The sequence below is a fragment of the Rhinatrema bivittatum genome, chromosome 8, assembly GCF_901001135.1.
Source record: "Rhinatrema bivittatum chromosome 8, aRhiBiv1.1, whole genome shotgun sequence".
Taxonomy (NCBI): Eukaryota; Metazoa; Chordata; class Amphibia; order Gymnophiona; family Rhinatrematidae; genus Rhinatrema; species Rhinatrema bivittatum.
Window position 1 is genome coordinate 230,088,152 of NC_042622.1, and position 144,179 is coordinate 230,232,330.

A 144,179-nucleotide genomic window follows, 5' to 3' on the forward strand; every position below is an offset into this window, starting at 1 on the left:
CTGTCATCGGGGAGCGCACCGGAGCCATCGGAGACCCGGGAATCACCGGTGGAAGGGCGGTCATGAGCACCTCCATCCGGGATAGCAGCGGTGCCAGCGCTGCTGGAATCGGGTCGGTGACTGGTTCCACTCTCGGTGCCGGTGTCGGTGCTGGAGGAACCTGGAGTCGGTGCATCGCCTTGTCGATGGCCTCCTGGACCAGCCGGACCAGTTCTTCCCGGAGACCTGGGGCAATCAGCTCTGGCTCCGTGACGGAAGAGGGAGGCTGAGGCACAGTCGGAGGGACCACCTTTACAGGCGGAATCGCAACTCCCAAACCCCGATCGGGTGTCTTCGATGTCCCGGTCGCAGGAATGTCGCAGGGTGTCTTCGATGTCCCGGTCGCAGGAATGGTCTGTGCCGTTCCTGGACGGGGCTTCTTCGATGGTGGCTCGGATGGTGGCTCGGTCGATGGTTTCGCTCCCTCGACGGTCCGAGACTTACGATGCTGATGCCGATGTTTCTCCCTACGATCCCCTCGATCTTGAGGGGGAGAAACGGGAGTCGATGGCCGTGAAGACATAGATGGCGGGCGGTCACCGGACGGTTGTCGATGCTGGTGCGACTTTGACAGTGCCGGTTCCGATGATGTCGATGCGATGGACGGCGTCGGGGTGTGAGCACAGAAAAGGAGTCCCATCTTCTCCATTCTGGCTTTGCGACCTTTTGGTGTCATGAGGGCACATTTGGTGTAAGTCAGGACATCATGCTCATGGCCTAAACACATTACACAGACTCCATGAGGGTCTGTGATAGACATAGTGCGAGTACAGTCCGGGCATCGACGAAACCCCGACGCCATGGCCATAGAAAAATCGAGCCGCGGTACGGTCGACGGCCAGTAGACCGCGAGGGCCAAACTTGTCGGTAATCGACGAAAAATGGTGAAAAAAACTTACCGGAGTACCGCGGCCTGAGAAAAGTTAGAGGAGGGACCCCTGTGGGGCAATTTAATTTTAATTAACTCCGTGAGGAAAATTCCTGTCAGGAATCTTTTCAGAGCTCCTAAATCGCGAGGTTACTGCTGCGCGGAAAAAAGAAAACTGAAGGGGGACCCCTGCTGGCTGCAGGGTTAGTGCCATGCTGGGCATGCCCAGTAGGGGCCAGTCAAAGTTCTGGAAACTTTGACAGAAGTTTTCCGTGATTGGGCTCCATCCTGATGATGTCACCCATATGTGAGGACACTAATCCTGCTTGTCCTGTGAGAAATATAATACAAACAGAGACTTTGAAAGGCTATTATACTGGGGCCTAAATAGGACACAGAACAAGGCAGGGTACAAGACCATGGCAACCACAACGAGGAGAAGATGGACTCCAAATTAAAGTAGGATGCTGAGATCAAGGCAGGCTTAACTGGGTATAGCAGTACGCTAGCAGGTCCTCCAAGCCATAGCTCAATGAGGGTCCCTGCTAGCAGGAGGGTAGCACTGTAGCCAGTACCCTCACACGCACCCAACACCACACCCTCCCAACAGACATCACACATACCCACTTCACCATAACACTAGCCTCCACACTCCTTCCACAGTCACACCTTCACACACATCCTCACTTCAGCCACACACATCCCATCTCACCACACCAGTAACCACCCCATACCTATCCCCACTGCATTCCATGCATTTTTACCCAACCCCCACAACACACACACACACTGTATTTTCCCCATAGGATTCTGCATTTAAGCAGTCAAAATTTACTTGAAATTCAATCCCCACAGTTAGCTCCACCAGAGAATGAGCTTTCTCAAAAGCTGGCTCCAGACTTTGCAATTCATTACCTATTTAACTAGGCAATATTAGTGATCCAAAAATATTCCAAAGAACCTTTAAAATACATTTATTTAATATCACTTACAGTGAATTAATATTATCCAGCCCAATCACATCACCTCCTCATCACCCAACCTCCATCACCTCCTTATTGAAGAAGATGAATTGATCCAGTATAGACGATTATAGTAATTTAACTGTATATACTGTATTTTGTGTTTATTTTGTTTTGTATGTTTTATCAATGTTATGAATGTTTTTATGTTACCCGCCCTGAACTTTGGAGGGTGTGGGATATAAGTAATTTCAAATAAATACATACATACATACATACACTGCACCTTTGTTCTGTAAGAAGGGGGTTTACCATTTCATTCATAGGACCAGTGGTTGAATCTTTCTATCCAGTCGATCTGGCACAATAAGGGGCAAGTCCATGCTAGTTTTTAGCCTGTTCTGTAGGAGCTGCAGTTAGATGGTGATTTAGGTAAGATACAGGCAGCCTGCTTAGGTGTGCATGAAGGTGGAGAAGCCTCAGGCTGTTTGGTAAGTAGCAAACTTTAAATAAAAAATGATAAATAGATGGACGATGTATTTCAGGTTGCTGTTGCTCTTCAACGTATTTATACAAGAAAGGCTTTTCTGTTTTATTGCAGCAGTTTTTATAGGATGGCTGGTAAAACAGGGAGACTTGCCTGAGCTAGCAAATATCACACGCCTCCCAGTCATAGTGTAGTGAAGTCGCATCTTGTGAGAAGACAACAGGAAGCTTCAATTTCCCACATTCATGGAAGGTCCTAGACCATTTTATTACTAGACTATTTTATGGATAATAGAGACTGTGAGGGATATGTCATTCTCATGTCACCCTATGCTGAATGGACATAACATACGGATATTGTGTAATTCTCTCATGTAATTCTGTGTTCTATGGACATGATACAACCTCTCAAATCATACTCCGTGCAAGGGCAACATCCTCATAGGAAAACACTTATTGTTGCGTCCGTCGGTCTTCGACAGCTTCGCCCCACTTGTTGCACCCCTATCTCGGTTCCTCCCGCTTACCTGAGCAAGATGGCTACCGCAGTGTCGTCAAGCCGACTTCTCTGGCGTCCCCGGAATGGCTATGGTGCAGCCGTACGCCATTGCTCCTCCCAGGTACCTGCTAGGGTGCACGCGCAACCCACGTCTAAGTACGCCCAGTGGCGCGAACCTCGAGGGCGTTCCCTCATCTGATGTCATGCCAATCCGGGTATATCTACTTCTTAAGATTGCTAGCTCATTGAGTTGGCAAAGGCTCGAATAGAGTTGAACTGTTCCTGTCTGCGCTACTCTGCCGCTTTCCTCCTGCCCTTCGGGATTTGCTTCTAACTTGGGTACCCGCTCCTCAGGGGCCCTCTGTTCTATTTTCAGGTGCCATTCAGGGAACAGGTACTCGCTCCTCGAGGGCCTGCTCTCCCTGCCTCAGTGCCTGTACCTACCATAACTATCTGGTGGAATCGCATCCATAACAGCTAACACCGAGTGAGTACTCTAATATCTCATCTGTCTCATCCACAGTAACTCCTTGCTGCGGGACCTCCTGACGTCACTTAGAAGAGAAGGGCTCACTCTGTCGAGGTCCTTGAGACTACAACTCACCACTGCCATCTGGTGGCTAACTTCAAGCTGTATAACAAAAGAGTTCAATTCCGGTGTTTTGTGTATAGAGTCTAGCCCTGTGCTGTGGCTCCTCACGGGGCTCCTCCTCGTGGGCATGGCCATCTCCACAGCACCCAAGGATCCACTAAAACACACGTAATAACAACACTTATCAGCATCTCCATAGACTCCAGTGACATCCCCCTCTTAAATATTCCTTCCCCATGTCATTCACTGGCATAGACTTCAATGGCTTCAGCCTCATACTCCTCAGTAGGCTGAGGTTTGTGAGCAAGTCTTTCTAAGCAGATGCTGTATCTGAAATTCTACAGAGCAACTTATTTTTGCTTTAACTCATTGCTCTCATAAACCAATTACCAACACAGACCTACGATTTGTTCTCCATCCCAAGGCAAAAAAAAAGAGGCGGGGGTATTCTCCTAGCAGTCAGAAAGTCACTGAGATTCGCACAATATCCAATCAACTCATCTACCAAACTAGAAACAGGCCTGTTCAAATCAGAACATCTTCAAATTCTTCTGGTCTATGCCCCCCCCCCCCAGGCCTGCTAGATTCTGATGCCTCTCCCATTCTCGAAATAATAGCATCACACCTAAATCTGGACTCCCCAGCCATAATCTTGGGAGATTTTAACTTACATGTAGACAAATCCCCTCACTCAACTAACTGCGAAGCTTTCCTCACTGCCATGTCAGCCATGGGATTTAAGCAGCTAATCAAGAAACCTACCCACAAAGCGGGTCATACGCTGGATCTCATCTTTACAAACTCAGGCATTTCACGCACTGAGCAACCAGTGAGCAAACAAGTCCCTTGGTCAGACCACACCTTAATCTCCACCACCTTCTCACTGTCACAATCGGGCTACAATCACTGCTCCCTACCATCATTTCTCTACAGGAAAACTTGCTTCTCGGAGCACCTCACCAAACCCCTAGCCCCAGATCTCTCTCTCATTGACGTCTCCACACCTAACACGGCCCTCCAATCCTGGTCCAAAATAACTGAATCAGTAGCAAATATACTCTGTCCCCTGACAACAAAAAAACTCTAAAACAATGCGACAAAAAGACAACCTTGGTTCAACGATGAACTTCAAAAACTCAAACATCGCCTACATCAGAAAGAAAGAAAATGACGTAAAGCCCCTTCACCGACCTCCCTATCTGAATACAAATGCTCCCTCCACTTATACAAGAGCATCACTTTAAAAACAAAAAGGGACTTTTATGCCCACACGATCCACAATCTCATCTTCGACTCCAAAGCTCTGTTCACCTACGTTTCCAATCTTACAAAAACCAACACTCCAGACATTCCATTCGACCTAGCCCAGACAAAAGCAGATGAGTTGGCTCTCTACTGCAGCAAAAAAATCACCAACCTTCTTAATCAACTGACACCAAATACATATTCACCTTTTAGTACATATCTCCACCCAAACAAAGACATCTCTTTCAATTACTTTGAACCCATCACTATTTCAGAAATACAATCTGTTCTGAAGAAAATGAAACTGTCCTCACACCCTTTTGATCAAATCCCATCCAAACTGCTTCTACTAACCCCGGATACAATCTCTAAAGCACTGGCCGACATTATAAATTGTTCCTTATCCCAGGGTGTCTACCCAGACGACTTAAAACGGCCTCAATCAAACCTCTCCTAAAAAAAATGAACCTAAATACCAGTGATCCCAACAATTTCCATCCCATCTCCAACCTCCCGTTCATAGCTAAAGTTATGGAAAAATTAGTAAACTCACAATTATCGAATTACATTGAGGATCACCAAATTTTGTTTCCTAATCAATATGGATTTCGCAAAGCATTAAGCACCGAAACACTACTCCTTTCTCTTACAGACTTCCTCCTCACCGGCATTGATAAAGGTCACGCTTACTTATTAATCCTTCTGTACCTTTCGGCTGCATTCGATACAGTCAACCACTACATCCTTCTAAATCAGCTGACAAACATCGGCGTTACAGGCACAGCACTGGCCTGGTTTAAAACCTTCCTGGAGAACAGAGGATTCAAGGTCAAAATTCATAATAAAGAATCTCACTACTATCCATCCTCTCTTGGGGTTCCATCCTCTCTTGGGGTTCTGCAGGGCTCCTCCCTCTCACCCATGCTCTTTAATGTTTACCTTCTCCCACTCTGCCAACTGCTAACTAAACTGAACCTGAAACATTTCCTATTCACAGATGATGTACAGATCGTGATCCCTGTAAAAGAATCCATTAATAAAACATTAGAATTCTGGGAAAGCTGCCTACTAGAGATCAAACACCTCCTCACCAGTCTAAACTTAATTCTCAATGCTTCAAAAACTGAATTCCTGCTTATATCCCCGGAAAACAACAACATCACTTCAAACCCAGCAGCCAACCTTCAAACTTCTCACGTAAGAGACCTAGGAGCTATCATTGACAACCGTCTTAACCTAAAATCATTCATCAACCAAACTAACAAAGATTGCTTTCACAAATTACATGTCCTTAAAAGAATCAAGCCACTCTTCCACTCTCAGGACTTCAGAACAATTTTACAAGCAATAATCTTTAGAGATGTGAATCGTGTCCTCGATCGTCTTAACGATCGATTTCAGCTGGGAGGGGGAGGGAATCGTATCGTTGCCGTTTGGGTGTTTAGAATATCGTGAAAATCGTTAAAATCGTGAACCGGCACACTAAAACCCCCTAAAACCCACCCCCGACCCTTTAAATTAAATCCCCCACCCCCAAATGCCTTAAATTACCCTGGGATCCAGCGGCGGTCCATAGCTAAATCGGGGGAAGGGGGAGGGCAGGAAAACCGGCACACTAAATCCCCCTAAAACCCACCCCCGACCCTTTAAATTAAATCCCCCCCTCCCGAACCCCCCCCCAAATGCCTTAAAGTACCCTGGGGTCCAGCGGCGGTCCGAAACGGGCTCCTGCTGTTGAAGCGTGTTGTCTTCAGCCGGCGCCATTTTGCAAAATGGCCGCCGCAAAATGGCGGCGGCCATAGACCAACACGATTTGACCGCAGGAGGTCGCTTCCGGACCCCCGCTGGACTTTTGGCAAGTCTTGTGGGGGTCAGGAGGCCCCCCCAAGCTGGCCAAAAGTCTCTGGGGGTCCAGCAGGCGTCCGGGAGCGATCTCCTGCCGCGAATCATTTTCCGTACGGATAATGGCGCCGGCAGGAGATCGACTGCAGGAGGTCGTTCAGCGAGGGTTCCGGACCTCCGCTGAACGACCTCCTGCAGTCGATCTCCTGCCGGCGCCATTTTCCGTACGGAAAACGACTCGCGGCAGGAGATCGCTCCCGGACGCCCACTGGACCCCCAGAGACTTTTGGCCAGCTTGGGGGGGCCTCCTGACCCCCTGAAGACTTGCCAAAAGTCCAGCGGGGGTCCGGAAGCGACCTCCTGCGGTCGAATCGTGTTGGTCTATGGCCGCCGCCATTTTGCGGTGGCCATTTTGCAAAATGGCGCCGGCTGAAGACAACACGCTTCAACAGCAGGAGCCCGTTTCGGACCGCCGCTGGACCCCAGGGTACTTTAAGGCATTTGGGGGGATTTAATTTAAAGGGTCGGGGGTGGGTTTTAGGGGGATTTAGTATGCCGGTTTTCCTGCCCTCCCCCTTCCCCCGATTTAATTTAAAGGGTCGGGGGTGGGTTTTAGGGGGATTTAGTGTGCTGGTTTTCCTGCCCTCCCCCTTCCCCTGATTTAGCTATGGACCGCCGCTGGACCCCAGGGTAATTTAAGGCATTTGGGGGGGGGTTCGGGAGGGTGGGGGATTTAATTTAAAGGGTCGGGGTGGGTTTTAGGGGGTTTTAGTGTGCCGGTTTTCCTGCCCTCCCCCTTCCCCCGATTTACGATTTTTTGACGATAAATCGGGGGAATTGGTATTGTATCGTGGCCCTAACGATTTTTGACGATTTAAAATATATCGGACGATATTTTAAATCGTCAAAAAACGATTCACATCCCTAATAATCTTCTCTAAGATAGATTATTGTAACTCTATTTTATTAGGTCTCCCTGCATCTCATACCAAACCTCTACAGATGGTTCAGAATACAGCAGCCAGAATTCTGACTAACTCTAGGAGAACTGACCACATCTCCCCAATTCTCAAAGACCTACATTGGTTGCCAATTCACTACAGAATCATGTACAAGTCCATCACCACCATTTACAAAGTCATCCATCACCATGCTCCGCTCAACTTACAAATTCCTTTCAAAATACATACCTCCTCCAGACCCATTAGAGAGTCTTATAAAGAATCACTTCATGTTCCACACGCCAAAACCTTTCAACACAAATTCCTCAAAGACAGAGCTTTCTCAACAGCAGGACCACCATTATGGAACTCCATCCCATCTGACCTGCGACAGGAACCGTGCCTACCAACGTTCAGGAAAAGGCTGAAAACATGGCTTTTTAAAAAAGCTTATCCAGACCTCAACTGATCCTTACCTACCAGCCATTTACTAGGGATGTGAATCGTTTTTGAACGATTAAAATTATCGTCAGATAATTTTAAAATTGTCCTAAATCATTAGAGTGCACGATACAATACAAATGCCTCCGATTTATCGTCAGGGGCATTTGTATTGTATCGTTAAATAGGGCACGGGAATTATTTGGGGGAGGGCGGGAAAACCGGCACACCAAAACAACCCCTAAACCCACCCCGACCCTTTAAAACCAATTCCTTACCCTCCCCCACCCTCTCGAACCCCCCCAAAATGTTAAATTACCTGGTGGTCCAGTGGGGGGGGGGGGGGGTTCCCGGCGTGATCTCCCGCTCTCAGGCCATCGGCGCCATTTTGGCTGCCACTAATTAAAATGGCGCCGATGGCCCGATAAAAGAAAAAAACCCACCGGACCCTTTAAATCGACTCCCCCACCTGCCCGACCCTTTTTTTTTAGGGAGGCCTGCGCCGCTAAAAAAAACAAACCACCCGACCCTTTAAATCGACCCCCCTTAGCCTCCCCCACCCTCCCGACCCTTTTTTTTTAGGGAGGCCCGCGCCGCCACATGGTAGGAGCACTGGATGGCCGGTGCCATCTTTAAAGATGGCGCCAGCCATCTTTACTCATCAGCCCCTATTATAGAGTATATTATAGAGCAGAGCTTTCCAAACTTTTCATGTTGGTGACACACTTTTTAGACAAACATAATTTCGGGACACAGTAATTCAGTCTACTAGCAAACCAGAGGTTAAAGGTTAAACGAACAAAATGTATTTCAACAATTTATGTATGTTTCCTTAAATATATACATAATGAAATGTTTCACGACAACCTATCTTGTGAAAATCTTTCATTTATATTAAAAATATATAATATTCCAAGATTAATGTTATTGTTATAATTTATGAGTAACAATAATAAAACAAAGTTATTGTGTTATTCAATTTACCTCTTTAATGAGATATATGAGCTTGATGGGATGAACACAGATTTGAATATTTGGTGTTAATAAGAAAGTCCAAAGGGTCTTCTGCGTAATTTTAAAAAGCTGGCCAGTTTCACACTATAAAATTATTTGATAGCCTCATTCAACTAATTCTATATGGCTATGAGAGTGAAGACTGGAATTTATAGGAAGGGACAGAATGTCAATATAAATCCTGCACCTCCAGTTCTGTAACTCTGTGCATCCACTGAAATTCCCCCAAACAATGGAGCTTGAATGTTTCCCTTACAGCTCATCATACTAAAAGATGTTTTCAAATTCTGGTGTCACCTCCCAGTAACAGCAGCACAAACACCTTCCACTGCCAGGCACATTGTGAACGAAAATAAAACCTCGCAAAAAAAAAAGACACTCAAAATCTATACTGCAATCCCATCATAACATAACAGTAATAACACCAAGGACTCTAACAACAATAACCCTACCTGTGAAAAAGCAAGGGTAAATATTATACTGGGTCCTAGAATACCAATACACCACCTACTGAGGAAACAAAACAAACCCGATTGCTATAGATCCCTATGCTAGCGAATTTCTCATCATGGTCACACACACAGAGCAGAGACAGACCCTCACCAAATACAGAATACAAAATAAAGGAGCACAAATTAGACAAAAACTGAAATGGAAACCCCAAGAAGCCAGACTCTGTGTATTAATAATGGAAAAACAGAACCATCATTCCTCATAAAACAAATAAAATCAAGAAACATAAAGCATCAGTTATAATAGTAAAACCATACTAATAAAAGAATATTTTAAAACTACTGATAAATAGAATTTCTATTCATTAAAATCATATACATTTTTTACAATTTCCTAAACACCAATAAAATATTTCAAAACAGCACATATATCAAATAACACCCAATAATTAAAACTAATAAGGATTTTAAAAAGCCCCTGCTGTCCATACGTGGGAGCTCTTGATTTCCAGTCACCCTGATATTGTCAAGGATTAGGAGGTTATCCTCTCTCTCTCACACATACTCACATTTCCATTCTCTCTCACGCATATACTGTCACATACATACACATTCATGCTCTTATACCCACCATAACCTCTCGCTCTCACAGACACAGACACACTCTCAAGCTCTAAGACACTCTCTCTCCCTCCACACACACACCCCCACACAAACTCTTAGTCCCCTGGATTTTCTCATACATACTCTGTCTGGCTCCCTCACATACACACAAACACACACACCCAGGCAAGCTCCCAGTCATTCTCACACACTGAAACTGACCCCCAGGCAGGCTTCCATTCAATTTCACACCACTACCTCAGGCATGCACACATTCATTCTCACACACACAGACCCCCAGGCAGGCACCAATTCATTCTCACACACACATACACCACACACAGGCCGGCACCTATTCTCACACATACAAACCCCAGGAAGACACCCATACATTCTCATACACAGACACACCCTCAGGCAGGCACACACTAAAGGCAAACCCCCTCTCTTTCTTTTGCCAGCAACCTCGGAGCCTCTCTCATTCCTCTGCTGCCACTGTCACTGCTGCCGCATGGCTATTGGGGAGGCGCTGATCGCTGCTATTGGCACTGAAGCCCATTCTGCTGCCTCCTCTGTGCAGGACCCGTGGGTTTCCACTTCCTCCATGTTGATCTCGTACATTGTGAAATCAGCATAGAGAAAGTGCTACTCTTGCACATTACCAAAGATTACATGTGCCAATCAGTAAAAAGTAATTTATTTCTTTTTTTTTACCTTTGCTGTCTGATCTTAGTTTTCTAATCGGTTGGTCACAGGCTTTTTTGTTCCACCTCCCCTTTCTTATTTTTTTGCCAGTTCCTTTCATATTGTCTTTTTTTCTATTTCTTTTCTCTCCATCTATCTTCTTCCCTCAAACATTCAGTCAGGTTCTCATTCTCACATGCTTTCTCTCTCTCACACACTCACAGGCTCTCTCTCATACAATCATTCATACAGTCTCTCTCTTGCACATGCTGTCTGACTCTCACACACCCAGGCTCTCTCTCACACCCACATGTTGTCTTGCTCAAGCACAGGCTCTCACTGTCACATTCTCTCTCTCATACAATCATTCATACACAGTCTCTCTCTTGCACATGCTGTCTGACTCTCACACACCCAGGCTCTCTCTCACTCCCACATGCTGTCTTGCTCAAGCACAGACTCTCACTGTCACATGCTCTCTCTCATACAATCATTCATACACACAGGCTCTCACTGTCACATGCTGTCTCTCTCACACACACACACACAGGCTCTCTCACATGCTGTCTCTGCAAACATTCAGGTCCTCACTCCCACACACAATCTCTCAACTCACCTCATACACACACACAATCTCTCAACTCAGCTCACAGACGCACACAATCGCTCAACTCGGCTTACAGACGCACACAATCGCTCAACTCACCTCACACACGCACTCTACGGGTCCTCAGCCGCTCTCTTACCTCTGGGCCTCCTCTTCACGGGTCGCTGCAGGATGGGCTCTGCAGCGGCCCTGATCTTCTCGGGCCGATTGCGGCAGCGACCCTGCTACTGGGCCTCCTCCTCCTCTTCTCTCCCCGCTGCCACAACGCTGCTGCTCCTCTTCTGGACGCGGCTGACGCTCCTCCCCCTTTCTGCCCGTGCGGCTCCGGCAACATTTTTCTTCCGGGGCCGCATGGGCAGGAAGGAGGAGGAGCACCTGCACGTCTCGACGTGACCTTTTTCTTCTTCGGGCCGTGGTGAGGTGAGCTCTACCACGGCCTTGCTGATCAGCGATATTTTACTGCTCAGCCGCCAGTGGGATGAGCTCCACCGGCGGCTGCATTGGCTCCCACTTGCCGGTGTGTCACGTGCACCGGGCTTGCGCAACACACCGGCACACCTCAGGCGACACACCAAAGTGTCGCGACACACACTTTGGAAAGCTCTGTTATAGAGTATAATAGGGGCTGATGAGTAAAGATGGCCGGCGCCATCTTTAAAGATGGCGCCGGCCATCCAGTGCTCCTACCATGTGACAGGGGCCGGCCAATGGCACGGATACCCTGTCAAATGGTAAGGGCAAAGGGGCATCGGCGCCATTTTTTTTTTAGAACAGCTGATGCCTGGGAACAGGAAATCTCTCCCAGAGGCCCCCCTGGATCTCTCCTCTCCCCGAGGCCCCCCGAGACCACCAGGTAATTTTAAAAGGTTTTGGGGGGGTCAGGAGGGTGGGGTCGATTTAAAGGGTCGGGTGGTTGTTTTTTTTTTGCGGTGCGGGCCTCCCTAAAAAAAAAATTAGCGATGTGAATTGGAATCGGAAACTATTCCAATTCACATATCTTAACGATCAGATTTTTCTCCCCCCTCCCAGCCGAATCTGATCGTTAAGACGATCTGGCACACGATTCACATCTCTACCATTTACTATCAGACATTACAAACACTTAACAATCTCCTTCACTACATCAATTCTACTACACTGTAAATAATTTTGCAACATTGTAAATAATTTGCTCTCATTTAATCTCCTTCTTCTTCTCTCTCTTCTGCTCCCAGTTATGCACTTCCCTGTTTTATTGTAACTGCAATTTTCTAACCATGCACTTGTTATAGTTTGTTAGTTCTCTGTATATATCACACCCTGTTAAATGTAAATCGGCATGATGTGATACCTGTCATGAATGCCGGTATAATAAAAACACTAAATAAAATAAATAAACTCATGTTTTGGCTGGTTTGTGACATCCCGCTCCTACCCATAATTCAACCTTCCCCCCATTTTGTTCCTTGGGAAAATGTGTTTTCATAGCAAATAAGGCTAGGGTTAATTAGTGGAGCATGACCAAGAATGCAGAGAGGACCCTGTGAAAGTGGTGATTAATTCAGGGACTGATATCCATCCTATGAACTATGTAATTGTTTCTCTAAGCAGGAAAGCACACTACTTCCACAGGCCTATTCCACTCCCACTACTATTTCCTATTTACTTGTGGTAACTAATTTCAGAGGCAGGCACAAGTCCAGAAGAAGTTACCCTCTCCTTTGAAGAATAAGGATCTCCAAAGCTCATACCTTGAAGTTTAGTTTTTTGCTTGTCCTTAAAATGTCTTGTAACCTGCAAAGATTTCCATTTTCTACAGCAGTGGTTCTCAACCCAGTCCTCAGGGCACACCTAACCAGTCAGGTTTTCAGGATATCCACATTTGCATGCAAATACATCTCATGCATATTCATTGTGGATATCCTGAAAACCCGACTGGTTAGGTGTGCCCTGAGGACTGGGTTGAGAAACTCCGTTCTACAGGACCAATACAAGCACTGGAAGTCTGCTTCTGCTTTAAGGGGCAAACTTGATCTTATTAAGGCCAAAGGCCCACCAAGCTCAACACACACAGAATTCAAGTCCTTTTCACTTTTTTCCTCCAATAGCTCAATTACGCTAATGCAGTCCAATAGAAGGCTTATAAGCCATCTCCCAGCTCCGAACCCTCTTCCCTACTCTCACCTCCAAGATCTTAGAGATGTTTGCATAGACAATGTAAACATCACTGCAGTGTGTTCCTGGCTGCCTCACCACCACCACCCAGTTGGTGATGGCAATCCATGGCCTGTAGCCTACACAGAGTGGGTCATGTGACAAGGTCTATTAATCCACTTAGGAACAGCTTGGAAGGGCAGAAGCAGATCCCATGCTTGGCCTGTTGGATGTGCTTTTTCCTGCTGTCTTGTACTCTTCTCCCTCCATCTCTTTTTCTGGCTATCTATTCCCTTTCTCATTTTTCTTGTGCTCATCTTTCCTGCTTCCTCTTGTCCACTCTCTATCTTGATGCCTTCACTCACTCCTTCCACCACTCTTTTCTTTCTTTGTTCTAATTGCTCTCTCTGTGTTTCTTATTCCTTTCTCTCTACCTTACTGGTATTTCCTCTGTCCCTTCCTCTCGCCCATCTCTTTCCCACTGTTGCCCTGTTGTCTCTCTTACAATGTTTTTCTCTTTTATGCTTCATCCCTTCCTGTATCTCTAAATCTACTTCATCCCACTTTCTCCAAACAACTTTTCCTATCTTGAGGATTCAGAAACAGTCAATGCTGGGCCCCGACTTTTATGGCCCGGAGTACCGATAGACAGACATTAGGGAAAAAGCACAGGTCTGCTTCTATGGTCAAGTCCAAAAGCAAAGCACATTCAAGCAGCATTTTCTGAATTATCAAGAAGGCTGCTCACCCTGTAAAAATGTTGTTAGCAATAACTTTTATTATGGGTTTGATAGTTGCTGGATTTTGATTGTAAATATCACTACCCTTAGTGTAAGGCTTGGGGATGACCTGCATGGAGCAGCAGTTACTACCATAAACCCATATCACAACTACAGAATTTTCTAGCTTCTAATACCCAAGATATCGTAACTGAGGTTGTTGAGGCAGTGGAAAAGTAACAGCTGTATTTCTCTTGAATTCAATTATTTCCAGAGGGATTATGTTTTCTTTTTCTCTCTGTTTTCCTCTTATATCGCTCAATGTAAGTTAATCTTTTCCTGGACATTACATGCAACTAATACATAGATGGATAGATTTAGTAAATATGTTGTATTAGTAATATCGTAATTTATGTTACAATCCATCTGATAATAATTAAGAATGTTGAATAATTGAAATGGCATAAATAAAAAATTAAAAACTTGCTGAGCAGCCCGAATGGACCATTTGATCTTTTTCGGCTGTCATTACTGTCTTACTATGTCCTAGCTCTTTGCCCCACCCACACTCTCCTCCGGCTATTGTGCTCCAGTATGCCTGAGTGCCGTGCTGCCCCTTTCTCCCCTCGCCCCCCTAGGCTGTGGATGTTGCCTAGCTGACAGCTTCTGTCTCTGAAGATGAGTCTCCCCAAGTAACAAGGACCTGTTCTACGCCTCTTCATGAATAAAGCAACATAGCGGTTGTTTATGGATTGCTATTCATGCTGAACAATGGCAGAAGGCTGGAAGCTTTTGAGTCAGGAAATATAAGTGCAAGCCTAGGCACTTCCTTGACGTCACTGCACTGAAGGACTGAAGGATAATTCTCCAGATTCACTGTATCCCCACCCCAGAGTTTTTAATCCACCTTTGTGTCCTGATGACACTGCTAGCAACGTAACCACTAGATAACACAAACCCAATTGCCTGTGAAGCTGGGAATCTTAAAGTAGTATACTCAAAATGTCAACTTGCAGATTCCACCTCATTTTTGGTCGTATTCCTAGGTTCCTTTCTTTTTGTCTTAACATTTTATTTATTGTATTTTTACCTTTTATTTGCATTTACCGTTTAGTATGCTTTGTTACCCCTCTAAGCAGGGAGCTGTCATTTTGTCACAAATGCCATCATACATTAAATGTACTGATCAGAATGCATTTGTATGATATCACGAGTTAAAAGAAGTATGTGCAGTGGGAACAAGCCCAGCTGGCCCTCTAATGGGATCCATGGCTTCAGTCCTGGACCTGGATCAACATTCGTAGCAAGATTAGTTTGATGGCACCTGAGAGGTGGATTTCCAATAGATCTGTCCAGCCATTTGTCCAACTCCAAACTCATCTCAGCAGCGTGGGGCTACAGTCGGCCTCCATTCCAAGAGGGTGGGGTGCATTCTGGAAGACAATCACACATTTTGGTCACTGTGTCTTTGCAAAATAATTCATCCAGTCCAGAGCAGTGAGGTGGGGCCTAATGAACTACCAGTCATTCGCACTACACATGTACACCAAAATGTCCATCAACACATCAATGGGAAGCTGATCACCCTAGAAGAGGTGAGGAATAGATCCCATGTCTACATGCGAATCTTTTCGGATGTCTTCCTATTGGAAGTCTGGGTATTTTTGTTCATAATTCTCAGAGCTCCTGCTGATTCTGTTCTATAAAGCCTGTTTACCTTTTCTGGCTAGGGTCTATACAAATTGCAGGAGCTGGTGCCCAGGCCAGCAAGCTAATCCCAACACAGAAGAAAAAGCGTATTCAGAACAGATTGTATTTGTGCTTTTATATCCTCTTACTGCACTGCTTCCTGTTTATGACAACTTAAGAGCACGTAAATCGCTTGGGGAGGCTTTGTTAATCCAAAGTCTTCTTTTTTGCTTTTATGTATTAAATTAAATGCAGGTATTTACAGTACTTTCGGTGCAGAGCAAGGAAGATGACTCTGCAGTTCTGCTGGACAGAGAAAGAGTGTTTTTTTTTAGTTTAGATATTCTGTCAAGTTCTAGACTGATAGAATTAGACACTTCCCTCACACACTCTGTTTCACCACCAAACAGGTACAGCACAGACAGCAACAGCAATGCAAGCTTCACATATACACACACGCTGCCCCACCACAGAACAGGTACAGCACAGCAATGCAAGTTTCACACATACACACACGCTGCCTCACGACAGAACAGGTACAGCACAGCAATGCAAGTTTCACACATACACACACGCTGCCTCACGACAGAACAGGTACAGCACAGCAATGCAAGTTTCACACATACACACACGCTGCCTCACGACAGAACAGGTACAGCACAGCAATGCAAGTTTCACACATACACACATGCTGCCTTACCACAGAACAGGTACAGCACAGCAATGCAAGTTTCACACATACACACACGCTGCCTCACCACAGAACAGGTACAGCACAGACAGCAACAGCAATGCAAGCTTCACACATTCACACACGCTGCCCCACCACAGAACAGGTACAGCATAGACAGCAACGGCAATGCAAGCTTCACACATTCACACACGCTGCCCCACCACAGAACAGGTACAGCACAGACAGCAACGGCAAAGCAAGTTTCACACATACACACCCGCTGCCTCACCACAGAACAGGTACAGCACAGACAGCAACGGCAATGCAAGCTTCACACATTCACACACGCTGCCCCACCACAGAACAGGTACAGCAGAGACAGCAACAGCAAAGCAAGTTTCACACATACACACACGCTGCCCCACCACAGAACAGGAACAGCACAGACAGCAACAGCAAAGCAAGTTTCACACATACACACACGCTGCCCCACCACAGAACAGGTACAGCACAGACAGCAACAACAATGCACGTTTCACACATACACACATGCTGCCCCACCACAGAACAGGTACAGCACAGACAGCAACAACAATGCAAGCTTCACACATACACACACGCTGCCCCACCACAGAACAGGTACAGCACAGACAGCAACAACAATGCAAGTTTCACACATACACACACGCTGCCCCACCGCAGAACAGGTACAGCACAGACAGCAACAGCAATGCAAGCTTCACACATACACACACGCTGCCCCACCGCAGAACAGGTACAGCACAGACAGCAACAACAATGCAAGCTTCACACATACACACACGCTGCCCCACCGCAGAACAGGTACAGCACAGACAGCAACAACAATGCAAGCTTCACACATACACACACGCTGCCCCACCACAGAACAGGTACAGCACAGACAGCAACAACAATGCAAGCTTCACTCATACACACGCTGCCCCACCACAGAACAGGTACGCACAGCAATGCAAGTTTCACACATACACACACGCTGCCCCACCACAGAACAGGTACAGCACAGCAATGCACACTTCACACATGCACACACGCTGCCCCACCGCAGAACAGGTACAGCACAGACAGCAACAACAATGCAAGTTTCACACATACACACACGCTGCCCCACCACAGAACAGGTACAGCACAGACAGCAACAACAATGCAAGCTTCACACATACACACACGCTGCCCCACCACAGAACACGTACAGCACAGACAGCAACAACAATGCAAGCTTCACTCATACACACGCTGCCCCACCACAGAACAGGTACAGCACAGCAATGCAAGTTTCACACATACACACACGCTGCCCACCACAGAACAGGTACAGCACAGCAATGCAAGCGTCACACATACACACACGCTGCCCCACCGCAGAACAGGTACAGCACAGTCAGCAACAACAATGCAAGTTTCACACATACACACACGCTGCCCCACCACAGAACAGGTACAGCACGGCAATGCAAGTTTCACACATACACACACGCTGCCCCACCACAGAACAGGTACAGCACAGCAATGCAAGCTTCACACATACACACACGCTGCCTCACCGCAGAACAGGTACAGCACAAACAGTATCAGCAATGCAAGTTTCACACATATACACATGCTGCCCCACCACAGAACAGGTACAACACAGACAGCAACAGCAAAGCAAGTTTCACACACACACACACGCTGCCTCACCACAGAACAGGTTCAGCACATACAACAACAGCAATGCAAGTTTCACACATACACACACGCTGCCCCACCACAGAACAGGTACAGCACAGACAGCAACAGCAATGCAAGTTTCACACATACACACACGCTGCCCCACCACAGAACAGATAAGCACAGGCAGCAGCAGTACAAGCTTCCTGCACACACACATAGCCCCACTTTAGAGCACCCCAGGAAGAAACCCAGGAAATTTTGAGAGATGTCAATTGAAGGTATGCAGTGACACCTCTCTATGCCCCCACAATGCTTCTGAGTGCCCAGAAAACCCTACCTTCCCATCCAAAAGTGGATGAGAGATGGATGGTCCTGGTAAAACTCATTAGTCAATGCTATGCAGCACATTAGCATGAAGCAGAGCTGGTATTTTCTAATTCCCTGAAGGTTAGCAGAGGGCATGAATGGGTCCTTTGAGGGATTTGAGCCTGTCTCTTGCTGTCATGAGACTGCACGTCTCAGACTGAGTCTCATCATGGGACCCAGGCACCAAACCAAATTAGGGGCTGAAGAAGGGGCTTTTTTCCTTTCACATGCTTCTCATGTGAATAGAGAGGGTATAAAAGTGCAGAGCAAGGAATATGCTTTCAGTTAGCCCAGCTCCTCAAGCCAAGGAAGGGAGAGAGGAGAAAGGAAAAGAGAATGAAGAAGAGAGATGAAAAACAAGGACAGAATAAGATGGAGATATGGAGATTAGTTGACTAAGGAGAAAGGAGGGCTAAGAGGAAATAGAGAAAGAAGCAGAAGCCAAAAAGAAAAATAAAATCTGAAAGATCCAGCCTGATGGCTCAGTGGCAGTGCTGCTGTGCACTACCCCATGCAGTCTGAATTCTGGGTCAGGTCTTCCTCTGCCCACATCAGCTGGGGCTAAGGATGCTGCAAAGAGAGTCGTGATCATCCTGCAATGGCAACATCTAGTGGCCAGGTTTAGAGCCCACTATTGTAGGGTTCTAGGAGCACTAGTCTAAGGTACTGCAGTGAGGGGACTGAAGAAAGATGAGAGGGGATATAAAAGAGAGAGAGAAAAAAATCCCTGGATAATTCGGAATGAAGGCTCATAGTGCCAGAGCTAAGTTCTGGTTTTGCCTAAGCTGGAAGCCCAAAGGAGCAGGAAAAAAGTAAGTAAAAAAAATAAAAAAGACAGGGAGAAAAAGAGAAGAAAATGAGATTGATGTTGAGGTGGGGAAGAAAGGGAAAGAAGAAACGAGAGAAAGATGGAGAAAGTGATTAATCAGAAAATAAAAAATGAAGTGAGGGAACTCCCTGAAGCAGGACCTGAGATGAGAGATGCAATCAAGAGCACCACAAGCTGTCCCCGGGTCCTGGCAGTGCTGAGCTGAGCAATCCAGCCCGCAGCCGGTAAGTGGGGCATGGTATAGATTAACAAAGGGTCTTCAGGGCTCTTCGCAGGAATGTTGTACTTTGGAGAAAATGGCGACTGCTGCTGTGGGTTAATGAGTAACCACCCTCTTTCCAGAAGGGTGGGAGACAGCAGCAAAAATTAATCAGGAGGCAACTATCAAGCCTTAACTAAGAAAACCGAACACTGCTCTCCCTAGCCAGGAATAGAGAAGATCCCAGGCCCCTGCTGTCCCTTGCTTGACTGGTGGCAACATCCTATACCCAGGCAAAGATCAGTAAACTTTTTATTTTCTTTAACAGGGCTTCTCCCTTTTTCTTCATCTTCCATCAGCCTGGGATGTCCTTTCTTTTCCCCTCTCCTCTCCCTCCTCCATTCCCCTTTCAGGCTTCCTCTTTCTTCTCCCCCCCCCCCCCCCTTTCCTCATCTCTTCCTAACTTCGCTTCTCTCTCTCTCTCTCTCTCCCTCTCCTCATGTCTTGCCACTCCGCTCCCCTTTGTGAGAAAGGAGGGGGGCAGAAGAATAGGGGGACGACGCCCCCAGGATATTCTCCCCGCTCCCACCTCCCTGAGCTGGAAGCACGGCTCCCTCCCACTGTGTGTGTCTTATGAGCTTCCCTTTGTCATCCTATGCCTGAGCCATAAAAGGAGGCTGGGACGGTAAGGGGAGGCCCACATGACTCCCAAATGCGACCCAAGCTTCTGCTGAATCTGGGAAGGTCCTGAGAGAAGGCGTGAAAGAGGCAAGATCTTCTGGGGCTTGTTTTGTCACTCACTTTACAGCTTCTGTAATTCCAGGGATCAGGTTAGTGGCCCAATTAAGCCACTGTGCATGGCAATAAAAACAGCAGGATGAGGATAGCACTTGAACACTGTTTTGACGACAGGACACTTACATTAGAAACTAACCCTGGCTATAGGCATGGTGGGAATTTGTTTGAAGAGGAGGTTAAGGACAGATCATTGCATTTTTTTTTTTTTTTTGGAAGGACAGAGCCTGCTTCTCAAACTGCCTGGAGGGAGGTGCTGAAAAGGTCAGATTCCTCTGGGAAAAGCAGGAAGGCTTGACTAATGCCCTTGGAGACACTTCAGCCAGTTTGAATTTGGTGCTGGCAGCCAGTGGCTTCCTAGCCTTAATTTGCAGAAAATGCCATGACTTCAACATGGGCACAGAAAAAAAAAAAAAAAAGACATAACACTGCTACTGGTGTTTAAAAAAAAAAGATCCACTGAAAAGATTAAAAAAAACCTAAATGTGTGCTGTACCCCAAACCTGTAGGAAAGAACTAGTCCTCATAAGTAAGTAGGTGAAACCCATCTCCTGCTGCTCTGTTCAGGCCCTCTTTTAGAACTGAATTTTATAAATAAAAATTGACTTATGAAGAAGGGATCTATATGGGCTCAATAGCTTAAACACTACAACATCTTTTTTTATACAAAGAAGATGAAAATTATGATACTCAGCCAAAAAATAATACCAATATTAGGGAAATATCTGCTTATAGAATGAAACTGGAACACAGAAGATGGAAAATGTTTACCAGAATTAAATAACAACAATTTAGGAATGCAGAAAATGATTTGGGGATTTTAAGGATTTCTTAGGAGGAATTTAGACTGGAAGCTTAAGGACATCTGAGCACTAGGCCAACGAAGTGAAATATGGACTCATAATAAAGGTTCAGAAAGAAAATCCAGGCATTTGATATGTGGAGATCCATATTCAGAAGCATTTAGCTGGATAACTCACCAGTTATCCAGCTAAATAAATATTTGGGCACTTATCTGGTTAAATTTTAGCCAGATAACTTATTATTCGATTAAAATTTAGTTGGATAACTTAGGGGCATTCTGGGAAAGAGTTACGTTAGTTACAAGTTATCCAGCTGACTACACCTGAGAGAGAGAGAGAGAGAGGGTTTGGGGGGTAGTTTTACATGCACAGTCAAAGATACACAAAGATGAGATTTGTACAATGTACGAGCACATTGTACAAATCTCATCTTCGTGTACCTTTCCTCATTCCAAATCACATCAAATCTTCAAGGATGTGTACTGTGTTGTCCGTACGTCTGACTGTGCATGAGTTAAAGCTATTCTAATGAAAACTGAAAACTTGGATGATGTATGCAATTTTTAACTAAAATATCTGGATAACAACTTACCCTATATTGTGATTTGTGCATAAGGAGACCTGGTCGGATGTTATCTATTAATGGCGTAGTTGGGTTGGATGTGGAGGATCTGGTCGAAATACGAACCAGTATAATTTTGTTTTATTATGTTTTATATTTTATGTATTATTTTACTTTGTTGTACATCGCTTTGGGCGTTTTAACAAGGCGACAAATAAATATATGTAAATAGATAAATAAATGTTATTTTAACAAACTGAATTATGTGAAAAAAAAAACCCCCACTAACTTTTTTAGTGTTCCTGATTAAAATGTAATTTTTGTTTGGAAGTCTAAAAATAAAATAACCTGTTGTTCCCTCCATTAGTGGTGGTCACACTTTTTTGGGATGTGTATAATCTTCAGAGGTAAGGCCTGCAATTCAAAGTGTTCTCATTACTGGGATAGCCATGTATCTGTGCTCTTCAGTCCAGAAGTACTGAGAGATGGAGGGAGGTAGGAAGAGTGTTGTGTATTGAGGGGGGAGGGGGAACGGAAGAATGCGCATGTGTCAGAGAGAGAGACACATGCACACACACACACAGCGCATCTATATGTTCTCTGGGGCAGTTTTTCAAACTTTATAAGGCAGGGCTTCCCAAATTATGGGACAGGACCCCAAATGGGGGTCACAAACCCTTCAGCTGAGGTAACAAGTGCTTCAAATGGCTGCACTCTTCAGTTACCAACAGCAGCAGCATCTGTAGTGAAAGTCAATGTGGGGGCTGTGAATCAGCATGCACTCACAGCCCTACTGTAGCACTGCTCTTGCCTGAGTTTCTGTGGTAACAGGAAGCCATGCACGAGGAGGGATCAAGGCCACAGCAGGGTCCATGGACTTGCACTAGCCCACTGGCCTTGTACTGTCGTTCATTAGTAATGCTGCTGCTACTTGCAGATCTTCATCAGGCTAGGGACCAGCCATGAAGGGGGGGCGGAAGGCTGAGTAAGGATGGGTCGGTAGAGATTGCCACTGTGCCTCTCTCCTCACCCACCACTAAACCTGCCCAAGAAAATGTTTCCCCTGTCATCAGCCTGACCTCTCTTCCATCCAGTTGTCATCCACACTTGGCCAAGGCTAAAAGGAAAATATTGTCACTGACCTGGCTAGGGGGATGTTTGAAGAAGGGTCTATTTGAAAGGAGGGATGATGTACAGGAGAGATTTGAGGGTTGGATAAGGAAGAGCAGGATTGGCTGTGGAGGGTGAGAGAGGGGTAATGAGAGATCAACTAGGATGTAAGAGGAGGTGGGAGTGAGAGGGGATCCTCAGGGTGGAATGTGAAAGAAGGTTTGGAGGGGAGCCTAGAAGGTGGAGAGTGGGGATAGAATGAAAGTGAGAAGGGAATGGGGGACAGGGTGACAGTGAAGGGATGATAGAGGATCAGCTGGAGGGTATAAGAAGGGCTTAGGCTGAGGCCGGATCAGCTGGTGGGATACCATAAGGGCTGGAGGGAATAGGGAGAAGGGATAGGTTGGAGACCTGAGAGGAACAGAGGGTGAGAGGATAGGTCCCCTGGAGGGAAGGTGGTTAAGAGAGGAGGCCCTCTGGAATGCAGAGAAGGTGAGGATTGCGAGTTGGAGGGGGACCTCACCCCTGCTAATTTGTTTTGGTCATCCTTTGGGGGTCATGTGAATTTTCAAGTGTTAAAATGGGGGTCACATTGGCTCAAAATTTGGGAAGCCCTGGAGTAAGGTATGCTCCCTTTTACTTCCCTGTCTTCCCTCACAAAAACGTACAATTTAAAAACTGCAGAATTGCACTGCATTTAAACTCACATCAAACCAAACACCCTAGTGTGAGATGCACTGCCCTAGGGCACCAGACAGTTGTATTGGGGTGTGATCTGCTCATATGAAACATGTATGTCAAACCACAGAAGATATGAAGAGTGTACGTGTGCAGAGAAATGTTCAATGGGATATTACCTGACACTCCCCTCCACCAGGCACCTAGGAGCTCTCTGGAACAGAATAACCAGTCCCTGTTGCACAGGTTATTGGTGCATTGTACAATATCAGACACAAGCTCCTAAGCTCTTAAAAATAAAATCACTTCCCCATTCTTATTCCTGCACAGTGTACGGGGAAAGCCCTGCTGCATTTCACAGCAGACAAGGCAGCTTCCTCACTGTTTCCTCCCATAACACCACTCACACACACACACTCACGCGTGCCAGTGTTGCCAGGTATTTATGGAAGAACACGTGCGCTTTGCTGAAAAAACAAGCCCAAAACAAATTCCTTATTAATCTGTATTAATGTATTTTATATTTATTACAGTTTATAAATGCACAAGTATATCATGTAAAAAGCAAAGAAAACAAACATCCAATCATGTAATAAAACAAAAATAAATGTATTCTTTCATGAATCTTTTATGCAGAAAGCCAGAAATCTTCATAATTATAATAAAATAGCATTATTCATCAGAACAGGTGCAGAGCAGAGCTAGGACAATTCACATTACAACCAACATGAAAGAAAAAAAAAATTCACTCTGGTGTCACTTCAGCAAAAAATATCCCTCCACTGAACATTTTGCAAAGTAACACAAACTCCTACAAAAAAAAGAGACATCGAGAACCTTGCAATACCATACATGTTACGATCCTGCCCGCAAGGAGCGCGGGCAGGCCCTCACCTTCACGCGGCTAGTCGAGCCGCCGACGCTGCTGCCACTGCCGCGGTCTCTCCGCAGTGTCCAGGCTCCTCCCCGGCTGCCTTCTCCTCCTTGCAGCGGGGCCGACCCACCGCGAGCTCTCCCTCACGGCCGGGAACCCCGCTGTCTTTCCGGGCTCTCCCCGACGTGCCTCTGCCTTCCCGGGGTCCTCAGCCGGCAGGGAGGGCGTCCCTGCCGGTGCCTGCAGCCTACACAGCCCCTGCAGCCAGCCTTACCTTCTCTCCTGCTTCTGACTTCGCGGCTGGAGGCCGCTCCAGCAGCCTGCCACTTCTCCAGCTTCAGGGCAGGGCTGCCCCCATGCTTGCCTGGCTTCCATGGCTCCTCCACGTGGCTGAGGATGCCACCAGCTTCCAGCACCAGCTCTCCAGTCTCCTAGGGCGCGAGCGTGCGCCTCTCTGCTCCTCTTCAAGGGTCAGCCAGGTGTGGCCCCCTGCTGACCCCTCCCTGGGCATTGTCCACTTCAGCGCTACTAAAGGGCTCAGCGTTCAGTCTGTCTTGGCCTTCGCAAGGAGTTGGTCACTCCTGAGATCCTCGTTCCAGGAGCTGCCTTGAGTTCCAGCCTTCTGCAAGGTCCAGTGTTCCATGTTTCCTGTCGGAGCTTCTTGTCCAGTTGTTCCAGTCCTGATGTCTCCAGTTGTTCCAGTCCTGATGTTCGCTTGTTCCTGTTCCTGCCTTGAGGTCTGATTCCTAATCCGGTATCCATGGTCCAGCCCAGATATTACAAGCCTTGCACCTTGATCCTGAAACTCGCCTGAAAGCTAAGTACCTTGTTCTTGAATCTCGTGAAAGCTAGCACCTTGATCCTGTGTCCTCCAATGTCCTGGTACCTCGCGGCAAGCCACGCCGTGGTCCGTGACCAGCCCTCGGGGTGGGCTGATTAGGGCCATCTGTGATGCAAGCCATGTACCTCGTTTCTAACTCTCTGAGAAGTCCTTGTTCCTGACCCTGTTACCTGCCTTGGCTGCCGGTGTGCAGCAATCCTACCTTGGCTGCCGGTGTGCAGCAATCCTACTTTGGCTGCCGGTGTGCAGCAACTTGCTTCTTCCCTGTTGCCTTGATGTCGATGCCTGATCCAGTTCCTAATCCAGTCCCAGATGTTCTGCTCTTTGTCTTCGTCTGGCTCCTGAGCCTTCTGGCCTGTTGGGCCCTGGAGTGGCCAACAGGTGGGATTCGTCCCTGTGTTTTGGAGCTTCCCTTCCTGCCAGCCGACGGGGCTTCGGATGTCAGTATCCCAGCATCGGAGTTTGCTTCGCCTGGATCTCTCCTGCATTCTCCCGTTCCCAGCGTGGCCCGTGACCTACCCTCCAAGGCAGTGTTGGGGACGCGTGGGACAGGGTGGCCCTTGACTCAGTCCCAGGAGTGGTCTGAGCGGGGTGCCCTGAGGGACAGTGCCCATGTCTTCCTTCAGTCCTTGTTCCTGAGTCTACATCTGCACCTTCAGTACCTCGTTTCTGAACCTACCTCTGCATCTTCAGTACCTCGCCTCTGAATCTACCTCTGTACCTTCAGTACCTCGCTTCTGAGTTTACCTCTGCACTCCCAGTACCTTGCTTCTGAGTCTTCGTCTGCACTTCCAGTACCTTGCTTCTGACTCTACGGCAGCACGTCCAGTATCTTGTCTCTGAGTCTTCGTCTGCACTTCCAGTACCTTGCTTCTGAGTCTTCGTCTGCACGTCCAGTACCTTGCTTCTGAGTCTACGTCTGCACTTCCAGTACCCTGCTTCTGAGTCTCGTCTGAATCTATGTTCCAGTCTTCGCTGTCCTGGCCTCCATCCGGCCTGCCGCTTCGTGCCGTACCCTGCGGCAGGTCCGAAAGGGCTGGGAACGGTCGGAGGACTGTTCACAAGACCAACATTGCGTTGTTGGGTCTTCCGAAGCGTGCAGGTCCGAAGGAGGGCCTGTCGCCTGGTCATCACTCCAGTCTTGCTTCCGTCCAACCCATGCTCGGGCATGCCACGCCTCCCGCGGCCCTCTTCGGAATCCTCTGGGGTCGAGCCGCGGCCCAAGGACACACCTCTCTCAGGAAGTGGGATCGCTCTCCGAGCGCTCCACAACAATACAGTCACAGCACTGACTCTCAGGACTCATATAACAGCAATCTTATGAAAAAACAGCAATGCAAATACTACACCAGGCCCTAGGACACTAATACAACACCTACTAGGGTAACAGAAGAAGCCGGACTGCTACAGAGAAACTACACACTAGCAGAAATACTGCACTTCAGTCACACACACACACACAGGCAAAACAAAGACCAACCCTTACCTAATACAGAAATAAGAGACTACAAATTAACATGCAGATAAAACCAAAATAGAAAGCCTGAGAAACCACTCAGTGGAATACTGAAGAAATAGCAAAACTAAAAAGTATAAGAAATGCACATTCCCAAAGATGGCATATTCCAATTGCTAAAATCACAAAATATTTATTTTTTCACCTTTGTTGTCTGATCTTTTTATTTTTCTAATCAGTTGGTCCGGGTCTCTTTTTGATACTTTCCCTTTGTCAGACTTTTCCTAATTCTTTTTTCAGGGTCACTCTTTTCTTTCCATTTCTTCTCTCTCCTATCTTCTTCCCGTCCTCTCTTTTCACACACACACAAAGGCTCATGCTTTCTCTCACAGACTCCCTTACACACACAAGCTCTCACTCGCACGTTCTACCACACACACACACACAGTGTCTCACTCTCACTCCCAGGCTCCCATTCTTTCACACACAAACACCCACACTCAGGCTCCCATTCTCACATATAAACACCCAGGTTCCCATTCTCATATGCACACACCAGGCCTCACCGCCAAACCTCTTCTACTGCCACCATAGGGATGGGCTCCTGCTGTGGCTTTACTCCGGTGGGCCTTCATCTTCGCCACCACGGGGATGAGCTCCTGTGGCATCCTTGCTTCGGCGGAGCCGGACTTCCTCTTCGCTGCCACAGGGATGACCTCCCGTGGTAGCCTTGCTCCAGAAGGGTCGGGCTTCTTCTTTGCTGCCACGGGGATGAGCTCCTGTGGCATCCTTGCTTTGGCGGGGCCGGACTTCCTCTTCGCTGCCACAGGGATGACCTCCCGTGGTAGCCTTGCTCCAGAAGGGTCGGGCTTCTTCTTTGCTGCCACGGGGTTGAGCTCCTATGGCAACCTTGCTTCGGTGGGGCTGGACTTCTTTGCCGCCATGGGGATGAGCTCCCGTGGCGGCTTTGCTTCGGTGGGGATCAGACTTCTTCGCCGTTACGGGGATGGGATCCCACGACTGCATTATTCCGTCAGCCCTGGTTGGGTGGGCCATAGTCCACCAAGGCCATGCCACTGGCATGTCAGCCAGAGGTGACAGGAACAGCAGGGCACGAATCCCACCTAAATAAACGCAAGCTGGAACAAAAATAGCTCAATAATAAGCCACCTATTAGTTTAAAAAAAAAAAGTGAATCACTAATAAAAGAAGCCCAAACTCAGGGTAAATAAGTGAGTTTGGGCTTATTTGGACACATGCTGTCATCTCCGAGTGCTTCCTGTAATGGAGGTCGAGGCTGAGTGTAGTGTTCAGCCTGCCTAATCCTTCCCATTCAGAATATCACAGGAGACAGGCGCCGTGATGAGCAAAGAGGCCAAGTTTTCAAAGGGGGAATCTTCTTTTGAAGAGGATTTTTTTTTTTTCTAAATCAGACTTCCTGCCCTAAGATCTCTGCTGTGCAGTTCATGAGGATTTTGATAGAGTATAACATGCAGGACTGTGTGGGTGGATGGGGGTGGGGGGTGCCGGGAAACACGGTATGTTTATTGAGGGAGGAGACAGAGCGTGTGTGGGGGGGAGGGAGGGCAGCAGCAAGTGTGTGTGTGTGTGTGTGTGTGTGCGTGTGTGTGTGCGTGTACATAAAGTGTTGGGGACGAGGCAGAAGTGTGTATGCAAGTGTGGAGGGATCAGGTAGGATAAGGCATCTGAATCTGCTGAGCCTGGTTAAAATGCTGGTCATTCATGTGTATATATTTTATAATTCTCCCTGTCTAGTTGTAGAGACTAATTTCAGGGATTCTTACCAGAAAAACAACTCCCTTGGCCCTCCATCTATACATAAGGGTCCTAACCCAGCCCTATTATGTGGTCATATGTGTGAAAGTCTGCAGCAGGGATGAGAGTTTGGAAAAGAGGTCTGGACTTTTCATGACTACTCGTGGAAGCTGTGCAAGTCTCAGGTAACTTTGGAACTGCTCCTTTTCTGAAGCAGCTGGATAATATACTCCTCCCTAGGTGGGAAGGAACTAGAAACCAGCTCCACCCTGTCCCCTGGTCCAGGTAGGATACTCCACCAGCCCAGAAGCTTGTGTCCAACTGTGGCTTCTTCACTGCACAGCTCAGCTTACTGTTCTCAGTTACACCTTACAAAGGGGAGACGGAGGTTGCCCAGGATACAGCGGGTATGCAGCCATGCTAAGGGAGTCCACAGATAAGAAAGAATACCAAAAAATGGTGTGGGATGAGGGATGGGCTAAATCAGAGGTATAAGCAGAAGGGCTTTTAGAGTCTTTAATGCTCCTCTCAAAAAAACAAAATCAGTGCGGATTTAGGCATAAGCTACGTAAGCTAGTTTAGGGCCTGAGATTATGAGAGGCCTCTAAATACATAAAGAATTCCTAAATTTCAAGATAATGCTTTAGAGATGGTATTTGACGCCGCCATGAATACATGCTATGTAGTACCCTTCCTGTGCGGATACTTGCTGGGCGGGGTGTGGATAGAGGGGCTCCTTTTTTCATATCTGGTGGTCAGGTGAGACACGTGATGGATTGGGTTATCCTCTGTTTTGGGAACGGGCATCCCACTTAATGCTGGGGCGGACTTTCTCAATATACCAACCGCGGGGGTAGACAAGCACCAGCAGCGATTTTGTCAGCAGGTATATATATGTTTATAGCAGCTCGCTGTTAGGTAGCCCTAGGCTGAAAACAGGTGTTAGTTCCAACTTTACAGGCCGTGCTCTCTAGACTGCACTTTTGTTATCGTATGGCGTACATAACCGCCTCACTGTCCCAGCAGATAACCTCTTTCCAGAAGGTGTGGTGTCCTTAAGCTGAAAAGTATCACCTTTCATATTTTAAATGTGGGAGATCCAGTCATTACTCTCCCCCGACTATTATTACCCCTCCCCCTCCTCTCTTCTTGTTCATGGCTAATAATCCATAAGGCACAGCCTGTAAAGATTTCCTGGAGTGCCCCTTATCACCAGCTTATCTATAGAGAAGGCTAAAGGGATAATCATCGAATAAAATACGTTGAGAGCTATCCTTGGTTATGCCTCTTATGCTTCTGTATGAGATTTCGCCTGAAAACTTTCCATAACATGTATTCTAGACTTTCTCCTTTGTCTTTATATTTCCACATGCATCTGCTGTAATGGGGTGGGTGGGAGATCTTTGGATGTTGGGGGATACCTGACTGTTTCACTTATGCTTTCTTGTAATGCTTTGATGTTGTGCATCAGTTAATAAAAATTGTCAATAAATAAAAAACAGAAACACCAAGAAGCCAGACAAAACTGGAGAGCTAGAAAAGCATTTTTTCATGTAGTGCGCAAAATACAAAGATAGAAGGATGCACGTTTCCCCCTATTGACCAAGAAAAGGAATAGCCTAGTGGTTAGAGCACTGGACTATGGACCAGGAAACCAAGGTTCAAGTCCTGCTATCGCTCCTTGTGACCTTGGGCAAGTCACTTTACCCTACATTACCTCAGGTACAAAAACTTAGATTGTAAGTCCTCTGGGGATAGAGAAATACCTACAGTACCTGAATGTAAACTGGTGTGATATCTCAATTGAGATGAATGTCGGTATATATTTATTTATTTATTTGAAAACTTTTATATACCGGTATTAGTATGCAAACATCATACCGGTTCACATTGTAACTAAAGGCAGAAATTACAATCAACAGGGAGGGGAAAACAAGGAGGATTATACATAGAGCAGGGGGCATAGAAAGTTAAAGCATTAAAACTGTAACGAGCTATTTAGAGGAATATATACAAGTTTAGGCAGATTATTTACAAGAGTTGAGGCTGTAACGTGCTATTTACAGGAAAGAATACAAATTTAAGTGGGTTACTTATAGGAAAGTATAGGAGAGGGATCAGGAGGGCGGGGGTTGGTAGGGTAGGGGGAGGAGCAATAAGTTAGGGTCAAGGGGGGGGGAGGGGGAGGTTAGTCAGGGTAGGCTTGTCGGAAGAGCCATGTTTTGAGTTTTTTTCTGAACTTGGAGTAACATGGCTCCTGCCTGAGTGTGGTGGGGAGGGCGTTCCATTGCTTGGGGCCTGCAATGGAAAGGGCGCGATCCCTGGTGGAAGTAAGGTGGGCTTTTTTTAAGGGGGGAATGGAGAGGGTGCCTTTATTGACAGTACGGGTGGGTCGTACGGTGCATATGTGACAAAAGGGTTCATCTAGCCAGTTAGAGTTGTATGTGTGGATGGATTTGTGAACTATGGTTAAGGTTTTAAAGAGAATTTGGGATGCGATGGGGAGCCAGTGGAGTTCTTTGAGTATAGGAGTGATGTGATCGGCTTTCCGTGAGTTGGTAATGACCCTGGCGATGGCATTTTGGAACATTTGTAAGGGTTTGGTGGTGGAGGAGGGTAGACCAAGGAAGAGGGCGTTACAGTAGTCGAGCTTTGATGAGAGGGTAGCTTGGATGACGGTACGGAAGCCATGATGGTGGAGGAGGGGTCTGAGTTTCTTCAGGATATTGAGCTTAAAGAAACCTTCTTTGAGGGTGGTGTTGATCTGTTTTTTTAGATTGAGTTGTTGATCTAGGATTACTCCAAGGTCTCTTACGGTGGTGTGGGGCATTATGGTGTTGAAAGCTGGGTCATTGGAGATCAGGGGTTTAGGAGGGAGGTGAGGAGAGATGAGGAGCAGCTCCATTCTAGAGGAGTTTAGTGCAAGGTGGATGTTGGAGAGGAAGTCATTTATGTTAGCAAGACATGTGTTCCAGAAGGCAAGGGCATCTGAGAGGGAGTTGTGAATGGGAATGATGATTTGCACGTCATCTGCATAGAGGTAGAATTTGAGGCCAAGGTCAGTGAGGAGGTGACATAGAGGAGTGAGATAGATATTGAAAAGGGTAGAGGAGAGAGAGGAGCCTTGGGAGACGCCTTGGGACAAGGGGTAGAGCGTGGAGTTGGCGTTTCCTATCTTGACGGAGAACTTTCTGTTAGAAAGGTAGGATTTGAACCATAGCAGGGCTAGGCCGGAGATACCTATTTCGGTTAAGCGGTTGATAGATAGATAGATAGATAGATAGATAGATAGATAGATAGATAGATAGATAGATAAATAGATAAATAAATAAATAAATAAATAAATAAAATAAAATAAAATAAAATAAAATAAAATAAAATAAAAATAAGAGACTTTCCACACACAAAAAAGAAGAGCAGGAAAACTCTGGGGGAAACAGGAGAGACCGTAGCAAAATATGTTTTGTCCTGCCACCACTCAAGCAACATAATCTGACCAGCAGCCAAGGTCTGTCTTCATAATTGCCAGGTCTGTGGGTGCTTGAGCACCCCTAATATTCAGCAAACTGTGTCTAAGGAGGGGTAATTTGTACAGTCCTAGGAGTTGGCTTCTAGGACTGTGTTTGGTATTTCTCTTCTGTGCTTTGTAGTTCTTTCCTCGTCTCATGTAGGGCCGGATTCACTAAGCTGTTTTCCCATAGACATCAGGCCCAACGCATGAACAAATTGTCATGCCAAGAAAATTTCTTGAATCTGAGAGGAGACTGGGAATGGAGAGAGAAAAAGATAGCTGATGGGGAGGGAGGGAGAGGAACTGAGAGGGAATATTTACCTGGGGTGCCAAGAAGAAAGAATTTTTAGAACCTTTCCATGGGGGGGAGGAAGGACAGAAAGATTGAGAGAGAGTTAGAGACAGGGCTATCTGGTCTGCCATACAGAACAGGGCATGGATGATCCTGTGGGTGGGGGGAACTATTAGCAGTGCGGGGCAGACAAGAAGAGAGGTAAGACAATATGATGAGAACAGAGATCTGTCTGTGTCTATATCTTATTGTCCCTCACTACAGTTGCTATGATATTGGGTTGCTATATTCTCTCTCCCTTTCCTGTCTCTCCCTTCCTTCCTCTCTCCTCTCTTCTCATCTGTCTGTCTCTCATTACCCCATCCCTGTTGACTCTCAGACACCCATATTTAGAGGCTCATATCTGATGGAATACAGAAACTGTGGCTTAACACCTGCCAAGAAAAGTGATTCTTTCTATTATCAAACAGTGCTGTTTTGGTGATATCCTGGGAATCCAGTGTGTGTGTGTCTGAGAATCAGGACAATGTAAAACAGAAGGAAGAAGAATCCGTCACTATGGAATCCATATGAAATGCTGCATCTGTGAAGATGAGTTTAGGTAGGACCAAGATCTTGTTTTAAGTTAAGAATTAGACAATCCACTGGCCTAGTAGTTAGGCAGCCTGAGACCTTGATTTCCAGATAAAGAGCAGCTTGGGAAGTAACGCCCAAGTGATCCTTGGCCTTTATATAGGAAAGGAGGTGAGAAGAGAGATTATCCAAGGCAGCAGAAAATAATAGTGTTCAGCAGGGCACATCTTCACGCTCTCTCTCTTTGAATCCACCACCTGCCATGCACTACTTGCAGCCCAAGTAGAGCAGGTCAGAGCTCCCTGTGTCCTCTGCCCACCCGCACAGGTTGGACATCTCCCAGCAGGGCAGGTCTGAGCATTCTCTCTGGATCCAGCCCTCCACCCCAGGCAACCCAAGCAGGCAGATCTGTGCTCCTTTTCCCCTTCCCACTGGATGGGAACCTCTCGGTTCTCTCTCTCTCTCCCTGGATTATGTCCCTTCCCATCCTAGGCATTCCATGCACCCCAAACAGGGCAGGTCAGAGCTCCCTGCAGGCTGGGCATCTCCCAGCAGAGCAAGTCTGAGCTCTTTCTCTCTCTCTGGATCTCCCACCCCCTGCATGCCAGTCACCCCAAGCAGAGCAGGTCACTCTGCTCCTTCTACAAATCCTCCCCCCTACAAGAATGCTGTACATCTCCCACCATGGCAGATCTCTCTCTTTTGCTGTATCCCCCATGTATTCCATGAAGGGCAGATCTAAGTTCGTTCTGCCACCTCCACCTCCTGTAGGCTGAGCTTCTCCCAGAAGGCCATGTCTGAGCTTCCTCTGCCCCTCCCCCTGGCAGGCTGAGTATCTTCCAGCACTACAGCTCTCTCTCTCTGGAAACCCCCCCCCCCCCCCCCCTCCATCTACCATAAGTAGAGTAGGTCTCCAATCCTTCTGCACCTTCCCCACTCTCTGCATTCCTTGCAGAGGCTAGACATCTTCCAACAGAGCAGGTCTCTCTCTGGTTCTGCTTCCCTCTCCACGGAAGCAGGGCAATCTGATTCCACACCCTTTTTGGATCCCCCCCCCGCTGAGAACCTCCCAGCAGAGAGCTCTACTCCCTCTGCACCTTCCCCCAACCCCAAAGTAGGGTAGGCTGATCTTGCTCTCTCTCTGGATTGCAGGCCCCCCTCCATGCCAAGACAGGTCTAAGATCCCTCTGCCCTGCCCCTCCCCCTTCCTCCACAGGCTATGCATCTCCCAGCAAAGCAAGCCTCTTTCTTTAGCTTGTCCCCTGCACCTCAGGGCAGAGCAGGTCTGAGCTCTCTCTAGATCCCTTTCCTCCTCTTCTTGCACTGCAAGCAAAGAAGGTCTAAACTCCCAATTCCTCTTCCAACAGAAGGGGAATCAGGTCTGAGCCTCCTGCTTCTCCGCACCCAAGTCTAGGTATCTCCCAGCTGGGTAGATTTCTCTCTCTCTGAACTCAGAATACCTTCTCTCCCCCCCATTCACCCCAAACAGGGCAGGTCTGAGCTCCTTCTGTCACCCCCCACCCCCCCAGCAAGTTGGGCGTCTCCCAGCAAGCAGGTCTTATACCCATTACTGCTTCCCCTCCCCAAGGCTGAGGATTTCTCAGCAAGTCATATCTGAGAGCTCTCTCTCTCTCTCTCTGGATCCTCTCCTCCACCTCCCACTCCATGTGCACCCCCCCCCCCCCCCCCCCCCCCAAGCAAGCAACTCTGAACTCTTGACTGGCATCTCCCAGCAGGGCAGCTTTGCGCTCCCTCTGCCCCACCCTCGGCAGGCTGGGCATCTCCCAGCAGGGCAGGGCTCTCCCCCGGTGCCAGGGCTGGTGCGTCACTGCGCTGGGGAGGCGGTGGGAGTGGGGAAGTGGGGGCGGAGGCGGTGCGCATGAACCGGCTTTTTTAGACACAAAGAGGCTGCAGCGCGTCCCAGCGAGGAAGGCGAGGTCTGACCCCGGCTCAGCCCGCGAATCGGCGCCTCCAGGACACAGCAGCAGCAGCAGCAGCATGTCTGCCTTCGCCTGCCTGGATTACTTCGCCGCCGAGTGCTTGGTGTCCATCTCCAGCGGCGCGGTGGTGCACAGCCGGGCGCCGGAGCCCGAGGGCAGCGAGGACCGCGAGGTGCGGGACACGCTCACCGGCGGCGGCACCAACCTGCTGGCCGTGGCCAACATCCTGACCGACCTGGGCAAGTTCCGCCCCATGTCCGCCCACTCGGAGAGCAGCAACTCTTCCTCGGCCGGGGACCTGGAGAGCGGCTACACCACGCTGTCCGACGGCACGGCCAGCACCCCGGGCCAGACCCCGGCCACCACCCCGACGCCCGGCCACGCCGCGCTGCTCCGCCCGCAGCCCTCGCCGGGCAAGCGCCACCCCTGCCACTTCCAGGGCTGCGACAAAGTGTACGGCAAGTCGTCCCATCTGAAGGCGCACATGCGGACCCACACAGGTACTGCCGCCGCCGCTGCCGCCCTCCGGGCACTTTCACTCTGCTCACGCCACTCCCCTCCATCTCTTCCCCCCTCGCCTACTCTGCGCTGCCCTTCGTTTCTCCGCTGCCTCTCCCTTTCCAGCCACCCTGCCCACTTTGTCTCCCCCATTTCTTCTCCTCCTCCTCCTCTATGCCCCTTCCATCCTGCCCAGTCCGCTCCCCCATCTCTCTATTGCCTCTTCCACCCCTCCATGCGCCTCCACCCTGCCATCCCGCTTCCCCTCCATCTGCCTGCCGCCCATCCCACTCCGCCGCCCTGCCCACTCCATTCCTCCTCCTCCCCCTCTCGCCCCATTCCGCTAATCCTCCATCACTCTACCCGCGCGTCCCGCTTCGCGCTGCCCTCCATGCTTTCTACCGTCTCGCTCAGTGTCCCCCCCTCCCATGCACCTACCGCCCTGCCTAGCCCCTCCCTTTACCTAACGCTCTACTCCGATCAGAGTCCCTCCCTCCATCTACCGCCTTAGCCATTCTCTTCTCCACCCACCTGCCTACCGCTTCGCTCAGTGTCCCCCCCCCCTCTCCCTCTCCCTCCCTCCTATGCAGCTACCACGCTCCCGAGCTCACATCTCCCTCTCGGTCCCCTCAGCTCCCCTCTCTGTCCTTCCAGCCCACGACTCCTTCAGAGTCTCCATTTCTCGTGAACCCCGCCGCACGCAGCCCGTCCTGGCACGGGCTGCGTGCGGCCCCACCCCCTTCTCCCTGCTGTCGGCCGAGCCCCCACTTCAGCTTTCCTTTGGACTTTCGCGATCGATTATCCTGCCCCCTTTTAATTTTTTTTTTTTTTTGGAAACTCGCACAGGGCCACCCCATGACTGGCACTGCTCGCGTCCCATCCCCTTTTCGTCCACGCTTTAGTGAGTCAGTTTACTCTCCAGTTCAAGCCTGCCCACTCTGCCTCCTCCCTCCCCTTCCCCGCCACTTCCCTTTCTAGACGTGCTGCAGTTTTCTTTCTATTACGTGACGGTTTTAATTTTTTTTCTCTTTTGTACTGGAGCTACATGTAGTCACCCCAGGCATTGATCAGTGCTTTCCCTCCCCATCCTCGTGCTCAGAGGACCCAGCCTTGCTTTTCCCTCCTCATCCTCTAACCTGCAGTTCACCCTCCTTTCCAGATTTGCTTTTTAGCTTTTTGCATCTACAGCAACTTGTGGTTTACAACCATTTTTGCAACATGTTCCCCCCTTCCACTCAAACCAGTCGCCAAAGGAAACGTATTGCAACTCTGTATTTTGTTATTAGCTGCCAGGTTTTCTTTTTATTGCTCTAGGATATTCATATAAACTGCAGTGGAGGGGGGTGGAGTTGCTGGGTTTTTTTTTTTTTTTGGGTCTCCCTAAAACAGAGGGGCACCGGTTAGCGTGCGTGTGAAAATAACCGTGAACAAAGAGTTTGGTTTTTAAAGTTCAGAGGGCGATGACGTGAAATCTTGCATTTATTAATAACAAAAATATGAATAACATGCTGGAATCCCAGAAAACAAAATTGGACTCCTTTTTCTTTGCTAAGACGGTTGTATCACCTTAAGAATATTATGAAAGGGCAGGTTCCGTCCCCTCTCTTCGCTTGCTCTGTTGGCAAGGGGTTCATGGGGATAAGGTGGGGTGACCGTGCCACGAAGGGGGTAGGCGTGGCAAGAGCGTGCAAGAGAAGAGAACTCGTGGCACATTATGAAACTGAGCCCATCATACGAAAAACCCTCTTGATGTGAGCATTTGAACTGAACAAAAAAAAAAAAAAAAGCCAGGCTGAAGACAGATGCCTTTATGCTTGGTTGATCAAATGCTCCTGGATTAAATGTTAAAAAAAAAATAAAATCAGAAAGCTCTTTAATTTGAGGGGGTGGGCGTTTGAAAGCGCTGCTGAGAGGCGGAGATCAGACTGCAGAGAGCGCTTTGCTTACCCGGGAGCTGAATTCTGTGAAATCCAAGGGGTTTCTTTTTTCCTGGAAAACAGAAATGACTCGGTGCTGCAGGAGGGGGTGGGGTTGGAGTGTTACAAAGGGAAAAAAAAAAAAAAAAAGCGTGTGTTTGGGGAGGTGAGGTCAGAGTCTTGGAGAAAGAGCCTGTGTCTGAAAGCTTCTCTGCTGTTCTGATCTGGCACGGAGAAGGGGGCAGAGCGCCCCTCCTCGCTGGGGGGGGGGGATGTGTGCACTCATTTCCCGGGAGTTCTTTCCAAGAAACAGTGAATGGGCGTGGGGGAGGGGCTGTGCGTGTGTGTCTTAGTGTTTAAAATAACTTTTATATAGTCAGCACCAGGAGGACAGGCTTAAGAATCCATTTGCCTTTTGAGAGAGAAAGCCAGAGCTGGGGATCGGCTACTGGTTTTTCCTTTAACCCACCATCAGAGCGTCCCAACCAAAATAAAGAAGGCCGCTGCCAGGTTCTGATAACAGGCTACTGGTTTGTGGCGAGAGGTGGATACTATCCTTGGGTTAACAGTTTAATTTTTTTTTTTTTATAGGAGTAGGCCACTGGTTCTTTTCTCTGCAACTTGGTATAATCGGCCCATAAAGATATTTTCTCAGCCTCATGCATGCACCCAGCTTAGCTGCTGACATTTTTGTTAGTGTGCTGCTCTGCTCCCACACACTGGCTCTCCTCCCTCCCCCCCCCCACCTCCGGGCCCTAGCCATGGGTGACCACAAAGCTCTGTGTCACAAGGGGCTGGGATTTTTTGTTTTGTTTTTAAACGGAGCACCATCTGGGGATTTTGCAGTCCTGCTTCTCCCAAAGGGACCACCAAACACAGGCTATTGTAGAGTGTGGTTTATAAGCAACGCGGCTATCTGTTCTTTGCGCCACTAGGACAAGAGGGATTTTTTAATATATTTTTTTGTTTAATTTTAAGATACTGAAGAGTCATCTTTAAGGTCCATGTAGTATTTAAAAACGTCAGCTCTTTGACAATCGGTTTATTTGACCTTTGTTTTCATTGCAGTATGTTGTTTGTATGACTGTGAGGCAAGCAATGCAGAGAGCGAAATAAAAGCATTTTTAAAATAATTGTTTATAAATGGCAACATTACCCATAAGCAGAGTGGTCATAAATTAATACAGATAAAAAAAAAATTGGAAATAAGTCATTATACACCCCAACAATATATATGTATATATTATTTTCTCTATAAAGCTTAAATCTGAATTTTTAATACAAAATATATAAAGGCCTGATCACTATAGTCTCTAGTAAACGTTTTAACTAAAATATAAATAATTTGAATCCTTGAGCCTCTAGAAATGACTGTGTGAAAGGCCATTTTTAGCCAACTTGTGTGTCCCATCCCTAATATCCTTTTTCTTTGGTGTCCTATCTACACCATATTTTCAGGACATGTCAGAGGGGACATGAAGATTCTGATGGGTTTCTTTTTAGAAACCATACATAACATGTCCCAAAAAGGAGGCACCATTAATTCTGAGTGGAATCGCTTTGTTTCTGTATACAGATGTGCTTTATCTGATTCAATTTTTCTAGGTCAGGTTTTATAAATGTATCAAGATCCATTAGGGGAGGGGGGGGGGGGGGGTGAAGGGACTGTGCTGTTTTCTGCAGGAGGCTAATATAGGTCATGGTTTGAAGGACAGCTCTTATTAACTTACATTACAGGCTTCATTCAACAAGGTCTTTAAATACAGAATAGCAGCAAAGCCTTGAGCAAATCAGGCCCCCACAAGTCAATTTCAAGAAACAAGCAGAGAGCAGGAGAGTAAACTGCAGCCGCTCTCACTGGGGCATGTCTGAAAAATGTCCTAGATTGGCTGGGGTTGACCTGCTTCATTTACTGACTGCAGGTAGTTCCTGTGTTTTTTTTTTTTTTTTATTAAAGCACTTATTTGTAAAAATGAAATATGTTTTGAAAAGAGACAAGCAAGCGTCCAAAACATTTTAAGCTTGTTTTGTTTCAAAATATAAAATACTTGCCAAATTAAATTGTACTTACCATCAGCAGCAGTGTGACACATTTATTATGAGTGAAAAGTCACTTCTGTAATGTAAAAAAAGTTAGTCACTATTTCTAAAATACTGAAACTACACAATTAAGAATTTGTAAATATTAAATTATACAACTGTTTAAATGTATACAGTTCTCATGTATGCTTTTTGGTAGCCAAAATATGTACCAAATTCAATATAAAGGCTTTATCGAGTTGTTAAATTAACACATTTTAATAATTACATTAAGCAATGAAAATGCGCTTTTTCTGTGTATAATAAAAGGTATATTTTAAAAGCCTGGCATGTGCCAAAATCGGGAGATGCAAGTGCATGTAAGGCTTACACGTGCCCACCATATTTTAAAAGCCACCTAATGCAAGTATACCTCCTGCTGTGCATACATCTCGCTCAAAATCAAAAAGGGGCATGGTGTGGCAGGGCTAAGAGATATGCACGCAAGTATTCGCCCAGGTCTGGTGCCGCGTAACTTTACCTCTGCTTTGGAGAAGGTGTAAGTTTAAAAAAACAGCAACAACAAAAAGCCATTCCTGAGGGGTTTAAAGTGCTTGGGATAACTGGGGGGAGTGTAGGCTATTAAACCAGGGCTTTAGAGGACCTAGCTGGTGGATGAACTGGTGAACCTGGTCTTGATATCGACACGCGCCGGTTATAAAATTCCCTGACTTATACAGCCAAAACCCGATTTGCATGGTTGGGCACACCTGCTCGCAAAATTAGGCACACACATGCGTGAACCAAGGCTGTTTTATAATGTACGCATGTTAAAAAAAAAAAAAAAAATCACCGCGTCCCTGAACGCTCACCAACGCATATGCGTCAATGTGTGCCCACATGCCCCTTTGAAAGGTATCATCTAATTGTATTGAATATGGAAACATTGCTTTAAATTAATGAACCAAATTAAGACTTTCAACTTCCCAATTTAAATTGCTGGCGAAATTGCTTTAAAACACCCTGGGGTAGATTTTAAGAGAAGCGCTCGTGGAGTACATTTGTGCGCGCTACCCGGCGCGTACAAATGTACACCCAATTTTATAACATGCTCGCGCCCTAGGGGAGGCCCAATGGCTTTCATCTGAGCGGCCTCAGGGGGAACTTTTTTTCCGCTCCCCTCTACCTTGTTTAACCTTTTACGCCTGCCGGCGCACCAACCCCCAGCACAGCCACTGTGCTGGAGGCCTCTGTCCTGCCCCCTGACCGCCCCCGGATCAGTGCCACGCCCACGACCCCTCCCCCTTCCCCTTCCCTTCCCTTTTGCAAAGCCCTGGGACATACACGCTTCCCGGGGCTTGCGCGCCGCTTAACCTATGTAACATAGGCTCGGCGCGCGCAGGGGCAGGCGTTCGCGCGTAACCCTTTGAAAATCTACCCCCCTGTTTGTAGGGTCTAAGCATATGCTCAGTGCTGCCATTTGTGTGGTCTTAACCAGGGGCGGATTGGCCCATCGGGGGATCATGCATCCCCCGATGGGCTGGTCACGCTAGTCACGTGGTCTGGCCTGGGCGGTGAATCCCCGGGCCAGTCTTCATCGGGAATCCGCCGTTGGTCTTAACTGAAGACAGAAAGAGAAAAGCCCATGCATGTGTGGAAGGTGATTCAGCCCTGTAGAATCCTGTGGATGAAAGTCCAAATTATTTATGCAAATCACACATGTAGTCCATTTTCCCCCCCCCCTGTGGAACACTTTGGCATCAGAATTATCTTAAAAATGGGCTTGGCAAACTCTGGTCCTCACAGGCTGCAAATGCGCTCTGGTGTTGAGCACTCTACCATGAATAATTCTGAGATTTGCATGATTTACTGAAAACCAGTTGTATTCAGAGCTCTCAAGGACTGAAATTTGGCACTCTCCCTCAGAGAGCTCATAGTTGTAATATCAAAACTATGCTCAGTGGAGTGAAATTTCAAAGCAGTTAATGTGTATAAAAGTAACATTGTAGCAATTTTCAAAAGGCCATTTACGTGCATAAAATCTTTTGAAAATTCTCTCTTATATGCATTATTTACATCGCCTCAAAAATCCATGCTGGTGTTCTAGCTCCTTCATAAATAAGAATCCTTGCTCCTAAAATCTGTCACAGAGAACGATTGACTTGGGTGCCTGAGAGATGCAAATATATCTGGTCTAAAAGCTATTCATGATAAATATCACAGTGCTTTTTTTTTTTCCTAGAAAGAAAGATGCTGGTACTCAGATGCAGGGCCATCCTTGGGTGGGGAGGAGAACAAGAAAGTAGGGGATACAAGTGCAATCATCCAGTGCCCCCCCCCCCCCCCCCCCCCAAATAGCCTAGCTCCCTTCAGCCAGCAACAGGATTCAGTCACAGTATGATCCTCCCTCCTGTAGGGAGCAGGCATAAGAGAGCAGTACTTTAACCTGCTGTATCTGCTCTGCCACTATCATACGGGCCGATACAGTAAAAATCACGGGAGAGCGGGCAAGCACCCGCTCTCCCGGCGCGCGCACAGGACACTCTCCTGTGTGCGCGATACAGTAAGCTAATTTATTTAAATTAAGCCCGGCGGTAAAAAGAGGCGTTAGGGACACTAGTGCGTCCCTAGTGCCTCTTTTTGGACAGGAGCGGCGGCTGTCAGCGGATTTGACAGCCGACGCTCAATTTTGCCGGCGTCTGTTCTCGAGCCCACTGACAGCCATGGGCTCGGAAACCGGACGCCGGCAAAATTGAGCATCCGGTTTTCAGCCCGACAGCCGCGGGCCGAATTCAAATTTTTTTTTTTTTTTACTTTTTTTACTCTTTGGGACCTCCGACTTAATATCGCTATGATATTAAGTCGGAGGGTGCACAGAAAAGTAGTTTTTACTGCTTTTCTGTGCACTTTCCCGGTGCCAGAAGAAATTAGAATGTGCGGCTTGGCTGCACATTTTTCTTTCTGAATTGCGCGTGCATACCTAATAGGGCCATCAACATGCATTTGCATGTTGAGGGCGCTATTAGGTGCCGCGGGTTGGACGCACGTTTTCCTCCCCTTACTGTATAAGGGGTAAGGGAAAACGCGCGTCCAAGAGCAGGCTAACTGTTTCGGTCTGATAGCATGGGAAAAGCACCAGTGGGGGAAGGAGGTTGAAAGACAGAGAGGCATTACTAGTGCTTTTCTCAGATTTAGAGACAGGAAAACATGTAATGACACATTTGTACATATGTTGCCAAAGTAATACATAAATAAAGTGATTAAAAAGGGGTAAAAAGAAGAAAAAGTATATAATGTTAATAACAGTAATTCAAATTACAGGGTACAAAATAGTTAATATTGTCCCCAGGCATAGCAAAGAGGGCTGGTGCCCCAACTCTATTGGCCCACGACCTGCAAAGAACAGACTGGAGCAGAGTGGAACTATTGGCTTCATAATTCCTTCTGTCATTTCCCAGGGGGCTGATACAGGGGGGGGGAAAGGTGTTGGTGTCAAGTACCAACAGAAAAAATGCCCTGAATACCCACCCAAAAAATGCTTACCCACTAAATAAATAAGGGGAAATTGTGACTTCCAAGGATGGAAGTTTGTCACCTGGAAAGGATTTTTGCCTCTTTATGGAAAGGTCAGTACCCAAGCATCAAAGCAGGTGGAAGCGAAGATCAGAGCTTGTGTTTCTTAATGCTTTATGCGGCAGCATGGCCCAACACTACAGACACACAGGTAATGTAGGGTTTCCCAAACCTGACCCATGATCCAATCGGGTTTTCAAGATATCTACACTGAGTATGTTATGTTATACTTTGCCTTCCTTGAAACAAATTCAGCCCAAGGCGGATTACATCAAGTAACTACATCAAATAAATAATACAGCAATAATAATATAATACAATATATAATACAGCATAAAATTACGGCGCTATCAAAGGGGGTGACCACTCGCCTCCCTCTCCCCTCAACCCCTACCTCTGCAGCAAGGGAAAAGTCACAGGACACCAAAACCTTAGCAAAACTGCTATATGTAACCTTTCACTAGAAATCCTCCCACATATTATCCCACAAAGATAAACTTACATATACCACACTTCCAATGTATGCACATTTATCTCATGCATACTTACTACGGATGTCCTAAAAAAAAAAAAACCCCACCTGGAAGCACAGGTTTGGGATTAATGCAAAAGCTAGAATATAACCAGAGTAAACTATTCTGTTGTCTTTTGATCCCTTGGAAAAGAAGCTGGCTGCCAGCTTTACCCCCTTTCAGCACATTTGTTTTGTAGCTGCCACACAATCTGATTTTGTTTTTCTTAAGAAGGTTTCTTCGCAATGGGTTATGGGAGGAGGAGGAGGAACAGGTGTGAAAGAAAAAGACCAGACCATGTTTACTCTGTAATGGAGGCACCAGCGCGTAATGAGAATGGAGCGTATCCCAGCATGTCCTGACATGTTAACTATACATTCATCCATGAATTGTAAAGTAGTGTCAGATTTGTTTTCTCTTTTATCCGTTCAAAGGACTACAACTCCCAGCAGTCTGTATAGTGGGCCCCAGTGTTTCATCTCTTCATCACACCCTGGAGTCCTACAAAGTTGTAGAGGGTTTTTAAAGCAGTTGTCATGTGTCTTATGAAATATCATAATGAAAGGAGTTTAGTGACGTTTTTGGTCATGAATGTGTCAGTATTAGCACCTGAAGTTGCATTTGACAGAGTTGATTTAAGAATATGTGGTTTGAAACTTTTGTAGCGAGGATGTAGGTAAATAATTGTGTTCACCTTTTGGAGGGTAATATAAAAATAAAAAAGAAGAAGAACATGCACAAAATTATCCTGGATTTTAAATCTTCTTTTTTTTTTTTTTAAACTCTTGGCTGCTTACCAGCCTTTCTTGGCTGAAACAAAGAGCAGCTCTGATGCAATACTTTACCTGAAAGGCGTGTACAGCCAAAAAAATGTAATTTTGTTTTTAAAATTTTCTCACTTAATTTTTTTTTATTTTGTTTTTTTTCAATGTGCAGTAAATTGGGAATTAGTGTGCACTCTTTGATTTAGTGCTCACTATTTGAAACAAAATGAAAAAATGTTGCACAACCTTAGCGATTCGTATGGCTTCCTACCACTTCACAATTGTAACAGAGTAGTGTCACAGAGCCAGCATCTCTTGGCTGTTAGGTTTCTGCAGTGTATGTGCCAGTAAGAAATGAGTACGGTTCTGATAAGATCATGCCAAAATGCATCACTTCAACAGACTTGGGCCCCCTGGTGCTCTGTAAGCAATGATTTTGGTGCCTGCAGGACATTTAATTAAGGTGTCAGTCCACAATCTCAGGGCTGAAGCTTTGTATTGTTGAGTTGGCTCAGGGTGTGCATTTTCTACTTAGGAGTCTCTGTGTGTACATAATGCAGGTTACTGGTCTATTTTTGTATTTAATTTATTTATAATTCCGCTTTTCAGGCACTGTATGGTCAAGTGCTCAGGGCAGCAGTGTCAGTGTACTTTGATAATCTCATCTACTGTCTAAAATCATTGTAAAAAAGATAAATGCAACAACAGTGCACTTAATTTTTATTTTGCATTTGGTTTCTGAGACAGATTAAGAGTACATTTTTAGGAAAATTCTTTAGTGCCTTACTGTGGGGTGTGTAGGTCAGAGTCTGAGTGAAAGTGGTCTGAAAGAGGTTGCCATTGAATTTAAGCAAAGATGTCCTAAAAAGATTCAAGCAAAAGGCCAACTCATTCCTTGCTGCCAAGAATACTAATGGGTACAGGAATGCGTAACCAGCAAAGTATATAATAAGAGACTGAATATAATGGACAAATGACCTTAGCCAGCCTAAAGCTAATTTTACGTGAATTCAGTGTTGGGGCTTTCCTCATGAAAAAACTGTATGAGTACAGTACCCTAACACATGGAATGAATACAGCACAAAGCAGCAGTGGCAGGTAGGCCAAAAATTAGATGGTTTGACAAGCTCCAGTCCCCCTCCTAATCACCACCAAATACTTCTCTCCACCCTTCCTTCTCCACCCACCACCTCCCTTCCCTTCACTCTTTCAGTTCTTCCTTCTCTATTTCCTTTTTGCATCTCTGTTTCTTGAATTTTTTTTTTCTGGTGGTGCAGTCGCACCATTATGGTTACACATTAGCCACCACTGAAGCATAACTTGAAGCGAAGAGATTGGCACATCTTTTGTTCCCGTTATAAAGAGTGACTTAAGGAAGAATTAAAAAGGGAAAAAAAGTCAGATAAAGAAATATTTTGAGGAATATGAATAGCAGAGTGCTGTTTTATGGACAAACACAGCACTGGAAATAATTTAAGTTCATGTTTCAGATACCCACATAAACACAGCCAGTGATTAACCTGTGAGCTGAGGCCCTTGCTGTAATTGCCTGGCCTCTGCCCTCTGGCACTGTCTTAGTCTGTGCCAATGACAGCAGATGTTTCGGGTGAGAAAGGTAAGACTGCCTGCTGCTCTTGGAGTCCTATCCCCTGCTTCTGCAGGGGCAGGGCCAGTCCAAAGGTATTAGGTGCCCTAGCTCTCTCCACACACATAGCTATGCATTTATATTAAGATTTACATGAAAAATGAAATTCAGAATATTTTCTTATCAGGTAACAACATCACTTTCAACACATATTTACAAGTGCTGTAGTGCCAACCAGAAAACCCTGCAAAAAAAGCAAAAAAAACCAACTTGGAACCCATGTGTATTAGGTCTATTGTAACACATGTTGGGTATGGGCTTGGTCCTCAGAAAGCCATGAGTAAACTGAATTACAATTACAATATAGTAAATCTCCCATACTAAAACAGCACTAACTGCCAGCCCTCAGACAATAAGAACTCTACCTATAAAAAAGCAACACTGCAAATATTATATCAGACGCTAAGGAAAAATTGGTTCTTACCTGCTGAGGGGAGAGGGCTGAAAGTCCCCAGAGGTTGGAGGGATTTGGGCTGCATTTCACCACAAAGCTGCAGGGAAAATGGCCGCTCCTGCTGAGCGCAAGAAGCAGTGCTTGGCCTGAGAAGACCTCTGGTCTAGGTTGGTATTCCATCTATGTGGGTAGTGTGGAGGGCTGCTCAGGTGCCCCTACTACCAATACAGAAAAAGTTGGCAAGCAGGAAGTAGCAGCCCTGGAGTTCTGAGGTTGTCTGTAGTGGGGATCATGGCTGCACAGGATCTGTGGCCATTTTGTCATAAGAACATGCCGCACTGGGTCAGACCAAGGGTCCATCAAGCCCAGCATCCTGTTTCCAACAGTGGCCAATCTAGGCCATAAGAACCTGGCAAGTACCCAAAAACTAAGTCTATCCCATGTTACCGTTGCTAGTAATAGCAGTGGCTATTTTCTAAGTCAACTTAATTAATAGCAGGTAATGGACTTCTCCTCCAAGAACTTATCCAATCCTTTTTTAAACACAGCTATACTAACTGCACGAATCACATCCTCTGGCAACAAGTTCCAGAGTTTAATTGTGCGTTGAGTAAAAAAGAACTTTCTCCGATTAGTTTTAAATGTGCCACGTGCTAACTTCATGGAGTGCCCCCAAGTCTTTCTATTATCTGAAAGAGTAAATAACCGATTCACATCTACCCGTTCTAGACCTCTCATGATTTTAAACACTTCTATCATATCCCCCCTCAGCCGTCTCTTCTCTAAGCTGAAAAGTCCTAACCTCTTTAGTCTTTCCTCATAGGGGAGCTGTTCCATTCCCCTTATCATTTTGGTAGCCCTTCTCTGTACCTTCTCCATCGCAATTATATCTTTTTTGAGATGCGGCGACCAGAATTGTACACAGCATTCAAGGTGCGGTCTCACCATGGAGCGATACAGAGGCATTATGACATTTTCCGTTTTATTCACCATTCCCTTTCTAATAATTCCCAACATTCTGTTTGCTTTTTTGACTGCTGCAGCACACTGAACCGATGATTTCAATGTGTTATCCACTATGATGCCTAGATCTCTTTCTTGGGTTGTAGCACCTAATATGGAACCTAACATTGTGTAACTATAGCATGGGTTATTTTTCCCTATATGTACCACCTTGCACTTATCCACATTAAATTTCATCTGCCATTTCGATGCCCAATTTTCCAGTCTCACAAGGTCTTCCTGCAATTTATCACAATCTGCTTGCGATTTAATTACTCTGAACAATTTTGTATCATCTACAAATTTGATTATCTAATTCGTCGTATTTCTTTCCAGATCATTTATAAATATATTGAAAAATAAGGGTCCCAATACAGATCCCTGAGGCACTCCACTGCCCACTCCCTTCCACTGAGAAAATTGTCCATTTAATCCTATTCTCTGTTTCCTGTCTTTTAGCCAGTTTGCAATCCACGAAAGGACATCACTACCTATCCCATGACTTTTACTTTTCCTAGAAGCCTCTCATGAGGAACTTTGTTAAACGCCTTCTGAAAATCCAAGTATACTACATCTACCGGTTCACCTTTATCCACATGTTTATTAACTCCTTCAAAAAAGTGAAGCAGATTTGTGAGGCAAGATTTGCCTTGGGTAAAGCCATGCTGACTTTGTTTCATTAAACCATGTCTTTCTATATATTTTGTGATTTTGATGTTTAGAACACTTTCCACTATTTTTCCTGGCACTGAAGTCAGGCTAACCGGTCTGTAGTTTCCCGGATCACCCCTGGAGCCCTTTTTAAATATTGGGGTTACATTAGCTATCCTCCAGTCTTCAGGTACAATGGATGATTTTAATGATAGGATACAAATTTTTACTAATAGGTCTGAAATTTCATTTTTTAGTTCTTTCAGAACTCTGGGGTGCATACCATCCGGTCCAGGAGATTTACTACTCTTCAGTTTGTCAATCAGGGCTACCACATCTTCTAGGTTCACCGTGATTTGATTCAGTCCATCTGAATCATTACCCATGAAAACCTTCTCCATTATGGGTACCTCCCCAACATCCTCTTCAGTAAACACCGAAGCAAAGAAATCATTTAATCTTTCCGCGATGGCCTTATCTTCTCTAAGTGCCCCTTTAACCCCTCGATCATCTAATGGTCCAACTGACTCCCTCACAGGCTTTCTGCTTCGGATATATTTTAAAAAGTTTTTACTGTGAGTTTTTGCCTCTACGGCCAACTTCTTTTCAAATTCTCTCTTAGCCTGTCTTATCAATGTCTTACATTTAACTTGCCAATGTTTATGTATTATCCTATTTTCTTCTGTTGGATCCTTCTTCCAATTTTTGAATGAAGATCTTTTGGCTAAAATAGCTTCTTTCACCTCCCCTTCCTCTGCCGAGGTGCAGGGAATCACGGGTGAGAGGGCCTATGGCGAAAGCTAGTCAAGGCAATTCTTGGGCGCCTCTGGAGGTTCAGTTTGTGGACTCAGATTTGGATACATTTTTTTTCTCCACAGTTTGTGTTACATAAGCTTTCTTAGCAAGGAAAGGGTCTAGAGCCAAGGGGGCCATTCTTCGAGAAGGATCCCTCAGGAGGAATATGTGCCTCTGACCCAGGCTCAGAAGAGGAAATGAGAGCCCAAATTGGGTCTGGACTTCGATTCGGCTGCAGAGGAGTCCTTTAGAGGGTCTCCCTGGAGACAAAGATGGGGCCAAGGATTCTTTGGAAAAAGGAGAAATCCGCAGTGGCAGAAGGGGATGAGCCATCTCTTTAGAAGAGAGAAGTTGCACAGTATGACTTCCCAAGTCCTAGCAGAGTTTGGGATAAAGGAGGCTGTGGCAGAAGTGGACTATGAGGGGGAGGGGACATCCCATTGTGGAGGGGCTATAGGGTCCCACTAAGGCTTTTCTCTTCCATTGGACAGTTAAGGCCCTGGTGTTTAAGGAATAGGATTCTCCAGAAGCTAGTTTGACGGTGGGCAGGGCCAAAGCTAAGCTATATCCACTGCTGGAGAATGGTTTTAAAGCTATCCAAGGTGGACATTTTTAGTTTCAGATGTTACTAACCCAGTAGAGGTTGTTCTGCCCTGACAGATTCTCAGGACCAGAAGATGGAACTTCACCTCACAAAAATGTTTGAAGTTTCAGCATTGGCAATCCAGGCAGAGGTTTGTAGTTGTTTCATGTCTCATGCCTGCTTCTGTTGGGTTCAACAGATTCTGGTGGGGAATCTGAAGAGACCTTATAGGAAAAAGAGACTAAGCACCTGGAATCTGGGTTGGCCTTTATAACAGACACCTTGTATGATTTGTTTTGCACATCAGCTCAGAATATAGTGTCGGCGATGTCAGCTAGGAGGCTTCTCTGGCTCCACAACTGGGCAGCTGATGTCTACTTCAAATTGAAACTGGATAGTTTTCCCTTTTCAAGGGAAGCTGTTGTTTGGAGACAATTTGGAGCAGTTGGTTAAACATTTTGGAGACTCAAAGTTTCATAAGTTGCCAGAGGACAAGCCCAAAGTGGGACGTAACATTTTTCTGAGCAGACAGAAGTTCAGGGAGGCTAGATGCTATCATCTGGGGAAAGGTTCCTCTTTACAGAAAGACCCAGTCCTTTCGGGGGGGGACAAGACCTTTCATGAAAGTTCAGGTCCTAGTTTGGGAGGACTTAAGGGAACGTAATGAGAACCAATTGGTCCACTCTCTGTGAATATGCATAGGAGGGCACTTGACCTGCCTTTATGAGTAGTGGCCCATGGTAACAGATCAGTGGGTTCTGTCTGTCATAAGAGAGGCTACGCCTTAGAATGTGCTTGTCTGGTGGTTGAGATCTTTATGATCTCTCCTTGTGCTTCAGAGATGAAAAGGACCACAAGTCTATCCACACTGGAATGATTTCTTCAGGTGGGGGGCAGTGATTCTGGTCTTGGAGGCAGAAAGAGATCTGGCAGATATTCCATTTACTTTGTGCCAAAAAAGGAAGGCACGTATTGGTCCATCTTGAATCTCAAAAAGGTGAACACATCCTTAAAAGTGCCTCTCTATTGGATGGAAACCTTGTACTTGGCAATCGCTGCGGTCAATAAAGGAGAATTTTTGGCATTCTTCTAACAGAAGCTTATCTTCACATCCCCATTTGGAGAGATCATCAGAAGTTCCTCAGGTTTTAGTGCTCAGGGGACATTTCCAGTTTCAGGAGTTTCCATGTGATGGTGGTAGTGGCTGCAGCTTTGCAGAAGGGCATTTTGGTACACCACTGTTTGGATAACTGGTTTATCTGAGCGAAGTCAAAGGACAGTTGCCAATAGTCCATTCAAAGGGTGGTCCAGATATTGTAGACATTAATTTGGGGCATAAATTTGGCAAAGAGCAAACTAGTTCTCTCACAAGAGTTTGGAGTACTTGGGAATGCAGTTCAAGATAAGCGTGAGTAAGGCATTCCTTACACTGGAGAAGATATTGAAGCTTCAGGGTCAAAGCTGTCAAGTGTTGCCAACTGAGGAAGCCCAGGGCCTGAGATCTATGCTAGACCACATGAGGCCATTACAGAGAGCCTTCTTGGCACGATGGAATCCTTAGTTGGAAGATTTTGTGATCAGGTTGCCCCTGAATGAATCTTTCATCACAGGTCAATTTGTCCAAAGGAGAGGAGTTGGAAATTCTGGATTGGGTCATATTGACAATCGATGCCAAGCTGAAAGGCTGGGGAGTCATTTGTCAAGGCCAGACAGTACAGGGCTTGAGGTTGGTGTTGGAAGCCTCATGGTTCAGCAGTTATCTGGAAACAAGAGCAATCAGGAAAGCCTTAGTGTTCTTTCTTCCAATGGTCTGGCACAGGGCAGTGAAAGTCTTGTCAGGCAATGCAATGGTGGTAGCATTTATCAACAGACAGGGAGGCACCAAGAACCCGGCTGTTTCCTTGGAGATCAGGATGTTCCATTGGGAAGAGCGGTATCTGGTGGTCTTGTTGGCAACTCATGTGACCGGGGTTGAGAATGTGCAAGCAGATTTTCTGAGCAGGCACGTTCTGGACCCAGGAGAGTGGGAGTTGGTGCAAGAAGCATTGTCACTCATAAAGGCTGCGTGAGGGACTCCCCAGTTGGATTTGATAACAACGTCTAAATGCCAAGGATCCCATTTCTTCAGTCAAAAATGGGAGACAGAATCAGAGGGCCTAGATGTACTCTCCCAGTTATGGCCTTAAGACATTCTGCTTTATGCTTTCCCTTCTTGGCCTCTGGTAGACAAGATCGTCAGGTGCATAGAAAAACATCAGGGCAGGATGATCCTGGTGGCTCCAGAATGATCCTGGTGACCGTGGTTTATGGATTTGGTGAATCACGTTAGAGGGTCCTTTAAAAAAAACTTGGTCATATTCCCTGTCCGCTGCATCAGGGACCGAGTGTCCTGGAACAGGTGGATCGCTTTTGTTTTGCGGCCTGGCATTTGAGAGGAGAAAGTTGCAAGTTAAGGGTTAGTCAGAGGAGAACATCACAACCTTGCTTCAAGTTAGGAAGCCCTTGACTTTTCTGGCATATGTGCGGGTTTGGCATTTGAGTCCTGGTGTTAGGAGATGGGGATTGCTCCGCTTCAGGCCTCAGTTCGGCAGATCCTTTCCTTTCTACAGAGAGGTTTATAGAAAGGTCTAGCCCTGAGCTCTCTTAAGGTACAAGGTATATGTCTTTGGCTTGTTACAGACAGAAAACACACAAGGCTTTGCTGGCCTTGCACCTGCATTTAGTGAGATTTCTCAAGGGAGTAAAGCATTTCTGTCCTCCAGTTTGGCAGGCTGTAACACTGTAGAATCTTAATTTGGTTCTGTCAATGTTTGGTAAGCTCCCTTTTGAACTATTGAGAAAGGGTATCTTTGAAGGACCTTACCCTGAATATGATCTTTTTGGTAGCTATTTGCTCAGCGAGTCTTTTTGGGGCTACATGCTCTGTCATACAAGGATCCTTCCCCTTCAGTTTGCAGAGGATGGAGTTACCATTAGGATGGTATCTTTTTTTACCGAAGGTGGTTTCTTCATTCCATTTAAGTCAATCTATGGAACTGTCGGCTTTTAGGAAGTTGAACTGTTCTTCCCATTCCAGAGAGATTCATGTTTTGCATGTGCTCAGGGCTTTCTTGACATATTTAAAATTCACAGATGGCTTTCGCAAGTTGAATCATCTCTTATTTAGTGGTCACAACAAGGGGGAGAAGGCATCAAAGGCATCTGTTGCCAGATGGATTAAGGAGACGATAGCCTCTGCTTACATTTGCAAGGGGCTACAGGCACCAGTAGGTCTTTGGGCTCATTTCACTAAGGTGCAAGCTGTGTCTTGAGCTAAATGTTAGTTGGTGTTGCTGCAGGAGACCTGCAATGTGGGACTTGGTCTTCTTTGCACACCTTTGCCAAGCATTATAGGCTGGATGTTTGGGCTACGAGTGGGTCTTTCAGGGTTCTACTCAGTTTAGAGAAGCTTTCATACATCCTGTCATGATCGGTGAGCCCTTGGGCTGTGACATGGTTGACAGCCTAGTAAGTGAACTTACAAGGCCCACGCTGACAGCTGGCAGACACATCCTTTCTGGGACTGAGCCAGAACTTCGTCTGTACCAGCCCCGTTTCCTGTAGGTAGTATAGCTAGTAAGGTATTTGATATAGCTAGTATAAGGAATTACACCCCATTTTCGGTTTTTGTGTATATTGCATTAAAGGGGTGTTTATGACAAAAGGCAACTTGTGTGCATAGCATATATGGCTTCACATCTTTATCATCTACTGGAGAAAGAGAATACTGAGTGACTGCAAGTGGCACACTGTCTTATGCACCATCAGTACAGTAAAGCTTTTCTTCTGTCTCCATCTGCTACGGTAGTAGGGGAAAAAAAAACAATTGTCCAGACTGATCTGGGGGACGATAAGGAAAACGTCAATACAGCTCCTATTTGGTAAACAGAACAAGCTAGAATGCTATAGATACCTACACGGAAACTGATCACTCACCTCTGTTACATATGCAGAATTCAGGTACTCGCCAAATTCAGAATAAAGAAACCAAAAAGTATAAATAGAAACATGCAGATAAAAACCGAACTGAAAACCACAAGCTAGACTGTGTATGCAGTGCAACAATGGAAAACAGAACATCACCATTCCTAATAAATTATCAAACAATAAAATTAAGAAATATAAAACACATTTAATTTATTTTAAATTACTTATATTCCGTGCCCACCAGGGTACGAAGCGGGTTACATAAAAACATACATAAGCAGTAGTCAGATTCAAGAAAAGGACAAAACATATAGAATTAAGATAGAAACTAAAATTGCTTAAAATCCACTGAAGGTAACACTAATCCACTAACTCAAAGAATAAATATTTCAAAACAGCAGATAAATAGAATAACATCCAATTATTAAAAACTTACATAAAAATGTTAAATTTTCCAAACACCAATAAAATATTTCAAAACAGCAAACACATCGAATAATACCCAACAATGCAAACAAATGAGGATACAAAAAAAATCCCCTGCTCTCCATACCTGGGAACTTTTTGTGGATTAGTGGAGAAGAAAGGGGTGCCCACAACCTCTCTGTCTGTCTGTCTCTCTCTCTCTCTCTGATATACTGTAAACACACACACGCACAAACACTTATCACATACACACATGCACTCTCCCTCTCATGCACCAACACACACACATGCTTACTGTTCTTCCCCTCCTGAATGCACAAAACTGCAGCCTGCTCCTTCAGCCTGCACTGCTAATTAGATTTCTTTCTTTCCCATGCTGCTCCTATTCCTCTCTCCTGGGAGGGGAGAAGAGGGAAGGATAGGTGCTGCTGCTTTCTTCTGGCCTCCATGGGCCCACCGATCCTGCTTCGGCTTGTTCTGGCCTGCCCACGGGGCCACCGATGCTGCTGTTCCTTTGGGCCGGCTGTAGTGATGACATCTTCATCCAGCCTGCACAGGCCCATGGCCGCATGGGTGGGCAAAACAAGAGGTAGAATCACTGTGGACATGCTGCTGTGTCCCGCCCCCAGCCTCTGGTGCTCTGGGAAGTCACCTCGCCTAGTGTTTCCATCCACCCTGGGCAACGGGCTGCCCAACCATTCCCACCTTGCTCCAGCCACCTTGGAGCTGAGTCTAGTCAAACCAAAGATATACAGTGGAGGAAGAAATTGGGTGTTCGGATTTCCAGTCTTCATTTAGAAACCATTTTTATACTTGTATATTAAAAAAAAAAAAAAAAAAAAAATTGGAAATCAGTGTGGTAATTATACCTTACAGCTAGAAAGGGCATACGGCATGCTGCTGCTGCTACTCTTTGGGGATCTGTCCTTACTGGTAAACACCAGTTTTAATTGTTTTTGACCTAGTTTTAAACAATGGCAAGATCAAAATATGTGGTGCTACATAGCAACATCTGTACAACTAACAGAACTACTTAGCTGGAACGAATTCTAGACACAGTGGAAAAGCTGCTTGATTTTATTTTTCAATAGTAGTGTAAATGATGGCTAGCATGGTACACAAGGATGCCTGCAGGTGACTGCAAGGCTTGGCAAATGGCTATTGTGTGCCCTACAGCTTATAGGAAAGGTGGGCGACTATGGGGCCAACTCCGAGATGACAAAATGGATGTGCAGAGCTACCCCCCTGACCCTAGAGAGAGACTTTTTAATATTCTTGGGATCTGAACTTGCATCTCACTGCACCATGGGATTGGCAGTCCGGTTTATTCGGCACTGCAAGTACCAAATTGCATCTTGGAAAGGGGAGAGCAAGTGTCAGTCAGGCCTGACCTAAAATCTCTCCCTGGAAACTGGGTTGTTCAGCAGCTCGATGAGATGATTATGGATTGTATAGGCAGCACAGCAAGGCTGGTGGGAGGGGAGATAAGTCCCTGGTACTCCATGTGTTAATGGAAAGAAAATAACTGAGGTCAGGGAGCAACAATGCTGTGTCAGAAGAAGGGAGGTCGTTCTCCTAAAATGCCTCTGTGAAGAGATGGGCTATAAAAGATGGGATAGGTGGGGAGGGGAGAAACATGAAATGTTAACAGCAAAAACAAAAAAACCCCCAAAACAAATTGTGCTAGTTGTCCAAGTAAAGAGATTGTAGAACAATGAATGTCACCAGTTGCACAGTCACGACTTGTATACAGTAGTTGTTTGCAGACACATAGGGGGTCATTTTCAAAAGGATTTACATGTGTAAATGAAACTACTATTGTAGCAATTTTCAAAAGCCCACTTTAATGGGTAAATTGCATTTATACATGTAAAACCCATTTTTAAGTGTGTAAATGCTTTTGAAAATCAGGCTTTGAGTTTAATTCGAAGTAAGTTTCCATGCCACTACCTGGTGTGATACCATCTAGAGCAGCTTTTCTTCCCAGTGGCAGGATTTCTGCTTCCACCTTACAGGAACCAGGAGTAATGGATATTGCTTCTCAAGTGTGTGCATGTGTACTGTGTTGCTTTTTTAAGGTTAAGTGTTGGGGCAGGAGTGGGTGACCAGGAAAGTAAAAGGGTAGTGGGGAGATAAGTGGTGGAAAGCACACAATATACTTTTTTTTTTTTTTTGGTTCAAAACAAATTACTGACACTTGTTGCTGTGTGCTAGTAAACCCATTGGACTGAGAGTTCCGTAAATGAAGGAAGCCTGTTTCCAGTGATGGCCAATCTTCCATTAAACTTTAACCCATTGCAAGTTAGATGAAGGCGCTGTGCGGGTTAATGGCTTCTAGCAAGAATCCGATTCAGTTTGCACTTTCTTGAAGGGGAAGTGCAGATAATTGCTCATGGCTTAGGAAGGGAGAATGGGGTGGCATGGGGAGGAGAGTTAGTGGGTTTTAATATGCAGTGTGCTGTAGGGATGTGCTTTTTCGTTACATTCAATTTTGTTTGTATTAGCAGGCACAATTTCAAGAGCGTGCATATTAAAATTCCAAAATGGCACGTGCTAAAGATTTTTGCCCTGCACACACTTCTAATGTTTTCTCTAAGGCTGCTTGGCCTATCTCATAACCAGTAATGTGGGTGAATCGTGGGAGGGCTCAGCTTTTGAAAAAAAAAAAGGTGGTGGTGGTGGTGGTGGTAATGATGGTTTGGAGAATGCAGTTGATCAAAATGAAGCATATAGTAGTTTCAGAACAGGAAAATGTGGAAATGCCTCAGTCTGTCTTTTTTTTTTCCCCCCCTCTAACTTAGAATTTCATAACTTCACCACAACCGCAAGCAGTAAATGTCACCACAATGCAAAGGAAAAAGACTGGTTGATGCAAAGACTGCAGGAGAGAACTGCAGTGAGGGAAGGGGAGTACCAGGACTTCAGAAGGGAATTGATCCTGCCTAGTTTCAGGACCAGCATTAGACACACCGGGGCCTAGAGCAGAAACTAAAGAATGACCCTAGCCAGTGCCAGGGGCCTTGAGGATCTGCCTCAGTGACAGTTTTGCCAAGAAGGCCCCTGTCGTGGTGCTGGGAGCCCAGGACAATTGCCTCACTTGTTGCTCCTAAAATTGTCCCTGCCTGAAGTGGGAGTACCAGGACTGCAGGGGAGGAGAACTGATTCAGCCTGGTCTGGGGATGAAGAGTAAAAAAGAAAAGCAAAAAAAAAAAAAAAGTTGGCCCAGTTGCGCTTAGCTCTGGTCCTGGGGGTCAACAAACAAATCTAGTCTTCAGGATTTCCAAAATATGTAAATGGAGCATAAACCACCCAACCTCCTCTTTTTCTCCCCTAATCCTCTCTCCACTCATGAAACTTCATTGTGTGTATCTTGAAAACTAGATCTGTTTGCAGCTACTAAGACCTACGGTTTGACACGCCTTCAGTAAGCTCCAAAGCAGCAGAGCCAAAAATGCAATGTAGCTGCATTGAAGAGTGGATAGTTCAGTTATAGCTTTCCAATAAATTATCTCTTAACTAGCAGCGGTTAGCCTTAAGCCTGGATTCTGCTCCACCAAGCTGCAATGGAAAGGCCAAACGTTTGGTTAATGTTTTGTGCTAGGCTAGGGATTTACTGTAATAATCAGGACTGGCCTTAGCCCTGATGGCACTCTATTCAATGGGGGATAAAGCATTTCTAAATCCAGTTCTGATGATAACCTAGGTCACATGTTGGAGTTCACTTTTTCACCCTGCACTAGTTATCTAATGGGCAGACATTTCCGTAAGCAGAAAGCTGAGCCCTTGACCCCAGCTTGGAAGGCCCGGAGCAATAAAAAGCTTTCTAAGGAATCACCTGCAGGTCATGACCCCAGAGTTATCACTCTCAGAGGTTTGCTTCTCTGAGCCCTGCCTCAGGCTCCAGTCAAGAGTTCCTGCACTACTCTCGATTTTCCCGCAAGTGCAAAGCAGCATTCAGCTGCCACGTGTTTCTGATCAAAGTTGGATTCAGGTACAGTAAGTAGGCCCCACTCCAAAGAAGGTTTTACAATCTATCTGGGAGATGCATCAAGCTGCGATAGAGTGCTAACATGCATTAAACAGCGTACGTTGCGCGATAAAGCCAAGTTGAAAAAAATAGAAGAGTTGCTCGTGTGATGACAGCCCCCCCCACCCCAACCCTGTCAATAGCAATATGTTCTGGCAGGTCCCCCCACCTTCTGCCCTCCCCTTTACCCCTCATGATTAAAAAAAAAACCCCTTGTTGAGGTATAGGGTCCCTCTAAAACTTCACCCACCCACCCGAACTCCCCTCCTGCACCCTCTACACTGGAGCCTATTTGCAATTTTGAGGTTAGGGGGTGTGGGGGAGGGGTTCAGGAAGGAGTTTCATCGTCTAATAACAGATTGGCACCCAGTTTTGTTGGGGTGGCCCAGTCATGTTGTTCTGGCTGAAGTGGGTTTCCTGACAGCCTGGCTGGGATCTAAGCATTCTGCTGCTGACAGGTCACAAGATTGTTTGGGACTACTTTTTCTGTCCCCTTCTACTTGCCTATAAAATTATCAATTCTAAAGCTCCGTGTTGACTCTGATTCCACATTTCTTGCTTGCCTTCCCTCCCTCTCATTATGGGGCCGATGTAATGAAACCTGCATAAAAACCAGAGTCAAATTTTAGTGTTGATTTTTCTTACTGCATGTGCAGTAAACTAATGGTATGCAAACCAAACTATCGTTAAAAATCCATGGTAAGTCCAAAAAGTGTGCCAAAACTGGAGTTAAAACTGAAATGCAGAAAAATGCGGTAAAAGTGGACCCTCTTGGACCCTTCCCCTTTATGGGAAATAAAAGGCAGCTTCTTCCAGGGCCATTTTGTTAATGCTGGGTGGTGTTAAGCGCATTAAGAAGTAAGTATTGGAGGGTCTCTAGGTATAGGAGTTTGGTGGTGGTTTTTCCATTGCGATTGCTAATTGGTGTCTTTTGTGTTGCTTGTTTTTGCCTTGCCGTTTCCCATCCTTTTGTCTTTTGTTTGTGTTCTTGAGGGAATCTTTAGAGTGCATTAGATTGTTGATCTGCGATTGTTTGTCTTTGGTATTGTCCACTTTTGTGTTTAGGTTCCTGAAAGAGCAGAGTGGGCTTTCGTAGAAAGGTGCATGACACAGGGAGTGAGAGTGAGGGAGCAGATGAGCATGCCAGGTGGGTGAGTGATGACAGAGAGGACAGGAGGAGTATGGTGCATTGGGTCAGTGGAGGGGAGGTGGGGCGGGAGGAAGTTGCCATGATTGAAGGGGAGCAGACAGGAAGCAAGGGCTGGGTGGGCGAGTAGGAGCTGGTGGGTGGGCAGAAAGAGAGTGCAGTTAGGAGAAAGAAAGAAGGTGGGTGGAGGTGCTAGAGAGGGAAGGAAGCAGGAGTTGGAGTAGTAAGGGAGGTAGGGACCCATATCAGTCATCTGGGAGTGACAAGCAGGCGAGAACCAGTAGCTAATAGCTGGAGAAGTGGCATCAGTGTGATGTGCACTTCACCGTTGAAGAGAATGACCTTGTGCAGCGGGTCTGTGAGAAGCACAGTGTACTGCTCAGTCAGAAGACATCCTCAAAGAGGAAGATCTGGAAGGGTATTGCCAAGGATGTCAGCAGCTTGTCTATGACAACCAGAACAGTGGATCAGCTGAAGCATTGCTGGTGGGACACCAGAACAGCTATCAAGACAAACCTGGTACTGATAGCGAGGTCCAAGCACTGGATGGGCAGAGGACCATCATGGGATGTACAGCTGATGCCAGTGGAGGAGCTGATCCAGGGGACTATTCAGCTGGATTTTGTCGTTGGGGTCCATACTGGCACTGATACGGATGATACGTCTTCTGTGGCAGAAGCAGGTGAGTATGGCAAAGAATGTATCTCTGCTGGGAAGAGAGCAGAGGGGGTCAGTAGGGTGTAATAGTTTTTCGATACTTGGCACTGATAAGTTTTTTAAAAAATTTTCCAGGTGCTCATCAGCTGACAGAGACAGAAGGGACTGCCACAGCGAGTGCGGCAGAAGAGAACCAACCAGCATTAGAAAGAATACAGCCTCAGGATCCACCTCCCAAGGGAATAGCAGTACATCCAACTGACAGCAGCTGGCAAGCGAGGTGCTAGCATCCGAAACACAGGATGACAGATGATCAAGCGCTTCCCATGACCAAACACATCCATGACATATATCCAGAACTGTGGGCAGCAGTTCTCCATGCGCCATTGGGCAGTGGGAATCCAGATCATGGCACTGTCCTCCCAATAGAGCACAGTCACCACCATAGGCATAATGATAGACTAGTGTGCAACAGAACTGGTTGTGAGGTAGAAACTTGTCAAGGCCAGTGTGACGGTGGGATGGACGGCTATGCGCCAGTAGATGGAACGCATGAGGAAAGAAGTGTACCGGCTTTGTAGGAAGTCCAGACAGTCTGTGAGGGAGTGCACCGCTTCAGTCAATATGTTGTCAGATCAGGTTAGAGCTTCATTTGATGACATTGTCGGTATTCTACGAGGCCTTGACTTGTCTATATGGGATATGAACAGGTCACTTAACTATGCGATTGGGCTCATATTCCCCCAGGAGGCAAACTCATCCTCTAACTCTGAATGTAGCATCCCCTCATGCAGAGGTAGAGGTGGAAGCCATGAACAGAGGCCGTATCCATCATGCTGAACTATCAAATAATTCTCCTGTTCCTGACTTTCTCTGGAACTGACCCCAAGCTAGACCACCGATGACTCTCTGTGGACCCGTCCCGAACCCATGGATTATCAATGACTTGGTTCCCAGCTGGTTGTGAAATGAGACCAAAGGTGACCTCTTCTGTGCCCATCAGGTTTCCTGGACACCTCCTCTCCCCTCACTATGTACATCTGACACCAGTGTTGTAGCTGGACCCCATCCAGACTGTGATTATCTTTGTTTGGTATTATTTATTTTATTTGTTTATTTAAACATTTTTTATATACCGTTGATTAGACAAAGTCCATCTCTACGGTTCACAATTTCTACATTACAATAACATAGAGAGAAAGGAAAAATTACAATTTCTCATAAATATAAAATTCACTAAAAGACAGTAAATTAATTAAAACTTCTAAAATGCCATCTAAATATAAATTATAAAACCTAGGAGTATAAAATTATAACTTACAAATATGGTTAAGATAATTAAAAGAAAAATTAAAAGTGGAATAAAATAAAATAAAGGTGCTGCCCTTCAAGAGATTCTACTTGCTTTGGTGGGAACCCTGCCAGTTATTCCGCATCAAATGCTTGCTGGAATAACCATGATTTCAGATCTTTCCTAAATTTCTTCTTGTCTTGCTGTAGTCTCAGATTAGTGGGCATTTCATTCCAGTATTTGGGGCCCGCGATTGATAGCGCTCGCTCCCTGACTTCGCATAAGTGGGCAGATTTAATATTCGGAATCACGAGAAGACCTTTGTTTGATGATCTCAAATTACGTTGAGGTATGTGTAATCTTATTGCTGCATTCAGCCAGTCTGTCCCTTCTCCATACAGAATCTTGTGGATAATACATAAAGCTTTAAAGATTATCCTCTGTTCAATCAGGAGCCAATGTAATTCTTTCAAAACTGGAGTGATATGATCCCTCTTTCTTGTATTCGTTAATATACGTGCGGCGGTATTTTGTAAAATCTGCAAAGGTCGTAAGGTACTTTTTGGCAAGCCCAGTAACATTGGTATTATCGACTTTTGTGTTTAGGTCCATATCGGTACACCAATGACATTTTCTGGACCACCAATGACTATCCCAGACCAACAGCTTATGCCACAAATCCAGGCTGGAAGTGCACAGCTCTGTGCTCAACCACTGATGACTCATCCAGAATACCTTGTGGCACCCGATCTTAGCTGTTAGGATCACCAATGTGCAAACAACCACCTGAACCACCAATGTTTTCTGGCAATGGCAACTGGAGTCCTAAGTGTCTGGTTACAACTGAATGTCAACCATGGTGTTGTCTGCCCAATTGCCATTAAGGGGTTCCTCACTGCATGGTCTTCTTAGGACTGATCGGCAGAAGAAGCTCTATTTTCCAATGGTGTGGTTCCATGTAATCCCAACAGTTACTTGTTGGGACTCTGCACTTCTTGGCTGTGATTGCATGCTTAGTAAGTATCTACAAGGATTTTTTTCTCTATATACATGTGTAATATCTTACTGGTCATTGTGGTGCTGCAGGTAAATGCTTCTACTTCTAACTTATTTTTCTGCTTTTCACCTTTCTCTTCAGTTTCCTTGTGCCTGCTACTGGGAATGGTGCTTCCACTCCTGTGCTTACTGAAGCTGAACTTCATAAGTAATACTTGCACATGTCTTGCTGGTCTGTCTGTGCTCGACCAGGGCATGCTGTGAATGGTATCAACTCTACTTTTTATTTGCAAGTTCCAGGTGTGCTGGAAGATGCCAGTACTCAAACTTTTTCATCTCTCACGTTTTTTTTCACATTTTGGAAGGTCATTACCTTGTGGCTGGAAAGGGAGAGGAGAAGATGGTTCTACTCTTGCTCTTCCTTATGATGTTTCTCCTGCTCGGATGCTTCATTTCTGCCATCAATCACTACTCGGATGCCTCGGTTTTGCCATCATCCACCCTGCCATTACTGCTAGTTTTTTTTCTCCTCCTGTGAGTATTTACACACGAACATTTCTGTGAACTATTCTTGCTGGTTCCACGATGGGTGCTGGATGGGCAGTGTCTCTACTCCTAATTTGCATTTCCCACTTATTTTTCTTTCTGGTTTTTTTTACTAGGTGAGTGTATCGCTTGTTACTGCTGGTTGCAGACATAGTGGTTCTGCTCCTATTCTTCCTTCTGGCTGATGCTAGTGCTTCTCCCGCTCAGACACCTCGTTTCTACTTTTTGCTCGTCCCACGACCAATGCTAGTCTTCTTTCCTCTCCTCCTGTCACCGGGCATGCCATGGCAGATGCATTGTTGGCGCTCATCGCTGCTGTTTTGTTGAAACAGTAGATCATTTTCAACTCTTCCTTCAGATGGGGTTGCTTCATCTGCTTTGCCAGGCTGTCGGCATGCGTCCTGAAATGTTTCTCAAGTATATGGACTTATTAATGAATTCATGGATTTTTCATATCTAACTGTTTATGCAATCTTGCACGTTATGCAATAACTTTGAAGTTTAGTAAACAAGCTTACAATTTTACTTGTGTTATGGATTTTTTCTGACTTGAAAGGGATCACGGGCCTGTCATCTTGTGGCTTGAAATTTACAGGTCATCCTGAAAACCTCAGACCTGAAGATGACAGGCTTGTGATAAAAGGGAATCATGGGCCAGCATCCTCAGGCCAGAGGTTTCCAAGCGAGGCCTGGAATCCTCAGACACGAAGATAAGAGGCCTGTGATAAAAGTGCAGCACTGTCAAAGAACAAGAACAGTTTGTCATACAAATATTACTTTAATAACATTTTAACAAAACAGCTACGTGGGCGAGGTGTGTATTTCTTCTGATACTGACATTCATCTTCCTGGCGGTGCGCAGTGATCTGAAAACAGACAAAATGTTGGAGTTATAACACAATCTCTTCCACACAACCCACCCTTCCCCTATCAACTCTGGACCACTCCCCCCATGGGTAACAACGTACCTCCAAAATAGTCTTCTACGATCTTGTGACGGAACTCATTCCCCCTTGCCATACTATCTCCCTTTGTGGCTGGTGCAGACATATTCAGGCCAGGTCCGGATCCACATCATGATGAATGCTATGCCATAGGGCAAAATTGTGGAGCATACAACATACCACGCTAATATCAGCAACTTTCTCCAGTGAATACCGGAGAGCATTTGAAACGTTTTTTCAAAACATCAAATGTATGTTCTATGACCACCTGGTGCTCATATGCACCTGGTTATAGTGGATTTCGTGCTCCCATATGTGGAGCAGACAGAGGTGTGAGCAGCCATGCTTTTCAGCCATAACCAGCATCTTCTGCAAAAAACTGGAAATACAACAATCCATTAACTTGCTGTGTGCTATGCCATGCCAAGCTAACCATTGACAAAAAAGTAGCTGAGGTAAAAAGGGATGTGAGGCATCAAAATAATGCATGTTATCAATATGTTGACACTCGCACAAGAGAGCTTATATGTTTAGCGGGATAGTATGCAGTTTTGGCACCATGCACCAGAAAGTGAATACTATTCTGCTTTTGTTATCCACCCCAGAGAGCTTACATTTTAACTTTTTAGGTTACGCTTTCGGCACATACCCCAAACAGCTAGGGAGGTCCATATTCAGAGGCATTTAGCCATATAACTCACTAGTTATCTTGTTAAACTAATATTTGGGCTCTTACCCAGCTAAATTTTAGTCGGATAAAGTTATTCAGCTAACTTCAAGGTAGCTGGCACTATTGGATATACCTGGAAGATGTAGTAGGCCAGATTGACAAAATGAAAAGTAGTAAATTGCCTGTACCGGATGGAATTCACCCCAGGGATCTGAAAGAACTCAAAAATGAAATTGCAGATCTATTAGTAAAAATTTGTAACCTATCATTAAAATCGTCCATTGGCCACCCTCTAGTCTTCAACGTGATCCCAAATTTTAAAAAGGGCTCAGGGGAGATCCAGGAAATTATAGACCAGTGAGCTTGACTTCAGTGCTGGAAAAAATCGTGGAAACTGTTTATAAAGAATAAAATCACAGAATGTTGGGTTTGAGGCATAGTGTGGACTCTTAGTCGCTGTGGAGATGACTCCTCCCATGGGGAGGGGCCCCATGGGGAACCACATTGATAGGCTAGACTCAGAGAGCAGACACTGGAGATGGAAAGCTTTATTGTACTGCTGTAGATAGATGGTAGGGGGGGGATAAAAAAACAGAGAAACCGAAGTCCTCAAAAGCATTTATTAGAAAACCAATATTCCAGTAGGTGCCCTAAATACTTTTGAGGACTTCGGTTTCTCTGTTTTTTATCCCTCACGGCTTTGCTAGACAGACTTCCTTCTTGTAGATAGATGGTAGTAATGCCGGAAGAGATGGCACTGAAGTCCAGCAAGGTGCCAATATGTTCAGACAGCCTCAGATGGATAGGTCTCATTCAGATGTACAAGATTGGTAGTGTTCTGCAGAGCGGGATAACCTGAACCTGGTGGGTGGAAATGGAGCGCTGGATCATAGAGGTACTCACTGAAGAGTAGTGCAGGAATCCTCCTGGTAATTGGTGAAGATGGGACCAGCGGTCTGTGAAGCAGGATACCTCTGAGCTGAATAGGCCCTCGAGGAGCAAGTACCCGGAAACACAGATGATCCTGTAAGAGAAGAAAGACCCCTGAGGAGCGGTTCTCTTAAATTAGTAGTAGAAGGCCCCGAAGGGTAGTGGAAGCGAGAGGCCCCTGAGGAGCGGGTGCCCAGAGCTGCTTCAGGAGCAAAAACCCCGGAGGGTAGCGAGGAGTCTAAGCGTGCAGCTTAGAAGCGATCAGAGTAGCTAAACCGAAGTCATTGCTAACTCGTTTGTACTGAGTAGAGCGGAGGCTTAAATACCCAGAGGTATTGACGTCATGCGGTGGGGACGCCCCCGAGGTTCCCGCCATGACGTGTAGATAAGCGTAGGCAGCGTGCGCGCGCCCTAGGAGGCCATGGGAAGGAGCATGGCGGATGGGGATGCCCATGCTGAGTTGGAGACGCCGAGGGTTTCGACATTCGGCACTGGAGGCAGCCATCTTGCCCATAGAGGTGGAGAAAGGCAAAAAAGAAGTGAGGCAGAGGGTTGCAGCCGTCTGCAACCAACAGACGCAACACAGAAAATTTAGATAGTCATGGGGGCAGATTTTAAAAGGTACGTGTGCGCATGTTATAAAATCAGGGGTTGGCACGCGCAAGGGGGTGCACACTAGTGCACCTTGTGCGGGCCAAGCCCTCGGGGAGACCAGCTGGCTTTCCCCATTCCCTCACTCCACCTTCCCCTACCTGTCCCGCCCCCAGCCCGGGAAAAAAAAAACCCCGTACCTTTATTTCACAAGTTACGCCTGTCTACTTGCGCACGCCGGCCGAGTGGACGTGGAGAGGCCTCTGGCCATGCCCCCGCCTCGGATCGCCCATTTTTTTTCAAGCCCCGGGACTTACACGATTCCCAGGGCTTTATGCGTGCCGCCGGGCCTTTTGAAAATAGGCCCGGCATGCATAACCCTCCTACATGCGTAAATCCTTTGAAAATCTGCCCCCATGGTTTAATGGGACACAGCATGGATTTACCCAAGGGAAGTCTTGTCTCACAAGTCTCCTACATTTTTATGAGGGGGGGTGAATAAACATGTGGACAAATGTAAACCTGTAGATGTGGTGTATTTGAATTTTCAGAAGGCATTCGACAAAGTCCCTCATGAGAGGCTTCTAAGAAAACTAAAAAGTTATGGAATGGGAGGCAATGTCCTTTTGTGGATTGCAAATTGGTTAAAAGACAAGAAACAGAGAGAAGGATTAAATAGTCTGTTTTCACAGTGGGAAAAAAGGTAAACAGTGGAGTGCCTCGGGGTTCTGTACTAGGACTGGTGCCTTTTAGTATATTTATAAATGATCTGGAAAGGGGCACGATGAGTGAGATATTTAAATTTGCAGATGATACAAAATTTTGCAGAGTAGTTAAATCTCAAGCGGATTGTGATAAATTGCAAGAGGATTTTGTGAGACTGGAAGATTGGGATCCAAATGGCAGATGAAATTTAATGTGGACAAGTGCAAGGTGATGCATATAGGGAAAAATAACTCTTGCTGTAGTTATACAATGTTTGGTACCTCCTAAGATAGAACCTCCCAGAAAAGAGATCTAGGCATCATAGTGGATAATACATTGAAATTGTCAGCTGAGTATGCTGTGGTGTTCAAAAAAGCAAACAGAATGTTAGGAATTATTAGGAAGGGAATGGCGAATAAAATGATGGATGTCATAATGCCTCTGTATCGCTCCATGGTGAGACCACACCTTGAATACTGTATATGTGTGGAGTGAATGTTTTTTTGAGTGAGTGTTTGGTTGTTTACATTTGGGTTTTTATGGGGTGAGGAAATATTTCCAGGAATGTCAATTTTTTGAATGCTGTATTCAGACTGTATGTAGATGATATCTTATTTAAAACTTATTTAAAAATACTCTTTTGTAATTTGTATCCATATATATTGTTTTTGAATTACAATTTTGTTAATTATTTATAATCACACTAGCCGTTAAGCCCGTAACAACGAGCTACATTAAAAAAAAATTTTCGGTCCATTTCCTTCCACCTCCCCCTCCCTCCCTCCTCATTCTCTCTTCCACCTCTCCCTTCCACTTCTCCCTCCCACCTCTATTCTCCCTCCCACTCCTTCTCACCTCACTCTTTCCTCCCCCCCCCCTCCCCTCAGTCACTCCCCTCCTCTCCCAGCTCATTCACAACCCCTTCGGATGGCGCGCGCCGCCGCTACGGGTCCTCGCCGCCGCTACGGGTCCTCCCAGCGCCATTTTTGTCAACAGGCAAACTCTGGCCAATGTGCTCGCCCGTACATGTGCGGTAGAGCTGCTCTCTACTGCGCATTTGCGGGCCGTCGGTCAGAGCCTATTTATAAGGTAGATTTGTTCTCTCTATTTGCACTCTCTGTATATTTGTAAGAGAAGGTAATTATTTTCCTTAATTGTTTGTTTGCCTTGTGGACAGGCTGGTCCAAGGCTGGGACTAGGAGCAAACACAGGAAAGAGACAGGACGCAACAACACCAGGTTAGGACTGAGACAGGACAGGACTGGAACAAGACACAGGAGACTGAAGGCAGCTAGGCAGATAGCCTGTAGGCCACTGGGCAATAGAACAAGGCCAGATAGACCACAAGACAGTCAAGGCAAGGGCCAGAAGGCCTGAAGGCCGCAGGGCAAGGCCAGGAACGAGAAGGCCAGATGGCCACAAAGCAAGGCAGGGCTAGGAGCAGAAGGCTGGATGACCACAAGGCAAGGCTAGAGTAAAAGTAGAGAGAAAGACCAAGGCCGGGACAAGGAGCCAAAGGTAACTCCATGAACTAAGGTGGCTAGGCAAGGCTGGATTACTTAGGCAGAGACCAGGGCATGGCGAGAACAAAGAGGAGATGCTTGGCCAGCCTGGAGAGTTTGCTTGTTAAGGATCCCTTATGGGGGGGGACGGGACGGGGAGGGGGACAGTTCTGAGTGGGGCTCACTAGAGGCCTCTGTTGGTAGGGAAGTGTCATAGTTAGGGTACAGTGAGGCTGCATAGCAGCTGAAATCATCAAAAGCCCCAGGGATCGGTTTTGGGTACATTTCTGTTCAATATATTTGTAAGTGACATTGCAGAAGGGATAGAAGGTAAAGTTTGTCTATTTGCAGATGTTACTAAGATCTGCAACAGAGTGAAAACACTGAAGGAGTAGAGAGAATTAAGTGATTAAAGAAAGCTTGAAGAGTAGTTGAAGATTTTGTAGCTGGGATTCAATGTCAAGAATTGCAAAGTAATGCTTCTGGGGTGTGGTAATCCAAAAGAGCTGTATGTGATGGGGGTGAAAGTCTATTGTGCATGGAGTGGGAGTGGGCTCTTGGGGTGATGGTGTCTGGCGATCTGATGGCAGTGAAGTAATTTGACAAGATGATAGTGAAAGCCAGAAGAATGTCAAGAAAACGGATGTGATAATACCTTTGTCAGGGGTTGGTGAAGCCTCTGGAGCCTGCATCTCAAAGGATAGAGACAGGATGGAGGTGGTCCAGAGAAGGGCGGCCAAAATGTATCAGAAGACTTATGAGGAAAGGCTGAAAGATCTGAATATGTATACCCTAGAGGTGAGGAGGTGCAGGGAGATATGATATAGACCTTCAGATACCTGAACAGTTTTAATGATGCACAAACTTGGAACCTTTTCCATTGGAAAGGAAACAATAGAACTAGGGGTCACAAAATGAAATTCAGAACCAATGTCAGGAAATACTTCTTCACAGAGAGGGGGGTGGATGCCTGGAATGCCTTCTAAAGGAGATGGTCAGGATGAAAAAAGTAAAGAAATTCAAGAGGGCATGGGATAAATACTGTGGATCCCAGAAAGTTAGAGGTTGGAAATGGGTGCATGGGGGTAACCTGCATGGAGTGGCAACTACTGCCCTTAATTAGAAGACTGCTTAGTCTTGTTGCTTTTGATGCAACTGCTTCACCAGTTTGGGGGGGGGGGGGGGGGGGCAGGAGAGGAATTGGATTCAGACGACAGCCAATGCTGGGCCTCGATTTTTATGGTCCAGGATTCTGGTAGTAATATGCAGACATCAGGGGAAAAAGCACAGGACTGCTTCTATAGCCAAAACCTAAATCAAAGCATGTTCAAGCAGCATGACTGATTGTAAATATTACTACCCATAACATAAGGCTTGGGGATAACCAGCATGGAGTGGCAGTTACTACCCTAAACAGAAACAAAGGGATGACCTACATGGAACGGCAGTTACTACCCTATGAAACTTGCTGGGCAGACTGGATGGACCATTTGGTCTTGTTCTGCCATCGTTACTATGTATTTTTTCTTTGTTTTTTGGCATTTGCTGCTTTAATTCTTCAGCTTACCCTTAAAATGTACCAAACCATCAAAAAACCCTGCACGTAATCCATATTTGCCACAAAGAAGCATCTATACACAGCATCACGGGGGCACACAATAGACTAAAATGGCCACTAGAAATGTGACTTAACTTTTACTCCTTCCCTGATCCTGGAGTTAAATTTCCCACATTAGAAAACACACACTAAAATGTCTCCCACTGTATTGGCCCTCTGCATTGTCCTGTAATAGCTGAAGCCTTTCTTTATACGAGATTTGCATGCACCCACGCTAATCATACCACGAGATTTTTAGGTACTAAAACCCATATTTCATACATGCCTGAATAAAGTTAACCTGAAAAACCCATACTAAAACCTGAGTAAAAACCTGTGTTAGTTTCAGAGTGGCTTATCACATCAGCCCCTTTGAGATAAATGTAATTTCTCAAGGTATTCTGGGTCTTGGCTGGGATTATGGAGTGAAAGTGTTAGAAGAACAGAGAGGTGTGGCGGGCATGCTTAGCAAACAAGCTAGGAAGAGAGGGCTGTGCAGAATGGAAGGGGAGATGTAAAAACCCCAAAGCCTGTATCTTTATAAAATATATTCCAAATGTCTTTCTCCCATACTCTTTTGGGTGTAGAGTTCTAGTTCTAGAGAAAGCTGGGCACTTTGCCAGCTTTGACATGTTTTATTGAACAAACATAAAGAACTTTCCAGAGATCAGCGGTGGAGCAATGATAGTTTGGGCACTGGTGCAGCTCTTCTACCTGGGAATGCCTTTGGTCAGTCCTTGTAAACTTGTGTCCAAACATGACATACATATGAAAGTTCACCTGCATATTGGATGGGCACTTTTGTAAAGGTCATTTCTGTGTGTAAAAAAAACAGTTTTACTCACAGAAGTCCCTTAGAGAATTACCCTCTAAATGGGGAATTTTAAAACACTTTTACATGCAGAAATGGGATTTTATAAAATTGCTTGCCTGGTGTTTGCATTATCATATGTGTGCACGCGAGTTTGCTTAAGAGTGTGCGGAGGTTTTCTACGGGGTGGTGTTGAGTTTTCATTTACATGCATGCATTTTAAAAAGTATGTTTACATGGGAGATTCACTTATGCAGGTACGTTTGGTGGGATAATTTTTCAAAGTGAACATATATATGTACCTTCTCTATGAAAACTGGCATAACTTATGTGCATATTTGTTGCATAAGTTGCCAGCAATGTTACAAAATTAGCCTTCCTATGTATAAAAGTAACTGCTATACATGCATTTTGTTTATTTCAAAGATTTATATGCTGCCAAAACCACAGCTTTAGGCAGCTAACAAATTAAAACATTCATAATCAATACAACAAAATGAACAACAATATCCGTAGATAAAATCATTGTAAGGTACAGTCAACAACCCTCAGTAATGGAGAAAGCTCTCACACTGTAAAACTGGGTACAAGAAGGCCATGAAATGGCAGCCTGGGAGGGTTATTTTAATTCAACTAACAGAAGCCATGTTTGAATGCAATGCACCTCTACTAGGAGAAGCAAATAGCCCTGCTGCCATCCCCCTTACGCTTTAGAAGGCAAAGGTCCATGACCCACAAAAGTGACTGTTTGTCCTCAGTGTCTCTCTGCTGACTAGACTGTAAGCTTTATTGAGCAGGAACTAATTTTTCTGAGTCTGTACAGCACTGCATGCACTTTGTAGTACTATTTAAATATCTAGTAGAAACAGTAGTAGCTCAGCTCCTTCTCCATCACAACAAAAAAAAAAAAAATGAATGTGCTCTGAAAAGAGGAAAAACCCTCCCTACTTTACCTCAGTGAACTGATAGGTAAAAATGATTAAATAACTGGTTTGGTGAACAGTAATTACAATGTATTAGGGCTTCAGCTTCTCTCACCCTCTACTCTAGAGCCCTTGGCCGATGCAATAACGTGCACTCGGCCTAGCCACGGGTCCTCCATGTGGTCGGGTGCGCGTTTTGGACGTGCTAGACCAGCACCCGCTGCAATGAGGAGATTAGTGTGTCCAAAACCTGCGCCCAAACAAATGTGTAGCCAATAGCGCCCGTTGCATGTAAATTCCATGTGGATGAGGCTATTAGCTATTTTCTCTAATGCAGGAAATCACTGGGTGCTCAATGCACACTTTTTAGTACTGCAAATTTAACTCCAGCCCGGAGGTGGTGTGAAATCAATTCATGAATCATGGGCTCATGAAAAAAAAAACAAAAAAACAATACAGTCCTCTGTGTGTCCTCCTACTTAGTATCGTTGTGACACTTAAGTTAACTGCTTGTGGTGTAGAAAAATAATTATATATTAGCTTGATAAAAAAAAAAAAAGGCTTACGGCCACCCAGTTTAGACGCCCGTAGCAAGGGGCGATTTTAGGTATGGGTGTCTTCAGCAGTCTCAGCAAAATAACACAGACATTGGCCTGAAGAAGCGGGATAAAAACGGATGCTCGTGTTGAGCGCCTGTTGCAGTTGGGGGGCTTCTGATGCATTGGAGCACTATGGACCCACAATTCTTTCCTAGGTTGCCCTTTTTTTTTTTGTGCAGTCACCCCTTTAAATACTGCATCTGGTGCCCATGGGATGTGGCTGCATGCGCCCGTTTAATTGCACGGCCCCCTTGAGTGTGAGGAAGGCTGCAATAAGCTGCTTCAGTGGGGAGAGGGCTGGAAAGGAATTGTGGGAGATTATGTGGAAGGGCTTTGTGGCTAGAGAGTGACAGACTGTGGGTGGTGCCCTTTCCTTACAGCATATCTGTACAGTAATTGGTCTCAAAGGAATAAATTCCTTAATCCCAGGCTTATTTTCTTCTTTCTGGCCTGCCATCTCCAGTTTTATTATTCAGATCTGTGCGTGTATTTAGAGAAGGAATTAGCTATACAGGTAACCAGTAAACACTATCAGATCAAGAGACTATAGGGTGATCTATTCAAAACTAGTCACTGTATCCTGCCTTCCTTCTTTTCAGTACAGGACATTGGGGGAGGAGATGCTTTGTAAGTTTAAACTGTAAGATCTCACTTGAGCTTGTTTATGAGGCAGATTCTGCACCGTTTTGGCAGCCCTTCTCTGGTCCGCCTCTGCTTTGTCTCTATTCTATTGGAAATGTAGTCTCTATCGCTGGAACAGTACTCCCAGATGAGGTCCCGCCAGTGATTTGTACAATGATTTCAACCTTTTTGTTCTGCACAAACACAAAATGAGTGATTACTGCTGGTTGCAAGGCTTGAGTCTAGAAGTAGATTCATCCAGAAGGGTATGAAATGAATACAGGCTCAGTGCCTCCACAGGATGAAACAATACAAGAATGGCATAGAATGACCCCTTTGTATTTAATTTGCTAAAAGACTGTGTGTGAATGACCTGCAGCGAAATCAGTGGGCATGCCAGAGGGGAAGCTGGTGCAGCCCGTCACAGGGGCCAGGGCAAACAGAGATTGTACTGAGACAGCCGCTCTCCCTCCCTATGTATAAAACCAGCAGTTGCTTCTCTAAACATTATAATTTCCCTGTAATCTTTCCCTCTATATCAGCCACACCCTGTAATCCTCCCTCTTACACAGTCAGGTTTAAATTCCAGGCAGGGAGTTGCCACACTTTTGGTAGGATCAGTAAATGGCATTCAGGGGCCTAGATGCTTACACCTGACTGAATGCAGGTGGCAGCTGTAGTGCAAATCTTCAAGGTTTCTTTGTTGGGCAGGCAATGTGATCTTTATGCAGCTTTCTCTGCAGATGGCGTTCATTTAAATCTCTTTGCATCTTTTTGTACTATATAGTTCCTATTACAACTAATTGATTTTAAGGTTAGAAAAGGCCAATTTAATACTCTTGGTTTTCACTATTGGGCTGTTTTTAACATGCTAAACAAATTCCAGCATTTTTCAGCTAGTATTTTGAGAATTAAGGAGACAATTTTAACAGATTAGGTAGATGGAAAGAACTTTTGGACCTTGTTAAAACTCATTTTCAAAGAGAAACCAGCCTTTGAAAATTTAGCTTTGGCAAAGGCCGCAAGTACTTGCACTGCTTTAACTGCAGAAGAATCCACGTAGAGATTTGAAAACCAAATCCTCATGCGTACTTTCCCTCCCCTTGCCCCCAAATCAAGAATGCCCCCTTTTTTCCCCATAGTGTTATTGTTTGTAAGGTTTTGGGTGGACCCTTGGACACTGTGGCAGCTGACCATGCCCACGGGGAAAGTCCCGTGAGGGGCCACAGGTCAGGCTCAGCTTTGGGACACACAACACAGAGTTATATCTTTTATTAGACAGAGTTGAGAAGCCCACCAGAGGTGGCAGTAGTGAGTAGAGATGAAGCCCGGCTGGGCTAGGGTTCCTCAGGATACTGGAACAGTGATTCCCTCTATGGCTGTGCTGTAGTGGAGAAAACTGAGATAGTGAGTACAGTGGAGCATACACAGAGTTCTGGTTTAGAGCCTCATTGGTAAAGTTATTCACACAGAGGTTTCTCCCGGAAGGTGACATAGAAGCTGGAATAGAGGCAGGCCCTCGAGGAGCGAGTACCTGGTTCCAAGGAACAGCTCTGAGGAAATAAAGTTGGTAACTCACTGATGATGTAGGCAGCGAGTCAGGGAACATGGGCCCTCGAGGAGCGAGTACCGGTTCCTGATAGCGACCTGCAAGAAATGAGAGAGGCCCTCGAGGAGCGGGTACCCCATTAGGATAAAGTCCAAAAGTTGGAGAGGCAGAGTAGCTAGGTACAGAGAGCGAATCCCATCCGTAAGGAGATCCCTTGCTAACTCGATTAGCTAGCAAAAAGTGTAAGCTTTTGTATCCGGGATGCATGATGTCATCACAGGGGGACACCCCTGAGGTTCGCGCCAAAGAGAGAATAAGAAGCAGGGCCGCGTGGCGCGCACGCCCTATGGTACCTGGACAACATGGCGGGATGCAGCGCCCAAGTCGGACTGGGGACGCCGGAGAGGACGGCAGGCAGACGCCGCGGCAGCCAGACGTCCTTCAACCGCGGGAGTAGTTGCAAAAAAGGTGAGGTGGGCGGAGTGGAGACGTCGGGCAGCAACAGTCGTAACACATGGTTAAAGCTTGTGAAAAAAGGGAAGGAATTTCCAGTTCCAGGGATATACCTAGGTAAATCCCTCTTCAAAACTGTCCTCCACATGTCCATGCTGACACTTTGGCTTGGCTGCAGGTCTTGGCAGGATGGTTCTGTTTTAGGACAGGGACAATTTCTGGTAACACTGGAATTTCATTCTTTAAGCAGTGTTCCCTTCTGGCTCTCAACCAAGCAAAGGGGACCTCAACTGCTTGGAAAGTCATTTCCAAGTATCTGGGGAAGAGGGTAAAACCAAACATCCATTGTACCTGTATGCAATTCTGTGAACTTTTGCAAAGATAGACAAGGACACAGGGTTTTGGTAGGGATTGGAGCTGCTAATGCTGCCCTCTTGTGGATGAGAGCTGCCATAGTTTTAAAATGCACCCATCTGTAGAAATGTTCTGTGAAATCTTTCTGTGCCAATAGGGCTTTGGGGCAATATATTTTTATTCAAATTTGTGCCTGTAGTGACTGATATAATATCATTGCTGTGCTGATTCACTGAAATGGGTAGAAACAGAGGTCAGTAAAAAAGCTGCTGGTGAGACGTTTTTCTCCACAGACAAGGAGGATGGCAGGCCTCGCACATGGGTGACTTCGTCAAATGGAGCCTAGCATGGAAGAACTATGTGAAAGTTTGACTGAGCCTCACTGGGAGAGCCCATGGCATGCCATTATACCACATGTTCACATGGGTCCCTTCTCCAGTTGCTGTTTTGCCTCACTCCTGGTCTGGGCCTTTCCTTCAAAGTTTTTTGTTTTTTTTTTTTAAACTTGCTTCCCGGCCACAGAATCATTCACACGGAGTTCCTTTTTTCTCATAGATGACCCTAGGTAAGGTTTTTTTTTGCATTTCTGTTTTGTGTCATTCTCTTCCATGGCAGAGGGGCCCTTAGATTCTGACGACCATTGCTCTATTGCTACCATTTTCATTTTTGATTCATGTTTGTTTTGTTCCAACATGTCTAGCGGGTTCCAGTGATGCAAAAGGACCATGTCTATCATGGATCCCATGATACAGTGGTTCTCAACCTTTTTTCTGTCGGGACACACCTGACAGATGGTTCTAACATGCGTGACACACTGACCCATGATCGTCACAGGGCTAGATGTAAAAGTACAGTTTGCATCCACGGGAACCCCCCTGACCCACAATAATGGATGTAAAGCAGAATTATGACATTCCCCATACAACTCACCCTACAAAAAAGATATTCTGGTTCTGGTGTCATCTCAGTAACAGCAACTCAAACTCCTTCTACTTCCAGGCTCAATAGCCCTACTTAAGACAGCAGCTTACCACCAATGCATGTCCTCTTGAGAAAACACAACAAATAAGACCGATACAAACGCTTACATGCTAGCAAAATATCTCATCTCAATAACAGACACAGAACAGACCTAACATATTCCCAGGATCTGTAGTAATACACATAAACTAATCCGCACACAGTTACACCTGTATTATGGAATACACTCAAACAGGACCAACCCTATCTATGAAAAGGCAACACTACAAATATTAAATCAGGTCTTAAAAACCAATACACCTCTTATTAGGAAAACAGAACTAGCAAGCAGCTATAGATCCCCACACAGAAATAATTGTAAAACTATACTAATAAGCAGAATAAATGTTTCACAACAACTATGAACAGAATAACATCCAACAATTAAAAACTCATAAAAACTATTAAAAATTCTCCAAACACCAATAAAATATTTCAAAAAAAGCAGACACATCACATAATATTAAATAATTAAAATGGCAGTCAATCAAGAAAAATAAACTTAAAAAGCCACCTTTACTTACCCCCTCCAGCAGCTCTCCTACTCCTCTTCCATGCAGGCTGTAGCACACACCAGAAGCAGCAGTAGTGGCTAAGCTCTATACTCATGGTCCTCTTCCTTAGGGCCCATGTCTCTCACACACACACCATATCAGTCATGCCCCCATGACCAGTTTCTGTCTCTCACACACCAATCATCTCCCAAACAGTCTTTGACAAACACACCAGTCACCTTCCTGAACAGTTTCTCTCATGCCATACACACACACACAGGCTTCCCACTCCCGTGTTCCACTTACATATATGGGCTTCTCACTCTCATAATCACTTTCTCTTTCTCACACACACTCACCAGTCTCTCACTCCCATGCATGTTCTCTCCACATGCACAGGCTTCTCATTCCCATAATCACTTTCTTTCTCTCACACACACCAGTCACCTGATCTCTCTCATGCATACACACACACACAGGCTTCCCACTCCCATGTTCTCTTTCAGATATACAGCATGGGAGTGAGAAGCCTGTGCACATGGAGAGCGAGCATGGAAATGAGAGAGAGACTGGTGTGGGTGTGTGTGTGTGTGTGTGTAACAGAGAGAGAAAGTGATTATGGGAATGAGAAGCCTGTGCATGTGAAGAGAGTGAGCATGGGAGTGAGAACCTGGGTGTGTGTGAGACACAGCATGGGAGGGAGAAGCCTGTATATCTGAAAGAGAACATGGGAGTGGGAAGCCTGTGTGTGTGTGTATGCATGAGAGAGATCAGGTGACTAGTGTATGTGTGTGTGTGTGTGTGAGAGAAAGAGAAAGAAAGTATTATGGGAATGAGAAGCCTGTGCATATGAAGAGTGAGCATGGGAGTGAGAAACCTGGGTGTGTGTGAGATACAGTAATACTTTCTTTCTCTTTCTCTCACACACACACATACACATGTCACCTGATCTCTCTCATGCATACACACACACACAGGCTTCCCACTCCCATGTTCTCTTTCAGATATACAGGCTTCTCCTTCCCATGCTGTGTCTCACACACACCCAGGTTCTCACTCCCATGCTCACTCTCTTCACATGCACAGGCTTCTCATTCCCATAATCACTTTCTCTCTCTGTTACACACATACACACACACGCACACCCACACCCACACCAGTCTCTCTCTCATTTCCATGCTCGCTCTCCACGTGCACAGGCTTCTCATTCCCTGAATCACATTCTCTCTCTCTCACATTCACATACACACCAGTCACACCGTCACCTTACCAACCAGTCTCTCTCTCATACATGCACACACACACAGGCTTCCCACTCCCATGCTCTCTCTCACATAATCAGGCTTCTCACTCCCATGCTTTCTTTCACATACACCCCCACAACACCAGGCTTCTTACTCCCATGCTTTCTCACATACCCAGATTTCTCACTTCCATGCTTTTTCTCTCTCTCACACACACACACACATCAGTCACATCCCTGACTGTCTCACACTCTCACATACACATCAGCCATCTCCTTGAGCAGTCACTTTCATTGTCTCTCACATATACACATACATCATCTCTCTGACCAGTTTCTCTCAATCACACACATGCTCTCGATCAAATACATTCTCTCACTTACACACAGGCTCTCAATCACACACACATTCTCTCACACACTGGCTGGCTGGCTGCTTCTCTCTCTTTCTCTCACTCACTTCCTCTCCCCCCCCCCCCCCCCCCCCCCACAAATGGTAGCTGTAGCAGCCTCCTCCAGCCCCCGCAGGCCAAGAAGGAAGAATCCCATCGGCCGCGGGAGGCTCATGCTGCTGTCTCCTTTCTCGATTACCGGCTGCTTCAATTGCTCGGGGGCCGATGCTGCAGCAGCCGCTGCTACTTTATCACGCGGCACGGCTCTTTCTTCTTCCCGCGCACTGCGTATCACTTCCTGTTCCGGGTCCCAGGGGGGGGGGGGGGGAATGCAGGCGCGGGAAGAAGAAAAGGCCAGCCACGGGTGCCACAGCTTCTTTTAGCTCTGCTGTCGTTCCCACTGGGCTTGAACGTGCTGATAGCCCGGCGGCAATGGCAGCAGGGAAGAAAGAGCAGCGGGAGAGACCGGGAGCACGCGACACACCAGCCGGTGCTTGGCGACACACTGGTGTGTCGCGACCCACCGGTTGAGAACCGCTGCCATGATAGATGTGTTATTTTCTTGGGGGTATCGCATGATGTCTGATGGTATCACAAGTGTGCGACCATGACCCAGAAAGAATGCTGGTCCTGACTGGAACTTCTGTATAGACTCTTTGGACACTGGAGGCTTCAACAGCGAGAGATCTTAGAACTGCACCAATGGAAGGAATGTCATCAGCATCGGGGGGACTGTTGATTCCCTCCATGCCATTGGCTGATAGGGCACCTGCCACTGATCCATTTCTCTGTTTTGAAGAAGATGTGGTCATGCATCCTGCCTCCAGTCTGTGTTGGCATTGGCAATCTTCGATGACAAATTAGATAAAAAGATCCAGCAGGCCTTGGGGAAGGTGCAGGGCCTTGGTGGTGCTGAGGCTGGCTGCTTCTTTATTTGAGCTGCTTCTTTATTTATTTGAGCTGCTTCTTTATTTATTTTATTTAAACATTTTGTATACCATCCTTCGCAAAAAAACATCACAATGGTTCACATCATAGAATCATAAAAGCAACAATAAATTCTGGTAGTTAAAAGACAATAAGATATTTAAACAAAATAAAATTATTACTAAAAGGACGGGAAAAAAAAACTTAAGAATAATCGCTTATTCGTTGTAACTCCTTCTTTCTTCTAAATGGTCTGCATAGGCCTGCTCGAAGAGCCACGTCTTCAGTGCTTTCTTAAACGCTTCTTGATTCCCTCTGGGTGCTTGCCAGTGATGCATCGGCACTGATCCCAGTGCCAGTGTCTGATCAGACACCGATGCCTGGAGGGGCATTGGGCTCAATGTCTGCCAGCCCGTTACTGATCGTCGGCTCCTTGTGGGAGGGAACTTCCCCAAACATCGAAGTTCTCGGAGTCCTGTCAAAACAGCAACTGCTCTGGTCTGAGATCTGCTGGCTGTGGATAGAGCACTGAGAGAGTCCTCACTGGTAGACCAGGATGAGTCAGACTCTTGGTATTTGTGGAGGTACGGCTATGATTCTGTAGATATCTCCCCTCTCCTCCGCCAAACCAGGAGAGTATTTTATGAGGAAAATGGCAGAAGCCATTCCATTTGTGTAGCTCATGGAGGAGGAATCCAGGACCAAGATACTGGTCATCCTCCAGTTCGTGGAGCCTCCTAAGGAGATTGTGGCATTCCCAGTCATGAGATCCTCTAGGAGGTGCGGGTGAGGATGTGGGAAACCCCCCTCTCTGTGGCTCCTGTGAATAGGAAGGTGGACGTGGTCTCTCTTGTCCAACAAGTGGCAGCTACCACATCAACAAGTGGCAGCTGTTGATGTGGTTGTCAAATCCCCTCTCAAAAGGTTAAGAGATGTAGAGCCCACTCCTTGGTACCCCTGAGGAGGGATTCTAGAGCTATAGATAATATTGGGAGAAATATTTTTCAGGGTGTTTTGCTCATTTCCTACATGGCATCCTACCAGCTCTTCATGGGCCAATACATGCCGGACATCCTGAAGCAAGTATAGCGGCTGGATGAGCAACTTCCTTAAAAGTAGTAAGACTCCTTCCAGTCACTGGTGGACAAAGGGTTGGAGTGCAGAAAACATGCAGCCTGTTCGATCCTAGAAGTTTCAAAATGACATTGAGAGACTCTGCCTTGGGAGATAGGGACATGTAGATTCATGAGTCTGTAAGCCTCGAGTCTCTATTCGGAAGTGCAAGAAAGACTTGCTGATGTGCTATGCACAGGAGAGAATCTCTTCACAGATAGGGTCAAAGATGTGGTAGCACAGATCTGAGATCATTGTGCAGTGCTCCAGCAGCTCTCCACTTCAGATCTAGGTTCCTCCTTCAGGAGGTACCAGAGACCAGGACAAAGGAGGTACTACTTCCACCCAAGGAGGCCTGCCTGGTCCCATTCACAGCAGGCCTTTTATGCCCATCTGAAATGCAGAGGGCACCTAAGCCCTAGACAGCATCTCAGTCTACAACTGAGATGGGGTTTTGACTGGATACCCACACTATAGGACCTCTTGGAAAGGGGAAGGCTATAGTTTTATGTGCATTGGTGGCTCATCAGTGGACCAGTGGGTCCTCAGCATCATCAAAAAAGGTACAAGTTAAACCTTTCTGATCTCCCGCCAAATCAGCCCCCAGACCCATTATGGGGTCAGTCACCACATCAGAAAGTACTTCTAAAGGAGCTCTTCTCTCTCTTAATGGCCAAAGCAGTAGAGCCAGTTTCCCCAGGGCAAAAAGGGCAGGGATTCTATTCAAAGTATTTCCTGATTTCAAAGACGACAGGGGGACTCTATCCCATCCTAGACTTAAGGGCCTTAAACAGATTCATCAAAGGAGAAAAGTTCAAGATGGTTTCCCTGGTCTCAAGATGTTTTTTTCAAAAAGGGGACTGGCTATGCTCTCTTGATCTCAAGGATGCCTATACTCACATAGAGAATTTTTCTGTCACAGGAATATCTCCGATTCATAGTAGGAAACTGCTACCTTGGTATTGCATTCTGCCATTTGGGCTAGTGTCTGCCCAATGTGTCTTCACAAAATGCCTGGCTGGAAATGCACACAAATTGGAAGGCATGTGTTTCTTTATCTGGACGACTGGCTGGCTAAGAGCCCATCCTGGGCAAGAGCTGAAGAATCAATGCACATGACTATTCAGATGTTAGAGCTGCTAAGGTTCATTTTCAATTACCCCAAGACTTACTTCAGCCCGTCACTTCAATTGGAGTTTATTGGAGCTCTGCTAGAGACAACTCAGATTAAAAGTTTTCCTTTTGCAACAAAGGGCCATCACTTTGATGGTCACAGTAGAAGAGATTCAAAAGACAGGTATCAGCATGGCACATATTGAGGCTGTTGGGCCTTATGGTAACAATAGTACATGTAATTCCATGGCATATCTTTACATAAGAAGAGTTCACTGGACCTTGAGGTCTTAGTGGCTGCAGCCACTCAAGATCTGTGGGATAGCATCTGGATCACTTTGTTCTGATGGCAGGCTAATTCCAATCTGGTCAGCGGTATCCCCTTCCAAATTTCTCTGATACAAATTTTCTCATCATGGATGCTTTCACTTTGGGTTGGGAGTTCATGGTCTGCCCAGGACAAATTACATCAGATAAACTTCCTGGAGCTCTGGGCAATTTGGTATACTGTATGGGCTTTCAGAGATCTGTTGTCCAACAAAGTTATCCTTGTCCAAATGGACAACTAAGTGGCAATGTATTACATTAACAGGCAGGGAAGTACGGACTCATACCATCTGTGTCAGGAGGCCATCCAGCTGTGGAGCTGGGCCATCTCTTGGAGGATGGTTCTCAAAGCCACTTACCTAGCTGGAGTTGAGAATGTGTTGGCAGACAGACTGAGTTGGTCCTTGCAACCACACAAGTGGTCCCTTAACCAAGGAGTAGCAAGCTAGTTCTTCTGCCATCGGGGAACATCAGTGGTGGATCTGTTTGTATCCTCTTGGAACAGGAAGGTCCCGCTCTTCTTTTCCAGAGAGCATGTAGCAAATTAGCCTTGGATGCTTTTGTCTTGCACTGGGACAAGGGTCTTCAGTACGGATATACTTTGATACCCCTAGTAGTGAAGATTATGCTGAAACTTAAATACAAGGGACCATGATTTTCCTGACCTCCTTTTGGCTGAACAGGTAAACAATGATCATGCAGTGCCTCTATCTATATTGAATAATATTGACACAACTAGAGGACATGTATTAAACAAATATCTTCAAGAAGTATTTTATTAAATATATTCATACAAAAAAAATTTTTTAAACCCCTCCTAATACACAGAAACACCTATCTCAACGGCCTCTTAACCTATAAAGACTATGTCCATTCATTCCTTACCCTTCATTCATGCTATACATTCATACCCATACATCCCCTCATATTAAAACACCCATAGCCTAACCATAAATATATTTCATTCAATATCTATTCATGTGCAACGGGTAGCCATGCTACCTCACAATGTGACAATGGTACATATCTACTATTCAACGGTTACAGCTGATTATATATCCACTTGTTCTAGTGCTGTTGCCTCACCATGTTATACATACAGCTATAATACCATACATGACAAAAATTATTTCACAATGTGTGTCTAATGTATCCAACGACGATCTCGTTTCGCCCGTAGTTACGGGCTTCCTCAGGGATTCTCTGTATCCTCAAACGAAAATTCTTTGTCACATAGGTATATGTCACCTCCTTATAATACCCAATCTTCATCAGGCATTACGTTCTTCATTATGATGTTATGACACTTCACAACATCGCCGCACATAGATAGGGTCCTATAAAACACACATATCATACATCATAGACTTAACTTAAACCCAATACACACTTAAAACTTCTAGAGTCAGCTCAGCCAACAGACAATTAGTAACCTAATTCCAACCTGCTTTATTATGTCCCGACTTCTTAACACTATTCACCAAAAATGTATCCGGCGCAATGCTCATTCACCAAACACAGTATCCTACACACTTTGTAACTTCTTAGGCTTCCCACGCCATCTGAATCTGCAACAAATATATACACAGTGTCAATAACCTATTCACCTTTCATCTATTACAAATGAATACATCTACTGCTAGATTTTTTATTGACTTCAAATACCAACCTACCAAAAACAATTAACTAGTATTTCAAATTTATCCATTTCTCATTATCCAAACTTCATAATCTGTTACAACGGAATACATAAAAATCCACAACCAGCTCTTACCCAATTTTACAAACACACGATCCACCAATGTTTTCCGTCCGCACTCATGTTATGCTGGATGCCGTCCTCATCTAAATCTTGCACCGGGTTTCAACGAACGCGGAAACTCTGTCTATGTATCATTGCAACGCATAATTACTATCCTCTCACTAGCGCGGCGTCTTTTTAAATAACTTCGTTGCCAATGAGCTTAGCCGGATACCATTTGCATCATCCCTTCACTAAACTTTATGCCATCACTAACTCTTTGACACAAACATGCTGCATCCGGGTACATGTCTAATATACTGCCTCCACGGGGCACACCACCACATTACACAGGCGGCTCAACCAAGCACAATGAATAAAGAAGTATCAAAAACAATCATACAGAATCCATTTACTGAATATAGATCCACATTATTCTATTATATTATTCCAATCCTTACCAGCCATTCATATATCTCTGTATATTTTATAATTTGCAGATGATACTTAAAGTATTACACCAATATCCACTACTGAATATACAGTAACACCATTTACTAATAAAAGGCCTCCCACTCTATCATCTCATTTAGACCCCACGGTTGAACTGTATTCCATAAATAAATATATTTCTGCTCAATTCTACGCAGAATTTTAGGTTTAACTCCATCTAAAAAAATGATGATTGGACAGTTAGCGGAAATCATTATCACTCAGTTTTATTTTCAATTTCAGGAATATATGTTTAAGCAAATTAAGGGGATCCCTATGGGGTCCCCTTTAGCACCCTCTGTAGCCTGCCTCTATGTTGCTACATTTGAGGACAAGTACATTTATACTTCGCAGTATTTCACTAATGTACGGTTTTTTTAAAAGATACATTGATGATGTGTTTTTTGTCTGGGAGGGGAGTAGTCATTCACTTGAGCAGTTTCAAGTATACTGTAATGCATGCGATCCACATTTACGTTTCACCTTTCAATCAAGCGTGAACCAGTTGCCATTTTTAGATACCATGGTAACATTACATGAGGGCAGATTGGAAATGTCTGTATACACTAAACCTACAGATCGTAATACTACACTACATTTTCAGAGCTTCCATCCCACTAGGTTGAAAGAGAGTATACCAATTAGTCAATTCTTAAGATATAGACGAATTTGTTCTTCTGTTCAGGATTACAAACATTGTGCAAAAGTATTAATGGCTAAGTTTAGGGAGAGGGGGTATCCTTCTAAATGTGTTAAAAGGGCATTGTATTCGAATAGAAGTAACTTATTACAATTGAGTCCACGTAGTGAAGTTTTAAGACCTATTTGTACTCTGCCTTTTTCAACGAAAGTCCATCGCATTAAGAAATGTATACTGAAACACTGGCAGATAGTGCAGACGCTTCCCGGTTTTGATGAACCACCGATCTTCGCTATGCGGAGAGGTACTAATATTCGATCAATGTTGTCAAGAACAAGTAAATCAGCTGGGCAAGACCAGTGGGGTCAGCATAAATGTACTGGATGTTCAGTTTGCGAAAATGTATTGGAAATTCGTACTTTTCAAGTTTCCCAGCAGAAACAGCCCTTTGTATTAAGAGGAGATTTTTCCTGCAATTCTGCTATGGTTATTTATGCCATATTATGCCCATGCGGGTTGGTGTATATTGGATACACCACCCGCAAAATTAGACTACGCATTATAGAACACAAGAGTAGATTGAGAACTGGAAAAGTGGGGGCCCCCCTAGTGGCTCATTGGTCTGAGGCAGGACATGAGGTGGATCAAATAAAATTTTTTTGTGATTCAACAATGTCAAACTAATCAACAGGGGGATGTATCCAATATATTGCGTAGAATTGAGCAGAAATATATTTATTTATGGAATACAGTTCAACCGTGGGGTCTAAATGAGATGATAGAGTGGGAGGCCTTTTATTAGTAAATGGTGTTACTGTATATTCAGTAGTGGATATTGGTGTAATACTTACTTAAGTATCATCTGCAAATTATAAAATATACAGAGATATATGAATGGCTGGTAAGGATTGGAATAATATAATAGAATAATGTGGATCTATATTCAGTAAATGGATTCTGTATGATTGTTTTTGGTACTTCTTTATTCGTTGTGCTTGGTTGAGCCGCCTATGTAATGTGGTGGTGTGCCCCGTGGAGGCAGTATATTAGACATGTACCCGGATGCAGCATGTTTGTGTCAAAGAGTTAGTGATGGCATAAAGTTTAGTGAAGGGATGACGCAAATGGTATCCGGCTAAGCTCATTGGCAATGAAGTTATTTAAAAAGACGCCGCGCTAGTGAGAGGATAGTAATTATGCATTGCAATGATACATAGACGGAGTTTCCGCGTTCGTTGAAACCCGGTGCAAGATTTAGATGAGGACGGCGTCCAGCATAACATGAGTGCGGACGGAAAACATTCGTGGATCGTGTGTTTGTAAAATTGGGTAAGAGCTGGTTGTGGATTTTTATGTATTCCGTTGTAACAGATTATGAAGTTTGGATAATGAGATATGGATAAATTTGAAATACTAGTTAATTGTTTTTTGGTAGGTTGGTATTTGAAGTCAATAAAAAATCTAGCAGTAGATGTATTCATTTGTAATAGATGAAAGGTGAATAGGTTATTGACACTGTGTATATATTTGTTGCAGATTCAGATGGCGTGGGAAGCCTAAGAAGTTACAAAGTGTGTAGGATACTGTGTTTGGTGAATGAGCATTGCGCCGGATACATTTTTGGTGAATAGTGTTAAGAAGTCGGGACATAATAAAGCAGGTTGGAATTAGGTTACTAATTGTCTGTTGGCTGAGCTGACTCTAGAAGTTTTAAGTGTGTATTGGGTTTAAGTTAAGTCTATGATGTATGATATGTGTGTTTTATAGGACCCTATCTATGTGCGGCGATGTTGTGAAGTGTCATAACATCATAATGAAGAACGTAATGCCTGATGAAGATTGGGTATTATAAGGAGGTGACATATACCTATGTGACAAAGAATTTTCGTTTGAGGATACAGAGAATCCCTGAGGAAGCCCGTAACTACGGGCGAAACGAGATCGTTGTTGGATACATTAGACACACATTGTGAAATAATTTTTGTCATGTATGGTATTATAGCTGTATGTATAACATGGTGAGGCAACAGCACTAGAACAAGTGGATATATAATCAGCTGTAACCGTTGAATAGTAGATATGTACCATTGTCACATTGTGAGGTAGCATGGCTACCCGTTGCACATGAATAGATATTGAATGAAATCATTTATGTTAGGCTATGGGTGTTTTAATATGAGGGGATGTATGGGTATGAATGTATAGCATGAATGAAGGGTAAGGAATGAATGGACATAGTCTTTATAGGTTAAGAGGCCATTGAGATAGGTGTTTCTGTGTATTAGGAGGGGTTTAAAAAAATTTTTGTATGAATATATTTAATAAAATACTTCTTGAAGATATTTGTTTAATACAACTCCTTTTGGCTGAGACAGGTCTGGTTCCTACTCCTGCAGGAGATGTCCATAAGGGAACTAATCAGGCTGGGGTTTTCCTTAGATCTCATCAATCAGGATCAAGGCAGGGTGTGCTAGCCCAACCTCAAGTCTCTGTTGTTCACCGCTTAAATGTTGAGAGGTTGATTTTGCAACCCCTTGAGTTTTCTGAAGATGTGTCTAGAGTTCTTTTAGCTTCAAAAAGGCTTCCACTAAACAGTCATACAGATTTAAGTTAAGGAGGTTTACTGTGTGGTGTGAGCAAAAGGCCTAGATCCTTCTCCTCCACCGTGCAAAAACTGCTTGTTACCTTCCATTTGTTTGAGGTTGGTCTCAAGATCAGCTTGGTATGGGTCCACCTTAGTTATGATTGGCACATACAATCACCATGAAGAAGGTATAGCCCATCTCTCTACCACTTTAGTGTACATTTCATGTGGGGTCTGCTTCATTTGAAGCCTCCCATCAGACCTCAATATGGTTTTGTCTCAACTGATGCAAGCTCCCTTTGAGCCACTACACTCCTGTGACTGGAAGTATTTTTGGTGGCAGTCTCTTCAGTGTACAGGATCAATGAGCTTCAGGCTCTAGTAACTCGTCCACCTTATACAAGCTTTACCATAATAGGGTGGGTCCTGTGCACCAGTCTTATGTTCTTGCCTAAAGTGGTGTCTGGATTCCATCTATCCAGTCAATTGTCCTGCCAACATTTTTCCCCAGGCCACATATCCATCAAGGTGAAGAAGCATTGCACAGTTTGGATTGCAGGAGAGCCTTGATCTTCTGCCTGGAGCAGATTGAAGCCCATAGAAAGTCCACCCAACAGGAAGATGGTCGTTCCTTCCAGATTGCACGAGAAAGTGTTGAAATGGGCCCATGACTCCTGTGTCACAGGTCATCTTGGACGGGCACGAACCCTTGAATTGCTTCAGCAACACTACTGATGGCCCCAAATGAAGCAAGACATCAAGGCTTATATTGATTCATGCTCCACTTGTGCACAGCAAAAATGCTGTATGGCTGACCCAGGGAGCTATTACATTCGATCCAGCAAAGCACAGGGTCAGGCACATAGAAGGGGCCTTGTCACATACCAGCTAAAACTATCACCCACACTAAAGGTCCATAACATCTTTCACGGCCCTCCAGGGTCCCACCTGAACATCAGGAAGTTATTGCTGAGTGTGATGATATATATGAAGTTGAATGGATTCTGGATTCCCGCCAAAGGGGAAAAAAGGTCAAATATTTATTTTCCTGGAAAAACTACAGCCCAGAAGAAAAATCAAGGGAGCATTCCTTCAACATACTGGACACCAACCTCTTGAAAGACTTTTACCAACAATACCCCAGAAAACCTAGGGCCTCAGGGAGGGGGCTTAAGAGGGGGGTACTGTTACATTTGGAGGTCCGTGGGCTGCCCTGCGAACTGCCACATTCACCTCCCCGGCCAGGCCTTTGCTGCTGACTTCCAATGCAGCCAAGTGCCGCTGGGATGCCGCGCTCCAACATGGCAAGACACTGTCAGCTCCTCGCACATCAGGACGCTGCGAACCCCATCCTGCTATGCTCCTCCTTAGGTGCACATGCGCACCCAACCTCCCCCCATATAAAGGGCTTGTGGCGGGAAATGCTTCGCGGCGCCTGCTCATGACATCATATGCCAAGCCCTATAAATGGTTCACTCTCTCCTTCCATCATTGCCTCAGCAACAGGTCCAGGTACTTGCTAGTAGAGCATGTTGCTTCCCAGTATTCCAGTTTTTGTCCAGCTTGTCTTCAGTCCTCATCCAGCTGTCTTCGGTTTGTCTTCTGTATTTACTCCAGCTGTTCCATCCACACTACCAGCTTGTTCTTGTTCTTGCCCACCTGCCCTGCCTAGCCATCCCTCTTCTCCTCTCTGAAGGATACCTAGTTTGACCTCTGCCTGGACCTTGGATATGTTTGACTGCTGCCTGCTTCTGACCATTTCCTGGACCTCGGATATGTTTGACTGCTGCTTGCCTACAACCCTAGCTCCTATGGACCACCTCATCTGCCATCAGCAGAGACTCCACCTGCCGGCTCCACACCCAAAGGATCAACCTGAGGGGAACATGGGCTGGTATAAATTAAGGTCCTGACTGGTCTCTACTTTGCCTGTGTCTACCTGCTGACAGGTAGACACAGGCACCAATATTGTAATAAAACAGGCAGGCTTTTGGCTAATATTACAAAAAATTGGATAGGCCCCAAATTTATATTTGCAATGTGTTCAAGTTCTGGTGTAATTGTTAATTCTAGGAAGAAGATATGTGAAATATTTAAAGAATTTTATCAGCTTCTCCATACAGCAGAGGCTGGTAGAAAGGAAAATGTTCAGGCATATCTTCAGAAAGCAGACTTTCCCAGGCTGACTCTGAGCAATTGGTTTTGCTCAATGCTCCTATTCAATTGCAGGAAATACAAAGGGGAATCCAAAATGCCCAGTTGTATAAGACGCCAGGCCCGGATGGGTATTCCGCTGAATTTTATAAGCTCTTATTGCTTAAATTATGTGTTCCTTTGGGAAATATGTTTATGCAGTTGATTCAAGATGGCCTTTCTCCTTTGTCCCCAAATAAGGCTATTATCATTATAATACCAAAACCAGGGAAGGACCCATTACACCCTACTTCTTATAGGCTGATATCTTTGTTGAACTTTGATATGAAGCTCCTGGCAAAAATCTTGGCAGAAATATTCACACATTTTGTGCCTTTGCTAATGGAAAAGGATTGGGTTGGGTTTGTGAAGAGGAGGAGCTCAGTGTGGAATGTGCATAAAATTTTAGTATCTGTGGATTCCTTTGGTCCTATTTAGTTTAGATGTAAAACAAGCCTTTGATAGGGTAGACTGGGGTTTTCTGTTTGACACCCTGAAGATCTTTGGCATACAAGGTTTTTTCATCCAGGTAGTCCAAAAGCTGTACAGTAATCCACAGGCCTCAGTAATGGTTAATAGTATTCAATCAGAGAAGATTCAGCTACAGAGAAGCACTAGGCAGGATTGCCCCCTTTCGCCTTTATTATTCATTTTGTCTCTTGGACCTCTCCAAGCTAATGATGGCATAGTGGGGATTCACAAGGGCCAATCGGGGTTACCTACCTTAAAGTTAGTGGCTTTCACGGACAATCTGTCCATGCATTTGGCAGATCCTGTATCCTTGTTAACAACTTTGCTAGCAGAGCTAGCAATTTTTGGCAGGCTTTTGGTTGAACTAAGACAAGTCTGAGGCACTTCCTCTGAGTGATTCAATGCGGGATATATAGGGTACAGATGTTTTTATGAGATGGGCTGCGGACTTGATGAAATACCTGGGGTAAGGCTACATAAAGACCCATTAAAAATGTATAAAATCAATTTCTAATTATTGTTTGTCGACAAAGTTGTCTTTGAACTCCTAGAGGGGAGAATAAGCTTGTTTCAGATCATGATTTTTCCTAAGTGGATCTACATGTTCCAAACCATGCCCTTCTGTTTTCTTAAGCAAGACCTGTTGGCGCTAGAGAGTCATATTCAGAAAGTCTTATGGAAAATGGCTAAGCCTAGAATAGCCATGACTATATTACAGAGTAAAGGTAGACTGGGTTTGGCGAAACTGTGATTGTACAATATAGCTTGTATTCTGCGGTATGTAGGCACAAATTTTTATACACCCACTGCTGTGGCGTGAGCTTTGTTTTGTCCGCTAGATTTGAGCTTTATCTTGCATACCATTCAAAATAAACTACCACTTCCTCTGTAGGGCAGCCTGTTGGTTCTGCCAGTGTGGAACATAAGAAATTGCCATGCTGGGTCAGACCAAAGGTCCATCAAGCCCAGCATCCTGTTTCCAACAGAGGCCAAAACCAGGCCACAAGAACCTGGCAATTACCCAAGAACCTGGCTCACAAGGAAGATGCAACTGTAAAGTGTGATCTCTCGTTATTTGCTATTCAAGGGGAATAGAAATTTTATTCTGGGATTTCAATCAGGGTCCTTTTTGTTATAGGAAACAAATGGTCTTAAAATGATGGAACAACCGCTGAATGAACAAGGTTGGGTGAAATTATTTGTGGAAGTGCAACAAGAATTTGAATTGGGACGTACACAATTTTTTTAGTTTACCTACAGGCTAGGAATTATATCAATTCATTGCCCGTGGAGGAATTGCAAAAAGATAATAGAAAATCACTTTTAGCAATCTTTGATTTAGAAGACCCAATTTGTCATCCAATTTCTGTTATATTCTAAGTTACTAAAAGTGGAGGAGTCACAAACCTATGATAAATTATTACAATCTTGGAAAAGGGATTTAGGAGAGGAGTTATCCACTTCTCAATATATCAAATGTTTCACTAGGATACAGTCTGTAACTGGTAATATTTCCTTGCAGGAAACACACTATACATTTCTCCTGAGAGCATATTTTTTTCAAAAACTTGCTCATTTAACAAAATTAACTCCTAGAGAGTTTTGTATAAAGTGAAACCTGAGTGTTGTACTCTGGGACATCATTTCTGGGCCCCTCTAAAAATTTTGAGCTTTTGAAAATGGGGGATTGGATACATGGAGTAGGGTTTTAGGGGTGGTATTACCTATTGACCCTAAAGTTCTTTTTTGATGAACTATCGGACATCCCATTTAGAGATTCTTATGCTAGACTGTGGGCCCGAAAAGATCTACTGGCAAAAAAAACCAAATTTACAGTGCTTCCCCAGTGAGGAGGCATCTTCCATGTGGCTGTGGAGGAATTCAGTTCACCAGATGTCTTTTTGAGAAGTATGCTGAGAAGATTGATATCTCTAGATGGCGCTCAGTGTTCCTGAAAATTTGCGACTAATACCTACAATTTCTATCCTACAGAGCAAGAAGTCTTGTGTTGAATAATCTGGGCTGAGCAGGAGTTAATAGTTTAAAGTTGTATTGCGTTGGGTTCTTGGACCTTGCCCCAGAAACCCACAAAACCGACCATTTTAGAGAGACTCTAGGAACTCTCTGAGGAAGGGTAGGGGGGAGGGGAATGGGAATCAGTGAGGGTTTGAAAATAAATATATGTTTATATGTCCAGGGGCTGGTCAAAACAAACCAGTCTCTGGCATTTTGCTGTATCTTGTTAACAGTCTAATAAAAATGTTTGAACTAAAATAGTTCAAATATGTACACATGGGGCCTGATTTTATAAAGCATTTACAGGCTTAAAATTGGGTTGTACGTGTTTAAATGCACTTTACCTGTGTAAGTGGGCTTTTGAAAATTGCTAGAATATATGCCATTGAATTGAACATGAATGTCTTATGTTCACTTGCTTTCTAAAATTGCTACGATAGTATGTTACATTTACACATGTAATTCCTTTTAAAATTATTTTCATGGATTTGTGTCTTCTGCCTTTTAATGAGGCACTTATACATTATACCGATGTCTTTGTTATTTTTGAAACATCAGGGCTAGGACATCTTTTGGTATAAGAGTATTCAAGTCTGTAAAATATCAGGAAGACTATTTTCCAAGTCATTTGTAAGCTATCATTAAAATCATCCATTGTACCTGAAGACTGGAGGGTGGCTAATGTAACCCCAATATTTAAAAAGAGCTCCAGGGGCAATCCGGGAAACTACAGACCAGTTAGCCTGACTTCAGCGCCAGGAAAATTAGTGGAACATGTTCTAAAAATCAAAATCACAGAACATATAGAAAGACATGGTTTAATGGAACAAAGTCAGCATGGCTTTACCCAAGGCAAGTCTTGCCTCACAAATCTGCTTCACTTTTTTGAAGGAGTTAATAAACATGTGGATAAAGGTGAAGGTGAACCAGTAGATGTAGTGTACTTGGATTTTCAGAAGGCGTTTGACAAAGTTCCTCATGAGAGGCTTCTAGGAAAAGTAAAAAGTCATGGGATAGGTGGCGATGTCCTTTCATGGATTACAAACTGGCTAAAAGACAGGAAACAGAGAGTAGGATTAATGGACAATTTTCTCAGTGGGGGGGGGGGGGGGGGTGGACAGTGGAGTGCCTCAGGGATCTGTATTGGGACCCTTACTTTTCAATATATTTATAAATGATCTGGAAAGGAATACGACGAAAGAGGTAATCAAATTTGCAGATGATACAAAATTGTTCAGAGTAGTTACATCACAAGCAGATTGTGATAAATTGCAGGAAGACCTTCTGAGACTGGAAAATTGGGCATCCAAATGGCAGATGAAATTTAATGTGGATAAGTGCAAGGTGATGTATATAGGGAAAAATAACCCTTGCTATAGTTACACAATGTTAGGTTCTATCTTAGGAGTTACCACCCAGGAAAGATATCTAGGCATCATAGTGGATAATACATTGAAATTGTCGGCTGAGTGTGCTGTGGTGTTCAAAAAAGCAAACAGAATGTTAGGAATTTTTAGGAAGGGAATGGTGAATAAAACGGAAAATGTTATATATATATATATATTTTTTTTTAATGTTAGTTTTAATTTGTTTTTATTTTTAAGTTTATTCATTATGTATGTCAGGTTGTAAACCGTTTTGATTAATTCTTTTGAATTGTAAAGGCGGTATATAAACATTTTTAAATAAATAAATAATGCCTCTGTATCGCTCCATGGTGAGATCGCATCTTGAATACTGTGTACAGTTCTGATCGCCGCATCTCAAAAAAGATATAGTTGCGATGGAGAAGATACAGAGAAAGGTGACCAAAATGAGAAAGGGGATGGAACAGCTCCCCTAAGAGGAAAGCCAAAAGAGGTTAGGGCTGTTCAGCTTGGAGAAGAGACAGCTGAGGAGGGATATGATAGAGGTGTTTAAAATCATGAGAGGTCTAGAACAGGTAAATGTGAATCGGTTATTTAATCTTTCATATAATAGAAGGACTAGGGGGCACACCATGAAGTTAGCATGTAGCACATTTAAAACTAATCAGAGAAAAATCTTTCTAACTCCACTCACAATTAAACTCTGGAATTTGTTGCCAGGGGATGTGATTAGTGCAGTTAGTGTATCTGGGTTTAAAAAAGGTTTGGATAAGTTCTTGGAGAAGTCCATTACCTGCTATTAATCAAGTTGACTTAGAAAATAGCCTATGCTGTTACTAGCATCAGTAGCATGGGATTATACCGTATTTTTCGCTCCATAAGACGCACTTTATTTTCCCCAAAAGTGGGGGGAAAATGTCTGTGCGTCTTAAGGAGCGAATATAAAAAAAAAAAAAAAATTACTACAACCCCCCACCTTCCTGACCCCCAGAGACTTGCCAAAAGTCCCTGGTGGTCCAGCGGGGGTCCCGGGGCGATCTCCTGCTCTTGGGTTGTCAGCTGCCTGTAATCAAAATGGCGCTGGTGGCTCTTTGCCCTTACTATGTGACAGGGGCTACCGGTGCCATTGGTTGGCCCCTTTCACATGGTAGGAGCAATGGGCGGGCCGTCCAATGGCACCGGTAGGCCCTGTCACATAGTAAGGGCAAAGGGCCACCGGCGCCATTTTGATTACTGGCAGCCGACGACCCAAGGGCAGGAGATTGCCCCGGAACCCCTGCTGGACCACCAGGGACTTTTGGCAAGTCTGGGGGGGGGGGGGTCAGGAGGGTGGGGGGTTGAGGTTAATTAAATTTGAAGGGTTGGGGTTTTGTTTTTTATTTTATTTTCCAGGAAAGAGAATGATAAAAGTTTTTTCTGATCTGGGGAGTGGTCTGAAATGGCCCTCCCCAGACCCGAAAATGAAACGGGGACAAAAAGAAATTGTATGCACTCCCCTAATTTGTTCCATAAGACGCACAGATGCCCGGGAACAGAGCTGGTTTAGCACACCATTTTTTAAAAATTTTCCCCCTCTGAATCCTAGGTGTGTCTGATGGTCAGGTGCGCCTTATGGAGCAAAAAATACGGTACTTAGTTTTTGGGTACTTGCCAGGTACTTGTAGCCTGGATTGGCCACTGTCGTCCTGTAAACTCCACCTGGAATAAAGGGTATTATTAAGAGTCAAATTTTCCTTTGACTCTTAATAATACCCTTTATTCCCATAGCTAAATTTAGCGGCCTTGGGAAACTCAAGGAGCAGGGTGAATTCCCTCGGCTGAAAACCTCACCCTCCTCTCCCACACTTGGTGACCAAAAGTCTATGTGCCATGAAAGCCCAGCAGAAACAGGTGGGACCAGTGGGGATTTCATTTTGCAAGCGCAAAGTCTGTGGGTACAATAGTAATTGTGATCGCCGTTGGTCACAAATTTTCAGAGGAAATTTTTGCAGGGTTTTTAAATTGTCCCTACAGTATCTGTGGAGGTAAGGAAAGGATGATTGATTCTCTGGGGCGGATGGTTTGGTAGCTTATTTCTGTCACTGGGATGTTGTTTTTTATTAATGCAGACTAAAATAAAAACAAAACGTTTTTCTTCTTACTGTTTCTCATCTGGTTTTTTTTTTCCCCCTTCTCATTCATTTTTCTGCTCCTCAGGAGAGAGGCCATTCCCATGCACTTGGCCCGGCTGTTCCAAGAAGTTTGCCCGGTCCGACGAGTTGGCCCGCCACTACCGCACCCACACAGGGGAGAAGAAGTTTGCCTGCCCGCTCTGTGAGAAGCGCTTCATGCGCAGTGACCACTTGACGAAGCACGCCCGCCGCCACCCCAGCTTCCACCCCTTCATGATCAAGCGGCAAAGCGCACGGAGCAGTTCGCCCAGTGAGTCGCTGGTGTCCACGCCCTGCAGCCTCACGGGAAGTCCAGCCACCAGTCCTGCACCCAGCCCAGCCAAATTCCTGTAGAGAGACACACACAAGCACACGCCGAAAGCCATTTCCGTGGGCATTTTGTCAATGGCGTAAGACTTTTTCACAACAAAGATCCTGGTGGTTAACATCAAAACAGAACTGACCCCAGGATGTTAGACAATGTAGCTTTTTATACCTCTTTTATTGTTTGTTTGTTCTCTTTGACTAGGACAATTTGGTAAGGAGAAAGGATTCCGTCCAAAATTATGTATTTTAAAAAAAAATGTTTTTTGATTCTGGAGGGTCACACAGGGGTGTCATGATGAGTTTCCAAATTTTAAAGACATTCCAGTCTGCTACTGTAGTCCTCAGATGCATACCTAATCTGAACTGACTGCATTGTATTTGAATATCTGGAGACCCTAGTTTGTAAATGGGAGCTGTTCCCAGTCTAGCATTTTTTTTATGACACGCTTTGGAAATGGACCCATTTTCTTGCAAATAGAATGCAAAACTGATTTCAGATCTTCTCTCTTTTAGGAAAAACACTTAAGTAATTCAGAAAGCTTGTCATTTTGTTGTAGGCACAGAGAAACAGCAGCAAACATTTCTCTCTCTTTTTTTTGGAGAGGAGGGCCTGGTAGTTTCCTCTTGCTCCTTTGGGCTTCCAGCTCAATCAGAACCAGGGCTAGGATCTGCACCGTAAGCCTTAATTCGCAACTAAGCGGTGATTTCTTTTCCCCCTCCATCTCCTCCCAACTTAGTCTGTTCATTGTAGTGATGGTCATTGGCCTGGGGCCTCAAGGTAAAGGCGCTTTTCCAGTACCCTGCAGTCATGGGTACTAAATCTGACTACTAGGCCATCACCATTGTGTGATGACTGGAGCTCTTTCCCCACCAGGGCTTGCGGGTGCAGCATTCTCGGCTGTGCCCTGCCCGGGGAGCGGAGGACCTGACCGGTGAATCAAACGCAGCGCTGCCACCGAGCCACCAGGCTAGCCTGCGCAATGTGTCTCTGATCACAGGTTTTCAGCCAGCTTTCAATATTGGGGGGTCCTGTTTACTAAGGCTTTTCTCCCATTCTGTGTCTATGGGGGGGGGAAAAAAAGTGTAAAGAAGGCCCTTAGTTAGAACTTGGAGACGTAAAAGCACAGTTCTCTGATTTCAGAGTGACGTGTAAAAAAAAATAAAAAAAATTGTGCACCAAGTTACAGAAACGTAAATGAAGAGAGAGAAGTGATTTGACTGAGAAATTGTTGGATCCTTTCTGATCCACTATTCACCATACTAGTGTCTGTTTTAAACACATTCATGGAAAGAGAACATTTTTTTGGTGAGATGGGTTAGGAAATTTCCCTTTGGAGGTTGTCCTAAAGTTCAGTATTTCTAATTTAAACTTTTTATTTCCAAAGTATGCCACCAAGTTTCTTTTGAGATTTTTGTTTTTTTGGTTATTAGTTTATAGATTTTTTTTTTTAACCCAAATTCATAAATTGATCAGGACCTGAATCTGTAATTAGAAGTTGATAGAAGAAGAGGTTTTACCCCCCCCCCCCTTTAGCTCAGGTATTTTTATGATTTTGCTGTGATTATGATTGTGCGCAGCACTCCTGCATTCACAGGGATCTTCTTGTAAAACACACAAAACTTGTTTCAGACAAACTTTTCTCAGCAAGCTGTCCTAGAAAACCGAGAGCATTTAGGACTTGGTTTATTAAGGTTTTCCTCCCATTCTATGTCTATAAGGGGAAACAAAGCAAAGTAAATTATGCCCTTAGTGGGAAATCACTATTTATGTATGTATTTTAATTTTTTTAATATGTGGAACTTGGCTAGCCATCTCTTGGCTAATACAGTACTTGGTTGATATGGATAATCAAGTACTGCCAATCTGTGTAGATAGAATGAAAATGTTTTTGGGTCACTCTTATTAAGGAGGACTCTTGTGGATTTTGGACCTGTGTGTGTGTGAGTGTATAAATATATATGCACACACACTCTGCGATGGACAGTAGCCATTGCTCTGCATTAAGGCCTTAGAGCAGTCTGATCTGTCATTTTGGTCCATGAAATATTTGCCTTTTGATTGAAATGGTTAGGACTCTTTTGATGTATAGGACATTCAGCTTCTTCTAGAATGTCTAATCTCTCTCTAGGTATAATCTCATGACTGTATATGCAAACTGTTGTTGCAAATCCTGAGATACTACAGTCCCATGAGATATCCATGTTCCACAGATATTAGGGGTGGGTGAACACCATCTGAAATGGAGGAAATTATATATATATAAAATTGCCTATGGCTCAACTCAGATAAATTGGAATATGCACAGCCTGAGTTTTAACTCCATGTTTGTCCAGTTTGTTGGGGGTTTTTTTTGAGAATATTTGCAGGTCTGCACTTGTATAGTGAAATATTTGAACATTTCAGATAGTTTGAACCTGTGAAGATTCACATAAATCCAAACCAGTTTGAATAGATCTGGATTTACAAAAAAATAAAAATGTATATATCTATATCAGGCTTGGATTCAAACCAAGTGGAAATTGACTTTATCTGACTACATTTGAGTCAAAATGTGCACAGATCAGAAAAGAGTCAGAGGAAGTTCACCCACCCCTAGCTGAAGTCAGTGGATTGTGTTAGGTTAGACTTCATTGATTCAGATTCTAGCGTATGGTAACCAGGAAAGACTTGGGAGGGGAAAAAAGCAACTTCTGTACATTGGAAATGAAGTTAAGAAAGAAAAAAAGGAAGCTGTGAGGAGATGTATTATTTAGTAATATTTACACAGGTTGGATGGGGCATTCTATGGTTCTCAGAGGCAGGCCTCTACTGACACTGCAGGCAGTCTTCATTTTTTGCAAGGTGCATTCTGACCTGGTTAATCCTCATTAGGTTTTGTGAACTCATTCTTTTTAAAAGCCAAGATGAAAGATTTTTCTCAAGTTGAAAAACCACAAGACTATTTTCTTCCATTTCTGTGTCTGTGGAGGGGAAACTTATTTTGGAAATGTAGTCTGGGAAGTTTTTTTTACTTTCCAAGTAATATAAAATCATCCCGTACATTCAGTTTGGCTAATGAGTGTGAAGTTGTTTATATGCTTCTTCACTCTTGATATCCCAGGCAGACCCAAGTGTAGATTAACCAGAGTGGCTTGTACTCTCTACTCAGAAAATAATCTCAGGTTAAACAGGATTTTTTTTACATTTTATTCACATGATGGAGCACAATACAGCACCATGAATGAGTGGGATAGGTGCAGGTGAAATGTAACTGCTGCCTGTGGCATGATCATGGGCACTAGTCCTACAAAATAGTGTTGGCACATTTACAGGGTGATGCTGGTGTAACAGCTCGTTAGTCTTATGCCTGTGTTTTTCTGCTTAAATGTTTGCACTTACTTGCGTCTCTTAGCTGAAAAACATTGTGGGAGCAATTTGGTTCCATGTGTATGAGAAGGAAGGGGCGTCACTGCATGAGACAGCTCTCTTGTTACATGAAGTCACTGCACATCATACGTGGAATTATGGTTCCAGTAATGACACTTCTTCATCTTAACAGCACTGGAGAGCATCTAGAAGTGTATATTTGTATTTTCTTTGGTTTCTTACATGCAATTATGTTTTTCCTTCTCCCCATCAGGTGACTTAACAACTTGCACAATGGAATTTTTAAACTAAGCTTTCTAGTTGACCAGTGGTTAGCCAACAACCTTGTGATTAGGATGGAAGAGTTGCACAGATGTGATGACATCATAATTGTTCTTTAAGGGGGGGGGGGGACACAGTTCGTTTTTAAACTTTCTGGATATCTTCAGAGCATTGTACAAGGCAACCGCTATAGACCCATTGCATAACAGCCCTGGTTCTGCGCTTGCTGCGGTGATTGCAGCCACTTGTTCACTTGGCACGCCCCCTGTACTTCTGAGGCATAACTGAGGGCGAATTCTGGGACAGCTGCTTGGAATGAAATGTTCTTGTTCATTTTGTATAATTTAGTTTTCAGCGCTTGAGGGAATCCTGGATTCTGGGCAGTGAGTCTGTGAGCGCATCCTCAAAGACAGCACCAATACAGAAGAAGCTTATCACAGCCATGTGCCATGTGTGTCTGCAAGCCCACTGGTGACAATTTCTCATTTACCTCATTTGGCAATAGTTTCTGTTGGTTTTACACTACATTCTCAAAAGTATTTACCTCTTGTTGCACTGGTCAGTCAACAGGAGTTAACTCTGGAAATGCCTTTTTACCTCATACCATTTGTGATGCTTCTAAGGCTTCAGATAGGTTTGGTCATTGATAGTTTGTATGTATACCATCTCTCTCATACAGCAGTCATTGAATAATAGCAGTCATGTGATGTCCTAATGTGCAATACTGATCAGAAAGGAAGATACTACAGGAAATGAATAGATGAGGAAAATAGCAAACATGGATTTTTTTTTCACATGACTTTACCCTTCATCCTCTGGCACAGAATCCTTACAATGCTATATGCATTATGCAAAAGGATCCAAAAAGCTAATTTCATAGAATGCACAGAATATTCTAAAATGGATCTTCTCAGCAAGCCATTGGGCACAACCACAAGTATTTTCTATTTTTGTCCCACATGTAGACCAAGCTCTGAAGGACCTGCTGTGTTTGAGAGCAGAATGGGACGCCCTCAAGAGCTGCTTCCAGTGTTGTTCTTTGGCTGGCTAGCAAGTGCCTCCATAAGAGTAGTACTTGGCTTCAGGAAAATTTTCACCCCAGTCTTTTTCTGCAGTAGTGATTGTATCTTATGCACTGGAGTCATTACAAAATGTTTAGTGTGCCTGTTATCTCCCTATCTTAAATACACAAATTCCCGTTAAACCCTAAAAGGTTTCTGCAGTAGAACTGAACTTAACTGTATTTTGCAATTCAGTTTGGGATTAGTGTTGCAGAAAGATTATTAGCTTTTTTTTTTGTATTGTTATTCCAGGTAACATGCTATGCATTAGCTCGGTCCTTGCAGGAGTGTCTTCAGGAACGTACCTAGCCCCTCCTGTTCTAGTTCTCCATTTACCACTGGGATGCTAAATTAGCCTACCACTCACCAGTTTTAAGTGCCCTAGAATTCAGCAAGGTTTGGTAGCAAGTGCTGGACCCCTCTGCTTAGATCATATATTCTTGCCAATAGCTTTCTGGAAGCATGGAGACATAGATGCAAATTTTGCTGAAGTGTAATTGTGACTCTACAAAATTGTGATCCAAAGGTCCATGTGCAGGCCTTTCAGAGGACAATTTTATAACAGCACACTTAGGGCTACAATCTGTGTGTAGACCGTATATACAGACTTTAGCCTGAAATTCTTATGCGCATAAATCTACTCTGAAAATTAGCAGCTGCTTGCAGAAGCCAGCACAGCATATGTGCACACATTTACACCTGCTAGAGAGCAGGTGTAAATGTGTGCACGTATATTTATGTGCATGCATTAAAAAATATGTACATAAATGGTTTCCCTGCCCCATCTCTGTCTCCTGGAATGCCTCTTTTCAAGTGATTGTAAAAGTACACACACAATCTCTTCTGCATGTACTTTTATGCACACAAACCCCTGGTAAATTTTCTAAAGCCCATTTACGTGTATAAAACTTAGTTTTACGCACATAGACCCTTTTGAAAATTCAGCCCTTAGCTGCTGAGGGTAAACCTCACTGTAATGGATTTTGATCCTATTACAACCAAATAAATCTTATTCTCTCATGGTTTGGGGTGATCAGATGGCTCCTTGCTGATCTGCAGAGACAGATTAAGAGGGCCTTAGGCAGTACTTCAGCCCAGGGCCGGCAGATCCACTAGGTGAACGAGGCATGGACCTAGGGCGCTGACCATTAGGGGGTGTGAGCATGTGGGGCCGTGAGCGGCAGTGCCAAAGAAGAATGGAAATTCGGCAATGGGGATGGCGGCACGACGGGGGGGGGGGGGGGGCACAAGGCAGAAGGTGTCTAGGGCATCTGATCCTCTTGCACCAGCCCTGCTTTAGTCATGAAACTCCCCCCCCCCCTCCCCTCTACTTCCATTATACTTACCCTTTAATCTGACTGTTTGAGGGCCTCAGGTGAATGGCTTGTCTGTTTCTTCCCCTTAATATGTCACAGCTTATCAGCCCTGTCCTACTCCATTTCCCACATTAATAAGTACATTTTCAAAGGGCCTCTGCATGGAAAAATAGCATATACATGTGTAAGCAGTATATATTCATGTATATGTAATTTATAAACATTGAAAGTATGCATGTATTTTTGGTTTCGTGTGCACATTTTACTGGCACAATAAAGGGGCAGTCTAGGGGGCATTCCAGGGTGGGGTCCTTGGAGTTCTTCTAGCCTCTATATTATCCCCAAGCTGACTGAGACAGGAGAGCAGGCACTGAGCACTGGCTGTGATTCATTTCAAGTGTTGGGAGCAGCCGCAGTGGAGGAGATCTGGAAGCCTCATACGACAGCCAAGGTAGCTCACTGAGCTGGCTGCCCATATCATACTGACTTCTCCCTTCTTCTGCTCTTGTATATAAAAGGTCTGTTGGGACAAATTCACATGTGTTTCTGTCCCCTCTCTCCCTTTGGCTTAAAATTTGGAAGAGATGACTGGAGGGCCTTTCAGTGCTTCTCTAGCTCTCCTTTTGGCCATATAAGTCCTCTCCCATGTTTGCATTGCTTGCTCTGTGCACTCTGGTGTGCTAAACAACATTTTTGTTAGTGTACTGTAGGTGTGCCTTGGGCAATGCTGGGTTATACTATCTTTTTCCTTTCCTTGCCCAACCACAGGCCCCAATAGAAGGAAAAGGAGGGAGTCCGTTCCCCTCAGTGACTCATGTATGAAAGACAAGAAGGCTCAAGTTCTCAGGACTCTGTTTTGTAGGCTGCTTTCCCAGAACAAACTGTAACAGCTGAGAGAACCAATGATTCCCTTTTGAGGCTGCCATATTGCTCTGTTTTGCATTATGAGCTTGTTTTTGAACTTGGTATCTTTTATGGTAGACCATCTGGCCTACTTGGACTCTGTAATCTTCAGCAGAATAGTGAAGCTACTTTTCATTTGTTTTCATTGGCTCCCAAGTTCTCAGTGGGCCCAGAGTATTTTTGCTATGTCCTTTCTTTAAATTATTTGTAGAAGTGTAGAAGGTTTTAGATTTTGTTTGCAAGATGAAATATAGTTTTACCGTATGTGACCTAAATCTTTCTTATAGAGTTTTTTTCTCTATTAGAGCCTAAAATATATATATATGAAAAAAAATAATGTTTTAAAAGAATAGTTTAGTTTTCTTGCTCTCCTTACTAGGCTTCCTTTTTAATGAGAGATAGTTGAAAAAGTGTGTTTGGTAAAAGAAATTACCTCTAGCTTACAGGCGTATGTGATTTGAGCCTAGTTCTGTGCTTGTTTTGATGTGTGTAACGTTGTGAGTGGATATAATTAATAATTTGAAATTATTTGGATTTCCTGTGGGTAGATTGCAGAAGATAACTGTTGATCGGTTAACTCTTTTTAAAAACGTATTTCTTTATTATTCGCTGTCTTTTTTTATTTTGTTTAAAGTATTCTACTTTACATCATAAAAACGTTACCCTAGAGGAAGCCATTGGGCACTGACTGTGCATGGTGGAGGGGAATTCTAGTTACTGATTCTTTTATCTTTCTTTTTAAGTCTAACTCCTCACAAATACTTTATTTGTGTGTGAATAAGGGTACTATTTAATGTTTTCTATTAAATTATAATCTGATTTACACATTATACCAAAACCCTTTAATTCTCTAAATCTCACACTATAGTTTCTCAAGATTGATCACAACAAGCCATAAGTAATCCCTATGTTTGGATGTGATCAAGCCATCACTTGCAAAAGCTAGGCAGAGAAATGCTGAACTAGGCAATACTGGGCCTTTTATTCCGATTATGTAGCAATTAAACTGACCTAACATATATCTATCTGGCTAATAATTATTTATAGACCGGTCCTCCAAACCTTTTTTCAACTCAGTTATACTATTGGCCTTAACCGATATGTATATTATACAGGAACATCGGTATATAAAAATAAAAAATAAATAAATAAAATAAATATACCTGCTATCTGCCATACAATAAATGATCAGACCATCAGTGGGAAAATAATTTATCTTTTTCTTTATCAGATGTGGTGATTCTAAATACAAGGGAAACAGCTAGTTCTGTTTCCTCGAGTTTTCCCAGAAATGTATGGGCAGAAATTGCACAAACAGATTTTGGTTGTTTGAATACACATATATCATTTTGAAAATGTGACAGTAGGGTTTGGTATTCTGATTTGTGCTGCGCCCTGAGTTCCAAGCCTTGAACACTGTACCTTTTGGCAGCCTTCACACTTTTGCTGTTAAGCGAACTATGGACGATTACTGTTGGATACCTCCACATTTTTAGTATCTCACTATAATACTGCTTTTGTTTTCTCATTTCTCATCGAGAAACTCCAAGCATTCTAGGTCCTGTCTAAAATTATTTTCAAGAGGTTAAAATTGAAGATTCTGCTGACAGTTCAGGGACTTAAAACATTGCTGAGATCCTATTTCATTTTTGTGTAACCCCATCCCATTGCTTTCTGCTAATTTATCATAGTCTTGCCAGTAGGAAAGATTGTAATTACATTAATTACATGAAATGCCATGTTGGATCAGGCCAATGGTCCATCACACCAAATAGCCTGTCTCCAACAGTGGCCAATCTAGGTTCTCTGGAAGTATCCAGCAAATCCCAATATTAAACTTTGTTTCATGTTGCTCTTCCCAAGAACTTAAAGATGGAGAAACCAAAGTCTATCTGGCTAATAATTATTTATAGACCGGTCCTCCTAACCTTTTTTCAACTCAGTTATACTATTGGCCTTAACCACAATTTCTGGCACAAGCGCCATAGCTTAATTGTGCATTGGCTGAACAAATACATTCTTAAGTTTGTTTTAAATCTGCTACCTGTTAGCTTAAAGGACCATCTCCTAGTACTATTTGATAGTGTATAACCATTCCTTATTTACCTGTTCTACCCCACTCATGATTTGATAAACCTCTATCATGTCCCGTCTAAGTTGTCTCTTCTTCAAGTTGAAGAAACCTAACCTGGTTATCCTTTCTTACATGTGCCAGAAAACATTGGAATGGGCTTGAAGAGAGAGAGAAAAGAAGGATGATCCCCTTTGTAAAACTTCTTGATTATGGGTGGGAGATGCAATATGAAAATATCAAAAGAACACTCATGCAACATACATGAATGTTCTTTTGATATTTTCATATTAGCTATAAATGAACACTTAAATTTCTAGATTTATCTGCTAAGGTATATTTTTCTGACTATATATATATCTATATATGTATGCCTATTACATTCTATCCTGTTGGCTTATTCAGTGCTTAAGCATATGTAAGGCACTCTGGATGACTCAGTATTTCTGTCTGGATTGAGCCCTTGTAGTTTCCTAGGTGAAGGAGCCCAGATGCATGGTATGCATGGCCCTGCTACTCTGCATGCCATGGGTGTATGCTGGATTGAGATATCATAAAAACTTTGTAGGGAGAGAGGTTTGTGCACAAGAGGTGTGTGTCTTGGTCTTCCGGTAACTTCCTGCTCTGATTTTCAACAATAGATCTGGGCATAATATTCCAGAAGAGGTCTCACCAAAAACTGGGTCAACTAAATCCATATCTACTAAATGGGGTTATAACTTTATTATGGCAAAGTTTGGGGGTTACAATCATGGATTAGACACTGTAAAAATAGTCATAAATCAAGGGAATAATAAAAAAAAAAAATCCTGAACTGTGATGGACACAGCTTTTGTAACTCATTTCGTTAACTTACAGTGTTCAATAACTTCTTTATAAACACTTGATAAAAAAAAGCTTAATTAAATATCAAAAAGTGCCTTAAAAAATTGGAGGTTATTTGTATAAAAGTGAGTCATCATTCTATCTTAATGGGAAAAATCTCTTTAATTGATGACATGCTTTGATTTTCTATATTGGTTTTCAAATTTCCACATAATGATGCAACCAGCATGTTAGGGTTATTATAAAACAGTCCTGGTTTATTCCCATCGGAGACAGAAACAACTACTCACTGGTCCCTGAAAAAAATGTTTTGAAAAGATGTCAGCAAGCTAGTTGCTGTAAGGTCCACGACGCCAACACCCGGTCTTACCTTAAGTAAGTTTTTGCAGGGACCAGCAAGTGCCTTTAAGTTAAGCGCTAGTTGTTTTGACCATAGGCTTTGTTTTGAGACAGTTTATCACTTTGTCTTTTAGTTAATTCAGTCGGATGCAGGAAGGCATAATTGCATTTATCTGCATGTGATGCGGTAAAAAAAAGACTGGTTCAATCTCGTCAAACAAGACATAGGGCTGTACCGTCTGCCTTATTTTTGTTCTTGAGGATGGGAGTAAACAGAAAAGATTTCATTATGAATTTTAAAATTCTGAAAAGCTCTGCAAAACTGATGGCAAAATTTGAACGAAAGGAACTATCAAAATTAATTTTCTTTACATCCTTAACTCTAGCCTCTTACGGAGTTACAGAATGATAAGCGCCTCATTTCAGTTTATGGTAGTCTCTGATTCATGGGGGGAGGGGAGGGAAGATATTGTATTGCGTACTGGGCTTTCCAAAAGAAACATGACTTTAGTAATTATTTTTACTTGCCTTATCTTAAAAATATATTTAAGCAAATGTTTTCAGAAACTTCTATTAATTTGTATGTTAAAAATAGAAGTGTATATTTTAATTCTTTCTGAGAGGGGGTGGAAAGCCATATTGGTGTGAAGTGGACAATAAGAATTATGTACAGGATCTTGCAAAGTGAGTTGGCTTCTTTGTCTTGTAAAATATATTTTTTTGAAAGAGTATTTTGTTTTCTTGTTCCTTTGTTTTCATAACTGAATTTTCTCCAGTTTACATATGTCATCATGTGCAGGACACTGACCAAAGCTTATACAGAAACAGAATTACCTACAGTTAAAATTGAATGAAATCTCTCGTGTGTTCACTATAAATGATGAAGGATAAGAAGACCCATCTGGTCTGCCCATTCCTGAAGCAATACCACAAAGCCTACGCCATCTCAGGCTTTACCCTCTCAGCCTTGTATTGAAGAATGTTCTGTTCCTATCCCAGGCTTTCAGGAATTCCCTTACTGCTTTGGCCTCCACCATCTTTTCTTGTGAAGAAGTATTGCCTTTGTTACTCCAGAGTTCCCTTTGAGCTAATCAGCAGGTCCTCAGATTTAAGACACAATTTGTTCCTGAAAATTGTCTTAAGTCAAAATTTGTAAGTTGACCTATTATCCCATAAGAGCTATGTTAAACATGGGGGATTGGTTCCAGCATAGGAGTCAATGCCCTATTTTCACCGAAATAACAAGGAATTTAGTAATATATATTACTGTAAAAAGCACAAACACATTTTAAAGCATTACATTTTTTGTCCAAAAAAGAAAGTGTCAAGGCATGCCTACAAGATATTGCATTGAAACTGTTGTTTTGAGGAGAGGAAGTCCCTGGAACTCTTGCTCACCAAACGAGGCCTCATGGTCAGACATGTGGGAGACACTTGGACATATTAAAGTCAAAACAAGTGTAAGACAATGAGAGCCAATTTACAAATGTAACTCTGAATCGTAACTCAAAACGCCTTAAATCCTGAATATCTAGAACTGAAAAACCCTTGCTATTTGTATGGTAATAGATTTGAGGTATTTGAATGTTAATTCTACATTTCTCCTTGCTTCTAGTACAGTGCTTCTCAACCCAGTCCTCAGGGCACATGTAGCCAGTCAGGTTTTCAGGATATCCATAATGAATTTGCAAATCTAATGCATATGAAAATGCTATTGAGTTGATTTGTACACTGCAGTCTCTGCTAGCTACATTGTACAAATCAACCCCTTTTCATCGCTTATATGGACTAAAATTCTTTAATGATGTCAATTTTACAATGGATACCTCTGAATGTGTCTGCAGCACCACCCCCCAACCCACCTGCCGAAAACTCACCCCGAATCAAAGTGCCCCCTGAGCTCTATAGAGTCTCTCTCTCTCTCTTGTGCGTACCAGTTCCTCACCTTCCATCATATACTGTTCTCTTCATTGCATAATTTAACAAGAAAAGAAAATTTGCAGAAAATATAAATGAATTATTGCAGGGGTCTTGGGTGGTATATACATACAAATTAGTTCCTTAATAGTGGACACCATTTGCCCTCTATATCCATGCATGACAGACCAAAAACTTTAATCAGCAGCAAATTTAACTACAGAGATTTTACAACAAAATTGGGCATGGTCTTTTTAAGCTTCCTGAAATACATTCCATTCACTTACAAGTGGCTTTCTTATTTTTAAAGAGTAGATTATCAAGGTAAAAGAATATATTCTTTACTTCTACTCTTAAACACATAATCTTAAAAATGACATTGAAAAGCAAGAAATAACCAGTTTCCATGTAAAAAAACCAAAAATTATGCACATGTAAACATACATAGATATAAAATCATATATATAAAACAGATCATAAAACATGCAATCTATCCGAATAAAATAATAAAAAATTTAATAACAGCAGAATCTTAATTTAAAAGCCTCCCTAAAGACTAAAAACCTTCAAATATTTAAATTAGTATCTCATCAGGAGTCAGGGAAAGTTCGTTCAAACAGCCGGGTCTTGCCATGTTTTGTAAAGGAAAGATAATCAGTTACATCCTGAAAGTATTTTGGGAGGCTGTTCAATAAGAGGGACAGCCCATTGAAAAAGCTCTTTTAAGAGTCTCTGCACATCTAACTTTTTTTTATAGATGAAATAACTAACAACCCTATCCCGTGATGAGTGTAATGCTTATTTTGTAATCGAGGGAATCCAATCTAAATAATTGCATTTCCTGGCGTGCACACATGGATGCGCAATTTTATAACATGCAGGCGCATGTTATAAAATTTCGAGTCGGTGCACGCAAGGGGGGTATAAATTTGCTAATACACATGGTGCCGCATCGGGGCCTTCCCCAGTTCCCTCCCAGTCCGCTCCAATTAAGAAGACTAGGAAGGAACTTCCCAACCCCCTACCCTAACCTCCCTTCCCTTTCCCCTATGCTGCCCTTCCCCTATCCTAACTACCCCAGTTTTTTTTTGTTGCACCTTTTGCTCCTGCCCCGGACCGCCCCATTTTAAAGCCCCGGGACTTACACACGTCCCGGGGTTTACACGCATGGCTGGGCCCATTTGAAAATTGGCCTGGCGCACGTAAGGCCCGGGATTTACGCGCACCAGGGTTTGAAATCTACCCCTGAGTGTAGTTATGGGCCCCAGTGCATGTTCTTAGCAGAGAAGTAAGAGCAAGTTTGCTTATTGTAAACGGTGATTTCCTTAGCAGGATGAATTGGACGTGATCTGTGGGTGATGTCATCAGGCAGCACTGGACGGAACTCTCTCCACGCTAGTAGAGCTTTGAGCTCTGCTAAGCCTGTGCGGAAATTCCTGGGCGGGCATTGCTTTTAGAATCTCTTCAGTCTGCATCCAAGCTGTTCAGGTAGGAGGGCAGGCATCTTGAAGTCTATATTCAGACACAGTCCGGATAGCAAAGTTAGCCCTTATCTGGATAACTTGGAGGCATATTCAACAGAGCAGCCATACTATTGAATGTAGCTAGCTATATTAATTAGTTAGCCAGCTAACTGTAGCTGGTTAATTTTAGGACAACTCTTTGACTCGACCAGACTTAGCTGGCTAAGTCATCTGGCTAATAACTGTTTTCGTATCTTTAGACCTTGTGTCTTGAAAAGTCCCGAGTGTGCACTCGAACCCAGCATGGAGGCCTTAGTAATGAGGACTATCTGGTGCAGCATCAGATGGAAGAAAGCACCCTCCTGCATTCTGGAAGAGTGGAGCCACCAGCATATTTCCCTTTTCATTTAAGAAGTGATGGAGATTTTTTATGATAGTGGCTGCAGGAGCTGGTTCCACTGTTATCTGAGACCCCAAATGAGGTGTCTCATATGCAGACAGGTTAGAGCAGAGCTTTCCAAACTGTGTGTCGGGACACGTTAGTGTGTCGCCTGCAGTGTGCAGGTGTGTCGCGCAAGCCCGGTCAACTCTGACGCAAGTTGGGGCTTTTTTTTCTAGAGATTCACTTTTTTTTTTTTTTCAGTTTATGGGTTGCTTATTATTAGGTGATTTTTGCTGTCAATCGCGTTTTTTGGGGGACTTGGTGGGTGGAACGAGCCTAGCTGCCCTTGCATTGGCTGCTGCTGCTGATGAGGCCTGGCCATGAGGAGTACTGACTGCAAGCAACAGTGTTTGGTGATCCTGGAAGGTTTTATGCAGCACGGCAGGCTTGAACCCTGAAGGGAGTGAAGCACTTAACTGGCAACAATCAAAAAGAAGAGCTACATGAGTGTGGGGGCGAGACATGTACTGGGGGGGAGAGAAATGAGTGTGTGGGGGACAGACGTGCTGGGGGGAGAGAAATGAGTGTGTGGGGGACAGACGTGCTGGGGGGGAGAGAGATGAGTGTGGGGGGCCAGACAATTTGTTTTATTATTGTTACTCATAAATTATAACAATAACATGAACCTTGGAATATTATATATTTTTAATATAAATGAAAGGTTTTCATTTATAAGCCTGATACTTCACTTTCAATGCATATCCAGCATAGCTCTCTGCTTCAACGGCAGGGGAGAAGAAAAACTGATACTTCACGCATATCCAGCATAGCTCTCTGCTTCAACGGCAGGGGAGAAGAAAAACTGATACTTCACGCATATCCAGCATAGCTCCCTGCTTCAACGGCAGGGGAGAAGAAAAACTGATACTTCACACATATCCAGCATAGCTCTCTGCTTCAACAGCAGGGGAGAAGAAAAACTGATACTTCACGCATATCCAGCATAGCTCTCTGCTTCAACGGCAGGGGAGAAGAAAAACTGATACTACACGCATATCCAGCATAGCTCCCTGCTTCAACGGCAGGGGAGAAGAAAAACAACCAATAAGGGCTGAATAACACAGTCTGGGTAAAACAAATAAGCATGGGTGTAGCTTGCTTATTGCGGCGGTTACTTCCCCTACTACCCATAACTAATCAAGCTTGATATTTCACTTGGTTGCAGCTCCATCACTGCTCTCTACATTAATGGTGGGGGTGGAAGGGAAATAGAACCAAAGAGCTAAGAGAAACAGATAAGTATGAGAAAAAAATGTGAAGCTTGCTGGGCAGACTGGATGGGCCGTTTGGTCTTCTTCTGCCGTCATTTCTATGTTTCTATGAGATAGGTTGTGTCGTGAAACATTTTATTATGTATATATTTAAGGAAACATACATAAATTGTCGAAATATGTTTCGTTCGTTTAACTTTTAACCTCTGGTTTGCTAGTAGACTGAATTACTGTGTCGTGAAATTATGTTTGTCTAAAAAGTGTGTCACCAACATGAAAAGTTTGGAAAGCTCTGGGTTAGAGGAACTACAATGAATGGCTGCAACTAAGTGGCCCAGAAGGATTAGTGCTTGTCAGGTTGTAAAAATGCACATTTTTAGTAAAGTCATTGCCACTTTGAAGAGATTTAGGCCCATTCTGGAGGCAAAAAGGCCCATTGTTGTATTATGTCTATAATTGCTCCAATGAACTGAAGCCTGAAGCCAAGAAGACTGGTGAGACCATGGGGGACTCAGTTTTACAGGAGAGCAGGTGGAATGTCAATAGAAGTCCATTTTCTCTGATCCGATGAGGAGGAGGCCGTGAGTGAAGAAGCATGAGATCTGATTCTGGTTAGGTGAGTTCATCTGGCTCCAGAATGAAAGACTCAAAGACGTTTTTAACAATACCTGTAATCTGGTCCATAGCCTGTTGAGATCATTGAGCTGGAGTAAGAGGCAGACGATCTTCCTCTGAAATTAGAATAGGTTCTATTATTGAAGGTGGATTAGAAGGAATCTGCCTAATAGAATATTTCCTGTCGTGTAGCCAGATGGACTCAGAACAAGTGGGTATAGTATGCTCGTGCTAGCAGTTGGAGACGGATCTGACGTCAGCACGGGTGTATATATACCCCCACAGGAAGCGTAGCAACTTAGTAATTTCCATCTCCAAAGCAGGTGATACCCTAAGGTCCCTCCCCCAGTTGAGTTTCCCGGGGTGATTTCCGTGATCCCCCGGAGGTTTAAGTCCTCGGTCCGGTGGCCGAATCGCGGCAGGGACGTAGCCCCCGGGCGAGGCTCGGGAGGGGCGAACGAGGTGCCTCGGTCCCGGCGTGGACGAGGCAGCGGGTGCATTTCCTCAAAGCGCGGCGGTGAAGGTACTTGCCCTCTCCCCCTGCAGCCGGAGACCGCCCGGGTTCTAGCCGGGAAGCGCCGAGGATCAGGTAAGGCGTACATCTCTTACTCTTTGGTCTCCGAGGAACGAGGATCGGTGGCGTGGCCTGTGGGCGGCACGCCGTGGAAGGGCGCCATTTTGTTGGCCTTACTCAGGTATTGAGCGCCCATGATAGGCGCAGGTCTATGACTAAGCCGCATATTGCTGACAGCATATTGCATATCATTGAGCGTATATTGCTAAGCCGCATATTGCTGAGAGCATATTGCATATCATTGAGCGTATATTGCTAGCTGCATATTGCTGAGAGCATATTGCATATCGTTGAGTGTATATTGCTAGCCGCCTATTGCTGAGAGCATATTGGATATCACTGAGCATATATTACTGCCGCATATTATTAAGCGCCTGTTGTACTAAGCGTATATTGCTGCCGCTTATTATTGAGCGCCTGTTGTATTGAGCGCTTGTTGTACTAAGCGTATGTTGCTGCCGCATATTATTGAGCGCCTGTTGTACTAAGCGTATATTGCTGCCGCTTATTATTAAGCGCATATTTTTCAATGGAACAGAACGCCTCAGCAGCTTCAGCAGGGGCACCTCTTGCCTCCGGCAATAAAGCCCTCGGCCTCTGCTCTGCATGCCAGCTTAGAGCCACGCACAGTGAAGAACCAGACTCCCTATGTGCCCAATGTGAGGAGGCCGTGGGAGCCTCGGGCCAGGACCAGTCTCAACCACGATTCACTGACAGTTCCCCAGGGGCTACCCCAGATTTAGCGGGCTGTCTCGACCAACCTGGAATCCCAGGGGATCTCGTACCCCGGCGATTAGAGACCGCCTCCATTTCCTGGGTGGATCTCTTTAAGGGGATTCATGCCTTTGTACATATGCAAACAGCTTCCCGTCCAGGCCCTGCTGTTCCTGCTGGGCCGGCTGCGGCTGCCGCTGCGGTTACGGCTCCAGCGGATCCTGTTCCTGGACCTTCACGCCCTTATCGTGTGCCAGACCTCCCGCCTCCAGACAGTCCGGATCAGTCGGACCCGGAGGTTTCACCGGACGAGTCCGAACTCCCGGACGAGGGGGAACTTCCCTCAGGGATTGAGCCATATAGAACCATGAGGCGGTTCTTCCCTAAAGAGGATCTCTCCGACCTGGTGTCTCAGTGCCTGGTGGAGTTGGATATTACAGGTCTCAGTGCTTCGGTACCCTCCGCGCAGAACCCCCTGCTGGAAGGCCTTCGTCCTACAGCCCGCCATTTTCCCTTCTTGCAAGCGGCACAACAACTGATAGATTTAGAATGGGCCGCACCAGCGGCCTCATTCAAAGGGGGTCGGGCCCTGACAGGCATGTACCCCCTGGCACCGGCTATCCAGGAGCTGCTGGCGTGCCCTCAAGTGGATGCCTTGATTAGCGCTGTGGTCAAGCGCACTACCATGCCAGTTGAGGGGGGGGGGGCGGCCCTCAAGGAGCCTCATGACCGGCGATTGGACGCCATTCTGAAACAGACTTTTGAGGTGGCAGCTCTATCTTTGCAGATCGTAACCTGCTGCACTGTGGTGACGCACTCCTGTTTGTCACAGGTCAGGAACAATGCTCCAGCAGCAGACATGGAGTCAGCTCTCTCGTTCCTTACAGATGTGCATCGGACCTAGTCCGGACAACAGCCAAGGGGATCTCATCCTCCGTAGCCGCCAGGAGGCAGCTCTGGATCCGGAACTGGTCAGCTGATGCTCCTTCGAAGACACGCCTCACCAGATTGCCCTTTAAGGGCTCTTTCCTGTTCGGTAGCGACCTTGATAGACTGGCCAGCACATGGGGCACCTCGCCAGTGCCTCGACTGCCGGAAGATCGGTTCAGAAGGAACCAGCGCGCCTTTCCAAGGCCCTCTAGGGGCAGAAGCTCACAGCGCTTCACTCCCTACAGGAGTCTCTACCAGGCGCCTCGTCCTCAGGCCAGGAATCAGTCCTTTCGGACCAAGCAGCACAAGAGGGGAGCAGGCCCGGGCTCAGGGCCCAGCCGCGCCTCACAATGAGAATCCGCCGATTCATCTGGGGGACGGAGCCATAGGGGGCAGGTTAACCCTCTTCTACCCCAGATGGGTCGAAATTACGTCGGACCAGTGGGTCCTCACCATTATCCGAGAGGGATATTATCTGGACTTTCATCATCTCCCTCCGGACAAGTTTGTGGAATCTTCATGTCCTATACACAAGAAGGCAGCATTGGAAGCTACCCTGGCGAGGCTCCTGTCCTTGAAAGCCATCATCCCAGTACCTGCATGGGAAGTGAATTCTGGACACTATTCCATTTATTTCATGGTACCCAAGAAAGGGGGCACCTTTCGGCCCGTACTGGACCTCAAGTCAGTCAATCGATACTTAAGGGTCCCGAGGTTTCGCATGGAAACTCTGCGCTCCGTCAAGACCGCAGTACAGCCAGGAGAATTCCCCACGGCCTTAGACTTGCCGGAAGCCTACCTGCATATCCCGATCCATTCGGATCATCAGCGCTACCTACGCTTCAAGGTTCTAGGACGCCACTTCCAATTCCGGGCTCTGCCCTTTGGGCTGGCCACGTCACCGCGGACCTTCACCAAGGTGGTCGTAGTGGTAGCAACGGCACTCAGGCGGGAAGGAATCCTGGTCCATCCCTACCTAGACGACTGGCTGATCAGGGCGAAATCACAAGAGGAGAGCCATCGGACAACCGACAGAGTGATCGCCCTTCTGGAAAGCTTGGGCTGGGTAATCAACCTCAGCAAGAGTTGCCTACAGCCTTCCCAGTCGCTGGAATACCTGGGAGTACAGTTCGACACCCAGGCGGACACAGTCAGTCTCACTACCAAGAGAAGGTTAAAACTTCAGACGCGTATCCGGTATTTGATGGGAGCCAGTCGGCCCATAGCTTGGGATTATCTGCAGGTTCTCGGCCTCATGGCATCCACCTTGGAAGTGGTACCTTGGGCAAGGGCCCATATGAGACCGTTACAACACTCCCTGCTATCTCGCTGGAGCCCCCGCTTGCGGAACTATTCCACGCACCTTCCTCTGCCAGCCAGAGTACGGACCCAGTTACGGTGGTGGTTGCAGTCCAACCACGTGAGCAGGGGGTCGAAGATGTCCTCACCCACGTGGACTCTGCTCACCACAGATGCCAGCCTGAGCGGCTGGGGAGCACACTGCGAAGAACTCACCGCACAAGGGCGGTGGAACAGAGAAGAGTCAGCGTGGAACATCAACCATCTAGAGGCTCGGGCAGTCCGATTGGCATGCCTTCGATTTGCTCACAGACTGAAGAACAGAGCAGTCAGAGTGATGTCCGACAACGCCACCACGGTGGCATACATCAACCGTCAGGGCGGAACCAGAAGCCGACGAGTATCTCTGGAGATCGCCCCACTGATGGCGTGGGCAGAGGCGAATCTTCAGGACATCTCCACCGTCCACATTGCCGGGAAGGACAACACCACGGCAGACTTCCTCAGCAGAGAAAGCCTAAATCCGGGAGAGTGGCAGCTGTCACCCACAGCCTTCCAGATGATTGTGGATCACTGGGGGATTCCGGACATGGATTTACTGGCGGACTAGTCCAATGCTCAAGTACCCAGATACTTCAGCCGCAAGCGCGATCCGTTCTCACATGGAATCGATGCCCTGGTTCAGCCATGGCTTCCAGGGACTCTGCTATATGCCTTTCCTCCGTGGCCTCTGCTGGGCGCCATCATCCACAAGATTCAGAAACACCGGGGCCTAGTTCTTCTAGTGGCACCAGACTGGCCAAGAAGACCCTGGTACGCGGACATGAGAAGACTACTGGCAGGGGAGTCCCTTCCCCTACCTCCGCTCCGGGACCTTCTACGTCAAGGTCCCATCCTCCACGAGGATCCAGCTTAATTCTCTCTTACGGTCTGGCCATTGAGAGGGCTAGACTAAAGAAAAGGGGTTACTCGGAGCCTGTGATAGATACACTCCTCCGAGCCCGCACGTTTTCCACTTCCCTCACCTACGTAAGGATCTGGAGAATATTTGAAGCATGGTGCGACACTCATGGCACCAATCCACATGCGACCACAATCCCTATTGTTCTGGATTTCCTGCAAGATGGGCTTCAGAAGGGTCTCTCCCTCAGCTCCATCAAAGTTCAGGTGGCTGCACTGTCTTGCTATGGTCCCAGGAGGGATGGCAAGACCATTGCCACGCATCCAGATGTGTCTCGCTTCCTGAAAGGTGTTAAGCACATTCGTCCGCCACTGAAGTGGCCAGTGCCTTTGTGGAACCTCAACCTCGTTTTGGATTTCCTCGCGGGATCCACCTTCAGACCCCTTCGGGGCCTGTCTCTCCGTTCTCTAACCTTGAAGATGGTGTTCTTATTGGCGGTCTGTTCAGCATGCCGCGTCTCAGAGCTACAAGCACTGTCCTGCCGTGATCCCTTTCTCAGAATCACTCCAGAGGCTATCCATCTTTGCACGGTTCCCTCCTTTCTACCTAAAGTCGTCTCACAATTTCACCTTAACCAAACTATATCCTTGCCTACCACGGCGGGTTTGAAGAAATCTGAAGAAGGGCGTTTGCTACGCCATCTCGACATAGGCAGACTGCTGCCCAGATATCTGGAAATAAGAACATAAGAACATAAGAAATTGCCATGCTGGGTCAGACCAAGGGTCCATCAAGCCCAGCATCCTGTTTCCAACAGAGGCCAAACCAGGCCAGAAGAACCTGGCAATTACCCAAACACCTAGAAGATCCCATGCTACTGATGCAATTAATAGCAGTGGCTATTCCCTAAGTAAACTTGATTAATAGCAGTTAATGGACTTCTCTTCCAAGAACTTATCCAAACCTTTTTTGAACCCAGCTACACTAACAGCACTAACCACATCCTCTGGCAACAAATTCCAGAGCTTTATTGTGCGTTGAGTGAAAAAGAATTTTCTCCGATTAGTCTTAAATGTGCTACTTGCTAACTTCATGGAATGCCCCCTAGTCCTTCTATTATTCGAAAGTGTAAATAACCGAGTCACATCTACTCGTTCAAGACCTCTCATTATCTTAAAGACCTCTATTATATCCCCCCCTCAGCCGTCTCTTCTCCAAACTGAAAAGCCCTAACCTCTTCAGCCTTTTCTCATAGGGGAGCTGTTCCATCCCCTTATCATTTTGGTTGCCCTTCTCTGTACCTTCTCCATTGCAACTATATCTTTTCTGAGATACGGCGACCAGAATTGTACACAGTATTCAAGGTGTGGTCTCACCATGGAGCGATACAGAGGCATTATAACATTTTCCGTTTTATTAACCATTCCCTTCCTAATAATTCCTAACATTCTATTTGCTTTTTTGACTGCTGCAGCACACTGAGCCGACGATTTCAATGAATTATCTACTATGATGCCTAGATCTCTTTCTTGGGTGGTAGCTCCTTATATGGAACCTAACATCATGTAACTACAGCAAGGGTTATTTTTCCCTATATGCAACACCTTGCACTTGTCCACATTAAATTTCATCTGCCATTTGGATGCCCAATCTTCCAGTCTTGCAAGGTCCTCCTGTAATGTATCACAGTCTGCTTGTGATTTAACTACTCTGAATAATTTTGTATCATCCGCAAATTTGATAACGTCACTCGTCGTATTCCTTTCCAGATCATTTACATATATATTGAAAAGCACTGGTCCAAGTACAGATCCCTGAGGCACTCCACTGTTTACCCTTTTCCACTGAGAAAATTGACCATTTAGTCCTACTCTCTATTTCCTGTCTTTTAACCAGTTTGTAATCCACGAAAGGACATCGCCTCCTATCCCATGACTTTTTAGTTTTCGTAGACGCCTCTCATGAGGGACTTTGTCAAACGCCTTCTGAAAATCCAAATACACTACATCTACCGGTTCACCTTTATCCACATGTTTATTAACCCCCTCAAAAAAATGAAGCAGGTTTGTTAGGCAAGACTTCCCTTGGGTAAATCCGTGTTGACTGTGTTCCATTAAATCATGACTTTCTATATGCTCTACAATTTTGATCTTGAGGATAGTTTCCACTATTTTTCTCGGCACTGAAGTTAGGCTCACTGGTCTATAGTTACCCGGATCGCCCCTGGAGCCTTTTTTAAATATTGGGGTTACATTGGCCACCCTCCAGTCTTCAGGTACAATGGATGATTTTAATGATAGGTTACAAATTTTAACTAATAGGTCAGAAATTTCATTTTTGAGTTCCTTTAGTACCCTAGGATGTATACCATCTGGTCCAGGTGACTTGCTACTCTTTAGTTTGTCAATCTGACCTACTACATCTTCCAGGTTGACAGTGATTTCATTCAGTTCGTCTGACTCATCACCCCTGAAAACCATCTCCGGAACTGGTATCTCCCCAACATCCTCATTAGTAAACACGGAAGCAAAGAATTCATTTAGTCTTTCTTCAATGGCCGTATCTTCCCTAAGAGCCCCTTTAACCCCTCAGTCATCTAATGGTCCAACCGACTCCCTCACAGGTTTCTTGCTTTGGATATATTTAAAAAAGTTTTTGTTATGAGTTTTTGCCTCTATGGCCAACTTCATTTCAAATTCTCTCTTCGCCTGTTTTATCAATGTTTTACACTTAACTTGACAATGCTTATGTTTTATCCTATTTTCTTCAGATGGATCCTTCTTCCAATTTTTGAAGGATGATTTTTTGGCTAAAATAGCCTCTTTCACCTCACCTTTTAACCATGATGGCTGAGGGCAGCCAGTGCCTGCCCTCAGCTTCCAGCCTGCCTTGCCTCATCCAGCCTACACCTGACCTCAGCTTCTAGAATGTACTCAGCTCCCAGTCCATGTCCTGATGTTCCACAGAAGACAAGTCCTACTGGCCCCCAGAACTCAAGGGCTCAACCTGCGGGGGAGGGGGTTGATTAGGCAGAAGATCTGCTCCAGTCCTGTCCTGCAGCCCTGTACTGCCTCTGTGGGGGTGCTCCCTGACTCCAGCCTGAAAAAGAAAAACAAAACACTAATGGCCAGGTTTAAGAACTGGGCTTAATAAAGCAAAAAAAAAAAAGGCATAAAAAGCATAAAAAGGTAAGAGGAAACTCTTCGACTTAGTAGGGGGTTGCTAAATATTTATTGTTGACTTGTTTTAAAGTTATTTTTAAAACCTATCTCACCGTTCTTAAGGAAGCAGTGATTCCGCCCACCTCTCCCAGGTAGCTAGAATTGCTCATTTCCAATTTCCGCTTTGATATTGTGTGCCTTTATTCTTGTCTATTTTTGATTGAAATTGTTTTTCTTTGAAATGCAATAACAAAGCACTGAAATGCTTAACTTTCCCATACTTACCACTGTCCCTACTTTTCTTATATAGATTGTCAGTGAAATGACAGAAGACGTACGAAAGACAGACCATCTGTTCGTCCTGCACAGCGGGAAACGACAAGGGGAAGCAGCCTCTCGGCCCACCATCGCCCGCTGGATTAAAGAAGTTATCAGAGCAGTTTACGTGGAGGCCGGGAAGTCTCCGCCTCTACAAGTCAAGGCTCATTCTACCAGAGCACAAGCGGCATCTTGGGCAGAATCCAGGATGCTGTCGCCTGCAGAAATATGTAAAGCGGCGACGTGGTCCTCCCTCCATACCTTCTCCAGGTTCTACCGTCTGGATGTCCAGGCCAGGGAGGACACAGCATTTGCGAGGGCAGTCCTACATGGTCCTCAGGCAGCATCCCGCCCAGTCTGGGAGTAAAGCTTTTGTACATCCCATTTGTTCTGAGTCCAACTGGCTACACGACAGGAAATGTTGAGATTACTTACCTGATAATCTCGTTTTCCTTAGTGTAGACAGATGGACTCAGCATCCCGCCCAGCTGCCTGTGTACATGGGTTTCACCGATTCAAGGTAAGCCATGTCATCTGTTTCCATAAGAGTGTACACTCTACCAGGTGTCAACGCCTTCCGGTTGGGAATGCTGGCGGTCTCCAGCTACTATCAATCGGTCAGGGGAATCCTGTTTCACTTTTCACTGAGCGTCAGTACACACATCCATAACAGCTTTTGCAAGGAAGATTACTAAATTGCTACGCTTCCTGTGGGGGTATATATACACCCGTGCTGACGTCAGATCCATCTCCAACTGCTAGCATGAGCATACTATACCCATTTGTTCTGAGTCCATCTGTCTACACTAAGGAAAACGAGATTATCAGGTAAGTAATCTCAACAGTAGGGATCTGCGGTTTGTAGCCAAAGTCCCTGAGATTAAGGTTGTGCCACAGGAAGCGAGGTTGTAATAGTGGGTGGCAGTCTCAGCTAAGTTCCTGCTAATGAAGCATGTAAGCAGTATAAAATTGCATTGGTAATGCTGTTTTTAATATCTCTTGGGCATATTGTTCCCTTGGATGAACTGCCAGTAGAAGAAGATTTGGCTCCTTTTCTCTTGCTCTTCTAGAAGAAATAGTGTGCAGATGTAGAAGAGATATGTTAATCATCTGCAATGATAGAATTCTGCATGGAAATGAAAGATTCTGTTATGACCTGCAGCGATGTATGGATTGACAGGCCTGCTATAGATGGTGTGTCGTCCAATGGTTTTGTAGACGAGTCATGCATTCAGTGTGTTGACAAAGGATGCATGGTTTGCACCAGTACAGGCTTCTTTGCTTGCATTGAATTGTACGCCGAAGGTGTCAATGTAAATTGCATCAGGTGCACCCATATTTGCATCGACGCATGAGTCGAAGACCCATGCATCAGACGCATCGATGCAAGGGTTGTCAGATGCATCAGTGGTGCTTGCTTTGAGTGGTGCATCGTTGTATCGTGGACTTTCACTTCCGAGCAGTGCTTTTTGGATGCCCCAGACACTGAGTGGCTTTTTGGTGCAAGTTTGTCAATGTACTTTGCAGTCATTTGTGCTTCTGCATCCTTTCCCCAATGCTGTATCGAGTATTTCTGTTTTTTAGAGGGTACTGACTTTTTTTGCACCAAGCACATCGACTGATCTTGATGTTTCGACTTGGATGGTACTTTTTTTTTTAGTTAGACAACTGAGATTTGACATACTATGGGTCTCCGTACCTGAGGATCCTGGTCCCAAGTCAAAGCTTTGTGATGAGGAGGAGGAGTGGTGGCTCTGCGACCAAGACGTATTTTTCATCAAAGGTTTCAAGGAAGCTATCTTTGTTGCTCTCGCTCTCTGGAAATGAAACATTTGACCACAGGTGGCATAGTTTGGTTGGTCATAACCTTGACCTAGGCAGTGGTAGCAGAGTTCTTGGCCATCTGTTTTAGGTATGAGCCACCTGCAAGGGCAGGCCTTGAATCCACTGGTTGATCTTGTCAACATGATCTTTTTTCAATTTTTTTCTGTAGTATTGAAAAGTACTGTTAAGAACTTGCTACAAGTAGTGAGGAAAGGTTTCTTTCTTTCTTTTTTGTTTTTTAGCTGAGGTGACAGTCATGGAGCGACTGTTCAGCTGTCCATGATAGCACCCACAAAATAGACCGAGGAGATTCTAGAGGCAATGCCTGCACACAAACTCCTGCACATGCTAAGTAGAGCTCAAAGCCTTTTGAACTGGGACAGTTCTGTCCAGTGCCACATGATGATGTCACCCACAGATCATATCTCATTCAGTCTTGCTTATCGACAGCAAACAATGCATTGTTCTTTATTCCATGTTCTGAAGTAGACCAATTCTACTGTCTTATGGGAGAGTAAGCCGAAATTATTTTGGTCATATTGAGCAAATATAAACTGGAAGTAAGCAGAGAAGAACATACACAATTCAAAGATTTCATTTTCACAAAGCTACTATTCTCAGCAGGGCTACTCTGAGCAATTCAAGCCTGTTGTTATGCTTATACACAGTTGATGCTTAAAATGACTGAAAGCATGTAGGGTTTAAGAAGAGAGCAGGTGAGAGTAAGAGGCAGAAAGGGAAGAAACTGGGTGTCCTTCCAAACTGCCTAAATGCAAATGCCCTGCAGACTCTTAACAGTATTCCAGTATTGTTGCTACATGTGCTACATACTGTAGCGTGGGCCAAGCTGATGGCAGCTGCCTTTCTCTGGAATCCATGTACAGACAAGGACTTTATTATCTATCAGCTGAACTCCATATAGAATGCACATGAAGATATCAGCTTGGGTACTAAACAAATGCAAATCTGGCCTTTAAAAATGTGTATGTCTGGACTGAATTAAACAACAATGCATCTCTGTGCTGTGTGTTAATTGATCCAGATGTTGCATTTGTGTGACAATGACTAGAGGGTGTTCCTGTTCTCTCAAGAATGGCATCACATGAATAATTCTAACACTTGTGTTGCATTTCAATATCATCAAAGGGATTCAGGGGATTTTAAATTTTAAATTGGCTTTATTCCTACCTCTAGAGGGAAGTGATGCCAGAAAAGCAGATCCAACAGCATTGAATCTCTTGGTTACAGAAGAGCACTACAGCGCTACAAGGTCCTGTCCTACATTCTCTGCAAAGGAGGAGAAAAAATGCAAACACTAGTCCCTGACAGCAAAGTTGACACTTTCAATGGAAAACAACATTGCGCTCCCAACATCATTAACTACCACAGGTTTTGGTAATATCCCTCTCGTTTTTATCCAGTTTATATATCCCAGAATGATATTGGTAAACATCTGCATTTGTCTGATTTGCCCTTTGACCTGAAGCCCATTTGTAACCTTGTCTGAACCTGAGTCCTTGGTACGTAGCAAAGCATGGAGGAACCCATAGGTCCATCCACCATCCTGCACCAGTCGTACACCTTTTTATTAAAATAAAATCTCTTTTTTTTTTCTCTCTCCTGTGTCATATTTTTAACATGTACAAAAATGGAAGCTTTAATTTTTTTCTTTTTAATCAAACTCACTGGTTTCTAACAAGCAAGCTAGGATCCTGCAGAGACAAAGCTATGAACATAGTACTGTATCATGACATACAATTTAGATTGTATTTGCCTGGCAAAGTATTTTGCTTTCAGTGCCACCATCTCGTGAAATAATTTAGGAATGTTTGACCTTGCACAAAGTCTCCCCACTTCTTACCCCCCCCCCCCCCCCAGCAATTGCATGAAGATGATACAGGAACTCAGCTCTCCTGCAGATATCCTGTTTCTGTATTTCCTGACATATACACTATTTTCTTCACAAATAAAACTAAATACTATAAATTAAAAAAAAAAAAAAAAGGTTTCTCTGTATGTAGGACTCCATTAGCTCCATACCAATACCAGTGACACCATCAAGTTTTTAGATAATACTCAATGTAAAATTTCCTCATGGATGGCAAATTTCAAATTATTTTACCAGGGTAAAATTGGGGGCTGAAAACTGCCCTCTCTCACTTTGAGTAAAAGTAACTATGCCAGCAAGGAGCACACATTTTGAAATTCTTGCATGTGCTTTATGAAACAATCTTTGCACCTGCAAAAGCAAATTTGCTTACCGTAAACGGTGTTTCCATAGATAGCAGGGTGAATTAGCCATGCTGTGTGGGAAGCATCGCGACCCCAAGTAGGCGGAGTTTCCTCAGTGAGTCACAGAGCGGTGCAGCTGCGCGGTGGTGTTCCCGCGCGATTCCCTCTCCTCTTCAGTTTCTTTGTAGCCAAGCGAGAGGTAATAAACAGGATGTGTCCTTCTTAGGACTGTCTAGGGAGGAGGGAGGGATCGCATGGCTAATTCATCCTGCTATCTTCGGAAACACCATTTATGGTAAGCAAACTTGCTTTTTCCCGTCGATAGCAGGGCTGAATTAGCCATGCTGTCTGGGAGTCCCAAGCTCCTGGATTGTGTCCATTGGTATGTGTCTTTGAAGGTTAGGACAGCAACCCTTAGAGTGGTAGACAATCTCATCTGTTTTGAAGTGTCATCAAAGGTCGTTTGTTGCTGTAGACAATAGTGGGACGTAAAGGTGTGGATGGACGACCAAGTTGCCGCTTTGCAGATATCTATTAATGGAACCTTGTTCAAGTGGGCAACTGATGCTGCTGTGGTGCACTTTTGGTGCGCCTGAGGCTTGTTTTAAAGTTTGATAGGACGTTTGTTGTAACAAAATAGAATGCATTGCGATAACCAACTGGCAATGGTTCTTTTTGAGACAGGTTGACCAGGATCATTTGGATTAAAGGAAAGGAAGAGCTGAGAAGGTCTCATAGTAGATTGAGTTCTTTGTTTATAATAAGCCAGAGATCTTTTGCAGTCCAGCGAGTGCAGAAGTTTCTCACGTTCATTGGTATGAGGCTTTGGCATGAAAATGGGTAGAGTAATGGTTTGGTTAAGATGAAAAACAGAGACCACCTTAGGAAGGAAGGTGGGGTGAGGATGAAGGGTCACCTTGTTGTGATAAAATTCCAAATAAGGGGCGTAATGAACTAAGGCTTTAAATTCACTGTCTCTTCTAGCCAAAATGATTGCTACCAGGAAAACTGTTTTCCATGTGAGGTATTTTATGTGGCTTGTGTCTAATGGTTCAAAGGGGGGTAGCATTAGCTGTTCCAAGACAACATTCAGGTCCCATGACACAAGTGGTTTTGTCACTGGTGGTCGGAGTCGGAGCATGTCCTTCATGAATCTGGAGATCAATGGATAATTAGAAATCGGAAGATCATTATGAGAGTGATGAAAAGCTGCAAAAGTGCTGATATGTACTCGAACAGATGTGGTGGCCAAACCTGCTTCGTAAAGTGTATGAAGATACTCTAGTAGTTGTGTGGCAGTAGCTGAGAAGGGATCTAGGTTCCATAGCTTATAACCACATTTGATAGCGTTGCCATTTGCCCACATAATTACGTCTGGTTGAAGGCTTTTGAGAAGCAACGAGGATATCTTTTATTTGCAAGGATAATCCTAGATGGTTTAGTATTTGCCTTTCAATCTCCATGCCGTGAGATGCAGGGATTGATGTATTGGATGGAGGAGGGAGCCTCCTCCTTGTGTTAAAAGTTGCGGATGGTTCTCTAGCGATATTGGTGGGCGTATGGAAAGTCGCATAAGATACGCATACTGTTTCAGTTTTGGCTGCAGTGCAACCGCCTCACCACCAGGGGTCCCTCTAGTGCTGGCTTTCCTGACAGGCCCAGTCCATCTCCTCTGTCCACTCTATGCTCTGGGTGTGCCCTTATAACCCTGCCTGACAGTTGCCTCGGTGCTTCGGCATCGAGCTCTCCTGGGCTCCCTGCTCTAGCCTTGCGCGGCCTTCGGGCCTTTCCTTGCCTTGCGCGGCCTTTCCTTGCCTTGCGTGGCCTACGAGCCTTCTGACCTGCCTTGCTCTGCTTACGGTGTGTGGCCTACGGGCCTTCTGTGTATGTGTGGCCTACGGGCCTTCTGACCTGCCTTGCTCTGCTTACGGTGTGTGGCCTACGGGCCTTCTGTGTGTGTGTGGCCTACGGGCCTTCTGACCTGCCTCGCCCCGCTTACGGTGTGTGGCCTACGGGCCTTCTGTGTGTGTGTGGCCTACGGGCCTTCTGACCTGCCTTGCCCCGCTTATGGTGTGTGGCCTACGGGCCTTCTGTGTGTGTGTGGCCTACGGGCCTTCTGTGTGTGTGTGTGGCCTACGGGCCTTCTGACCTGCCTCGCCCCGCTTACGGTGTGTGGCCTACGGGCCTTCTGTGTGTGTGTGTGGCCTACGGGCCTTCTGACCTGCCTCGCCCCGCTTACGGTGTGTGGCCTACGGGCCTTCTGTGTGTGTGTGTGGCCTACGGGCCTTCTGACCTGCCTCGCCCCGCTTACGGTGTGTGGCCTACGGGCCTTCTGTGTGTGTGTGTGGCCTACGGGCCTTCTGACCTGCCTTGCCCCGCTTACGGTGTGTGGCCTACGGGCCTTCTGTGTGTGTGTGTGGCCTACGGGCCTTCTGACCTGCCTTGCCCTGCTTACTGTGCCCTGACCCAGCCTGAACCTAGACACTGCTTTCTGCCACCTGCCCTGACCCAGCCTGAACCTAGACACTGCTATCTGCCGCCTGCCCTGACCCAGCCTGAACCTAGACACTGCTTTCTGCCGCCTGCCCTGACCCAGCCTGGACCCAGACCCTGTATTAGCCATTCTTGTCTCTCTCAACCTGGAGCCACCCTTCTGGGTGGTGTTCACGACTCCTGACCGGAGCCCAGTCGTAACAGTATGCCGAAGCCATTCACATTGGGAGAGACAGAAAGGACTCAGTATTCAGACGGTGAGTCCTCACGGTTTATTATCTGTACCATTTGTCAAACTCTGAATTATCCTACGTACCTGAACTGTTTAGCTTGTCAGCTCTCGGACCAGGAGCACTGGATGTGCAGCAACTGTCACAGAAGAAATGTGTCTGTATACCAAGAATGCCTTAATTGCAATTCTCCTAAACCAGGCTGGTGGAAGTGTCTCTGTCTTCCTTGTCTTTTGCCTCCAGGCAAATCCTGCCCCCGCTGCACAGCTAACGGGCCACCGTCTCCTCATAAAGATTCAGCCAGAGCTATCACACTCTGCTTCTGGCTCAGCTAGGAATGTTTTCACCCTGGACAGTTTACTAACAGAAGATTGTAGCATAACTTGTCACAAAACTTTTTACCAAAAGGCAGGTTATACTTCAGGAAAACCAAAAACTTACCTGGCCAAGAGAACTTCTAGGACTTCCGTTCTAGGAGATCAAGCACAAAAACAGATGGAACTCATTAACCCGAGCAGGGCTCTGCTTCCCACAGCTGCTGAACAGCCTGTAACGAGCTCCTTCCCTAGACGTCCTAGAACGGCCTGTGCCTTCTCTAACCTGCTCCTCCAGAAACAAAATCAGGAGCTTCAGACTTTGGCTCGAGGTATCAAGCCCTTGGCAGTACAATCTATGTCTTCCATATACACTACTTCTAACCTTGCTGCTCTGCCATCTGAGTTTGCTTCATCGCCCCAAGAGGGGTCCGAGCCTGCTACAACGCCCGGAGAGGGATCCGAGCCTGCTTCATCGCCCCGAGAGGGGTCCGAGCCTGCTTCATCGCCCCGAGAGGGGTCCGAGCCTGTTACAACGCCCCGAGAGGGGTCCGAGCCTGTTACAACGCCCCGAGAGGGGTCCGAGCCTACTGCAACGCCCGGAGAGGTGTTCGAGCCTGCTACAACGCCCGGAGAGGGGTCCGAGCCTGCTTCATCGCCCCAAGAGGGGGTCCGAGCCTGCTTCATCGCCCCGAAAGGGATCCAAGCCTGCTTCATCGCCCCGAGAGGGGTCCGAGTCTGCTACAACACCCGGAGAGGTGTTCGAGCCTGCTACAACGCCCGGAGAGGGGTCCGAGCCTGCTTCATCGCCCCGAGAGGGGTCCGAGCCTGCTTCATCGCCCCGAGAGGGGTCCGAACCTGCTACAACGCCCCGAGAGGGGTCCGAGCCTGCTACAACGCCCGGAGAGGTGTTCGAGCCTGCTTCATCGCCCCAAAAGGGGTCCGAGCCTGCTACAACGCCCGGAGAGGGGTCCGAGCCTGCTTCATCGCCCGGAGAGGGGTCCGAGCCTGCTTCATCGCCCCGAGAGGGGTCAGAGCCTGCTGCAACGCCCGGAGAGGTGTTCGAGCCTGCTTCAACGCCCCGAGAGGGGTCCGAGCCTGCTTCAACGCCCCGAGAGGGGTCCGAGCCTGCTTCATCGCCCCGAGAGGGGTCCGAGCCTGCTTCATCGCCCCGAGAGGTGTTCGAGCCTGCTACAACGCCCCGAGAGGTGTTCGAGCCTGCTACTACGCCCCGAGAGGGGTCCGAGCCTGCTTCATCGCCCGGAGAGGGGTCCGAACCTGCTACAACGCCCCGAGAGGGGTCAGAGCCTGCTACAACGCCCCGAGAGGTGTTCGAGCCTGCTACTACGCCCCGAGAGGGGTCCGAGCCTGCTTCAACGCCCCGAGAGGGGTCCGAGCCTGCTTCATCGCCCCGAGAGGTGTTCGAGCCTGCTACAACGCCCCGAGAGGTGTTCGAGCCTGCTACTACGCCCCGAGAGGGGTCCGAGCCTGCTTCATCGCCCCGAGAGGGATCCGAACCTGCTACAACGCCCCGAGAAGGGTCCGAGCCTACTACAACGCCCGGAGAGGTGTTCCAGCCTATTGTTTCACCCCGAGAGGGGCCTGAGCCTGCTGCACTACCCCGAGAAGAGCCTGCTGAACCGGTCCTGCTGCCGCCCCCGGAGGGGCTTAAACCGGTCCTGCTGCCACCCCCGCAGGGGCTCAAACCGGTACCACTAAAAGACTTTCTGACTCAGCCATCTGAGCCTGTTGAATTGCTCCAGCTGTTGCTGTCCTCGGAGGGGTCTGATTTCATTTTTGAGTACCCCCTGCTAAGATGGGACCCAGGAGGAGGGGGAGGCCTTGAGGAGGGGGTACTGTTACAGTTTTGGCTGCAGTGCAACCGCCTCACCACCAGAGGTCCCTCTAGTGCTGGCTTTCCTGACAGGCCCAGTCCATCTCCTCTGTCCACTCTATGCTCTGGGTGTGCCCTTATAACCCTGCCTGACAGTTGCCTCGGTGCTTCGGCATCGAGCTCTCCTGGGCTCCCTGCTCTAGCCTTGTGCGGTCTTTGGGACTTTCCTTGCCTTGCCCTGCGTGGCCTACGGGCCTTCTGACCTGCCTTGCTCTGCTTACGGTGTGTGGCCTACGGGCCTTCTGTGTATGTGTGGCCTACGGGCCTTCTGACCTGCCTTGCTCTGCTTACGGTGTGTGGCCTACGGGCCTTCTGTGTGTGTGTGGCCTACGGGCCTTCTGACCTGCCTCGCCCCGCTTACGGTGTGTGGCCTACGGGCCTTCTGTGTGTGTGTGGCCTACGGGCCTTCTGACCTGCCTTGCCCCGCTTACGGTGTGTGGCCTACGGGCCTTCTGTGTGTGTGTGGCCTACGGGCCTTCTGTGTGTGTGTGTGGCCTACGGGCCTTCTGACCTGCCTTGCCCCGCTTACGGTGTGTGGCCTACGGGCCTTCTTTGTGTGTGTGTGACCTACGGGCCTTCTGACCTGCCTCGCCCCGCTTACGGTGTGTGGCCTACGGGCCTTCTGTGTGTGTGGGTGGCCTACGGGCCTTCTGACCTGCCTTGCCCCGCTTACGGTGTGTGGCCTATGGGCCTTCTGTGTGTGTGTGGCCTACGGGCCTTCTGTGTGTGTGTGTGTGGCCTACGGGCCTTCTGACCTGCCTTGCCCCGCTTACGGTGTGTGGCCTACGGGCCTTCTGTGTGTGTGTGTGGCCTATGGGCCTTCTGACCTGCCTTGCCCTGCTTACTGTGCCCTGACCCAGCCTGAACCTAGACACTGCTATCTGCCGCCTGCCCTGACCCAGCCTGAACCTAGACACTGCTTTCTGCCGCCTGCCCTGACCCAGCCTGAACCTAGACACTGCTATCTGCCGCCTGCCCTGACCCAGCCTGAACCTAGACACTGCTTTCTGCCGCCTGCCCTGCCCCAGCCTGGACCCAGACCCTGTATTAGCCATTCTTGTCTCTCTCAACCTGGAGCCACCCTTCTGGGTGGTGTTCACGACTCCTGACCGGAGCCCAGTCGTAACACATACCATTATTGTCTTGGCCATACTGGGGCGATGAGAATCAAGTCCGCTTCATCTTGAATGCATTTCTGAATTGTCCATGATAGCGGAATGGGAGGGTAGGCGTACATTAAGCCCGACCTCCATGGGATGAGAAAGGCATCCAGGGCGTATTGAAGTTTGCTGGGGTAGATGGAGCAAAAGATCTGATTCTGACGGTTGATTTCCGTGGCAAAGAGGTCTATCATGGGGAAGCCCCACTGTTGGAAGTTGATTAGGTGTTGCGGCTCCGGGTCGGCCCCGGCCGCTCTGCCTACCTCCGCGGGCTTCCGGGTCTCCTCGGCCCTCCCCGGGCCTCCGGGGGCTCTTGCCGCCGCGCTCCCGGCCTTCCCGCGCGGCGCCCGGGCCTGCCCCTGCTTCTGCCACGCTGCCTCTGCACCGCCGGAGCAGCCGGCGTCTCGCCGCGGCTGGCTCCGCCCCCTAGGGGCACGCGCGCGTCTCGGCCCGAGATTTAAAGGGCCAGGCGCGGGAAACTTGCCTCTCCCTCCGGTGACGTCAGACGCTGCAGGGCTACTTAAGCCCTGCAGCTGCGCTCCTCCAGTGCCTTGCAACGAGGTTCCCAGGGTTGTTCCTGTCTCCAGTTGCTGCATTCTGCTTGGTGTTCTTTCTTGGCTCCTGACTCGGATCGGCTGACGTCTCTCCTTAGTTTCGGACCTCGGACTGGCATTGGTATCTTCTGGCTTCTGACCTCGGACCGGCTTACGTTGACCTTCTGGCTTCTGACCTCGGACCGGCTTACGTTGACCCTCTGGCTTCTGACCTCGGACTGGCTGACGGCGATCCATTGGTTCCTGACTCTGGTTCGGCGAGCAACGACCCTTCGGCTCTCGACCTTGGAGTACAGCTGACCAGGCCCCTGCGGGTCCTCCTAAGTCCCAGCGGCCGGGTTCCTACGGGCTCCTCCTGGGGGGACTCCGGCTTCCAGGGTGAATCTCCTAAGTCCCAGCGGCTGAACTCCTACGAGCTCCTCTCGGGGGAGGATCGGCTTCCAGGGCGAAGGTTTCCTCCTCACCGAGCCAGCGCCACCATCACCTCCATCCTCGCCGGAGCCCTTGGTCGCATAGGGCCTCCAGAGTCCCGTCTACGACCGGCCATCAGTCTGTCCCTGCCGCCTCCCGGTCGGGGTCGCTGCTTCTACCACCTACAGCACCTCTTCCTAAGGCTCCGACCGGCCCAAGGGTCCACGAATCCAACAGATTGCAAGGCCATGGACCCGGCGGATCTTGCCGGTCTAAAGGCCATTCCCGGCATTGCCCAGAAGCTGCAGCAACAGCAGTCCTGCCTGGATACGCTGATGTCGGCCGTCCAACGCCTGGCGGATCGCGTAGATGGGGCCTCCGCAGCCCACTCCGCAGCCCACTCCGCAGCAGCCACATCTATGGTCAACCCGACTTCCTCTGTCCCGGTGCAGATGCCAGCGCCCCCGAGGTACTCAGGAAATCCGAAGACATGTCGAGGGTTCCTCAACCATTGTTACATCCGGTTCGACCTCCTGCCTGCGCAATTCACCTCAGACCGGGCAAAAACGACTTACATTATTTCGCTTCTGGACGGGAAACCGTTGACTTGGGCTTCCTCCCTGTGGGAGCGCCAAGATTCCCGCTTAAATAACTTAGTTCAATTTGTCCAAGCATTCCGGAGGATCTTTGACGAACCGTCCCGGGCCTCCACAGCTGCCTCAGAGCTCCTCCAGCTGAAGCAGGGTAACCGTCCCCTTGAGGAATTCGCGATGGAATTCCAGACCCTGGCTACAGAGCTGGCCTGGGGCGAGGACAGTTTGCATGGGATCTTTCTGGAGGGTTTGTCCTCTCGGCTCCAGGATGAGCTTGCGGCACGAGATCTCCCAGACGACTTGCAGGAACTCATCGAACTCGCTGGACGTGTGGACCGGCGTATCCAGCGCCGATTCCGAGAGCGAAGGCCCGCTCAGGGATCCTCCGTCCGGCGATCCACTCCGCCGCAAGCCCGGTCCTCTCCTCCTGCAGCCACAGCTCCAGCTACAGACGAACCCATGCAGTTGGGCCGTGGTCCTCTATCCTCCGAGGAACGTAGACGCCGACGTGCCCAGGGGCTGTGTCTCTACTGTGGGGGTCAGGGGCACTTTTGGCCCGCTGTACCGAGCGTCCGGGAAACGCCCGAACCTAGAGCTCAGCGGGGAGTTGACTCTAGGCAACATTTCACCCAGCTCCCCATGTACCGTCCCGATACGACTTTGTCTTCCGGAGGGAGGCTTTGATACCCTCGCTTTACTCGACTCTGGATCCGGGGGGAACTTCGTCCTCAGGGACCTAGTCGAACAACTACAGCTCAAGGTTCGCCCGCAAGACCCACCTGTGCGGGTTTCTTCCATTCAAGGGAGCCCACTTCCTGGTTTAATATCCACTCGCACCAGTTCTCTGAAGCTCCAGGTTGGAGCCCTCCACCAGGAGGAAATCTCGTTTCTTATTCTCGAAAAATCCATCCATCCGGTCATCCTGGGCCTACCCTGGCTTCGGAAACACTCTCCGGTAATTGATTGGGGTACCCTTCAGATTACTTCCTGGAGTCCTGCGTGCCATCGGCATTGTCTTCCTGCACGCCCGCTGCGACCTATCGCACTCTGCACAGCTCCATTAACAGTACCTCCACAATACCATGCCTTTCAGGATGTCTTCTCAAAGGAAAAAGCAGAGCTACTCCCGGAGCACCGACCCTTTGATTGTGCAATCAACTTGCTACCAGGAACCACTCCGCCCCGTGGGAGAGTCTACCCTCTGTCTTTGCCAGAGACCCAAGCTATGTCTGCCTATATTAAGGAGAACCTGGACCGAGGTTTCATCAGACCGTCCAAATCTCCGGCCGGGGCCGGGTTCTTCTTTGTAGGAAAGAAAGACGGGTCCCTCCGCCCCTGTATTGATTACCGGGGCTTGAATCAAATCACCCGCCGGGACCGTTACCCGTTGCCTCTGATTCCAGAGCTCCTGGACCGCCTCCAAGGGGCCCGTGTCTTCACCAAGTTAGACCTCCGAGGTGCTTACAATCTCGTTCGTATACGCCCTGGGGATGAGTGGAAGACCGCGTTTAACACCAGAGACGGCCATTACGAGTACCTTGTTATGCCGTTTGGTCTCTGTAACGCCCCAGCGGTATTCCAAAACCTTATGAACGAGGTCCTTCGCGACTTCTTATACGCTTCAGTGATCGTATACCTGGACGACGTATTAATATACTCCCAGGATCTCAAGACACATCGAGAACACGTGCGGCAAGTCCTGCTGAAGCTGAGGGAGAACCACTTGTACGCAAAGCTAGAAAAATGCCAGTTTGAACAAGAATCATTACCTTTCCTAGGATATATTGTCTCCTCGACGGGCTTCCGAATGGATCCGGACAAGGTGAGCGCCATCAAGGGTTGGCCACAACCATCGGGACTAAAGGCGCTTCAGCGGTTCTTAGGATTCGCTAATTTCTACCGCCACTTCATTCCGCATTACTCCAGCCTGGTAGCTCCTCTGACGGCCCTCACGCGGAAGGGTGCAGATGCACGAAGCTGGCCCCCTGCTGCGACGCAGGCCTTCCAGGGTCTCAAAGAGGCTTTCCTTCAAGACACTTGTCTTCGGCATCCTAACCCCCAACGCCAGTTTATAGTAGAGGTAGATGCTTCTGCTGTTGCGGTAGGGGCAGTGCTACTCCAAACCTCTCCCACTGGCAAAACCTGGCCTTGCTCATACTTCTCCCGCAAGTTTTCGCCGGCCGAAAGGAATTACGGGATTGGTGACAAAGAGCTGTTGGCCATAAAACTGGCGTTCGAGGAGTGGCGTCAGTGGTTGGAGGGAGCCCAACATCCGATCATTGTATATACCGACCATAAGAATCTGCAGTACTTGTCTCATGCTCAGAGGCTCAATCCCCGGCAGGCCCGCTGGTCCCTCTTTTTTAGTCGGTTCGACTTCTCGCTTCGCTACCGACCCGCAGCCAAGAATGTACGGGCGGATGCCCTATCCCGCACCACCGAAGTTGACGATACTACAGAGACCCCTCAGTATATTTTGGATCCAGCCAAGGTCCTACTGGCAGCCACAGACTTAGGGCCCGCGGGGAGGACGGTGGTCCCGGCTCGTTCACGGAGGAAGGTTCTCGCATGGGCGCACGACTCCCTGACGGCAGGCCATCCTGGGATTTCCCGAACCCTTGAATTGCTCACTGAGTTTTACTGGTGGCCACGAGTGAGGGAGGATGTTCGGCACTATGTTCAGTCCTGTCCCACCTGCGCTCAGCAAAAACCCCCACCGGGACGTCCGTGGGGCCTACTCCAGCCGCTCCCTATTCCCGCAGAACCGTGGTCCCACCTTTCCACAGACTTTGTGGTGGAGTTGCCTCGCTCTGAGGGGAAGACAGTAATCTGGGTCACTGTCGACCGCTTTTCTAAGATGGCACATTTCATCCCCTTGCCCAAGCTCCCCACGGCTCCTGAGTTGGCTGACCTATTCGTCCAGCATATTTTCCGATTACATGGGCTGCCCTCGCATATCGCGTCGGATCGCGGTCCTCAATTTACGGCCAAGTACTGGCGGGCATTATGCAAGAAGTTTGGTATACAGTTGGATTTTACCACGGCTTTTCATCCCCAGGGTAACGGCCAAGTGGAGCGGACCAACCGGACGCTGAAAACCTTCCTCCGAACTTTTGTGGATGAGCTCCAAGACAACTGGGTCTCTCTCCTTCCCTGGGCGGAATTTTCTTACAACCGCCACAAGCACTCCGCTACAAGTCAGTCTCCCTTTCAGCTAGTTTATGGGAGGATCCCAAGACCTCCACTGCCGTTACCAGTACAAGTCGCGTCCCCCGCAGCACAACTAACAGCCAACCAGCTTCATCACCTTTGGAGTGCCACGCAGGAGAAGCTCCGCAAGACTGCAGCTCGCTTCAAGGCGTATGCAGACCGGTCTCGACGACCCGCCCCGGTGTTCCTCCCCGGGACGAGGGTATGGCTAAGCACGAAGCACATTCAATTGCGGACTCCCTCCATGAGGTTAGCACCACGTTACATTGGACCTTTTCCAGTGGCAGAACGCGTAGGGGCGGTTTCGTACAGATTGCGGCTGCCCGCCTCGCTTAAGATCCATGATGTCTTCCACGTGTCCCTCCTCAAGCCGCTGGTGCTCTCTCGGTTTCGGCCAGCTCCGCCAGCGCCCTCCAATGTTTCCTCGGACCCGGATGTCACTTACACGGTAAAGGAGGTCTTGGATGTCCGGTGCTGTCGCCACCGCTGGGAGTATCTACTGTCTTGGGAGGGTTATGGTCCGGAGGAGAATTCGTGGGAGCCTTCGTCCCACATCCTGGACAAGGACCTTCTTCGCCACTTCCACCTCCAGCATCCGGCCAAGCCACGACCCCCGGGGAGGGGGCGTACGGGAGGGGGTACTGTTGCGGCTCCGGGTCGGCCCCGGCCGCTCTGCCTACCTCCGCGGGCTTCCGGGTCTCCTCGGCCCTCCCCGGGCCTCCGGGGGCTCTTGCCGCCGCGCTCCCGGCCTTCCCGCGCGGCGCCCGGGCCTGCCCCTGCTTCTGCCACGCTGCCTCTGCACCGCCGGAGCAGCCGGCGTCTCGCCGCGGCTGGCTCCGCCCCCTAGGGGCACGCGCGCGTCTCGGCCCGAGATTTAAAGGGCCAGGCGCGGGAAACTTGCCTCTCCCTCCGGTGACGTCAGACGCTGCAGGGCTACTTAAGCCCTGCAGCTGCGCTCCTCCAGTGCCTTGCAACGAGGTTCCCAGGGTTGTTCCTGTCTCCAGTTGCTGCATTCTGCTTGGTGTTCTTTCTTGGCTCCTGACTCGGATCGGCTGACGTCTCTCCTTAGTTTCGGACCTCGGACTGGCATTGGTATCTTCTGGCTTCTGACCTCGGACCGGCTTACGTTGACCTTCTGGCTTCTGACCTCGGACCGGCTTACGTTGACCCTCTGGCTTCTGACCTCGGACTGGCTGACGGCGATCCATTGGTTCCTGACTCTGGTTCGGCGAGCAACGACCCTTCGGCTCTCGACCTTGGAGTACAGCTGACCAGGCCCCTGCGGGTCCTCCTAAGTCCCAGCGGCCGGGTTCCTACGGGCTCCTCCTGGGGGGACTCCGGCTTCCAGGGTGAATCTCCTAAGTCCCAGCGGCTGAACTCCTACGAGCTCCTCTCGGGGGAGGATCGGCTTCCAGGGCGAAGGTTTCCTCCTCACCGAGCCAGCGCCACCATCACCTCCATCCTCGCCGGAGCCCTTGGTCGCATAGGGCCTCCAGAGTCCCGTCTACGACCGGCCATCAGTCTGTCCCTGCCGCCTCCCGGTCGGGGTCGCTGCTTCTACCACCTACAGCACCTCTTCCTAAGGCTCCGACCGGCCCAAGGGTCCACGAATCCAACATTAGGGCCACCTCTGGATTTAATGGCCATTCGTGTGGGTGAAAAACCCTGCTGAGGCGGTCCACCATTAAGTTGTCCAGACCCGGAAGGTAAGTGGCCTGAAGGGATACCTTACGCACAATCAACTGTTTTCACCCATTGAAGTATTCGAATTGCTTCTCGACACAGTGTCCATGAACTGGACCCGCCTTCTTTGTTTATGTAAAACATGGCGACTTGGTTGTCTGTGTACCCATGAGACGTGTTCTGCGAACTTGAGAAGAGAAGGTCTGAAGCGCTCTCCAGATTGCCTGTAACTCTAGAAGATTGATTTGGTACGTGGATTCTTGTGGGGTCCAAAGTCCCTGAGTTTTTAGGTTGTCGAGATGGACTCCCCAACCTTTCCTGGAGGCATCCGTTGTAAGCATTAGCTGATGAGGGGGCAACCGGAAGGGAGCTCCTGAGGATAGGTTGCTGGGAGAGAGCCACCATTGAATGTCTGCTTTCATTGCTTTGGTGAGTTGAACTCTGTAGTTGAGGGGCTGCTGGAATTGTGACCGAGTCTTCAGGCCCCATTGTAAGCGGTGCATATGCAGTCTCGTGTGGGGAACTACATAGATGGCTGCCGCCATGTGACCTAGAAGTTGAAGAATTTGGCGTGCTGATGCTTGGTTTTGGTTGAATAAGTTCTGAGTTAGTGCAGTAAGAGTCTGCATTCTGTCCCTGGGAAGGTAGGCTTTCTCGTTCACTGTATTGATGAGAGCGCCTATGAATTGTAGAAGTTGTGTAGCGCCTATGAATTGTAGAAGTTGTGTAGGTTGTAGGTGTGATTTCTCGTAATTGATGACAAATTCCAGTGTCTGGAGACAGTTGATTGTGCGTAATGTATGTGCTTGTAGCTTATAGGGATCCAATGCCACTAGCAACCAGTCATCCAGATAAGGGAATATTTGGATCGAGAGTTGTCTGAGATGAGCCACCACCACTGCTAGGCATTTCATGAATACACTTGGGGCTGAGGACAGGCCAAATGGAAGAACTTTGTATTGGTAGAGCATGTTCTGAACTTGAAAGCAGAGGTAGCGCCTTCAGATTGATGGAGCCTAGCCAATCGTTGGGCTGTAACAGTGGCAAGATGTTTTTGAGAGAGGTCATCTTGAACTTTTCCTTCTGGATATGTTCGTTGAGGTGTCGTAAATCCAGAATGGGATGGAGATCTCCCAACTTCTTTGGAATGAGGAAGTATTGGGAATAGAATCCCTGATTTTGTTGTTGAAGAGGGATTGGTTGAATGGATTTCTGGATCTGCGGGTTCGCCACCTCTGAATTGAGGGATGATAAGTGGGAATATATATTCTGTAGAGGAGTGATGTGGGGAAGGGATGGAACGGTGAAGAGGTTCAGGTGATAACCTTCCCTGATTATGTTGAGCACCCATTGATCTGCTGTAATGGATTCCCATTTGCTGAGGAAGAATCGCAGGCATCCTCCTATAAACATTGGTGGTGCTGGCTCCATGGCACTCAAAAAGCCAGAGGCTGCTTTTGCTGTGGTGCAGGTGTTTGTTTTCGCTGTTGCTGTTGGCGAGATCTGCCCCTTGATGGAGCAGGTTGGGAAGTATGCCTGAGTGGACTATATTGTTGAGACCTGTAGTGTATAAACAATCTGGAGTTTGGTCGTTGATAAGACTTCCTACGATAGGAGGGATAGAACCTTTCATGGGTTTTGTGAGTATCTGAGGGGGTGGTGAGCGAGAGTACAGCCGTGCTCTGCTCCTTTAAGTGAGACACAGTTTCTCCAAATTTGTCTCCAAACAAATTGTCGCCCTCGCATGGAATGTCAACTAATTTATTGTGAACATCATCACGAATTGCACTTGCTTTTAGCCAAGTGAGTCGCCTGGCTGCTATAGTTGAAGTGGATGCTCTTGACGAAGATTCAAAGGCCTCGTAGATTGATCTAAGCAAGTGTCTGAGACTCTCTTCAATGTCTAGAAAAGGTTGTGGGAGACTGTGTTATCTTCCACTAAGCAGACTGGGCGCAACTTCTGGAGACACTCGTAAAGATATTGTGTTGTATAAAATTGGTGATGTTGGATCTTAGTGGACAACATCACAGAGTGATACACTCTCCTGCCCAAATCATCTAAGCATTTGTTGTCAAGGCCCGGCGGAGTGTTTGCGTGTAACTTGGAATGTTTCGCTTTTGCTAATGCCGATTCCACCACTATGGAACTATGGGGAATTTGAGGTGATTCATATATGGTTGAGTTTCGCATCCTGTATTTCAGATCTATTTTTCTAGACACGGCAGTTGTAGAAAAGGGTGTTTCCCACATTTTATGGAGAACGTTATCCAGGACCGAGTGGGATGGTAGTGCCGTCAGTTCTGGAGGTGTTTTGAAAATTCTTAGAATATCTATCATCTCCGCTCTGGGATCAGGGATCTTCCCGGTCTCCACTTGGAGGAGATTACCAACCTTCTCTATGAATTTGGCATATGTTAGGTCTTCTGGAGGGGAATAAGGCTCCGGTAGACCTTCCGGCAGGTCAGAGGGCATTCCCGTGGAAGAACTTATTGAAGATGAAGATAGTTGTGAGTCCGGAGTGTGTGGAGGGACCGGTGTAGGTATAACGCTTGGATCTGATGGTCCAAGGACCGGAGATGAAGGTGGACAGTCATTAGGAGACTCTGTTGATGAGACACCTTTTGCCTGCTCCAGATCCTTGAAAAAGGAACTCAAAACATTGGAAATTTTCATCATGGCGGTAGCTGCCAAGGTACCCTGAGGTGGTAAATGCACCGGCATGGGGGATAGTCTTGTAGGAATGGCAGCTAATAAGATGTCCTGAGGAGATGTTCGTTTGAGCTGAGGTTCTGGCGGATTGACTGGTGATGGTCTAAAACGCTTAACCAGGGGAACCTGCAGTGAAGGAGATAGTCTTTTGGTGCAAGACACCGAAGAGAGTCCTGAGTAAGAGTCTTTACTTATTGATGTATGTTTTGAAGAGTGAGATTCCGGATCAGAAAGAATCTCAATATCAATGTCTGGGCTTGTACTTGGAGCTCTTGGTGTTTCATGGGTGTGCTTTTTCTTTTCAGATCTTTTTTGCATCGAATGAGTCATTAAATGTTCAAGGTGCGTCTTGGGCTTATGACGCTTCTCATGCGATGGAGTCGAGTGCGTCGGTTATGTGCCGTGCGCCAATAGTGCGCCGATGGTGCGTCATGCGTCGACTTCCTTTTATGCTTCTTCTGCGTTGATGCTTTCGGCACCGGAGAACAGGGTCAACTGGGAAAAGAGCCCTGTGACCCGGTCAATGCATCTCAGAGTCTTTCTCTGGGCAGTTCTGCCTCCGGAGCCCCGGCTTTCTTGGGAGACTCTAAGGGTGTATCAAACCCAGGCCTGGTACATGACACAGAGCGAGTCAGCTCGGTGGGTCCCAGGGAGGAGGCCCTCTTGGGTGGGACTTTACCTTTCTTCGATGGTCCCAGCGAAGAGTGAGCTGAAGTCGGTGGGGCATAAGAGCCCATCCTGAGACGCTCCATTTTTGCCACGCGTTGTCGTTGGCCCTTGGTGACATTTGACCACAGTCTCTACACGAGGCTTGGTTGTGGTCAGGGCCTAAGCATATGTAGCAATAATTATGTCCATCGGTGATGGACATAATTTTGCCACATTGACAGTATTTAAAGCCAGATGGCTTCGGAGCCATCTGGAATGGAAAAATTACTTACCTGATAATTTCGTTTTCCTTAGTGTAGACAGATGGACTCAGGACCCATGGGTATAGTGTACTCCTGATAGCAGTTGGAGACGGATCAGATTTCAATCTGACGTCAGCCCCTAGTACATATACCCCTGCAGGAAGTGCAGCTCTTCAGTATTCTCCTCGAAAAGCAAATGTGGATATATGCATGACTGAATAATTTGAATAACTTGATTAACTTTATAACTTGGTTAACTTGAATTGATTGAATTGGTTATAGCTGGAGACCACCAGTGCCCTCAATCAAGAAACATCGACACCCGGTAGGGTGGGTGTCCTAATTGGAGGAAAGCATGGCTTACCTGTGAATAACTCGTTCTCGGGGATGTCGCCCAAGAATTCCATGAATGACGGCAGCCGTGGGTAGGATGCTGAGTCCATCTGTCTACACTAAGGAAAACGAAATTATCAGGTAAGTAATTTCTCCATTTCCTAGCGTGTAGCAGATGGACTCAGGACCAATGGGATGTATAAAAGCTACTCCCAAACCGGGTGGGAGGCTGCCCGTGGTCCACTTAGTACTGCCCTTGCAAATGCTGTGTCCTCTCGAGCCTGAACATCCAGGCGGTAGAACCTGGAGAAGGTGTGGATGGAGGACCATGTCACCGCCTGACAGATCTCGGCGGGTGATAGGATCTTGGTTTCCGCCCAGGACACTGCCTGGGCCCTAGTGGAATGGGCCTTGACTTGCAAAGGCGGCGGCTTGCCTGCTTCTACGTAGGCCGCCTTGATAACTTCTTTGATCCAGCGGGCTATGGTTGCCCGCGAGGCCGCTTCTCCTTATTTCTTCCCGCTGTGAAGGACGAATAGGTGGTCTGTCTTTCGTACGGATTCCGACCTTTCCAGGTATCGGACTAGGAGTCTGCCAACGTTGAGGTGGTGCAGGCGGCGAGATTCTTCCGAAGTCTTATGCTCATTCGGTGATGGAAGCGAGATGGTTTGGTTGAGATGGACGTGAGAAACCACTTTGGGAAGGAAGGACGGGACCGTGCGTAACTGGATGCGTCCCGGAGTGAGTCTGAGGAACGGCTCCTGGCAGGACAGTGCTTGTAGCTCAGAGATACCACGGGCCAAACAGACTGCCACCAGGAAGGCTGTTTTCAATGTTAATAGGCGGAGAGACAGGCCGCGAAGAGGTCTAAAGGAGGCTCCTGCTAGGAAATCTAGGACCAGGTTGAGGTTCCATAGAGGCACCGGCCACTTTAGGGGTGGTCGGATCTGCTTGACTCCTTTCAGGAAACGGGAGACATCCGGGTGAGAGGCTAGGCTGCCGTCCTCACTCTTGGTTCCGTAGCATGACAATGCAGCCACCTGTACTTGATGGAGTTGAGAAACAATCCCTTCTGTAGGCTGTTCTGCAGGAATTCCAAAATCGTGGGAATTTTGACTGAGTGTGGGAAGATGTCATGGTCCTCACACCAGGCTTCAAATACTCTCCAAATCCTTATGTATGTTAGGGATGTGGAGAACTTGCATGCTCTGAGCAGGGTGTCAATTACTGCCCCCGAGTATCCGCTCTTCCTCAGGCGAGTCCTCTCAATGGCCAGGCCATAAGAGAGAATCGAGCTGGATCCTTGTGGAGGATCGGCCCTTGTTGGAGCAGATCTCTGTGTGGCGGTAGTGGGAGAGGACTCCCTGTCAGCAGCCTTCACATGTCTGCGTACCTTGGCCTTCTTGGCCAGTCCGGGGCCACTAGAAGAACAAGTCCCTTGTGGTGTTTTATCTTGTGGATGATTGCACCCAATAGGGGCCACAGTGGAAGGCATATAATAGCGTTTCCTGTGGCCAGGTCTGTACCAGGACATCGATTCCCTGGGTCTGAGGTTCCCGTCTGAGGCTGAAGAAGCTGGGCACTTGGGGGTTGGACCGGTTTGCCAGGAGGTCCATGGTTGGTGTTCCCCAACAGCTCACTATCAATTGGAATGCTGTGGTCGACAGTCGCCATTCTCCTGGGTCTAGACTTTCTCTGCTGAGGTAATCCGCAGCGACGTGGTCTTTCCCGGCGATGTGGACGGCCGAGATCTCTTGAAGGTTCGCTTCCGCCCATGACATTAGGAGGTCTATTTCCAGAGACACCTGTTGGCTTCTGTTTCCTCCCTGACGGTTGATGTAGGCCACTGTTGTGGCGTTGTCCGACATGACTCTGACTGATTTGTCTCGGAGTCTGTGACCAAACCGTAGGCAGGCTAGTCTGACTGCCCGGGCTTCTAGGCGGTTGATGTTCCATCCCGACTCTTCTTTGTTCCATTGCCCCTGGGCGGTTAGCTCCTGGCAGTGCGCGCCCCATCCTCGTAGGCTGGCGTCCGAGGTGAGCAGAATCCAGGTTGGTGAGGATAGCCTCACTCCCCGGCTCAGATGGCCTTCTTGTAGCCACTATCGTAGTTGGGTCCGAACTTTGTCCGGGAGCTGAAGACATACGGTGTAGTTCTGGGACAGCGAATTCCATCGTGATAGCAGGGACCGCTGTAGGGGTCTCAAGTGAGCTCTTGCCCATGGCACTACTTCCAGTGTGGATGCCATGAGGCCGAGGACTTGGAGGTAGTCCCATGCTGTGGAACGAAACTCGCTCAACAGGGTTCACAACTGGGTCATCAGTTTTGATCTCCTTGTTGGTGCAGGATGACCTTGTCTTGTTTGGTGTCGAACCGAATTCCCAGGTATTCTAGAGATTGGGAAGGCTGCAGACAGCTCTTGTTTGTGTTGACCACCCACCCGAGGCTCTCCAGTAGAGTTTTGACTCTGTTGGTCGCCTGGTGACTTTCTTCTGGGGATTTCGCCCTGATCAGCCAGTCATCCAGATAAGGGTGTAAGAGGATTCCTTCTTTCCTCAGTGTTGCTGCCACTACCACCATAATTTTGGTGAACGTCCGGGGAGCTGTGGCTAACCCCAATGGTAGCACCCAGAACTGGTAGTGGTGATCCAGGATCGTGAAGCGCAGAAAACGCTGATGCTCTTGATGGACTGGAATGTGTAGGGAGGCTTCCAACAGGTCCAGGGATGTAAGGAACTCTCCTGGTTGTATCTCCCTTATTACCGAGCATAGGGTTTCCATGCGGAAGCGAGGAATCCTCAGGTGACGGTTGACCGACTTGAGGTCCAGGATGGGCCGGAACTTTCCTTCTTTCTTGGTAACGATAAAATAAATGGAATAATGTCTAGTATTTATTTGTTGGGCGGGCACCGTTTTTATAGCCTCTAAGGCTAGTAATCTGGTCAGTGTAGCTTCCACTGCCATCCTCTTGGAAGGGTCGTGGCAGGGGGATTCCACAACCTTGTCCGGATGGAGGTGGTGGAAATCCAGGTAATATCCCTCTCGAATGATGGCTAGGACTAGAGATGTGAATCGTGTCCTCTATCGTCTTAACGATCGATTTCGGCTGGGAGGGGGAGGGAATCGTATTGTTGCCGTTTGGGTGTGTAAACTATCGTGAAAATCGTTAAAATCGTGAGCCGGCACACTAAAACCCCCTAAAACCCACTCCCGACCCTTTAAATTAAATCCCCCACCCTCCCGAACCCCCCCCCCCAATGCTTTAAATTACCTGGGGATCCAGCGGTGGTCCAGAACGGCGGCGGTCCGGAACGGCCCCCTCAATTGAATCCTGTTGTCTTCAGCCGGCGCCATTTTGCAAAATGGCCGCCGGCTGAAGACAACAGGATTCAATTGAGGGGGCCGGGGGTGGGTTTTAGGGGGTTTTAGTGTGCCGGTTTTCCTGCCCTCCCCCTTCCCCCGATTTACGATTTTTTAACGATAAATCGGGGGAATTGGTATTGTATCGTGGCCCTAACGATTTTTGACGATTTAAAATATATCGGACGATATTTTAAATCGTCAAAAAACGATTCACATCCCTAGCTAGGACCCACTTGTCTGAAGTTATCTTGACCTATCTTTGGTAGAATAGGGCAAGTCTGCCCCCTATGACTTCTTCCTTTGGACGGGTTGGCTGATTTTCATTGTGGGGTGCGGCTGGGGCCTGGGCCCGAGCCGGCTCCCCTTTTATTGTGCTTGTTCTGAAAGGACTGGCTCCTGCCTGCGGGGTGAGCTATTTGATATGTGCTTCTGTATGGGTTGAAGTGCTGTGATCCTCTGTCCCTGGACGTTCGGGGGATGGGTCGCTGGTTTCTCTTATTCCTGTGCTCCGGTAGTCACGGCAGTGGGGATTCGCCCCACTTGTTGGCTAGTTTCTCTAGTTCGCTTCCGAACAGAAGGGTTCCTTTGAAGGGCATCCTTGTGAGTCTCGTTTTGGATGATGCGTCGGCCGACCAACTTCGGAGCCAGAGTTGTCTTCTGGCCGCCACGGCTGATAACACGCCTCTAGCTGCGGTGCGCACCAGATCAGAAGCAGCATCCATGAGAAATGATACTGCGGGTTCCAGGGCTTCCCCAGGAGTGTTGTTCCTGGTCTGTGATAAGCAGGCACGTGTCACCACGGCACAGCAGGCCGCGATCTGTAGAGACATAGTGGAGACATCAAAAGACTGTTTCAGGATGGATTCCAGACGTCTGTCTTGAGTATCCTTGAGTGCTGCTCCTCCCTCAACTGGGATCGTAGTGCGCTTCGAGACCGTGCAGACCATGGCATCCACTTTCGGACATGCCAGGAGATCTTTGGCAGCTGGATCCAGAGGGTACATGGCTGCCAGGGCACGCCCCCCTTTGAATGTAGTCTCTGGAGCTTCCCATTCCAGGTCAATTAGCTGCTGGACGGCTTGTAATAGTGGGAAATGACGGGAGGTCTGACGGAGTCCCTCTAGTAGGGGATTAGTCTTAAGTTCCCCAGAGGCACTTGTGGCCGGGATAGCGAGCTCTTTCAAGCTGTGTGTGACCAGGTCTGGAAGCTCGTCCTTGGTGAAGAAGCACCTCATGGTTCGGTGGGGTTCGGTCCCTGGGGGGAGTTCTCCTTCTGCCAGGGGTTCTGAATCCTCATCTGAGTTGTCCGTGTCCCCAAAGGTGGAGCTTCTGGACGGTGGGATCACTTCTCTGGGCATAGAGGGTCCCGGGATGTTGAGGTCCTCTGGCGGAGCTGTGGCAGTATTATCGGCGGCCCCGGCTGCATGTGGACGAAGATATGCAGGCCTTTGAAGAATTCCACCCAGGAGATAGATGCTGGGTCTAAATTAAGGGGCGCTGTGTCCCTGGGGAGCCACTGGGG

The 144,179-nt window shown here is 46.3% G+C and overlaps 1 protein-coding gene across 1 annotated transcript; it reads left to right on the forward strand.

Moving 5' to 3' along the window:
• The first annotated feature begins 34,752 nt into the window (after positions 1-34,752).
• On the forward strand, positions 34,753-105,925 carry KLF16 (Kruppel like factor 16). Its single transcript, XM_029613955.1, has 2 exons — positions 34,753-35,286; positions 94,773-105,925. Exons 1-2 carry the CDS (start codon positions 34,845-34,847, stop codon positions 95,078-95,080), a joined length of 750 nt encoding a protein of 249 aa, XP_029469815.1. The 5' UTR covers positions 34,753-34,844; the 3' UTR covers positions 95,081-105,925.
• The last annotated feature ends 38,254 nt before the right edge of the window (positions 105,926-144,179 follow it).

Coding starts and splice junctions, on each gene's coding strand:
- KLF16 (XM_029613955.1), top strand. CDS start 34,845: ATGTCTGCCTTCGCCTGCCTGGATTACTTCGCCGCCGAGTGCTTGGTG. Junction 35,287..94,772: donor GCACATGCGGACCCACACAG/GTACTGCCGCCG, acceptor TCTGCTCCTCAG/GAGAGAGGCCATTCCCATGC.